The following is a 106,747-nucleotide window of genomic DNA, read 5'->3' as shown; positions in this document are numbered from 1 at the left end:
AAAGGATGAGAAATAACGACAACTAGAATACAATACATTTGTTTGAAAATACCATATATATGTAATTAACTATTGCCTATATATATATTTGACAAAATGAAGGGAGACAAGTGCGTCAAATCCTAATTTTCAACCCACATTCAAAAACAGGTAAAAAATCCTACATCAAAAAGTTCGTCGAAACTTCAAAAGCTAAGCTAGCAATGATACTAAATTTTGGATAACAACCAAGCAATTATTCATTTACAGATTTTAATCATCAAAACAAAGTGAACTTCAGAAAAAAACATCGAATTTCGTTTTTGTCAGATTTTCCGATTATGCCATACTTTTTTTACATCGAACCTTTACACATACTTTACATATTCCAGTACGATTCAGAATGTGTTATAAGTACTATTTTGCAATAAATAATTTACTCCATATAGATATTTTCTAGAAGTACAACGGACAGTTCACACTTTTAATGTTTATCATCCAAAAACAACACTATAGTAATCCGATTTCTGTTCGCCGATTCGTCCCTGCGGTTTCCGATCAATTAATGATGGATGCTTAGGGCAAGTGACCTCATAATTGGTAGGCATGTTGATCATGACCAGCAGATGTACTCTATCTATCTTAGATCAGTGAATCAAAAGTCAAGGTCGTGGTGAGTCAATTCATCCCCATTGTCTCCGATTAATAATTGCAGAACATAAAGGCCAAGTGACCTCAAACCTGGTAGGCTACTTGGTCAACACCTGTAGATGAACCATATCTGCTTTGAGGTTCAAGGCAAGTTGGGCAGGTTGGTCAAGACCAGCACTCTGACTATTTTGAGGTCAGTCGGTCAAAGGTGAATGTCGTGTGATCTTGAGTTGAAAGTCGGTTTCCGACCAATAACTGAAGAATGCTCGGGAACAGGAACATTGAATTTGGTATGCTGGTTTGTCATTCCATGATTATTGTTTATTGACACTGGTAATTGCATATTATCTTCCCTTTATAGAAAAGACTTATACTTTAACATTTCAGAGTTACTCCCTTTTTATGCAAATTTGCCATTGGTAATTAAAAAGGATTCATTTGAAAAAAACAAAACCATTTGCATATTTCAGGCATAATTTTACTCTAAGTAATCATTGAAACTCGATTCTTATGAAACTTTATTGGCTACATTTACTTATTGTTCATAAATGTACTATGTCAATTATTCTTTTGTCTCGTTTCTAATCTAAATTATGTTTATTATCTGAACGACACGTCATTTGGTAAATATCTGAGTATTTCTCATTTATGTATGTTCAGACTGTGTTCATTGTTGATCTTAATAAAGAAATACAAAAATACCACGTTCTTATGGTCATAAACAGCAGAGGAACTCTAGCGATTTCGATGTCAGTGCTTCAAAGTAGCTTAACCTGTAAATCTGTTTCCGACCAAAAACTTAGGAACGCTTCGTGAATAGTTAATGTTCGTCTGCAATGCAGCGATTTGGTAATTCCGTACCAACAGGCAACCACAACAGTGCAATGTCACTGCCCATACAAGCACAGCGTACACACATTTGTATATCATTGTTTTGTTTACGGAGAGGTGACAGGAAGTGTATACTTGTAAAGACTGCATTAAATTAGTTACTTTTCGCTTGAATAACTACGAGTAAAATGTACAAAATACAAATGATAAAATATGATGTATTAAGAGTTATCCGACATATGAAATGCAATTGAGAGAAAAAGGATCAAGAGGTGTCTAATTCGTAAAAGGTATTACATAGTGTAAAGTTGTAAACCCTCAGCCCATTATTGACCAAGAAGGATTACAGGATTACTTGGCGAGCGCTTACGCGTCCCTGATCACTGCATATTAAGTGTAAATATTGAAATGAACTATAGTGCACCTATATATATAACAAGTACCGTTACGGTTAAATTTTGGGCGATTTTCCTCGGACTTTATGGACAATGAGAATGTTGAAACTGCTTTACTCTCACTTATCATGCAGATAGAAAACTCCAGAGAGAAACAAGAACATGTTGAATATTTATATAACTTGTGTGGTGTTATTATTGTTGAAGTGCATGCCAACATCCCTACGTTTTCCAGCTCAAAACGAACATCAAAAAGGTTCAATCACACCAAACCCTTCTGCAAGGCATTCGGAATCAGTTAAGGGCAAGTGAAAACAAGTTTCTAAGTGCACGGACCGTGAATGGGGCATTAAAAGTACGCTTGCACTCCGAATATGTAAGGGCAAGAAATAATTTTTCACAAGACTCTCAGGAGAACAGAAAAAGGTTATAGAAGGGACATGGCCATAGAGATTGCGACATTTGAAGCTCATAATCCGAAGGAGTTTAGGGAGAAAATCAAAGCGCTTGGGCCACAGAAAGACTCACGTATCCCCACGGAAGTGTACGAGCCAGACGGCTCCGTTAAGAATGACGAAAACCGAGTGTTTGACAGGTGGAAAGAACACTTTAAGACATTGTACAACTGCTAGGAGTTCGAAAACTGACAACGAACACTACAATCGTGACAAAATCGACAAATTTTACTTAAAAATAATGTAAGTGACCCTTAACACTGTCTCCGACACTTTTTGCCATCTTTGCAAGCGATCTCGTCAATGAAATTAATGATTTGGGTAGTGACATAGCTATTGGAAACAATCAGGTGGCAATTCTTATGTACGCTAATGACATTGTTTTTATGGCCGAGAGCGAAGAAAAGTAACAATCAATGATTGATGTTCTCAATAGTTGATGAAGACGTTGACGTGTGATGATCAATACCTAAAAGTCAAAATGTATACACTACCTGAAAGGACGTACACAAACAACACAATTTAAAGAGATGTCTGTCTGATTTAAGAAAAAAAACAACATATAATGCAAAACCATGTCAGACAATTAGCGAATATACTGTAAAAGCATACACGCTTAGACGAATTGTCCTGTCCTCTTAACTTCTGATATTGTGTTGATAAATGCGATTCGCTCTATTATCACTGTTGATATCACATGTACCATATACACATAAACATCTTTATTTATTTATAATATTTCTAACACAATCATTGCGTACGATTTATGTATCACTTTAATGTATCATTTTGCAACAATTGCACTTAACTTGATTGATTGTTTTGTCTTAAATCCAGTCATTAATATAAAAAGTACTTTATTGTTTGTATATCTGCACGGTCACATAAAATTTATGTTTTATATGAAACTATGCCGATATAAAGATGACGTATAGGCCCGATGGGCCGGATGAAAATGTAAAACTATTCATTATGAATTGTTATTATGATATGTGCTCATGTCACTATCATAAACAATTGCCTTACTTATATGTAACATGGAGAATAACATGCACTTAAAACAAACCACTAAATGCATGAAATGCATAATTAGTTTGGTTTGTAAAGACAATGTGTTCAACAGTTGTGCAGCGGTTAGGTCGATCCATAATCCATTCCAACGATCAACCACGCCTGTGCAAGTTAAGTTGTTTTAATGAAGTGATGTTGAAATGAGCATAAACTGGGACTCAGTCAAAGGCCATGCAAATAATAATGACTTGAAAATGTATTTTGCATTTGTTTGGCACTTAGTTTGCACTATGTGTTATTCCTGGAAATTGGTAGAATATTTTATACCAATGCGTAGACATTTGGCACTGGAACATTGATAACAATTGCATTTTTGTTTTATACTTAAGAGTAAGGATTTATTCAAGACATTTGTGAAAACAATTGAATACAAAAGGATTAAACAGTGCCTTAAAATCTGGAATAAAACCTTACTATTTACTGGATGGTTGTCAAAGGATGACTTAAACACTTTTTACCATCCATTTAGTATGGCGGATAACGGTTATAACCGAAGTGTTTGTGACCCCCACCATCGATATCCAAGCGCCGACAGCGGAAGGGGTTATAATAAATATATAATACTCTATGATTGCATGAACGCGTGACATGATTAACAATGGATGTAGAAGATTATGATCAATCCTATGACAAATCATTTTAACGGCAATCAAGGGGAAGACAACCAACTGTCCTCGGATGGTAACTTTGTAAGTAGTTGTGTCCCCTCGACCGTTATGATACACATTGACGACAATTTACGTAACAATAACCATCGACAACCAACGGAGGTAAATGGGGACGCCAAGCCCGTCGCGCACCAAACAAAGTCACTCAACATCACGGAAGACTGTTTAGCACCACCAGTTTAGCACCACCACGCGTAAACGATTTAAATCATACGTGCTTATCGGTATTAGTAGCCACAGTGATTAACATGACGTTGGTATACATTGAAGGCTGTTGCTTGCTGATTATTTCTATGTCAAACTGATGACCAAATATTTATTATAGTTTAAGTTATTGCAGTTTGTATTTTTCTGATACTGGACATGATCTAACTATTTGCAATGTTTCAATCTTTCATGGCGCTCAAACCTTCACTTCTACACATCAACCTTTTCAATTGATACCAACATGATTTGGGGTCACCAGGCATCGTTTATTCACGTACAATGTATTTGATACTTTGAAGCAATGCTGTTTTCAATAACATTACACTTTATAGATACCAGTATAATGCATTTTGTAAAACGAAACAATTTCATTGTTGTAATTTATATCCGGGCGGCTTTTCACGACCTCGACGAAAGTTCATTCATTTTGTTTGGTCTGTATTCATAAGGACAAACCACGGGTTGCACAACCGGTAGAGAGTGTCTAGTATTGTTTGCTTTGCTTTGTTTATCAACACTACATGTAACTAGAGCAATGCCATCTGTTTAAGATAGCATTGATGAAGACGCATTTCCGAACTAAAAAAAATATTTAATCCACAGACAATTTAATTTACAAAGGTCGTGGCGACATTTCGTTGAATTTAATGACACTACACACTATCAATATGGCATCATCGTTATTGTTCATTGTTCATCTAATCAACGTGCTGCCAAGTCTAAACTAAGTGAAAATATGTCTTTACCAGAATATATATATAAACATCTGTATATATAAACGGTAACATGATTTTACATTTTTGTACAGTGCTTTTTTACAAAGAATGTTGTGTATGCCTTTTAATTTCTACGAGAGGAATTGTTTCGAAAATTCAATGTGTTTTGGGTGACAGGGTCAAATAATTAAATCTCTGACAGTCCAACCCCTTAATTGCCTGTTTTTCATGTCACCTCTTTCTGAACTAGATTTTTGTTTTCGACATGAAACATGTCTCCTCTTATATTATCACTTTGTTTGAAGAACTAGTGTTTAAACAGAATGCTCTGTGGATTTAGTCTACATATTCCTGGTCTTAATACAACTGCATATCCCATATGAAAAAAATGATTTCATCAATAAATGCAAGACACAAATTTCACACCTTTTATTATAATTTAAAACTGTGTCAAAACCCATAATACTCTGCTATTACAGGACTTTCCCACAAACTGAGCCTAATGTGACCACATCACATTCTGCTTAACACAATCGTCTGTGTTCTCACTCAAGATTTTGTAACCATGTCAAGAGTCACAACTGTACACTTACTAAGCGTAATCCAACGCAAAATCCCAGGTGCACATTTTTGTATACTGCTTAATGAACGCAATAAAGTATTAAGTTTTGATTGTATATCAATCAAACCTGTACAGTAGTTAGATATCCATGAGAGCTCGGTTCCTTTCGATAACAAGCCAGTTGCGCCCATGCAATTCAGTTTAGCCATTGAAATGGTAACACTTTGTATAATACAGCTTGATATAATTAAGGCTGTAAATATAATAAAGTCTCTATTTTTATCCGATCTTTAACTTACACAGTAGTTAGATATTGACCGTGTTTCCTTTAGAAAACTAGCCAGACCCGCCCGACTGGGTTAGGACCCCTTGAATTTGTCATTATTGCTAAAACTGAGCTGTACAGAGCTACCGATAACTTTTTAAAACTTTTTTTACAACTTAAGTGTACTTTACACCCTTATGCAATCAAGAAAAGTGTATAGTACACCCTTGGGCCATTCATTTAAGTGTAATGGCGATTTACTGGTACAATAAATTACAAAATTGAATGAAATTAATTGAAATTATTTTATTTAATTAACTTCTATAGTACATAGCAAATTACAAGTCCTGAATAATTTAAACATCTTGACTACTTTCTTGGCTTATAGCTTTCTGTAAGTCTCATAGGATATTGATTCGATTTTAACAAACAGGTTTAACCTTTAGTCAAAACGGCTAGCTAGAACGGTAAAAAATACTCGGAAAAACGTTACGCCCTATTTATTATTTTTAATCGTACCGGTACGAGCAGCTTTTTGATTTAATGTTATAATGTGCGATTTGTAAAGTGTATTTACGCCCATTACGACCCTTATCTGTAGCTCTGGGCTGTACAAAACACGACGTGCCAGTAGAGCAGAGGCCCTCGTGGTTTAGCTAAGGCAATGGTCATAACTCTGCAGTTTATTTGGTACTTATTGATCGAAGCTACGAATCAAACCTCAGGTTCACATCTTCACATGCTGTTTACAAATTGCTAGATTTTTTTTCTAGATTCGTGCGACATAGGATTGTATGCTCCATAGGCTATTTTTAACTTATTCATGGCCCATTTCTCTGCATTTACTGGGTGCAACGACACGGACGGACGGCCGAACGCAGGTAGGGTGGAGCAGGGCAGGGCAGGGCATTGCAGGGCAGGGCAGGGCAGGGCAGGGCAGGGCAGGGCAGGGCAGGGCAGAACAGAACAGAGCAAGCATATCAATCAGAATCTAATCAGGATACCATGAGAACCATGCCAATGCAAGATGCCTCCATTCAGTCGAAGTCATGATGACCCATACACAAGCTTCTAAGCTGTTTTCAACATGTGATGGACACTATCGGAATATAATATATAATAAAGCGCCACTCCTTTAATTCCCATACCAAGGTGAAAATACGCATTAAGTGTAATACTATGAATGCAACAGTATGATGATTATAGTAGAGTGTAATCGAAAATACATGTTAATTATATTTACAAATTACATTGAATATGAAAATGAATATTACTAATGTTTTGTTTTATTTTTACTCGTTTTATAATTTAACATCCAATGCGTATTTGTGTTTAACTTAATTTGGTAGTTAAGAAACACATAATATTGATGACAATAGATGAACGAATATTTATGCCATATTGACATACAAGACTCGATACTTGTTAGGGGAGATCACAGCGTAGGCAATTGTTATTGAGCTCTCTTAAAGTGTTGACTGCTGCCCACTTGTGTATATAGATTTCAGAATTGCCGTTGAAGGTAAACATAACAAAAATGTGTAATGTTATATCATGGTTCATATTCTGGATGTTTTTATTTACGTGTAAGTTACCATTTTATTATTTGAACGGATATCCATCAAATGCTTAATTGTACCAATGTTTCAAATTATATATAATAACAATGACATAGCGTAGATATACGCATCCAATAAATACTTCAGGTTATTCCAACCAAAGTAATTATGTTAAGGACTAGTTGTTTAAACTTTTCGATATTCATGAAAACAGTATAAATATAAGATTTGGAGGAATTATAAAGCAGTGGTTAGGTTAATTCTTAGTATTGTTTTAAACACACAAAACAATAAAAGATCCGTTTTACTTACTAGTATATCATTTATAAATATGAAGCAAAAGTTTCACTGTAAAAATACCTTTACATAAAAATTGAAATTTGAGCCCTCTAATGTAATGTTTTTTTTTTTGCTGTCAAATTATGGTCTACTGTTAACGGAAAATGCTGTCAAAACTTTTTTTTCTCAGATTTTTTTTGCACTGCGCTATGTCAGTGTGCGTATACCACGTGATAAATTGCGTCATAAATGCTACGTCGGAAGGCTATAGTTTGCTTCGATTGAAGACTTAAAACAATAATAACTTTTCATTTCATTTACCATTTTAAATGAAAAATAGCGCAGTCTATGCCGCTTACGGAGCCCCGCCTTCGGTCTTTTACCAAATTTTGACTGAGAGTTTAGTTTCTTAGAACACTTCGACAAACCTTTTCACGATACGGCCGTCTAACGGAGCACTGTCAAAATATTGTTTTGGAAACAGGTTTGTCAAAGTGTTCATCTTATCAAACTCCGGTTATAAAACAAAGGTGGGGCTCTTTAAGCGGCATAGACTGGCCTTTGTTTCATTTTAAATAGTGTAGTGAGCAAAAAGTTATCTTTGATTTAAGTCTTTATTTTAAGCAAAATATTGCCTTCCGACGTAGCATATATGACGTCATTTATCACGTGGTATAGACACACTGTATGTTTGATAATTTAATCATGTAAAATAATTCATATCAGTTGCGATGCCCGATTTGGGATATTGACGGTCTTTTCAACGTTGGAACATACGTTTGGATCTGACAGACTTGTCTCCACTGATTACAATGCCTCACACCATCACAATACACATACCGTATGCTTTAAAACATCAGTTACGCATATATGATATATATTGTATTGTATACTAGCTGTTGTCTTATCATCGTTGATATATTTTTCAAAGAAAGAAACTCGTAAGTATATATCAATTTAAGAAAATGTCATATTATTCTAGATACCTTCAAAAAACCTGCTTGAATATGAACATTTCCACGAAAAGCATTATAACTCACTTTCCAGTGTCTCGTCATATGTTCAACTATTGTTACAGCTAGTAAAACTATATATGGGGTTCAAAGGGTTTCAAATAATGTCCGTACACATTTGCTATGTTTTTTCTTGATAGGGCTTATAACCGAGCAAAACTTGGCCGATCTCTATTCAGGCTACATGTATGTGTGTATAAAATAGGTCTAGTTTCTTTAAAACGTGTTTCTTCAATAAGCCTAAATAAAAAACGTAAATGTGACGGAACCAGTGATTTTCGTTTCAAAAATCATATTAAGCGTATATATTAAGCCGGACACCAACATTTCACTAGAGCGTAACCAAATTGCTTTCGGCAATTTTCGTCATCGCTTAATCCGTCATTTCGTAAAAGAGCATTTACATAAAACATTTACATAAGGTTCCTTCTTCGAACAATCGAATGATTGGTAGCTGGTGACTGGACTGGCAATCATTGAAAAAATGAAATGAAACGAGAAGAAATAAATAACGCAGATACAAATGTAAACAAAACATAATGTATATGACTTAAAACTATTTCATGAATAGTTTATGTTCGTCTACAATGCAGCGCTTTGGTAATTTCGTACCAACAGGCAACAACAACAGTGCAATGTCACTGCCCATACAAGCACAGTGTACACACATTTGTATATCATTGTTTTGTTTACGAAGAGGTGACAGGAAGTGTGTATTTATGATTTCATTTTTACTGCATTAAATTAGTAATTTGTCGCTTGAATAAATACGAGTCAAGTATACAAAATACAAATGATGGAATATTATGTATTTAGAGTTATCCGACATATTAAATGGAATTCAGAAAAAAGGATCAAGAGGTGTCAAATTCGTAAAAGATTGTTTTGCTATAAAAAACGTATTGGTATTTATAAATATATATGTTGTTATAATATAAAACCGGTTGTCCGGTTAGCGCAGTGGTTAGCGCACTCGCGTCTCACCAAGGCGACCCCGGTTCGATTTCCGGCCTGCGTGCATGTGAGTTTGGTAAGTGGTCACCAAGCCGGACAAGTGGGAACTCCGGTTTTCCCCACAACACAAGACCACACTCTCGCGCAACATCGTGCCAACGAGAGTGACTTAGTATAAGTTAGCATAGCTTTCTTCACAATCGTTGTAAAATATATATGGTTTAAACTAAATATATATCTAACATGGACAATAACATGCACTTAAAACAAACTACTAAATGCATGATATGCATAATTAGTTGTTCGTCTGTGGTTTGTAAAGACAATGTTGTCAACCGTTGTGCAGCGATTTGGTCGATCCATACTCCATTCCAAAAATCAACCACACCTGTACAGAGATGTATATGATTTAAATGTTGTTATATGAATAAATGAAGTTTGATTTAAATAATTCACACACAATTAAGAATGTACTGAATGCGTTATTGTGTATATTCGTTCAACGAAAAGTAAAAGCAAAATGCTCCCACTGATTTGAAAGTGCCTTACAAATGCATAATACATTTTCAAATCACAATTACTTGCATTACCTTTGACTGAGTGCTAGTTTATCCTCATTACAACAGCACTTCGTTTAAACAACTTGATTAGAAAAATGACAAGGGTTGACGTCAATTGTTTGGAATATTTTATACCAATTCGAAGATATCTTGCGCAAGAACATTGATAACAAATGCATTTTTGTTTTAAACTAAAGAGTAGTGAGTTATTCAAGACATTTGTGAAAACAATGGAATACAAAAAATATTTAACTGTGCCTTAAAATCTGCAATATAACCTTACTATTTACCTGAATAGGTGACAAAGGTTTGCGTGAACATTTTTTACTAACCATTTAGCACGGCGGATAACGGTTATAAATATAGTGTTTGTGACCCCCACCATCGACGTCCCAGCACCGACAGCGAGAGGGGTTATTATTTATATTTCATGCTATATGGTTGCATGAATGCGTGACATTATTAACAATGGATGTAGACGATTATGAACAAACCTGTGTCAAATCATATTAATGGCAAAATAAAGGAAGACAACCTTCTCGAATGTATGTTGACTTCATAAGTAGTTGTGTTCCGTCGACCGATGATGATAATTCAATCGACAGAGATTGAAATATTCGTAGCGTATAAAAGTATTACACAGCAACACCCATTGCAAAAGAACTAGCGTCGTTTTGCCTCAATAAGGTCGTTATGACACACATTGACGATAATTAACGTGGCCGTTTAATCGACCTGTACACTGCAAACGTCTTTGACCACACGTCATGCTCGGAAGAGTCACTAGTCAACTACATGCATCATCTCCTACGTACAGTCAATGATCAGGAATCCCTGCCGCTTGGTATCCTTAAGGATAGAAGAAATGCCCCGAATTGCATTACGGCCGACTGTTTTATTCTACAAGAATACATACATGGTATCGTAACGTATCTGAACTATCTGACGTAAAGAATCGGCTAAAGAAACAGTCTCTTAATCAGTCAATATCACAGTTTCACAAGTAGATTCTTTAAAGTCTGATATCGTGCCTGTTAAAACCGAACTGTTATCATGCTCCAACATTTTGTCTAATACGTTCGGAAAAGAATCAGTTATGGACTTACACTATGTATCTAAATATGTAATTGCGCTGACTAAACTTATTTCAAAGTAAGAAAATTCGCGAAACGGCCAAACAGCTGAATTAATTTCTTTGCGCACCTCAGTATGGGATGCTTCGGCAAATGAAAGATACAGAAACCTCTTTTAAAAACAGCATTGAAACTAAATGAAGTTGAAGAACTAAGTGTTCTTGAAATTTCTCGTTCTCAAAGTGACTTTGTAATTAAGAAAGATCATGACACCTCCATCAAATCTATTTGTACAAAAATAAAAATAAACTGTGAATAAAGTGTCCCAACCAATTCTGATAACACCAAACTACTAGCTTGTGCATTTCAAAAAGCCCTTGAACTGTCTTAACAGGCAACTTGGCATTTTGAGTTCTAACGTAAAAAAGGCGTTTAAATGACATCATATCACCGACTTTGTACAGGAGGCACGCAACTTGCACCAAGAACAAGCAACTGGAAGCTTTTCACTCCACACCGGGAATGGTCAGATCCTTAGTGGCAAACCCGTATTCCCAAACTGCTGAAGAAAAGTATTCAACGAGAGTCAATAAACCAAAATCGCCAACCACCTTCATCGCGTCCCCAAAACGGGGGACATCCTCTCGGCGGGCGGGAAAGGAAGCCGTAACGATAACCATCGACATCACAACGGAGGTAATAAAAGACGCCAAGCCCGCCGCACACCAACACAGTCACTCAACATCACGGAGCCGGCATATTGTTTCCAGCAGCAACGTGGACGCAGAGGACGGTTCATCACCCCACGCTTAAAGAGTTTAAATCATACATGCTTGTTGGTATTAGTCACGACAGTGATAAAGAAGGGCCTGCGCACTTTCTGGAATATGACATGGAACACAATGCAAACACGCTAAATTTCAGGAAACATCTCGTAGTGACTCTAACGTTGCACAGCTCGTGATTTACGACGCGCAGGCCGAGGACATCGACAACGAGGCTATATGGCCGCCCGGTATCTTGTGCCGCCCTTCGCTGTAAAGGCGAAATTACTTACAGCGATACGAGCGTCACAACGACGACAACATTGTAGACTAGTTACAACCATTCTATTTTATCTGTACAAAATGCAACGGGTGTAACAAACTTTAAAATACATCAACATTCATGATTGTGCTAAAATAGTACCATGTTAAACTTCTGGTTATTTCAATGGCCGTTACATAGGGAAAAGCGGCTAGTCCATTCTATGTCATGGTGATCTAGATGACAAAGTGAAGACAATTTCGACCGGAAGTTCTGCCTCTATAATAGTTCAATTGTAATAATACAAGTCTACTTACCATCAGCGAACCACCCTCTTGAAACGTTTAAAACGGAAGTTGGCGCCCTATCAGGCCTCTGCTCAACATATTGTGGCAGTAAACACATTCAAGTGCTAGGATACTTTAATGCTAGGTTGCCCAAATGTGACGCCATCTCAGACATACGCCCAATAGACGCCTACGTGATCAACATAACCCATGTGTTTAACCTCGTACCGGTAACGGAAACTGCTATCTGTTCCGGCGCACATTTTATCTTCCATCCATAATCCGGGTGGACGGCCATCACAGATCAACCAAGTGTTGCTAGACGCAAGTTTGTTGCATCACAAAATTTTATGTAGTGTACTTATAGATGCCCCTCTCAGTGTATCTCAACATCTGCCAGTCTTTCTTCACATTCATGTTAATATAAGCATGGTAAAAATTTTTGAAATTGGTACTTAAATAAAAGTTCTTATTAACACACATACACGCACACACGCACACCCGCTCACACACACAAGCGCGCGCATACACGCACACACACATACGCACGCACGCACACACGCACACACACACACAAATGAGCTTTATGCATACTGTAAATAAATAGAGGATATTTATTTATTTCAGTGTAAGATCGTATTTTATTTTACGAGTGTCTTAGAAAATAAACTTTTCCTATGATCACGAGTGAAATAAAATACGATCTTACACTGAAATAAAAAAAAATCTGATTCTTTTATGCTTACTTTCCGTTGTTTATAGAATATTAATTTATTTTCTTGATAACCCCCTTTTTTGAAAAGGATGTTATTTACGCAGCTATCCGTGGGACGCCCCTCACGCGAAATTATAGCAGTCAACTTATCTATTTTCGGTTTGCCGAGAAAAAGTTCTCTGATATTCAATCTTATAGTTTATTATTCGCTCGTTCTTTGGTGCAAAACTTTTATGAAGTTATCAATGAAGTTTTATAAGTGTATCTATGGTCCTAAACATAATGAAAACTCTTTTATTCTTAACTACATGACTACATAACCAAAGTACTATGCCGCCATTTATTGAATGAAAATTTGAAAAGTCGAACATGTTAGCAAAACAATTGCGGATAATCATTGGGCATTAAACATCTTTCTTAGTTTTAGAATGTGTTTCATGATACATGAATATTCAGTCATACTACTGTCAGAGATTAGTCTGTTTCGCTTGAAAACAGGTTTGTTTTCCAGGTAAAGAGTGTTTGCCACGCTAGTTTGTTGAGGCGTAGGTAGGGTAAAACACAATATCAGGTAACCTGTAAATTGTTGTGTGAAATATCAGTTAATCTGTAAATTGTTGTGTGAAGTTTCCGGGAAGTTCGTATTACGTATTTCAACGACAAACAATTTAAAATACATTTGAAAGATGATTTAACATTCTGTTTATGTCCGAGCCGTTGTTTTCCTCTGTAATTTGTTTGGTATGAAAGCAAATGTTCGAATATACAGCTTCTACATCAAACGTTTGAAAAACTGGATAACCATTTTCTCATTAACGGTGAGTTAATTTCCAAATATATCTTTATTTTAAATTATGTTACATTGTTTTTAATTTTAAATATTTATTTTTTGAAAAAATGTTCTGGTTCAAAGTGAAGTGTTCTGTTTTTATCAAGGGGAAGGTACTACAATGGATTTTAAAAGTAGTTCTAAAAGTTGATACTCTCACTCCTTATTTTGCAGTTAAAATATCAAATTGATATTTCACTGTTGTTATTTCACTGATAAAACTCAATATTTTATCGAATGAAAGAAAAGTTGGATCCCTTTCAATTGGCTTTATATTCATATTTACCAGCGCGCGTTTTATATGACCTGATAACATTATGCTAAAATGAAAATGTACTAATGGTACTAAAACATATGCACAGTTTTCAAACAAATTAAAAAAGAATACAACTTATTGTAAGTTAAAACGATGTTTTATTTGTTGCAGTATTATATACAGTATCATTTTTTGACACCCTATTTGAAGCAGGACTGGAAATACGAACTGATCAGTAAAATACATTCAACTGACATTTCGACAATTTGACAATATGAAATGTGTATACATAAGTACATATATCAGGGTGAGGAATCACGTAACTTCAACGGGGTTCTCACATATGTCACCACGGTTCAAAACCGATGTAAACAAGCAAGAAAGTGACAGTAATTCCTAGATAACTTTTTTTAGAGAAAATATAGGAAAAGCCAATAAAAGACTATGATATTTTCTGCTTATGCACGTATACAATATTTTAGATTTGCTTGTATTATAACGATGCAATCCTTGGTCAAAATTCAACTCTGTGTGCCGTGATTCTTTGTTTTGTACATATTTCTTAGTCATTTGTAATATTTAAGAAATCAGAAATGCGTTAAAACGTTAGTTTTGCTCATAACTTTCATTAAACGAATTGTTCGTTAAATGTTATTTTATTTTTTTCCAATTAATATCGAATTTCATGAAGTGCTGTAGTAAACGTGAATGTGATATGTGCTGTCGTTAACGTAAACTTCTTCTCATCTAAATAAAGCTGACTGTGTTAAGTCTGTATGCTTAACAAAATTATCATAACATGCTCAGTTAATTCTATTTTATGGTTGGTATTGCCCTCTCATTTGTAACAAGAATGTATACAACCTAAAACTCTTATTCATGTTATGAATTTACACCAATTTGATCGATTTGAAAAAGAGTAGTTCATTACGGATATTTTCTTTATCTAGCTGTAGCATTGAGCACGATAAGGATGTCCAGCGTGGCCAAATATTTGAATATACTTATCTGGGGATGGAGGAGAGAGAGTGAAATTAATAGCTTTAACGCCATAGAAGAAAATATCACCAACCAGACACCTTAAGTGGAATCACAAGCCTCGAGTTGTGATAATAAAGTTTTATAGTTTTTTCAAATGCATTAAGGCCATAGTCCCATGAACATACATCAATGGAATTCCTAATATATATAATTAAATGCACTTCTATTAATCGATCGTAGGTCACGATATACATTAATACACATATACTTATCTTTACTAACAAGGTACTTTCGAAACACAAATTAAACAAAGACAGTACACATAAAATATAACCTTAGTGAGGTGGCAGTGGTTACAAATATCATTTAAATGAGTTATTTAACATCATTATAAATACAACAGGGACTCTAAATTAAAAGGTTTTGTGGATAAACATTGCTAATTTCCTTTGAATAGTCGTATTGTTATTTGTAAACGTTCAACAAATTTGGTTATATTTGTCTATTTAAATAGTATTTATGTATGTACTGTCTTCCTCAATAACTAACTAAAGTACATTCAAACAAGAAAAGAAATTCATCTACTATTTTATGGCAAACTTGACTTTTCCTTTCATATTCAGATATAGGAGTAGGTTTGTGCCATCTACCGGCCTCAATTTCTTACCTGTGTGAAAAAAGTCTATGTCTCGTCAATGCCTTCCTAAATTTAACTATATTAACAGCACACAAAAATGGTTGTAACTTACAGTCTGCGAACAAAACAAACGTTTTGGCTGTATATGAATTAATAAATTAAGCAAACCATTTTTGTACATATACACTTTAGTCTCTGTTTCAGTCCACATATAAATATATATCAAAATCACCAACACTTTGAAATAACCATAGAATCATAGAATCCTAGTGATTGTAATATATCTATAATAACTTTTGCCCATGACTCACAATTTGGCAATCTTTCTAAATCTCTATACGATTTTATTTAAACAGCTTTAACATATTTAATATCATCACATTGTAAAAATCTTTAACAAATAATTAATCACATTTACAATTCCTATAATTAGTAATGGTATTCTACCAAGTTCTCTATACACAAAATTGCTCTCAGTTTGGGTTCTAACACTCAGTTTTTCTTTACAGAACTTTGAATAAACTTCTTCTAACTTAATGCTATCTTGTAGACCCAAAACTTTACAACCATAGTTTAAAGCAAGATATATTTATTTATCAAACAAAGATAAATACTGGCATGTTGCTATACCAGGAAATTTTCCTAGGTCTGAATTAAGCTTGTAAAAAGTCTTCATAGCTTGTCCTGACCAAGTGTCAAACGTTGTGCAAAATGACCCACCAGTGCTAAATACTATTCCTAGATAAGTAAATTTATTCACATTTTTTTACGCAAGCCCTTAATACAAAAAAATAAATTTTGCCTTATGTTTCAGCCTTTAAAAAATATATATAATCTTTGTTTTATTTGCATTTACACTAATATTTATGTGAAAAAAAACGTTCTATCTATAACAGTAATCTTTTAACATCAACAACAGGTTATTTTGTAACTCACTTTCAGATTCTGATAAAAAAAGTACCCTAATTAGGCCTAAATACGTTTCCTTTTTTGAAAAAAAAACTACACCTATTTTAAAAACTCAAACATTTTTGTCATTTGTGTACGCATTTCCGATGTATAATGTATTCAAAGTTGTACGAAGGCCATGCCATAATATTATGTAAACAACAACATGTCTTTACTTATGTAATATGCAAACAAATATCAAAAGAATTGTTATTGCACCCATTACACCATGACTTAAAAGGGTTGAATTTTTATATTATGAATGCGACGTTTTGAATCATTTTCATTCAAAGGGTTTGTCTTATATCATGAAAAAGAAATAAGTAGTTTATAATGACGTCATATACAAATAAAATGGATCCAACCAGCAACACATGTAATCACTATTTCTTATATTTAATAGTTTAATGATTAATTGTACATTAAAACGTAGTTCAATCATTTCTTGACTGTTGACTTTCTTTTACCGATGGGATGTACATGGAACGGAGTTGGCTGGAGTATATCTTGTCTTCCATTTGAATGTACTCATCACTGCATCAATTGAATTAATCCATCTTTTGTCAACATTTGGTAAAACATATGAGGGTTGACTCCGTCTCTTGCAGAGGGACAATAGGTTATTAGGACGTATCACCATGACAGCCAACCTAGAACATAAATTTAACATGTTAAAATCGATCAAATGGATGGATATACATTCATTTCATGAGAGAAATATCATTTGGAAAAAAAGTTCAATGTTGAATGCATTATCGTCACAGTTGAGAGAGTAGTTTAAACTACTTATTAAATAAAACAAGCATGTTATGGGAAGAATTCACGTTAACAAGAGCAAATATAAAATTAACGTTAACAACAGCCTTTCTTGAAATATCGATATTCATTTAAAGAACTAAAATAAATTTAACAAACAATTCGTTTAATGAATGAAATGAGTAAAATCAACATTTAAACACATGTATGAGTTCTTAAATATTACTTATTACTAAGAAATGTATACAAAACAAAGACTCACGGCGCACACAGCGTTACATCGTTCTACAAAATCCCGTCGAATCGAAATTTTGGCCAAGGATTCCATCGTTAAAATACAAGCAAATCCAAAATATTTCATACTTGTAGAAGCAGAAAATAGCATAGTCTTTTATAGGCTAAGAAATATGTTCTTATCTTTTCTCTCCAAAAAGTTATTTAGAAATAACTGTCACTTTCTTGCTTGTTTACATCGGTGTTGAACCGTGGTGACACACGTGAGAACCCCGTTGAAGTCACGTGATTCCTCACCCTGTATATGTTTTTAAACGAAAAAAAAACATTGAACAGTCTGGGGTCAGTCGCTTTTGTATTCAATGTTTAGGAATCTGAAACACGTCGTTGATTTATTTGATATATGTTATTTGTTCATAATACATAAACATTTAATGACTTAAAGCTGCACTCTCACAGAATAGTCGTTTGGATTTTTTTTAAATTTATTTTTTGTCTTTGAATGAGTCATGTCTTGTTTAAATGTATGGAAACCAGTGATATAAATCTGCTGACAGGATCAGGAGAGCAAACCATCAAAACCAATTACATAGTAACTCGTTCCAAAAAGTCGCGCACTTAAATGCGGCGCAAATCACTAGTATAATAAGTACATATAAAATGCATTTTTGCCATAGATGTACACTATCGAACATGGAATTCAAAAGATCTGCTTTTTGCTCTTTTGTGTCCGTTAACACACCTGAATTTTAGTAGCGATATTGTATGAATTCAGACTGGTTTATAAGAGATATATTTGTTAAATATAGTCACATTTCAAGTTTACCAAGTTTCAAAATGTTAACCAAATTTGGAACAAATCCCAATTTGGCCCGGCCATCAGTGTATTTCTGTATTAGGTGTGATTACTTGTTTTTATAAATTTCTTGCGTATATAATGTTGTAACAAAGAATTCAATTTTACAGTAACGATTTAGTGGGAATCAACGCTTGTTATATTCATGGGACGGCCCGAATGCTTAATAACATTTGACTAAAATATATCATGTTTAAATGCAGGTGCTGATGGTTCCGTTACCATAAGTTCATCAGCAGCGACTGTTCCGGAGGGCTCATCACTGACATTAACATGCACGTATACTGGAAATGAACAGCTGTATGCAATAACATGGATAAACAATGGGGACAAGTCGACACGAAAATACGATATAACAATCCAACAACCTGAACCATGTTCAATATTTCGGACTGGTCTCAACGAAACTCTCTTCACCTACACTTGTCACACGCTGACTATTTTAAATGTGACAAGGGATTATCATAACGACAACTTTACGTGTCAGGCAAATCTTAATATAAACAGGGGCAATAGTGTAGTCGTCAGTGTGTCAGGTAAGTTTTAAGTTTTTTTCGATAACGTTATATTCTTGTAAATATCAAATGAAAAAATGTTTATCTAATCAGATAAATGGGGTAATTCAAATAGTAAGGGCGGCAGTTACAAGAAAGTTTACCATGAATTTATAGTTCTTACATATTTGTGGGCCTATGACAATCGAGGATTTATCACATTTCTTGATACTCCATATCATGTATAGCAGATTTGACGGTGATAACATACATATATTTTCGTAGAGCATATTTTGTCGATCTACGTGACTTAGTACAGTCGTCTATTTTTTTTAATATATCACTCTGCCCTCTGCACATGAGCGGAGTTACTATGATTGAAAGTAAGGATAGCGGTTTTCTTGTGGCGGTTATAGATTTCGTCATGAACCAAAATTTAAATGTGTAAATAGCTATCAAATCGTATTGGCAACAATTCAGTTCACACAATTAAAATATTAATGTGACAATATTCAAAATCAAATTTAACTTATACGTTTCCTTTGATAAACTTATTAATATTCTTATTAATATAATATACTACCAATCAAGCAAACTCAGTACCAAAAGGATTTTTTGAACATTATGAATTAAATACTTAACGAGGTCATCCCAGTAAAGTGTTGTACTATGCAAAACACTTAGTTAATTATAATAATCTAAATATTAAAAAAATGTTGATTTTAAAACGAAACAACCATAAACGTTTATGTTTGGGTGCCTTTTCATTTTTTGTGCAAACAATAATCCATTGTATTTGCTTTTTTAACCAATTTACAAAGCCGCGACAATTTAAAGGGGCTATACACCGTATGATGAAATAGCGAAAACAAAAAGAAAATCGTCGAAAACTGACAAAAACTTGGTATCGATGTGTACAATGCATTGAAACTAACTAAGTGAAGTACCACATAGTTCACAATTATTTTTTTCGCAGTTTTTTCGTATTTTTCCATTAAAAAAAGATTACTAGGTATGTATACCAAGTATAATTCATTCTTATGCGTGATTGGCTAGTCGATGTTATCACGTCATATTACCAAGTTAGGTATATACCTAGTTAGGTATATAGCTTAAATATTCCAAAGCTTTAGGATAAACCTTCGTAGCACACTGGATACAACACTGGACTCCAATTTTGGCGACACCGGTTCGACATGTTTTACATTTTGGTAAAATTTTTTTACAATTATGATACCAAGAGTAAAACATTTATTAAATAATTGTCCTGAGATTCGTTACAGAAAAAAACTTGTTTTGTTGCCAAAGTCCCTTTAACATCGCCCGACACGAATTAAAGTTGTACGTTCAGCGATAATTTTGGTTATAAAACACAAAAATAACACAACTGTCGTGAAAAGGCATCCTTATTTTAGCGTTGTGCGAAATTTCGTCTCTAGATTCCACTCCGATGGCCTGATATTAACACGATTTTCAGACCATATTTATTTTTTGGTGGTTACCAAAAAATCCGCTATGGCCTACTCGGAGTTATTCCGAGCAGTTCCGAAAGCCTACGAAAGTAAACGGAGCACAAGCACGTGACAGTTATGAATAATCAATGAGGTCAGCAAATCAAAACAAAGATGGACAGATGAAAATGAAAAGATAATAGAGGCAGACAGAGATTGCCAAAATCGATCAGAAAGCGACGGTAAAAGAAAAATGTAGGAAAGATATTGACGTCGATGGTTTATTTAGGCATTCATTGAAAGAAAAGGATAGCATTCAAAGCTTCAAATGGAGTGGGAAAATGGAGGGCGTGGAAACGAAACATCACGATAGGTTTGTGTTTTATCTTTAACATTTTACCTGTTTTGAAAAACATTGATAGTTTATTTATTAACAGTCAGTAGGGCTATCTTTCGACACACTTTCGGGCGGGTGCACATACTCCATTTCCTTGGAGAACGGATGTACTTATTCGCCAAAATGTTAGTGAAAGTTCCTATTCAAAATCCAAAATAATTTCGAAAACAGACAGAGGCAGCATGATCGACTTTTTTCATTGCTATTATGCACCAGTCAGTTGTAACCACGCCCCCCCCAGGTCCGGGGGTATACTGGGGAAATGGGGCGTGGTTTTACCTTCCAGCAGCCAATTGTATAAACGTGGATAAGTCCTAACCAGCGGTTATCTTTTGGTTATCTCCCTGGTTTGGTCAAGTTATCTGAAAACTGATTGTATAAAAATTAAGTTATCCTAACCAGCGCGTGATTCGGCTAACTTTTGGACAAAATTTAACCGGACTCGAAGAGTTTGGTTAGCTGATTTAACCAAAACAAAGATGGCCGACCTTGACATAGTGAACGCTAGGCGACCTCAACAATTTCGCAGGATAGATAGACAAACGGACGAAGACAACGACGAGGAAGTACGTAAACGGTATAGATTCACTCCGCACAACATAGACAGATTGGAACGACTGATAGGCCACAGACTTGAGCGACCGACTCGCAGAAATCAACCCTTGACACCACGGCAACAGATTATGATTGCTTTACGTTTTTACGCCACTGGGAATTTTTTACAAGTAATAGGGGATACATTTGGGGTAGATGTTGCCACGGTTTCAAGGGTTGTAACTGCAGTGACCGACTGTATTTTTGACATGAAGGACAGCGCGATTCAATTTCCGACGACAGACAGACATAGACACAGGACTAAGACTGGATTTCATGCCATAAGGGGATTCCCGTCTGTGATATCAGCGGTAGACGGAACGCACGTAAGAATACAAACGCCCAGTGATGACGAGGAGCAGTGTGTCAATAGAAAACATTTTCACAGCATTAACGTGCAAGCCAGCTGCGACCATAGAGGTAACGAAAATTTCGTTGTACTGTTTAATGAATTAGTTCTGAATAACAAAAGCAACTTTATTGTAGTAAGATTTACATGAAACATAGATACACTTACCTTAATTTTTATAAATCCATGTATGAATATTATTCGGGAGATGATGTAGTGGCGATGTCTGCATAATATCCCAGGAATCGCCACTACAGTCTACAACAGTCAACATGCCTGGCTGATTTAATTTTTCAACTGATTTAAATCTCAAACGTGTAGAGGTCGTGACGTAATTTTTACTGAATTCCATGTAATATTTTTCAACAGCTATCTATAGTCTTTTTCTATAAATGATTGGGGCACCATATGGGGTATTTGCATTGTACTATTGTTTAAGTACTATGTACAATTTACAGTATGGTGATCTTGAAAAAAAGAAATTCTTTAAAGTATGATAATGTATTGTTTGTGTTTCACAGGTGTATTTACAAGCATAAATGCCATCTGGCCGGGCAGTACGCACGATGCCCATGTATTTAGGACCTCGGAATTGTTCCACTTCATGGAAACACATCATCATGGTAAATGTTATTTAATATAATTAAGGCATATATGTCACATTCATGAAGTACTCATTCCAACTTACTAATATAATGTATGAGCTTGTAGTGAATATAATTATTATTTGATTTCTTAACTCTGATATAATATATGTTAGAGATGAACTGAAATTAAATCATGTTTTTTCATGAATACAAATTTAATTAATTGTACTTAAAAAATAGCAATTGTATTTACATGAATATATTTCATTTCCAGGCCTTGAAGATGGCATACTGCTAGGGGACAGTGCCTACCCTTGCAAGCCTTACATGCTCACCCCATACCTGCACCCAGGTAATGTTGCATGCACTTGTGCAAAACATTCCTATTAATGCTGATTTTATCCTTATTTCTTTTATTTTAATTTGGATTAATATTTGATTATGATACCCAAGAATTAAGGCAGCGTAGTTTCCATTGTTGATGCAAGCTGCTTATGTATGTTTGTTATAATGATGATGGTGTTGGTGGTGATGATGATTTTGATGATGGAGTTTGTTCTTGTTGTTGTTGTGGTTTGGTAGTTGTAGCATTTTGAGGATTATCATGCTGCTTATATCACGTTGATGATGATGAGGATGATGATTACAGTGGTGATGGCGATGGTGATTACGGTAGTCATAATAATTATGTTTACAGTTGTGATGGTGGTGGTGGTGGTGGTGATGATGATGACAATGATGATGCTGATAATGATGATGATATATTTTCAGCAAATGAAGCACAGCAACATTTCAATGATGCGCATTGCTCCACAAGAAATGTTATAGAAAGAGCCTTTGGTGTATTGAAGAGGCGATTTCATATACTACATACAGAGGTATACCAATGTTCTATGAACTCCAATGTTTTTTCAAATGCCTATGTACTAATAATTATTGTTAATTAAATGCACAACATATGTCAATCATGGTTGTTTTTGAAAAAGGTATACTTGTTGAATCATAAATACATTGTATGTTGTGATTTTTTCCTTAAATCAGATCCGGATGAAGCCACTGAAAGTAAGTAAGATTGTGGTATGTTGTGTTGTATTACACAACCTTGCAAAGCTGTGGGGAGAACCCGAAGAATTTCCGCCCGAGGATGACCAGCAGCCCCCTACTGTTCTGAACCATGACGATGACATGTCCGGAAAGGCAGTTCGGGAGTACATTACAATGCAATACTTCAGGTTTGACTATTTTTATACTGGCTAGCTTCCTTTTCCATTTGTAAAACACTAAGGCATTACATTTCCAAAAAAATACAAACAACTTATTACTAACATGTATGACATTTGTTATTAGTTTAAAAAGACCTTTTGAACTGTGTTACAAATTTAAGATTTACAAGTTTTATACTGGCCCTGATAATTGAAAATTATTAAATTAAACAACACATGCATCATCAAAAAGTCATACATTTTACAAACTACTTACAGGAAACTATATATGCTATATAACATATGTAAACTATCTGCAACAGGTATGAACTGCAACAACTACAACACAATTATAATATGGGTCTGACTGTAATTAAGATACACTGACATTTTTTCTGTGTTGCATGTAAATTTTTCATTAAATTTTAAGACCAGAAATACAGACAATGCTATAAGTATTTATTACTGTTAATGAACACAAGCATTGTTTTATTCTATTTACAGTTGACAAGGAACATTTGACAAGGATGGAGACCACTTTCATGATCATCAATTTCCACCAGGTGGTTTAAACTGATATAAACAAGTGTCTTTTATCAATGGCCCTGTGTATGTGTACATTTTAACAACAGTGGTGACCACATTTGATGAAATTTAATGCTTGTGTCTGAATTGAGTTTCTCTAGTTCATGGCATTTCATAACACTTTTATTAAACGATACTGTGATGCTTATAAACATTATTGAATGGTTGAAATTGTAATTACAATGTATGTGATTTATTTTTGAATTTAGAGTTATATGGCATGGTAGAATTGACTGCATCATACAAGTTGATTTATTTCCATAAAAAAAGACAAAAATGTACATTTTTAGTGAATAAGAAACTTATTATTACATTGATCATTTCTGAATGTGATTATCACAAAAACCAAAATTTTATTCCAAAAGGATCATGTCTGACAAGATATCTAGCATTTACTGTTACTTTTTAAATATAATGTGATAGTTAAAAACATTGTTACTGTTTGTTTTCATTGTTAATGTGAGTCTGTGATAGTTAAAAACATTGTTATTGTCTGTTTTCATTGTTACTGTGAGTCTGTGATAGTTAAAAACAGTGTTACTGTCTTTTTGCATTGTTAATGTGAGTCTGTGATAGTTAAAAACATTTGTTATGGTCCATTTTTAATTGTAACTGTGAGTCTGTGATAGTTAAGAACATTTTTATGGTCCATTTTCATTACTACTGTGAGTCTGTGATAGTTAATACATTGTTACTGTCTGTTGTCATTGTTAACTATGTATCAACATGTTTCTATTTTGTGAGTTGTACTGACAAAGAAAACCATGAATAATATCACAGAAACATCCACATTTTGTTCATTCTCTACATTGTTGGTAGAAAAAACATTTTGCTGTATTACTGTGCATTGAGATGCAGATGAAGTTATATTGACAAATATGAAATTTTAAAAATATGCACAAAACAGCAACAACCGGAGATGTTTGTCAAACATTATGCCCCCATGAGCAGCATGTTGTCAGGATTGTATTGATAATTAAATGAAATATGTATTATCCGAAATGACAATTTATTTGTCACTGACATTGTATGCCGCTGAGACAGTATCAAGACAATGACCATTCAAAGTATGAGTATAGAGCGTGTTGTGGCCATGGCCTTTGACTCTATGACCTCAAAATCCATATGAGTCATCATGCAGCTGGTCGCCAAATACCTGAATGTCAAGTTTGATGGCCATGGCTGCAGGCACTCTAAAGTTATCACACAGACAAGCTTTTTTCATTCAAGGTCACTGTGACATTGAACTTTGATCTGATGAATCCGAAAATTAAGGGGGCATCTACTGGCCAGACCCAGCCTACATGTCAAGTTTGATGATCATAGGTCCAGGCATTGTTGAAATATCACTGGGAGAAGCTTTACTACTTTTTTGCATTAAAGGTCAACGTGACCTTTAACTCTGGCTCAATGATCCCAAACTCAAAAGGGGGTCACCGTCATCTACTAATTAGGGCCAACCTTCATGTAAAGTTTGATGATCATAGGTCAATGAATTTTTAAGTTTGCCTTAAAGGTCACTGTTGTTGACCTTTAACCTGATGACCCCTTAAATCAATATGGGTCATTTACTGTTCCGGCCCAAATTCCATATCAATATTTATGCAAAAAGCTACAGAAACAAGTTTGATGACCATAGGTCTAAGGATTGTCGAGTTATCACTCGGACAAGCTTTGGTCTACGGACGGACCGACATGTGCAAAGTAATATACCCCTCTTCTTCAAAGGGGGGCATAATAACTTGAGTAGCATGTATACAGCATTAAAAGTAAAAATGCAATTTCATATGAAAAGTATATCTTTACAGATATTTCTTGCTTAGTAAAGTCAGCACAGTTGTTGCCGCATCAAAGAACTTCTTCTCTGACTTCTTGGCAGCTGTGGCTTCAACATAATATGTTGTCTGCACTTCCTTTAAGGTTCTTGGTTTCCTGTTTAAAACATTTGAAGAAATATCACACAGTTCATAGTGGTGAATAATCCTGAAAAAAACTCATATACAACATACAATTATATTGTTTTCAAGTATTCAATTATTACTCATCAATACAACAGTTAAGAATGCACTCTTACTCCCAAATGAAATTTACCACCATTGATACAAATGTTTTGATATGTCAAAAAGGATGAATAAATGTCAAAATCAATGGTTCTTAAGAAGGGTAACAAATTTTATTTGAAAGAAAGGTGCATTAAATGTGGTATATACACCTTATGAGACTATAGAAGATCACAGTTAAACTTTTATCATTCACCAATCGTTTAATATTTTTTTCTGTTTTCGACTATTAAATGCACAGCTACAATACTATCAGTATTAAAATTGATATTTTCCAAATGCATTATTTTATGAGTAGTTAAAGGTTTATCACTTAAAATATATGACTGTTGAACATGTGTTTAGATTGATTTTGATTAATAGTGTCACTTTAAGTATTTGGTGTATTTAAAATATAAGAAAATAATGGACAATCATACTTTGACTTTGTCTTGAATTCCACATTTGGGCCAGCTGAAAATCAAAAATGATACACAAATATTACTTACTACAGCTTTTAACATTAATTTTGATTAGTGATTACTTTCATGTTTAGTAAATTCATATGACACACTAACAAACAGTACATGGTATGGTATTATTTCCATGTTACATGTTGTACTGTTCTGTGGTAATATAATAAGAACATTGAATAACAGACCATTGTGTATGCAAAGTGGTGGGTCATACCTGAAACAGGATTCATGCTATGTGTGAATTCTGTACAACCGTTTAACAAAAACTAATTATAATTATTGAAATACATGCACACAATACGTCAATTGTATTCGCTGACTACTAGCTGGTAGGCTGAGCTTATTAGATCCTGCATAGCTGATCAGAGACCACTGCACATGTATGTCAATGCCAAAAAGGGAAGCAGGCATTCAACACATATACACAAGAAGGAATAGAAGTGTTGATAAATATTTTCATATAACATTTCAATCCCATCCAAATTCAGCTTGTTACCTTTCCTTTTCCCCGTGCTACTTGGTTCTTTTGTACAGGAATTGGCAAACATATCGCAGAAAGGCATATCTGTAGATAGAAACAATTTTATAGGATATTGAGTTGTAAAAAAAGAACATACTGATTTTACACATGTATGTTGCTTTTTCCTAGTATTAAATATTCAAAAGACTGTGTTTCACTATCCATGCAGTAACAATTAAGTAATGTAAACAAATGTTTGTTGTTGTTTTTTTCAAATAAATTACCCTTAGTGTCTTCTCGGATGTCAACCTTCGTCTCAGTACCCTCTATGTCATCCAAGTCTGCCTCGCCTTAAAAAGTAGTAAACAAAGGAATGGTAAAGGCCATGAATTTATACATTAAAAAATATCCAAAAATGTTTAAGCTTTAATTGGCCAATTGTAATTGGTTTTTATTTTAACAGTTATTATTTTGTGTGTGTGTGGGGGGGGGGGCGTAACTTATCATAACTTATAACATTCTTTTCATTATCATGACTTTTATACCATATAAATATACCACTCATTGCCATTCAAGGTAGTCTTTAAAAAAAAAAAAAAATTAAAAACATGAAGAAAAGAGTTCTAATATATTTGTAATTAATCAGTTATTATACTGTATTCATATAACAGATAGATGCATGTTGCCATTCTGTGTGAATGCCATCCACTTATGCATACCCGAACTACATGCCACCTCAAACATGCTCCAAGTCCTGGATGGACTGCCAGTCAATGCTGAAATATATTTATAAAAATGAATCGATAATTAATAATGATTCAATAATTCCCCACAGGAGCCCCGTTTTATACAGCCTATTCCATTTCCTTACAGTTATAATTATGGGTATATATTTTTTTAAGGATAAATATAAATACACTTTCTTATCATCATACTTTAAGGCCTCAAGACTTGACAAATACGGACATTTATTAGAATGTTGGAAATTAGTGGTTTTTACCCAGAAAATGTATGTTTGTTTACAAAAGTGCATTCTCACAAATTAGACACCCCTACGACAGACTGGTCCAACTTCAAAACACACACGGGTTTAAATGTGTAAACTTGCGATCGAGTCGAGTCAATGTGACATTGAGAGCGGATCAATATAGGTGTACCAAAACTAATTTATAACTGCTAATATACGTATTGGATTAAATGGCATTGTTAAACTTATGTGATGAAGGAGTTCTGTTTCATATATTCACTTGTTTATCTTGGAAATATTTACCATCGAAACCTAGCAGGTTGAACGGGTCTTTTTGAGGTTCGTCCTGCCTGTTCACGGCAACTGGAATTTGACATACATGTGATTTAAAGTGGATTCAAAAATGGATTATTTTTTTGCGGGGGGGGGGGGGGAATGGATTGTACAAAATATTCGGTAAGTCATATTGCAATTGAAAATTTGGTTTTCGCCAGAATGTTAGCTTCCTTTGAATAAACTTTATTCCAGTTGTTTATGTTTAATTATAATTAACTTAAATTATATCATAACTGTAATCAATGTTTAGTCTTTAACTTTTTCAAGGTCGATTACCGAAACTTTTATTATTACTCGCAACTAATTCTGGGCATTATCATTAAGTCAATCATCTATGTCACATTAACCTGGTTTGTATTACAACGTTGTAAAATAATAAATATCACGACTATTTAAATTTCAAAAAATCTTATAATGCATATAAAGAGTGATGAATATAAGCAAATACCTATTGCCGACTCCGATGCTGATGACCCGGGAATGCCGCTGAAGGCAGGCGTCCCCTTCATATCCTGTATTATTGCCAAAGTGGTGTCATCCGGGATAGGCATCGGCTTACCCCCACCCGTCTGCCTGGCGTTGGCATTTTCTTTGGCAACGACAGCCTTGGCACAGCTCACCATCTTTCGATGTTTTTCTTGGAGTAAATTTAAAAAAAAATCCATATTGTTTTGTATCAAATAACACTTAAAAGGCTAGTAAATAAAACATTGGATAAATAATCTTAAATAAAGCCATCAGAAATATCAAATAGGCACTGGAGGAGCAAATTAAATAAAAAAGAAAATTGCGTTTGTCATTAATTTATACTGGTATGTATTTACATATTAATTATGTTTTTATATGTGTTATATCATCAACAAAATAACAAGATTCAATACCTTTAACCTCATCGACCGTGCGAAATGCACGGCCGACAGCATTAACTGCTTGTGTAATTTTCATCCAAGCATTGTCCTGCTGTACTTTGGTGTTTCCCCCGACTTTGTTTGCAAATTTTTTCCCTAAAAGATCGCCACAGCCGACGAAACCTTCCCTTATTGCGGCCTTTTCTACATCGGAAAAATTACTAGATCGTTTTTTTCGATTAGCTGTGGCGTCAACTGTGAAGTCAGCCATGTTTTTGATGTTTCAGACGACACACTGTTTACAAATACGGCAAAACGCGCACTGACCGGAACCATGCTATCGATGCATTATGGGATCGTTTTGGTTAGGTTAACTATAACCTATTTGGATATCTCGATAACCGTAATGGTTAACTTAGCCGCTGCATTTTTTGCGTTTATACAAACGGATAAACGGTTTGGATAAAATGGCCAACTTGGTTAAAGTTAACCGCTGGACAACTATAACCAGCGGTTAAATCTAACCAACTTTTATACAATTGGCTGCAGGTGGCCCCGCAGTACCGCGTAAATGGGGTGGTTTTATGTTCGCAAAAATTTGTGGGGAATGGACCTTACCTAGGGTCCCTGAGTGCGGGGATTTTACCAACTGGTCGTCCCGGCAGGGCCGGGATTTTACCCGGGGTAGGCTGGAACGAAAGTCAAAGTCCCTGCTATTCCCCAGACCTGTGGTTACAAATGACTGGTACATAAGCATTAAGGATTTCAGCACTTGCAATATCAATATGGGGGGCACACCCCACACCTAACCCCATAACTTCCTTGTTTACTGCCTATTTCAATGGTACTGGTACACTAATAAGCAATCAGGCATACTTATTTATTGTTTTGACATTTCTTATCTTCTCCCTGTATCGTCCTTAAGTAATAAAAATGGTCAAAAGACTCATTGAAAGTCATTCAGGTGGCATATTTTTATATAGGATTAAAAAGAAATAAATTGCCCAAAATGTACCATTTCAGACTAGATATTATGTACATTTTCTAGGGGGTGAACCTGGCCATTTGCCATCATTGCTGACGAGAATTATTCAGTTCTTGGGGGGGGGACACACGTTGAAAGGTTACAACCCCTGAGTGACTCCAATCTTTTGTCAAATACTGGATCCGCCTTTGGCAGGCTTTGGCAAAACATGCCTGGATCACTGTAAAATAAGATTACATGCAAAACGCAGAATTTCTAAGTCAAATGTTAAAAGGGCAAAATAGTTGGCATCATATAAGTAAGAGATATTGTCAAAAACTTGAAAAAGTCAAGCTAAATCCAATAGCAACTGCAATTCAATTGAAAAAACAATTGTATACAGCACATTTATTGGCATTTCAATATATGTAATTTGTTTTGAAAAATTTTCATTACCAAAAAATTGCATTTGATGTCTTTTTTGACTAACTGAAGGACCTGAGCCCAACCCCCAAATGTGTAAATACAGCCCTTCAATAAGCTGTGATAAAGCATTCTTTTGTTAAGAAAATCCATTCCTTTTGACAAATGGCCGAAATTAACACAAGCCAGTAAGCCCTGCACTGGTAAAATGCCTCGGGTCTTACCCAAATTCTGATTTTTTATAGCAGGGCTTGTTTGAAATTTGATTCAAAGCTAAAGTATACGAATCAGGGCTTCTTCATCAAAAAGTCTAATTTCAATGATTGTTTTGATCCTGCTCATGATTGAAATGGCATTTGAAAAAAATCTTTTATCATTTTTATATCAATAATATAAGAACCTTGCTTTAAATAGAAATTGGTACATATGTGATACTAGTTAACATGTTAAAGGTAGTCCATCCATCTTTTATGCAAAAAAATAACGCAAAAAATTATATTTCTTTTCTTTTTATATTTCTGTTTTGTATATGAACTCTACAAAATACATGTACCAAGGGTTTAATTATTATAAGATAAATGATTTGCTGAAATTTCTATATATTTTCTATTTTTATAATGCAGCTTTAAAAATCATGAAAAGGTAGAAAAGAGGTTGATATCCTTTTTATCAAATAAGGCCTGATATTTGTGTCATGAAAATGCAGTGATTTGAGCTTGGAAGTATATGTTGGTATATTGATTAAGTATTTATAATATTGATAATTAACATATAACATTTATTGATGATATAAGTAGATAAATGAAAATAAAATGAAATGCTATTTATTTTAAGGGCATCTCAGGTGTTCTTCTCCATCATTTGACGGATGAGCATGAGTGGCCTCCCCCGATTCAATATTATGAGTAAAGTCATGGGCCATTGAGCCAAGAGGAGAGGAATTCACCATGGCTTAACAATAAAAAAACACTTTAGTACCCTTAAAGCCCTCAGAGTGATTGTCCTTGACAACCACCTTCCATCAAAGACGCATACTATCTAGTATACAGGTAAATAAATTTAATGTACAGCAAGCTTTGACTCTTTTCACATCTTATATTAGTAGAAGTTTGAAGTTATACCCTTTTATATATTATTATATTAAAAATCAGGGAATTCAGGCTATTTATACAGGAAACAAGAATAAGCATTTCATAAAATAACTGCATCATAATTCATGAAATTGAAATGATCTGATCACATTTTCAGGCTTTAAAGCTGCACTCCCACAGATTGAACGTTTTGACAACTTTTATTTTTTTTTGTCTTGGAACGAGCAGATTTTTATATTTAAGTTAAATAAAGTGATGTTTATGCATTAAACATTATTTTTCGAACGGAAATATGAGAAACTGCCATCTGATTTTTTTGTCAGCAATCTTATATTATTGGTTTCCAGATATTCTCGCAAAAATGTGCTCTTTGCAAGACGAAAAAAATAAAAATGTAAAATTTGTATATCTGTGAGAGTGCAGCTTTAAGTCTGGTTATTTGGCGAACTTTTTTTGTGAAAGTGGAAATATTTATTTCGATAACTATCTTACTTCTAGATAATTGTGCGTGTGTGTGTGTGTGTTGTGGTCAAATCTTATTCTGTAAATGAAACATTTTTTGTTTTGTATGCAGACTAAACCGTGCATGGAACAATAGAAGAGGATGGCAATATTCCCCAGTAAACGCAGTGAAAGAAAAAAGACCTATCCATACAGAGTCGCTGAAGAAACTGATCTTCATGTGTCACTTGACCAACAATTTTTCGGTATGGGTAGAAAGGCTGTTATGGAGAAGCACTATCCTCGACAAATCTCTAGCCACCTTGAACAGTTATCTCCTTAACCAAGAAGGGAATTGTACAGCGAGCAAGAATCTAGGTTTAATAAGAGACATCGTGAGGTTAACTATGTGCTCCAATATTCATGAAACTTAATGACAATGGTCTCATTGTTGTCTTGTTTGAAACTAGGTCACATGTGGACTGAATGGAAGTCACTTGATTTTATTTTTAAAACATTATAGAATCAAACCTTGATATTGCTTTGTAAGATTACATGTGGTCAAACTTAGTGAGAATGTTCACCTTGATGAAATGTTAAGGGAGATCAAGTTTGTCACATACGGTAAAAAATATGGTCACTTCTTAAGAAATACTTGGGTACTAGAAGCAAAATATGTACTCGCAATCATGTAAATTTGTGTGTATATTTGTTCTCTTCAGCTTTATAAGTCGTGTTACCTGCGACATGCTAACGCATTTTAAGTATTTAAAAAAAGTTTGATTTTATATTAAAGTGGATGGAACTTGACCAAAACCCTTTGAAAATAGGGTATATCAAAAGCACATAGGATACTTTGAAAGTTGAACTTCATACATGTATATTGATTTATATGTGATGATTATTTTGGTGAAGTTCTCAAAAATAAACAAAATGTCAAATTAAACTTTTGTTTTTCATGGAATCTTTCTGTAAAAGAAAAAAAAACAAAACATGTAGACAAGTTAGCTTTTAGATAACTGGGCCAACATTAGTATTTCTTTTAAACATTAACTCTCATTAACTTTTGACATTATATAGCTCCGTAACAACAGTTTTATATAAGTGACACTGGCTAGAAACAATGATGTTTGCGAGAAATGACAACAATCACAAGATAGAGCATTTTTTTGAATAACATCTCTACCTTACCTGCCTTATAATTTTGGGGATGTTAACCTAAACAAACGTTTTTAAGACCATTTCAGAACAGTGTTGTGGTTGGGTATTTTGTAAATTGACTAGCATTTTCAAGAATTCATCTGTTTATATTAACTTTCAAAATATAATAAGCACTTAAGGAGCAATTGTCACATACCAGCAAATCATACATACTGACCATTCCGAACAACTCTTTGGGTGCATACAGAGGCAGCTCTTTTTTAGCTCACCTGTCACTTTGTGACAAGGTAAGCTTTTGTGATCGCCTTTTGTCTGGTGTCCGTCGTGCGTCGTCCGTCAACAATTTACTTAAAAGACATCTCCTCCTTAACCGCTGGGCCAATATTAATAAAACTTCATAGGGATGTTCCTTGGGTGGTCTTCTATCAAAGTTGTTCAAAGAATTCAATTCCATGCAGAACTCTGGTTGCCATGGCAACCAAAAGGAAAAACTTTAAAAATCTTCTTCTCCCAATACACAAGGCTTAGGCCGTTGATATATGGTAGGTAGGATCACCAAATGGTCCTCTACCAAGATTGTTCAAATTATGGCCCTTGGGTCAAAATTGGCCCCGCCCCGGGGGGTCATGGGTTTTCTCTATATGTTTATAGTGAAAACTTAAAAAATCTTCTCCTCTGAACTTAATTGGCCTAGAGCTTAGATATTTGGCATGATTCATCGTCTAGTGGACCTCTAAAAAGTTTGTTCAAATTATGGCCCTGGGGTCAAAATTGGCCCCGCCCCGGGGGGTCATGGGTATTCTCTATATGTTTATAGTTAAAACTTCAAAAATCTTCTCCTCTGAACTTACTTGGCCTAGAGCTTAGATATTTGTCATGATTCATCGTCTAGTGGACCTTTACAAAGATTGTTCAAATTATGGCCTTGGGGTCAAAATTGGCCCCACCCTGGGGAGTCATGGGTTTTCTCTATATCTTTATTATAGTGAAAACTTCAAAAACCTTCTCCTTTGAACTTACTTGGACTAGAGCTTAGATATTTGGCATGATTTATCGTCTAGTGGACCTCTATAAAGATGTTCAAATTATGGCCTTGGGGTCAAGATTGGCCCCGCCACCCCGGGTGGTCATGGGTATACTTGATATGTTTATAGTTAAAACTTCAAAAATCTTCTCCTCTGAACTTACTTGGCCTAGAGCTTAGATATTTGTCATGATTCATCGTCTAGTGGACCTTTACAAAGATTGTTCAAATTATGGCCTTGGGGTCAAAATTGGCCCCACCCTGGGGGGTCATGGGTTTTCTCTATATCTTTATTATAGTGAAAACTGCAAAAATCTTCTCCTTTGAACTTACTTGGACTAGAGCTTAGATATTTGGCATGATTTATCGTCTAGTGGACCTCTATAAAGATGTTCAAATTATGGCCTTGGGGTCAAGATTGGCCCCGCCACCCCGGGTGGTCATGGGTATACTTGATATGTTTATAGTTAAAACTTCAAAAATCTTCTCCTCTTATCTTCCTTGGACTAGAGCTTAGATATTTGGCATGATTCATCGTCTAGTGGACCTCTACAAAGATTGTTCCAATTATGGCCATGGGGTCAAAATTGGCCCCGCCCCTGGGTGGTCATGGGTTTTCTCTATATGTTTATTGTAAAAAAAATCAAAAATCTCCTCTGAACTTATGTTGCTTAGAGCTTAGATATTTGGCATGATTCATCGTCTAGTGGACCTCTACAAAGATTGTTCAAATTATGGCCTTGGGGTCAAAATTGGCCCCGCCCCGGGGGGTTAGGGTATTCTCTATATGTTTTTAGTTAAAACTTCAAAAATCTTCTCCTCTGAACTTACTTGGACAGAGCTTAGATATTTGGCATGATTCATTGTTTAGTGGACCTCTACAAAGATTGTTCAAATTATGGCCATGGGGTCAAAATTGGCCCCGCCCCCTTGGGGGGTCATGGGTTTTCTCTATATGTTTATAGTGAAAACTTCAAAAATCATCTCCTCTGAACTTACTTGGACAGAGCTTAGATATTTGGCATGATTCATCGTCTAGTGGACCTCTACAAAGATTGTTCAAATTATGGCCTTGGGGTCAAAATTGGCCCCGCCCCGGGGGGTCATGGGTATTCTCTATATGTTTATAGTTAAAACTTCAAAAATCTTCTCCTCTGAACTTACTTGGACAGAGCTTAGATATTTGGCATGATTCATCGTCTAGTGGACCTCTACAAAGATTGTTCAAATTATGGCCTTGGGGTCAAAATTGGCCCCGCCCCCTTGGGGGGTCATGGGTTTTCTCTATATGTTTATAGTGAAAACTTCAAAAATCATCTCCTCTGAACTTACGTTGCTTAGAGCTTAGATATTTGGCATGATTCATCGTCTAGTGAAACTCTACAAAGTTTGTTCAAATTATGGCCCTGGGGTCAAAATTGGCCACACCCCGGGGCTGATGGGTTTTCTCTATATGTGTTATAGTGAAAACTTAAAAAATCTTCTCCGAACTCACAAAGACAAGTAACGTCTTAATTTAAACTGGATAACATATTTAGTACACATACCAATTTTCAATATGGGCCACATACAACAATTAATAACAAATATACATATATAGATACACACGTAAAATCAAGTAGTGACAAGAGCTTAGATATTTGGCATGATATATCATCTAGTTGACTTGTACCAATATTGTTCAATCTTTGGCCCTGGGGTCAAAAAATGGCCCCACCCGGGCGGTCATGGGTTTCCTTATATATGTATACAATGAAAACTTAAAAAATCTTCTTCTCCGTGACCAAAAGGCGAAGGCCTTAGATAATTTGTATGAAGCATTGTTTATCGGACCGCTACTAAGATTGTTCAAACTTTAGCCCTGGGGTCAAAATTGGCCACGCCCCGTGTTCATAGGCTTAGGTTTTCAATATTTGTATATAATGGAAGAATGTGCAATATATGACAGGTGAGCGATTCAGGGCCATTTGGCCCTCTTGTTTACTATTTTGCTTACACAAGTTATCGGATATATAAGATTTGAGTTTTTAAATCAAGAAGAAGTCAACAAACTGTGGGATCTTCATGGTTTTATTTCAGTTATTTACTTCTTTGTGGGAAAGTGGTTTTTTGCATTAATCTTTGTTCTACTTAAGAAATGGGCTGTATCAAAATTGAGCCTGCTTTAGGTCCATTTCATTATTTCTAAACAAGGTTGAGAAAGGTATGACACATTTTAAAGATAAAATGTGAAATTTGGAATCAAACAGACATATTGCTTGAGTGTCATTTGAAAGTGCTTTTAAACAGAAAAACAAGAGATGTTTGTCAAACATATGAACCCCCTCCCCTTGAGGAGCGCCAAGTTGTCAGGCTTATTCCGCAAATTGAATTAAATATGCAAAGACTGAAATGACAGCTGACTTGTCATTGACATTAGATGCCTTTGAGGCAGTTTTAAGATTATGACCGTTCAAAGTGTGAGGATAGTAAGTAAAGTTCTAAATCATGTTCAGATGATGACTGATATTTGCAGATAAAAATATATCCTTTCAGCAGCAGGAAATAAGTAATCACAAAATACTTAATCATGCATATAGGTTGACCTCTGACTTCAAGATCTATAAGATCATCAACTGGTCACCTCCAACCTAGATGGCAAGTTTGAGAACCATGGGTGCAGGCATTGTCAAGTAATCGCACGAATATGCTTTCAAGGTCACTGTAACCTTCACCTTTGACATGATTACCCCTAAAATCAAAATGAACCATCTACTGGTAAAGCCAAATTCCCTTATCATGTTTAAGAGCCATGGGTGCAGGCATGGTTGATTTATCACTCGTTCATTCTTTACGCACTTTCGTCACTTAGGGCCAATGACTCCTTAAATCAGTTATGGTCATACCCAGCCTCAATGTCAAGTTTGATGATCATAGGGCCAGACATTGTTGTGATATCACTCAGAGAATCTTTGTTAACCTTTTCAACTTAAAGGTCACTGTGACTGTTACCATTGGCCCAATGACTCCTAAAATCAATAGGGGTCATCTACTAATCAGGCCCAGCCTCCATGTCAAATTTGATAACCATACCGTACGTTCAGGTATTTTTGAGATATTTCTCGGACAAGCTTTAACAACTTTATACCATTAAAGGTCACTGTGATCTTGAACTTGGACCTGATGACCCCTTAAATCAATAGGGTTATCTACTGGTCAGGCCCAACATTCATGTCAAGTTTGATAACCATCAGTCCTTCAGTTGTTGAGTTATCACTTAGACAAGCTTTGGTCTACCAACAAAGCTGCGAATCGTCCGACCAACATGTGCAATGCAATATACCCCTCTTCCTCGGAGGGGGCATAAATATAAACAATAATATGAGTATACATAACATGCAGGTTTTCTGGCTTTCAAATTGAAACGAGATAATTACTTAATGACAGTTTAGCAACCAAAGACAGTACAAATCAGTATTTATAAAATAACAAGTCATTCACAAAAGTATACAAAAATGACCTGATATTGTTTATATCATATTTTAATATTTAAGAAAATCAAGAGAACAGATACGATCCGTCTGCAAAAATTGTGTTCATCTACTGAACCCTCCTTTGCACAAGGCCAGTGTATTGTTCTTAGGGAATCTGGAAGGTTTCCTGGACTCTCCACACAACATAAGGGAATAGCCCTCTTGTCACCAGCCCAAAAATAACTCTGTGTCAGAACACAATATAAGTCGCCTAGTAGCGGTTGGGTCGCGCCTGGTCCTCCTCATCAATGAACACAAGAAATCCTGCCTCATCAAATGGGCAAGGGATAGAACCTCTTCATTCAAAACAAGGAGGTCAGAGTCCTGAAAGAGGGAAGGTTTATCAAAAGTCAGTAGCATAATTCACAGATACTAAGATTAAAAATAAGAAATATCCAGTGATGTGCTACTATTAAGTCATACTTACTTCAGTACGAATGTTCAAGAAAGTTCTCAGCACTCACCTAAACAGGAGTGCTTTTAATAACTTAGTAGATACAAACTTTGCCAGCATATAAAATAGCTTTTAAACGTTTATAAAATAACACTGCCCATATTTCATACATGCCAACAATTCAACTTGGTCTGCCTGTGTGTGACTACATGCATGTTAAGATGTTTAAAACCATATTTTTTAGAAAAATACAACACTAGACTTCCTATGAAGTACAAACATGCAAATGAGTTGTCAAGTATCCATTACAAATTTTCAAGAACTCATTAGCAGTATTAAATAATGTAAAACCAGCTTTTAAATTCACATGAAATGTTATAAAATTGTTCATAAATATTAACTTCATTTAACATTTAGGTACACTCATGTCTTAGATCTATACTGAATTTAAGTTTCTATAAGGTTCTTACAGCAGTTTGAGAAAGACGGGCCTCCCGGCGACAACAAACTTTTTAACTCTGCATTGAAATGTCCCGGCAGTTGAAGCACACTCAAACCAGCTTGGAGTTCTACTCCCTTCCTCAGACTCTGGTCCAGCACCTCTAATACGAGCATCATGAATCCTGGCTCCATCTTGATGACCCTTATAATTGCTCCCTGAAGTTGCAGCTTTGTCAGCTTACTCACTTGTTTCTAAAGATAATAAATAATATTACAAGTAAAATTGTACCTTTAAAATAGCGCAGCGCTTTGTTTGGCAAAAGGCACTAGACATTTTGGGAATTTTGAGTCGCGAATATTCCTAAATAGGGAAATTTTACAGTTAAAAAAACAAGACTTTTAGTCTCCTGCGAATAGAGAATTTTTTTATAAATAAGTTTATTTTCCCGTTCAAAAGACCTTAAATGCCTAAAATATCAATACTTGGGGTATAAATATCTTTAGCAATAAATCATGACACAAAATATTTCATACTGATAGATCTCTGAATGTGATGAAAATCAATAATTTCTGATTTCATATATTTCCAAAACTTTAGATTACATAACACATGGTTAATTAGAATGCTGAATGCGCCAGTACAGGTAAAAAGACTTCCATAAAAACGTTTGTTTTTTTTGGCTTTGTTTGACTAGGATTTTTTTCTGAAGATTGGGAAAAAATATTGTATATTTTGCTTTGGGAATGGGTCTGATAGTCGGAGCTGTGGGTACTATAGAAAAAGCCCTGAAGCTGACTCTCATTATTGATCAACTTGTTTACATTTATTCCAAAACAACAAACCTTAACCAGTTAGTTGTAACCATGCCCCCCCCCCCCACCGGTGCGGGACAGCAGAAAATATCCCTGAACTGCTGGTAAAGTCCCCACCAAATGCAACTGCACCCACGGGGATCAAAGGTAAGGCTCATTCCCCGCTATTTAAGCACTAGACAAAACCACCGCATTCAACAAATGATCGACTCCGAAGCTGGCTACGAACGGCTACGAACTGTGGCGGGTAATTCGAAAGTTGATATCTTTGATCTCCAAAATATCAACAAATGCGAGTTTTCTTTATAAAAAATTGAAATGTAACATCAAATGAATATGATATGAACTAGTATATCATAAAAATTTAACTTTATTTATGCTCACGTATTTTTCTAATTACCGCTGAACGTATAACTTTAAGTGATACTAAGGCTTGATCTGTTTCACTTTCACGCCCAAATACCAAAGGACTAAACATGGGCGGAGCTAATGAGTTAAATAAGGTCGAAAATAAGATTCGGCTACAGAAAATTGTGCAAGCTTTCGCACGGTGATGATGCAAAGCGGATTCTTTCCGTCCACATTCTTCATTTGCGGGTTCTATCCGGCACCGATACGGAGTCTTTTTATCCGTCGTGTTTACATTAAAAATTGAATGTCGAAGTATTAATCGGAGAAACAAACAGCAAGTGCTGTCATTATGTTTTTGATGTGAACCTAAAGAATAATTTCATTAAATATCGACAAAGACACACAAAATGAAAGCCCAATATTTTTTTATTAATCTAAACGAATGAAAATAAAACAGCGATCATGATTCTGACAGCAAATACCATGCAAAAGAAACTAGTATATCATAAAAATTTAACTTTATTTATGCTCACGTATTTTTCTAATTACCGCTGAACGTATAACTTTAAGTGATACTAAGGCTTGATCTGTTTCACTTTCACGCCCAAATACCAAAGGACTAAACATGGGCGGAGCTAATGAGTTAAATAAGGTCGAAAATAAGATTCGGCTACAGAAAATTGTGCAAGCTTTCGCACGGTGATGATGCAAAGCGGATTCTTTCCGTCCACATTCTTCATTTGCGGGTTCTATCCGGCACCGATACGGAGTCTTTTTATCCGTCGTGTTTACATTAAAAATTGAATGTCGAAGTATTAATCGGAGAAACAAACAGCAAGTGCTGTCATTATGTTTTTGATGTGAACCTAAAGAATAATTTCATTAAATATCGACAAAGACACACAAAATGAAAGCCCAATATTTTTTTATTAATCTAAACGAATGAAAATAAAACAGCGATCATGATTCTGACAGCAAATACCATGCAAAAGAAACCTTAATATTTACTTAAAATCATCTATTTACATCCTCATAATTACGTTTATCTTTTCAAAGAAGGTATCGAAGTAGGCATTATTTAATTTCCTGCTTTTGTATATACTCTTTGGGATAAAAAGGGGAAATAAAGTCCTCACTCGTCGGTTTAGCGAAGCTCCGAATTCTATCTTTTATGAGAGCAGTTGTATAGAAATTTGGGCACCGGATATATTTTGTAACTCGCACCAGTTTCTATCCAAGATTTGATATCCTGTTTTTTTTGCTTGTTTGTTTTCAGTCGGAAAAGAAGACCAAATCAACACATATAACACTTACTTTCATTAAGAACTAATTACGCAAATCGTGAAGATATGAATTATATACTGTGAAATCATTAATGTTCGTGGGACATTTATGTTCGTGGTTTTCGTGGGTGGGGTGATCCACGAATTCAAAATCCCACGAAATATAGTCCCTTTATTAACTTTTTCAATTGCCTTGTTATGTACATACTCTAGCATATTCTTTAGAGAGGACGCAATAAACAGCGGTATACCGAACTCACAGTATAACTTAAATTACTATAATTGTTTTGTTAATATATTATAGCTGCATTTTACAAATAATAAACCAAATCAATGTATTGTTTTTTTATGAACCAAATGACAGAAACACGTGCTGTAACGTGTGCTGTTATTGAAAATCTCCAGGTTTACAAGATGTGCGTGTTGAATGTCGGTACTCGATTTTTTTTAATGAAATATTTCATCGATTACATTGATTGTTTACTCAAATATACGCACCTTCTCGGTGTTTTCACAGTTTGCAAAATTCTGAATTGGTATTCGATGGCTTCGCCTCTCTCTATATTTGACTAGGGTGCATATTCTTTTATGACCTTAATTTCCAATTAAATCGATAATTGACATGGGTATATGCACTAATTGGCATGTTGTACCACTATTGCGAGTGTCATAAACCGTATGGCGTAGAAGACGGAAATCATGTGCCCAGCGCGAGGAGATAATGCAGACGATTTTGGACGATCGCAGTTTTGGAAAAAAAAATCAAAATTGAAAAACCACAAATTCAAGTAAACTGCGATCGCGACCACAACAATTGCTTAAAAAACATATTCTCTGAAACTACCTGGCAAAATTCAATAAAACTTAACAGGAAGCTTCCTTGGGTGACCCTCTACAAAAATACAACAAGGGGTCACGATTGATCAACAACAACAACAACAAAATGGCCGACTTCCTGTTTTGCTTTAATAAACATCTCCTCTGAAACTACCAGTCCAAATTTAATGAAACTTTACAGGAAGCTTCCTTGGGTGACCCTCTACAAAAATACAACAAGGAGTCACGATTGATCATCAACAGCAACAACAACAACAACAGCAACAGCAACAACAACAAAATGGATGACTTCCTGTTTTGCTTAAAAAAAAACATCTCCTCTGAAACTACCTCTCCAAATTCAATGAAACTGTACAGGAAGCTTCCTTGGGTAATCTTCTACAAAAATACAACAAGGGGTCACGATTGATCAACAACAACAACAATCTAGCCAACTTCCTGTTGTGCTTTAAAAACATCTCCTCTGAAACTACCAGGCCAAATTCACTGAAACTTTACAGAAAGCTTCATTGCATGACCCTTTACAAAAATACAACAAGGCATTGAGATTGATCAACAACAACAACAACAAAATGGCCGACTTACTGTTTTGCTTTAAAAAAATCTCTGAAACTACCAGGCCAAATTCAATGAAACTTTACAGGTAGCTTCATTGCATGACCCTTTACAAATATAAAACAAGGCATCGTCATCAGTTAAGATATGTTTAAATTGCAACATTTTTTATTAATGCTTTATCACAAAGTTGTGGCCCTTTGCTTAGGTGAGCGTTTTTGGGCCATCATGGCCCTCTTGTTTTATATTAAAATACTCCCTGGGCCGTTATCAGTAAACTAAAATACTTCACCCCTAAGTACAATAAAGCACTTTAACTGATTTCTTTCATTTTGCATCATTTTAAGCTTCCCTTTTTATGACTGTGTCCTATATCAGGAAAACGCATATAATATAATTAAAGTTACCATGCATATTGATATACAACTCATGCCATATTTGAGACAAAAATGAGCAGTGAATTTAAACTAATACCTTAAACACACTGTTAAGTATCAGACTAACCAAAGAATTGTTTCTGTGTTTAAAGCACCCTGATATACCTAGCATCCCCACTCCGAAACAAGGAGTGCCTTTTAGTATATGATACATAAATGTTCTGCAAACCTTATATTTTTAGAGAAATTCTGTGCAAAAAAATAAATACAAACTTTGTCACGACCCTTCTTTTATTTTTGAGACCGTTACCATAAACACAGGTTTTTCTTTTTGGCCGACTTTAGGCTCAACCCTTTATTCAGTCGAACATACCAGAGTATACCCTTACTATATACACACAAAATCCTCTAGCATTTACTAGTTATAGACTCCAAAACAATAGCATGTTACGTGTCAATACCAGTAGAATGTCTAGATTCCGTTGCCGTGTTAAAACGAAAGTAAGTCCTTAAAACAAGATTAAACAATGAATTTTGATCAACTTAAAGCATGATTTTTAGGTTAAAACTGCTATGCGTTTACATAATATGTTAAAATAAGTGATATTTAAAAAAGAAAGAAATAAAAAACACCGTATCTGCTCGTCGCCTACGTTTTTCATGTGAAATTTCTTCATTTGTTTGATTAATTTGACACGATCGGAAAACGCCATCTCTTAAATACCAATAAATTTACAGTCACTAATAATATGGTCATCCTTTAAAATAAAGATATTTTCCTATACCCAAAAAGATAACGGTAAACATCCGAAAAATTGCTGAGATGTACTCAACTTTATTGCGATTTGTATGGATAGAATCCTCATCGGTGCCGGATAGAACCAGTAAATGAAAAATGTGGAAGGAAAGAATCCGCTATGCATCACCACCATGTATCGATAGGGGCCTTTGGCCTCACTGCGCTCGCTCGATTTCCAGTAGATTGCCAAAATAAACTCGAACACATATTTGTTGCTGTAGATAGGTTAGCGTCAATTAAAATGCACAAATCGTCACCTGTTGTAAATAATGCTTAAGATTATTTTTCATATCCATCGATTTCATCGTTTTTAGTTGTAATATTTTTTAACCAGAATATATTTATTCAGATGAGTACACGCTAAATGATTCTGCGTAGGTTTAAATGAAGACGTAACCGTCGTTGGCCGCGAAAATGTATAAAAAACACCAAAAATGTTATACAAAAGTTACTTCTGTTAGAACATAAGCTAATCGGATATCATTGAGCGCATTTAAGCTCGTCTATTTTTATATTTATACAAGTGTAGAAAGTTAATATATATATATATATATATATATATATATATATATATATATATATATATATATATATATATATATATATATATATATATATATATATATTAAATTTCTACAATAGTTGCTTGTGACAAAGTTCACACGTGTATTATTTCTTTGGTTTTGAATGTTGGGTCACGTAAATGGAAAGAAACGAAGTGAAAACTTAAACTTGATCATCTCTCAATATATGTTCACAATAATTACATAAACTGTTGATTACATATTACAAGAGCCATTGTGCATATGTGGAACAAGGTCCATATCACCTATTTATAAAATGTTCCAGTAATGCCCTTATTTGACTAATATATACAGACGAGCGTTGGTATTTGCCCCGCGGCGCTCTTGCTTACATTCATGCAATATAAGTGCTGAATATATCAGCCACGTTAAAAGGTTTAATTATAAGTGCACACGCACCGGATGAACACTAACTGCACAAGCATTCAAGCGATTTAGAAATTGCATTTAAACGAAAAATACCTTTTTATTTTTGTTGGAATTTTTAATGGAATTGGTTAAATGAAATGCTATTTTAATGTTTTTAATATGTATGTATACGTTGTTGGAATTGTAAGATGGACTGATTTTAGAGACATATCAAAAGATTGGTAAAGGGGAGTTTACACATATATAATTGTTTTTAAATTCCGAATTGGCATATTCAAATATAGTTCACCGGGATAACCAGAGTTAATTTGTTTTCATTTGCCTAGCAGAAATACCTGACACATTTGGATTACAGCACAAGCTATTACCTTAGCAAGTAGGATATTCTCCAATTTGAATTGGCTGCTATTGCTTGACATTCCTGTCATTAAACCTCTTGTCTTTTAATTCTATTAATATGGTTTTTTTACATAATGATTTTGGATGCGACATTAACGTTCAACTTAAATTCTTGAATAGCATAGCCTTGGCATTATCAGGATGTTGTTGCTATGGTACGCCAAATCTACCAAATATGTTTTTCATTCTGTCAGTAACATTTTGTCGTTTTGCATTCGGTAACTGTTTTTCATCAAAGTGAACAATAGTATTTGAAAATAAAACAAATCTGTTCCAACTTTGAACCAAGGGTGTTCAGGGACCTCAGGTGGTTCTTATACTGGTCTTTATTAGAGTAGTTTTCCTCTATGCATGTTTAGCATACTGAAATTGAAATAATTTTGTTTATCAAAGCAGTTAACCTAGGAAAACATTTCTTTACAATTTGAGCGTCGCTTTGCCCACTTTTTGTCTTTGATTTTGACGCATAAGCCATCGGAATTCCGTTTTGTAACAAAGTGGCACCCTAACTTACTTTGCTGCTGTCACATTGTAAAATGGCAGACTTTGTCAAGTACAGGAGATCTTGTGATTATTTTCTTGACCATTTGAAAAGCTGTATCATGTTTCAAAATCGGCCTTGTTTGGAAGGCTCATTTCAACTATAACGTATATATTTGATTTGTCTGCTTTAAGACCATCACTTGTTAATGCTAAATGTCCATGATATGAAACGTCACTACATGCGGCTAATGTTGGTTTTACTTGACTCCATGTCTCTTGACCTATTAATGACGATCTCTTGTTTCATGTGTCCATACACAAATATATATAATCGGCGATGACTTGCTTTTTTAACATTCGTCAACACTTTTTTTTTAAATTGATATTGAGACTGACCGAGCGATACTCTTTTATAGCTATGTCTTCCAATAATGGTTTTGAAAGTAGTTAGAAATTATGATTTATTGAACAGTTTTAGATTCCAATATCCTAGACTTGTATCAAATTACATGAAAAGGTTAGCTCCACTTTACATGGCACCATCATTAAGTGTTCTCATTGGGTAATGAGGTTGAAGTATTACCCTGTTTAAATATCTTAGGTCTAAGAATATTCGAACATTGTCTGAATTCGGCTTTTCTACGACCACCGTTGAATGAACACAATGTCTTGATGTTGCGACCTTGTTGATCATTTCTGCATCTATAAAAGTAAATTATTGATGTTTGCTGTTAACAGTAATGCGTCTTGGAAGATGAACTAAATGGCGGCAATTGAGTCAATAAGTAGATCAGCCCCACCAGAAATTAAAAATATGCCATCAGATTCTGCAGAGTACTCTTCAAGTATGTTTGACTGAGTGAGACATTTCTTACTTGTATCTACTGTTTACAGCTTGCTTGACTTAACCTTCATCTCGGTATGCCAATACATCCAGTATGACTGAATACTTTGTTTTTACACTGAACAATTATAAGCCCTACTCGAATTTTCAATTCTGACATGAAAGCAAAAATACACTTGCAACATTCATTTGACCACCATTATAGTCAAACAAGCCATTTGTTTTAAGTGGACGATACAGCCTTACCTTATAATACAAATGCTTTGGAATGATTTTTTACTTTGCCACCATTATCTAACTTGAATTCAATTGGGAATGGCTGTGGAGCAAACCTTGGTTTTCGTTAATTACATTTGCCCTTATATGGTAAAAACAGTTTCACAACATTGGCAGTGATCATGTTCTTATTTTTATTGTCTTTGTTGTACTTTTAAAGGCATTTCCAACTCGATAAAACACAATGCAGAACACATTTTACACCAAAGTTGGTTTCGTGTATAAGGAACAACAACTGTTATGTGTTTATACTGAGTGTTCACATATATCATTACATTTGCAGTTATAGACACATACCAGAATATACCGCTTATTTTTATGCTTTTATTCTCAATAAATTACTGAACCGTACAATTACAACGGTACAAATTTTGCATCAACAGTTTTGAATTAATTGTTTTTTTTTTGCAAAGACTTTAGGTAATATGTGGAATATAATAAGTATACAAGAACCCATTTGGCTATACCATTCAGACATTCATTTAAACAATGACAATGTAGACGAAACATGTAAACTTCAGAATAATTAAAACCCTTAACACATTGGATCAGTTCATTACTTTAATTCCAGTTTTCGTATCTCGATAGACAACCGTGATTGGTAAACGGTTAATTTTAACGCGTGCGTGCGTGCGTGCAGGTGTGTATTTTGCTTATCCAGAAAAGTCGAAGAGGAATCCTTTTTCATTTGCAAAAATGGCAAAAAGAGTCGCGCAATGTCTCAACAGGAACAGTTGAAGCAATTGTTTGTGTTTCAGACATACATGAGGACCACTGTTACTTATAACTGGCAAATATACATATATGACATAACTTTGTAAATCTTGGCGACTCTTGCCAGTAAGGTGAAGGTTTTCTTGTACAATAGATTCACGGTTAACACTGTCATTGCCCCTTTCATGCATATGCTTTTAGAAACAAACCACTTATAGTATCAGGTTTCAAATGCCTTCATTTTGATATTGCTTTCATTTCTGCCACATGATGACATTAGTGATGACAATACATAGTTGAACTGATTTTCGAACAATACATCAGCGCGTTACAACCTGTTCAAATTTTAAGCTAGTGCACCATGCAAAGTGTCTGATGACGAACAATTGTATATGGAATAATCAAGTCCAGACAAAAGTTCAGATATATAACAACTTGTAACACACCACCTTGAGATGTATTTGAGTTTGAACCGTTTCCAGTTCCATGTCGACACATACTATCACTCTTGCTCAATGTGTTGCGTCAATATAAGATCAGGTCCAGTCTTAATAAACGTTTGAAACCAAAAATGTTTTACCCATTTCAATATGTCAACAGTAATGCCGGTTATACTTTGGCCAGTTTAAGTAGTTAGCCACATCGAAATAACTTTGACTCGGGCCAATGCGCGATGAACCTTGCGATATTGTAGTCGTGTAAGCAAGTCATTCTACTAAGTTGAACCATAGCTTGTATTTGATTATTGAAATTGTCCGAGTTTTATTTTGGTGTATCATTGAAGTTAGATTGCAGAATTCGTAACTACTTTGGAAGAAACAAAGTATATCACATATTTTTATTACAGTACCATAACGCTTAAAACAGGTATTTGCGTTTCATTATCCGGCTCGACGTTCTAAACAGTAAACTTGTGTAAATCTCATAAATCATAAGGACGCTCGGACACAATTTCCGTATTAATGAGTGTTTCATTCCGTATCCCTAGTAAAAAAATCTTCATCCGCAAAACTAGGTTAAAGTAAATGGGCATACGCTAGGCTATTTCAATCCATTTGAAGGAAGACGGTTACTCTTTTTATTGAAACATTATGTCTGTATCTGGTGATTGAATACTTAAAGTTATATTATCCTGTCAATTGCATACTCATCGGTCTAATAATGGATGCCGTGTAATATTAAGTTTATTAAGATAGTTGACCACGTGGTGTTTATCTACAGTCAGTTGGTCATGTGACCGCGAACTCGGACTTCTTTTCCATTCTGAAATGTCAGAGAAAAAGCACAAATCATGCTTTAGTATCTTATCAATATACCGCCACACACTCGACCACAACAATTACTCGCCCAGAAAGTTCCATCAATCTGCATGATAATGCCACTGGCAAAGGGAATCGGCCAACAAATCTGTACGTGCACTTACCCCACCCGCAAACGTTGAAAGATGTGTAGCATTGAACGATAGTTAGTTCCATTTCTGTGGTGAATGACAACATCGTACTTACAACAGAAATGCATTCTCTCTTTACCGGTGCAGTCTGAACACTTTATTCGTTAATATCAACAGGAACTAAATCTATTAAACATGTTGCGATGTTTGTAAACACTCGTGATCTTGAACCATAGCCTGTGTAGTCTGTCACATGCGGAATCTTTATTAATCTTGAACGTTTGTAGCATCCTCATGCAAAGGAATACCAGTAGCTCTATTTCAAGCACCACCGATTCTGACATAAAGGGGCAGGGTCATTATCATTCATTTCATACATTTCACCACCTTCTTGGACATCTTGGCGTTATAATCTCTCTTAAGAAATAACCTTATCATTATATGCAGTGTTATATAATTTTACCCATCTTAGAGCTGCTTCAATCTTTGACCTTACAACTTATCATGTGGCACTCTACGGAAAACCTTTGCATGTTCTTCCTGCGGGAAAGAAACAGAGTGACAACGTGATGCAATACCACCATGGTTTAGTATGACAATATTCATAAGGTAATAGCAATCCACTGTTGTTCTATTATAGTAGAATACTTTAGCTCCTTAGACAAGAAACCAAAATTCATTTTGTTATCATCTTACGACATCTGTCAACATTTTGATTTCATGCTTTTCTGATATGGTACTCTTGCACAAAGATTCGTTCTGTAAGCCTGAAATATTACATAAACATTTAAAAATTTTGAGTGATAGAAATGGATGACGTCGAAATATGAACGGAACAACCATGCGTGTTTTTAGCATAAGCAAAATGCTGTACTTGACATGCGAGCATGATTAAAAGGTTATCAATAAATTGAATTATAAGTGTATTTCTTTTTTCATTGGTTCAAAGCATGAATGGAAATTTGTACCCATTGATATCAACATTTGTTATTCATTGGTACCAGTGCTTCCTCCGTTTAGAACGAATGAACATTCAATCATTTATTCATGGCATTGCCGATAATTACTATATATATATATATATATATATATATATATATATATATATATATATATATATATATATATATATATATATGCGTACACACATTCACGTTTAACGAAACATCGCGCTTCTCAGATAAAGAAAGTTATTATCTTTAATTTTAGTGCCAATATCAACAGTAGTTTTGACATCACCGATAGCTGCAAATGCCACTGTCAACGCGGGCTCATCGAAGAATTTCACGTGTCATACATCCGGGGGTCTTCCCCAACCAACGGTGGAGTGGTATAAGACGTCTAGTAGCAGCTGTACCAGGAATGGCCTCAAGATAATAAACTCCACATCCAGTTCACCGTCTGAAAGCAATGGTCTTATACAGGTGGAAAGTTCACTGTTATTCACAGCATCCAGTTTGGATAATAATCTCTGGATTTGCTGTGCGGCAAGTAACATCAACTCTCAGTGGAAACTGTCAGGAACGAAGCTTCTAGACGTAAGATGTAAGCATTTTGTTGAATAATCAACTATAAAAAATATGAATAGAATTTGTTTAAGTTATCACATCGATATTTGACATGTTGTCATCTTCATAAACTTAGTTAAGGCGGAATCTAAGTGCCGTATTGACGTTGCTTTTACTTTGAGCGGATGACGATGAGAAGTTGTACACAGTCTGAGTGACTTACAGAAACATACTTTAAACACATATAATGTTATTAATTAGGTGATTTCATATTGGCCTAGTCATTTGTCCGAGGTTAAATAACTGGGCCAATATGAAATCACCTAATTAATAAGTATTAATAAGTATTTAAATAATTAACTATTACCGTTTTGGTTAAAAACAGTCTTATAACTTACCTTTAGTTCACATTGAAGCCGTATTTATCCCTTATTCATTCATGGTGTCTGCTTTTCTAGACTTGACTTTGAGGATTTTGACATGCATCCTTATAGTGACATTGTACATACTTATGAATAAAGCACTGTACATTGTAAGAAAGCATGTCCTTTCGTCTTATTTTGTAAATCGTTTGCCAAAACGTCAAATGTTTTTACCTTCGTCGTCCATTTTGTCGGAGTACAAAATCCTAATACTGTAGTCGTAAAATCCACCAACGGGTTAAATACAACTGTTATATCAAACCGTAAAAAGTGGTTCAATCATTCAATAGGTTCAAGTATTCCAAATAAAGTTATACGAAGCACAATTTTTTTTAAAAGTCGGTAAACGGAAAACAAAATTAAAACCTTTAAAAAGCAATTTCCAGCATATTTCTCATATTAGGCGAGTTTCGACAGCCAATGAAAATGGCCCATTTCTCAAATGCTATATTAGGCGAGTTTTGTAGCCAATCAGAACGGAGGAAACTCATATTAGGGGAGTTTTGTTGATATTGGCCGAGTTTGGTCGACATTGAGCGAATTCTGGTATATATTGTCTTCAATTATTCAGCGGTCAATGTATGGTACATGAACAAAGATGTATATAAAACTATATAAAATAATTCAAAGAAACTATTTGTGATACGTGAGCATCATCTTATTCAAAAATGCCATATTTGCCTTGTCACCCCTCTTGACGTTTAACATTCAAACAACTTCAAATTGCTCTCTCCGTTCAAAGATACTTCCATTTGGGAGCCAAATTTCATTCTGTTATATTTTGATATGTTCACTCATTTTGTTTATAAACGCAACTATTTACAATACGATATAAGAATAAGAGATGAAAAAGAAATGATCAGTAAAGACTGTGGTCGTTTTTTTTTTGTTATTTTTATACAATTATTCGATCATTTGCAGTGCACTTATAGCATTAAAATATATCTTCAAAATTTCAACATATATGACAAGATAACCAAAATCAAAAATTTAGCTTTCATCAAGATCTTGTTTTCATTCCCATTTTAATCTAATTAAAACTGTAATTTACATTTCATCGATAGTTCGCCCATTTTTACAAGGTGACTGTATGTATCGTCTGATTAGACTTTTTTTCTAAACGAGATATTTGCAAGTTATTTCAGTTCTTTTGAAGTTTTCGTAATTTAAATAGGGAAACAACGGGTATAAACATTTTTCCTCGGGGTGCCGTGATGCAGAGGTATTTCTAAATCGCCCTAAGTAGCTCACATAAATTATTCAAATTCAGGTAAACTCAAGTATAATCATGCTATCTATGTATACCTATGTTGTGTTTCGGGTTCTGATAACACTTCTTCTTTTTCTAACACGATTCTAAAACAATTAAACACTATAACGAGGAAAACATTTTGTTTTTAAATGAACTACGACTGAAAATTGTTCAAAGCAAAAGTCAGTCTATTTTCAAATGTATTCTATTCAATTTGAGATAACTTACAACTTGCTATTTTATTGAAGATCCTCCACCTAATCCACCAGTGATTGACGACTTCAACACAATAACGGACTACCAGATGATAGAGAATAGCACCGAACGTTTGACATGTAGGAGTACTGGCGGAAATCCTCTTGCCAGCCTTGCGTGGAGCTGTTACAGTGGCACCGAGTCAAACCTTAACATAAACAACGGTTCAGTCAGTCGTTCTGTACAGTTCACAGCGCGGCGTAACCAAGACAACACGTGTACGTGTACTGCCACGCATGAGGCGGGACCGTTGCAACAGGCTACATTGGGCATCAATATTATGTGTAGGTATAACTGAATGACGTGCCTGTAGAGTTACTGATGTCTTAAATTTACTTTTGCGCTGGACAAGCTACCTTAATGCGAATGTTGTTTTCTGAACAGTTATTAGTCCGTGTCAAAATGTCAGTTAACCAAAAATGAAACACGTCAATGGCATACCATGATATTATTGTGGCGCTTACAAAGTCAAAAGCCCTGACGTTTTCAACTGTTTACAACCTAGTAATGGTTATCCTTACTGACGTAACAGAAAATATATATATGCATAGCATATAAAGGTACAACTCAACTTGCGCCCACTATACTCGATAGTAGCATTAGTTTGTCCCTGATTATACTGGTTTATACATTTGTATATTTAAACTATTCTCTCCTTCCTATGCAATCGTATATCAAACACACATTTTATCGGCCTTCCTTGGTTTGTTTATGACGCTTAGGTATGTTTTTGAAAATATCTATCAATCGAAACATTACTCAGAAAAAGAGCGTGATAAATCAGAAAACAGCTTTACACATTATTTATCAATACAAAATGTATACATATCTTGGCCTTTCTCTAAGATTTAAAAGTGCAGATATTATTTGTACAATGATGCTTAAATTATCTTAGTACATTTTAATAGTTTTGTATGTACTCAATGCGGTATATGAGTATTTGAATATGGAGTATAAATCGTTAAATAAAATGCCTTTCAGACCAAAACAAACAAACGGGTTTCAATGTCAGCTGGACCTTCTAAGAGAATAATAAGTTATCCTATCCACAAAATCATTATATTTACAACCTATTGATTTTTAAATTTGTGTTACAGTATGAAGTATTTAAACCCATATTTCTTCACAGATCCCCCTTCAACACCGGAATTCAAAGTGAACGGTACACCAGTGGGCGTCGTGATTAGCATGATTATAGACAGTGCCCAGACGGTGACGTGTCACAGTTTTGGAAAACCTAATCCATCCAATAATAATTTTACTTGGACAAAAGGAAGTACCATTGTTAGTTCCAACTCGGTTTTAAGCTGGACCGGCGGTATAAGAATTCAGGACGGAGGCAGTTACAAATGTATCGTTTCAACAACGATGACACCTTCGAATACCAGCAAAACTCCAGTTACAACAGAGGTGTCTTCTTATGTCACCATGAATGTACTATGTAAGTTTCTATAAAGAAACATATTCGGATTTTCAGTAATTGGTGTCACTTTTTGTGGTGCCATTGGCGTCAGCTGTTTATATGAGGCTTGTCAGATACAATACACAAATTTAAAGCAAGGCTGATATCTCTGGCGTTAATATAGGGCGAGTAATGTCTCTTAAAAACAACGGCCGCAGCGCTCGTGTTATAGTTGTATGAATGGTTTTGCAGAGCATTCAAGTTTTTTAACAGCTTTATTGTAATTGGGAAGTTAATATGAAATTGCATAGATATTAGAGGATTTTAGCTAGAAATAAAATATTTATTCAAATATTATCAGAACACGTCCTGCTTATGCAGATTGTAGCCTCATTAAATAGATATCAGAAGCACTTGAATATTATGTTGGAAATTCACTCTTACTTCTTTTAAAAACCATTAATTATAATAAATAAATGAGCGCGTGCAAATTTGTTTAATGTCACCGGTTTGAAAATTTACCATAAGACGGAAACGTCAAATATTTAAAGAACATAGTAATTTACCGTTATATTTGTACAAAATATACAATTTCTGAAAACAGGCTTCTTTGGATTTCGTAACTTTGTGCGATCAAAGATTGAACAATTCGGAAGCAGGACGGGAAAAAATAACAATCTGAAACCTTTACATGAAGGTTTAAGATATAGTGTATTGATGAAATATAATTTTATGTAGGGTGATGTCGTAGGGTATCACCCAGAAAAACGTGTGAATAATTAAGGTGTTATTCATAAACACGATACACATCAAACACAAAGTTAACTTTAGATTGACATTAAGTTTGTTTTGCGGGGAGCGGTCAATAGGGTAAAGGTTAAGGTCACGGTGAAAAGTCTAAGAAAACATCGACCATATAAAAATTTGACAACGGCACGACCAAGGTCTATGAAAAACCAGTGCTAGGTTTCCCTTGACTAGTGTTTGATTCTTATTTTTTTTTTCAGTTGATCAAATGTCAAGGGCACAGTCAACATTTTTATGAAACTGCTGTTCTAAGTTAGCAATATTTCTCTTCGCCTTCATCAACGTTTTGTGCAACCATTAATACTCGAGGCATTTTTTCTTAAAACACATTAATTCATCTTTCTTATGCTAATTGGGGAATTATGGTTGACACATATTTCTTGTCTTCATTTATTTGTTCATACTAAATTGGCTCATTTTTAAGGCATTAATGGCAACTATTGATGTAAACATGGTAATGAATAAGATTTTTCTTACCAGGTTTTAAGATGAAACCTTAAAATTATTTAACTTAAAGTATGATTAAATATGACATAAAATGTATTTTGTCTCCTTACAATCTTCGCATGTATGACGCAAATAGTACCGTTCTTTGTTTAATTAAATGCAAACTGATCAAATGAGATTATTTAGCAGCCAATCATCATTCAATGGCATTTTTTGCTTGAAATTTTCAAACCATCAGAATAAAGCGGTTATTTTATAAAGGTGAAATATGTGTCTAAAGTTTTTAGTATTTAATCAAAAAAGAGTATGTTTTACTTTATTCGTTTTTCTTCTCAAGTAAACCGAGCTTTCGGTAAGGAATATTTAATAGGCGTTGTCCGTTTGTACGTCATTTCGTCCGTCCGACCTTCCGTTCATTTTTTTTTCATATTTCAGGGGGGGGGGGGGTCACTTATAGAAGGATTTAACTAGGCCTATAATATTTGGTCCAACTTTACATATTTTTTTCTTATCTCGAGCATTAATTTGAAAGTTATTTCACGATGTGTCCAAAAATAGGCCTCTATGTCAAATCTTAGAAAACCAATCAACGGGTTATAATTTGGAACACACAAAAGACATTATATTGGGTCCAATATTCATGCAAATTTATCAGACTGTGTTCCTCGATCAACTCTAGGATTAATTTGAAACTAGGTCATATGGTGTCAAAAACAAGGTCACTAGGTCAAATCTTTTAAAAGATGTTAGAAACATACTAGAGGCAATGTTAATAAAACTTAATCAGAATTTTTTCTTCGATAAAGCCAATAACTATTTGAAACTTGGTTGCATGAGGTCAGAAACTGGGTCACTAGGTCAAATCTTCCAATAGGCATGTCCGAAACCAAGTATTGAAATAGTTGAGTCAAGCATTATTCGAACTGTGGTCAGAATGTGCCCCTTTATGTAATCTAGGTAGATTTTAAAAGTGTGTCACATGGGGTCAAACACAAGATCATAATCGAACTTTTAATGAAAACTAGTGTACAAACAAAGACAATATATCCGCTCCATTCTCCATGATACTTAATTTACCGCGATGAAATATTTGCTAAGTTTGAAACTATGTCACATGAGGTCAAAAAATAGATCACTTGGTCAACTCTTAAATAAACCTTCTAGAAACACCCTAGAGGCTATATTTCTGCAATATTTTTTGGCCAATTCGGCCTTGATGAAATATTTTATTTGTTTGAAGCTGGGTAAATGTGAGTTTAAAATCATGTTGACTAGTTCAAATCTGAAAGCTACACAGTATATGACATTCTTTGATTTGAAACAGTTCCACCCAACACTCTAGAGGCTATATTCTTGCAATATGTCTGGTTCAGTCTGCCCTTGATGAAATGTTTTATTAGTTCGGAACTTGTCAAGATCTAGGTTACTATGGGAAATTTAAATGCTGCATTATATACGATATTCTTTCATTTCAAACAGTTGCAAACCATTTTATATATCATATCAAACGTTTATAAAAGTCCATCACTCTGCAGCCGTAATGTTTCATTTCTCCACTTATACTATACTATCGCATGTTCATTTATGTATACTGCATGCCTTGTAGACGCCCCGTCCACACCAGAAATACGAATGAACACATTGAATGGAGAAGTGATAACGGACCAGATCACGGTTGTGATTAACAGGCAGTTTGAGTTGGCGTGCACGGCGACAGCGCATCCAACCGCTAATTACAGTTGGACAGTCGACTCCAGAACATACCAAACACAGATTCTACAGGATACCATTAACACAAAGACAAACACGTCAGGGACTTGTACAGCCCACAATGTGCTGAAACCGTCCGTCGGAATTGCGCAGACCCCATCCTCGTCAGCTTCTATAGCCGTGTATATCAATTGTAAGTTCAATTGATCTGAAATCATTTTATAGAAAGTTACTGCTCTGCAAGTAGTATGTATACGTGCTTATGCAGTCACAGTGCATAACGTCAGATTTATTGTTTAAATTCAGATCCACCCGAGTCTGTCACTGTACGACACACAATAGAAAATGGTGACATAGTTTTATCGAAGTTCAACATTATGGAAAGAGCAACTTTATTATTATTTTGCGAAAGTCAAAGCAACCCATCATCAGCATTTTCCTGGACAGGATCGAACATATCGCAGACTGGAAGTGTTCTTCTCCGCAATAATATAAGCAGATCGGAGAAGGGTAATTTGTCGTGTACGGCTAGAAATACAATGACGCATATGGACCAGCCTCTGGAAGGATTGTCGTCTGCAAATTTTACACTCAACATTCTCTGTATGTATATTCTGTATTTCTGTTTGCCTGTGAGTCGACAGTTCTTCTAGTTCTTAGAGTAAACATCATGTCTTTTCTTTAGTAGCACATGGTACATTTGATTTTCAATTAATATTAAATCGCAAACAAATAATCATACACAATGTGATTATTCAGTGCAATAACGTGATGACGATAAATGTAATGCTATATATCCTTTAGATTAACGAACACGAGACCTTACTTGCCTTTCATCGTTCATCTGAGTGCACTAGCATATATACGAACAATCTACATTTTCATTCCTACACAATGAATACATTGAGAACAACACATTGTATTAATATAATCAATACAAAGTAAGCAATGACTTTTTTCATTTATGAGAGAAATTTATCTATCTCGAAATCTAATCTGGATATTATTAAACAAAGGAATCAAACTTTCTCTCAGATTATAAAGATGTTTGGTACACTGTAATTTGTTGTAATACCGATGACGCGTTTTCTCCAAACTCCCAATGTGAAGTGTTTATCTCCCGAGATGTTCCACTTTAATCTAAAATGGTTATTTTCAGTAAATCGTCACTCTCGTGATTCGCCCAAACAAAAGCGAAGACGAATATTAAACAACCCAATATTTGTTTCAACAGGTTCACCATGTGGTGTTTGTTTTCTACATTAAAAATTTGGGACAATATGTACTGTTCTTTTTCAAGTAAATGATAGGATTAAATTCTTTTCTTTTTAAACTACAGATCTATACAAAAACGGAGAATATCGGGTCATGATAAAGGTGTCATTATATTGGTTTTTTCTTTTTACAATAACACAATAGAAACAACAGGGTCAACCTAAGTATCCTACACTTGAACATGTATTAGCAGACGAACGGTAGTACTTGGTTTTATACACTTTTATAAAATCTTATAAAAAACATTTATAAATAAACAAACAAACATTATATATTTTAAATAAATTGCAATAAATGAATAAAAAAATCAGCCATTTCAACTATTTAATCATCAATCAATCAATTAATTAATCAATTAAGGAATCAATTAATCAATCAATCAATCAATAAATAAATAAATCAATCAATCAATCAATCAATCAGTTAAGGAACCAATCAGTTATTCGTTTTACTGATTAATTTTGTATGTGCCGGAGGGATTTCTACAATAAAATATGAACTTGAACTTTGAATTAAATTATTCTATTTAAGCATTGAACATTGAATAATAATAACTTAGAATGTTCATACATATTGAATATTATATGTTTGTACTACAGGACATTTGTTTGTAACACAAGTTTGCTTTGACGTAAATGTAACGCCATTCTAAACAAGTGATATATGTTGCATTAGGTTATCAGTACACATGATATTTGTATTAAAGCAGGTCATTGCCATCAAATTAACACACCTTTCGCGATCCTGCGATGAATGTTTTGAACATTGAAATTACTATAATTTTCCAATTAAGCTGTATCTTTGGACTGTCATTGAGGCTACACAAACCGAGCTTATAATGGTTTTTGATTGCGGTAAAATTAATATCACGTTGATGAAACGAGTACCGATAATGATGCTGACATCTCTGCTGTTCAAACAGCCTTTTTTATATTAAGTTTAAAGTGACACTTTTATTCTAAATCAATACATACACTGTAACAAACCTAATTTTTGAGTGATAAACCTTTAACTACTAATAATGCATTTATGGAAACATATTAATTTCTGCTAACAAGATTGTAACCATGTTATTTCATAGCTGAAAACGCAAAAATAATGAATGATTGGTGAATGCTTAAATATTTACAGTGATTTACTATCGTCGCATACGTTAGAATACTGTGTTTTCTGCACCTTTCTTTCAAATTAAACGCGGTATCCTTCATAAGAACCATTGTTATTGACGTTTATTTATCACTTTTGATATAGTTAAACAATTGTATTAATTGTGGTAAATCTAATTTGGGAGTAAGAGTGCATCTTTAACTTTAAAACGTTTTTGTCAGCCTCGCAGTTGCATTATACCAAAAAGGTTTTGCAAATATTGAGTGAATATAAACAGTCACTATTTATATAAACCGATGAACCTTATTCCTTAAACATATAATCGTTAAGTAATAATGTCATGTTTATACACTAGATTCGCCACGGTTGCATCAACTGTCCCGGCTTAACGCCCTGGAAGGTGAAAACATAACTCTGAAATGTGAATACGAGCCAGGTAACCCTATAGAAACAACAGTCGTAATTGCTCGGTTAAACGACCGGATTACCTGGACCGATGGAACACATTTCATTCCATCGCTAAAGAGAACCGATGCTGGTATGTACAATTGCACAGTTCGTAACATCATGCAGCCAACGGGACAACTGAATGAAATCGTTGGAGAGGATACAGAAATTTTTCAGGTTAACGTATGGTGTAAGTGTTTATATTATGAGCTAACACTAGAACGTGATTGAGGTACGATGCTGTGGAATGAAACAAAGTATCATTCGTCGTAGTCCGTCTGATATCACATACCTCAAACAAATTACGGCTCAAAACAGCCAAACATCTTTTTCTTAAAAGTGTTAAGTTATATTAAATATATTAATTGCATTTGTGACACGCAACCTTGCTCCGAGTGATAATACATTTTGGAAATGCAAATTAAGAAATGTATAATTACAAATGTCACGCATACAAACATATTTTTTAAGTTTCTGTATAGTACATGTATTATTGTAAATTGTCTACCTTACTATAATTTGAGAAACAGAATGAAACAACCAGTACTATCTTGCTTTTAAATTACATACCGAATGACAAGCAAGAATAACGAAGACATATTGTTTGTGCCATTTTGAAAAACGTTTATATGCATATGTGTTTGTGTTCTGCAGACAAAACTTCTGTGTCCAAGTTTGGTTTAACCAGTTATTCCGACGCGAATAATGTTACTGTTGACGAAAACGCAACTCTTAACTTCTTCTGTGAAGTTGACAGTAACCCAAACTCCACCATTGTGTTTGGAAGATCGGACAGGCTACTGAACAACACTACTCTAAAAAAGAACGACGGGTTTCTTCATTTGGCATTTGATGTTCAACAAGCTGGCTGTCTTGATACAGCAAGTTATTATTGTTTTGGGTATAACAACTACACAGAGATTGAGACAGCACCAAGGAAACAAATTGACGTGTATGTTCGATGTAAGAAACCAATACTTTACATGAAATGTCTATTATGATTATCATTGAAACAATAATAAGACATATAAAATAGATCACACGTTAAAATTATGTCTTTGTAGGATTTAAGTATGTCTGAACTTATAAAGTATTTATCAAAAAAGTTTGATTTTTTTCTACGAACATGGCCGAAGGTGTTTGTTTTATTTAAGGCACATCAATAATGTTTGTTTTCCAAGGTTCACCAAGAGCATCAGGAGGTCAATGGGAAAGCAACATTACAGGGGCTGCTGGTGGCAATGCAACGTTTTCCTTTGATGTAGTTGCATATCCTGTTCCAAACAAAGAGGGATATGTATGGCACAAATGGAATGGTACAACGTATTCTAAAGTTCACAACAGTGACAAATACACCATCAACAATGCCGGTGTTTCTACAACATTCACCATCAATGCTATTGAGCAAGAAGATTTTTCAACCTATCTGCTAACGGTGTCCAATGGAATAATTCCAGACTTCAACAAATTATTCAACTTAAGATCTCAAGGTAGTTCAACTATGTTTAAATGAATGATAACTTAAAATAAAAATCATCCTCAAGCCAGTTCTTACCACATTCTTAGAAAGAGTTAAAGCTTAAGCTGAAAGAAAATCGTATTACTTCCTTCCTGTTATCTACATCTTTTCGTCGACTAGGCGTACCTTATTATACAAATATCTGAAATAGATGCATTATTTAACGTGCAACAGTTTATATATCCTATGAAATATTGAGAGCCTTATAAAGCTTAATGATATATTGTGTAAAAAACAAAATTATTTTATTTTTTTCTAAAAAATTGGTAAAAACTGCCATGTAAATACGCTAACTGTACATAAGCCCGATGTTAATTATTTGATTCACAGACGTTATGAGTGAAAACACTGTTTAAACCGTGTTGTCAAGGACAACGTTCAATAACTAGCATGGGTATCAGTGTGATCCCCTTGCTGGAAAACGCATGGTAAGCTTCAGTCTTTAAATCTTTTGTCGAATAATCGGAGGAACTTCGCACTGAAAAATCCCACGGATAATCAGGTTATTAGCACAGAAAGGAAACTATAACTGTATACAATGTACATCTCTAAAAAAACTAAATAACACATCATTTATCATAGTCCACTTCTAAGATCTATACTTAAACAGAAGATTTTATCTGATTCAAAGTTATTATCTTATTCCACAATTTGTTATTTATTTATGGGAGTATAAAGCCGGACAATAGAGCTTTGTTCCCCAGTACTCTGGATCGAAACCCACTTGGCATTGCGCCAACAAGAGTGATTTAGCATACACGTATGGCGGTAAATATAAAAATAAAAAGTATATCTGAATAACGATCACTTTTTTAAGCAATATCATAAAGTCTAACAATATCATTTGGGAGGTCTAAAAAGTGGGTGGTGTACTTTATATTGACTATGATCCGGAATTTGGTATCACGGTAGTTGCAATGCACTAATTCTTGATCAATATTGTTTGAATCTCCGGTTAGTTTCATTAAAATACAAAATGAAGTCGCCAAATGTTTGTTTTTTTGCCGTTTTACTTCTGATTTTCCACATCGTGCAGTTACTGGCTGCCATTTTGTTATTGATTGGTTGAGCAAATGTTGATTTAAATTAAGGGGAAGTAACTATAGTACAATTAATTAACGAATTGAAATTTTCGCCAACGGATAATATTTCCTATATCGTTAACGAGTAGTTGACGGTGTGAAGAAACAATCCATCACTAGTTGAAACAATAACATGATTGCCGGGTATATTCTCAAGCATATTAATACAATATTTGCATGGTAGAATAAGGCATAAAGTGTGCTAATTGTAATAATACCACCCGGTTTAGATAAAAAAGTTTTGACTCGAACACTTGTCAAAAGGTTATTATCTTCATGGGAAAGTACCAGTATAAAAAATACAGGTATTCACAACGGACCGAACACGGTTATTTCGAGCCTTTTTTATCATAGAAGGCAATAATGCTCCTCACTTTTTTTTGAATTCAGGAAATTGTTGAAAAAAAATCGGATCATGAGCACGATACCCATACGTCGATACTGTCTACTACATTGCATATCTAACAATTACTATCTTAAATATCCTAATTATAGTAATTCATGGCAATTACAACCTTAAATGTATAAAGAACATGACATTTTGAAAACAATGATAAAAACTATATTAAATGAGGTACGTGTGCAAGTACATACCTTTATTAATCGAAATTTAAATAAAGCAACATTGACCTTGAGTAATCTAGAACAAAGAGATGTTTAGTGCACATAAAGCATAACTCAGACATGGACATATCTTGAGTTAATTTCATTTGTTTTTTTTACACCTCGCAGGCAAATGGGATTGATAAAATCAAAATGTCAACTTTACCCCTTAAAATGTGCTCTTTTATGAATTAAGCAATCGGCTTCCGCGAGTAGTTATATAATTGTCTGAATCTTAGTAAAACACAAGTCTATGTAGTTTATTCTAACTGTATTCGATATATGTCGAGAAACCACAATTGCATACCTGACGGAACTAGAATTTACTCATTGAAGTCATACAGCCCCGTAGAAATAATGAGTTTATTTTACAGATGTCCCTCAGTGTCCAGCCGATGTTACAATTAGTGCAACGACCTCGTCTTCAGCTATTGTGGAGTGGAACAGTCAATTCAATGGTGGACTTCAGCAAACATTTGTTATTTTGTACAAAGCGATTGGAAGTTCAGATTACTTGGTTCTTACAGAAGATGAGCTCGAGAGACAGAAGACACATTACGAAGTAACAATAACGGGATTAAAAGACGGATCGACTTATGATGTCATTATGTTTTCAAGAAACGAAAAAGGAAATTGTAAACAAAATAATTCACTCCAATTCGACACAGAACTTCTTGTTGGTACGTATACAACTAATCAATACCGATCATCTCAATGAATATGTTGAATAATAAATTGCAGCGACCAAAGGTGAAGGTAGAAGTTAAGTACATTATATTTTATCATTTACCTCAACTTGTTATAACCAATGAGGTCAATGGTTCGATTGAGTTACAAATTAGTCAAATTAAACATCTGTTTGCAGATGACCCGCCGCTACCAAATGCAGCATTGATCGGAGGTTTGGCTGGTGGTATTTCTGCAGTTTCCGTTGCATTCTTCGTCGTCGTTGTTGTTCTCTTCTTACGGAAAAGAATGTCTTGTACGTACAACCATGTATTAAAATTATATTTAAATTATTTGAAGTCACAAATCACAGCAAAAATGTTTATCTCAACCTTTTCAACCATTGCACCGGCTACATCGGACAGACGAAGTCGCGTCTGTCAAACGTTAATACTGCAATAAAATAGAAAGAAACAATCAAAACAGTCAAAATCTAGCGATAACCTGACATTGATAATAAACACCACCACACAACACACAACAAATATCTATATAAGATATATGCTTGTCCTCGATACCGGAGTGACCGTTAATTTAATAAGAAATTTAATCTGTTAAACGTCCCTTCTTACATCTAAAAATATTCAAAGCAACTACAAAATCAAGAATCACAAACAAGGCAGCGTTACCACAATAAAAACAAATTTAGTTATTATCATTTTAATACTATTTAAATTACTTTTATGACTCTGCTTTACTTTTTGATTTACGACTTAATCTCATATGTCATACGTCTTAAGTTGCCATTTATTACAAAATATGAAACGCGTTTAGGAAAAATTATAAAACGAGACATTGGTGAACTTCATTAACTTTTCGTAACATTTTTTTTTCTTATTTAATGCCCAACAATCTAAGATTATTTTTTCACACGGCACTTCGTCTCCAAAAATGATGTGATAAATTTATGTACAAAAAAAGCTTGTCATTTTATCAAGCCGTTGGTGATTCTTTATAAATTTTGATGCATAGTAACCAATTTAATTTTCAAATCCGACAATTATCATTGGTTATTATTATATTTTTTTTTCTAATTAAAATGATCGTATTTGTTCTAGTTCACTTTCTTATCATGTGATCTTTGTTTAGAATTTATGTATATGTGTTTATATTATATACCAGCCACGATACACAGTAGAGATGTTTGCACCTATACTAATTTGATGAGTATGATACTTGGCCATCATAATAACCAATATGTCACCCGATGTCCCTGTAAATGTTAACAATATCTACTCATTTTCTAACAACTAGAAGGCGTTTTGTCAATTGCCAGTCGAAATAAAACAACGATAGAAAGGCAAATCACAAAAGACATCATCTTGAAATGCGTCTGACAAAAGCTGAGTGAATAGAATTCATAAAAAACAGCAGAATAAATACACATTCAGTATATTTTTTTAAAGAAATTAATAAAAATAATGAAATCAATGGACTGCCGCTTTGAAGCAAAAAAATACAGTTGAATTTTATCTCTTGCTTCAAAAGTATTATTCAAGAAAGAAACAGAAAAAAAATATACAGTCAGGCAGTTCTTTAAATCTGTTTTAATATCGGTCTTTAAGCGAAAATCACGTCTAAAATGCCTTTTGAAAAAAAGAATTTGGGTTGGGTCATTTTGATAAAATAATTAATTTTGTGCGTATAAACACATATTGTTTATAAATGCCAGCTCACATTTTCATTTTTCTTTACTTTTTGAATTGCCTCTTATGTTTAAGATCCCCTTCCACTAGCTACGAATTGCTTAAAATAATTGAATGTTTCATTAGAGCAGAATTAATGACACGAAAGCAATACTAATCATAGTTTTTCGTTACCATTTATTCCTTCAAACAAATGCCTTATGAGATGTTTCATTGTATTGAATTGTTGCTAAATGCAGTATTTCAACAATTAACCAAAATATGAAAGGACTGAACCAATGTACAGCTTTCATAAATGAGTTGCTTTGGAAATTCTGTTGTTTTTATTTCATATAACAAGAAAAACGTATTAGTGCACATAGATATGCTGAACCTTGGATTTTGTCAACATCCTTTATCACACGTCCCGAAATACTGATTAATACGTGGCTATTCCTTAAAAGTACATATTTATTTCAGATAAAAATGGTGAATCTCGTCAGGCACTTACCAAGGGCCAGTAAGTATATAAGTTTCGGTAAAAACATGCAAGCTAATAATTAGATAAATTCTCTGTTACGAGACAAAGCGATGCACCTAGTGGCTAATAAAGGACAAATACATAAGTTACAATGTATCATGGACAGCACTTGCGTCAAACTATCTTTATTGATACATGTTTGGATTACCTCCTTAGAACGCTCAGCGAAACAGGAGTTTAAGTCGGAAACACCAACAAATCTTTGTCATGATTGAAAGGAATTTTAATTACCTAAGCCTCAAAGAAAAGACACACTGGTAATTTCAATCAGTTATTGTTATACTTGACCAACTAATTGTTTTGCATTCATTATCACTGATATGGATTGCGGCGTTGCCTCCACGAGCTAGTAACGTTTATTAATTAAACATTGACGTACTCATAACAATGCACTGTCTGGTATGTTTGTTTCAAATTTCGTTTTAAAAACATATCTGAGACAACCGAAGGCTACTAGTGGATGATTTAATGGAACACAATAGCTAAGTACTTTCTCCCAGGGAAATCGATGACAACAAATCTCAAACTGTTGTGGAAGTAAGTCACCAATGCGTACTGTAAGAGAAGTTACTGTCGTTAATGGTAGACCGTAAGGGAACGTTTCTTGCCAATCACTGAGAGAGAAAGGATGTGCCATTTTAATGTAAGGAAACGTTTGTAAAGCACCAATTTAAGGTTGAGCAAACGCCAATAATGTGTAACAATAACAAAAGCGAATACCACTAACGTACAACTCGAAATGACGCGACGGCCACTAACCTACCACTATAAGGAAAACAAATGAATTAACATGCCACTATAAAGGAAGCAAATCTGTAACCTACCACTATTGGGAAGGCAAAGACAACTAACATACCACTCGAAGTGAAGCGAAGGCACCCAACCTACCACTATAAAGAACACGAAGATCACTAACAACCACTTTAAGGAACGCAAGTACAACTAATGTGCCACTTTAAGGAAAGCGAAGAATAGGAATATAAAGCCATAGCACATCACAGAAAAGTAAAGGCCACTAATGTATTGCAGTAAGTAGAGAAGGGACCACTAACGTGACATTGTTAAGGAAGCAAAGACCACTTACAGGTGGGAAAAAGAGACTACGCACAACTGAAGGGAAGCGAAGGCGAGAGTGTGGTATTCTGTTGTATGGAGAATCCGGAGAAAACCCCGCTTTGAGAAAGCCAACTATACTCGCATGTTTCTAGGCGTGAAATCGAACCCGTGTTGCGTTTTTGAGAAGCGAATGAGCTAAGGCTTAAAAATAATGATTTGGTTATGGTAACATCCTTTTTAAAAACAGGTTGGGTATGTTGCCATTTTATAAAGCTTAATGTAAGAACGCTTTTGTCATTGGAGAATTGTATTGAAGTAATCTTCTGTAATAAGCTTTAATGGTTTTATTCTACATATTTAGACGCACACGTTAATCATTATTTTTTCTATATATATATATATATATATATATATATATATATATATATATATATATATATATATATATATATATATATATATATAAAAGAAATATTATGAAATATTACAAACCAATGAGGGTCAAATGACCTTATATCGCATTTCTTAAGACCGGCCAGTAAGCCAGTCGGCGTTAGCGGAGGTACATTTACCTTCAGGGGCTAACTGGCCGGTCCTTATAATGCCATATGGCACGAATTGGTGTGTTAATATTTTATATCATACAAAACATTTTATATTACAATCCAATATTTTTAAAGCACTTAAGATGTATTTTATTGAACAAAGCTAATAATTTTTACTTGCGACAAATTTACGCAGTTGTGAAAATAGCAAGCCACCCTTACAATATGACGTCAGAGTTCCATAATACATTTTTGTCGAGGTCCGGACCTGCCAAAATATGATATGGACCGCTTTTATCAAAATGCAGTAGTTTGCAGTCCGATCGACTTTTTATATACAAAGAAGGGCCAGACACACGCGCACGCGCACGCGCACGCGCACGCGCGCGCACACACACACACACACACACACACACACACACACACATATATATATATATATATATATATATATATATATATATATATATATATATATATATATATATATATAGCTTTGGCCTCAACAAACACATTTGTTATATCAGGTTTTGTCCGAAAAGTGGTCACCAAAATAAAAATAAATATATATGATACAAACTATAAGTATACATTATGGGCAATTGATCAGAAATGCACGTATGCACTGACTGACTTGTGCAATGCAAATTTATTAAATACAGGTCAAATGATGAAATTCAACGTGTCATCCTAATACTTGTATTAAGTCAATAAATAGTTGCATAATTTGTATATGCTTTTTCTATCACACAGTGTATTCACGTTTCTAAATCCGTTTGACAGTGACCAGTGCATGGCTAATGTTTATCAAAGAAAAGTTAAACACTTTTTTAACAGTGACCGTGGTTTATACTTGTGCATTCACCACGTCATGGTCCCGCGTCGTCATGATGCTTTTTTTTCACATTCATTTTGCTTTTATAACAGTGTATACACAATACCAGATGAAGTGTATGGTGATTCTCGAAAATGTTTGTTCAAATCGACGAAAAAATAGACAAACATACTCTTATTTGGACATGTCTTTCATATGTTTTGTTTCGAACGCTGTAAAAATGGCGACAAAGTATGTTTATGTTGTTGAGATTTGGGGTATGAATATTTATTATAGTTTATACTATAGTAAGTATCAACAGATCAGATCTTGTTCCGACAAACTGAACAAAATGTGTTGGTGTCTGTCATTTTGGCATTTGAAAGCAGTAGTCCCCATTTATACTTTTCACATGTGTACCGTAGGACTTTTTTAAGTTTATAAACAATATAAAGTTTGCGAAAACACAAGCAAATTTTACAAGTATATACGATCATACTCATATGAATTCATTCTTCAGAAAACTGCGGACTTTAAATGCTGTCGAAGAAGATGCAGATGGTTTGTATTCATTTGAAAAGAACATTCATTCTTTAAATCACGATAATTTTATTTTATCAGGTTCTTTTTAACTTGACTTAGGAACATGACGGTATTGGAGTATGCATATGAGTACTACAATATCAATTTAGCATTCTGATTATTTGATAATTCCTTTTATTATATAATTGTTTTTTATAAATAACATATTTTTATATCTTATTATTATTATTATTATTATTATTATTATTATTATTATTAATATTTTCAATGTTTATTCAGATCTCCCTGATGAGGTTGAAAATCCAATGTATGAAAGCTCACAACCTGCAGCAATGAAGCAGGACTCTCCTGATGTCCTTTACGCGTTGTCCAAGAAGAAGGATGGCGATATATACGCTGTAGTAGACAAAACAAACAAACGACCAAGTACGTATTTACTGGCTTAAATATGTTTATTGTATTTAAAAGCAACGTTTATCAATATTTATACATCTGTTTGGAAGCAGGATCAAAGACTGTCTCGTTGTAAACAAAAACTGTTAAAGCACTATGTCCAGTTTCCGCTGATGTACAACCATTTTGATTAAATTTGACCCACATGTACATGTTTGTAAGTCAATGCAAAGATAGGGAACTAGGACACTTGGTTGATACTTAAACAAGTGGAAATATAATGACACGAGGCTTTAGCACTTCTTTAAGAGATACATATTTTACCAAAGACACATTGTTCGGGTAAAGATAAAATAAAAATAAAAACTCACGAGTTAAAATTCACATGCGTAGGGAATTTAAGTAATAGTTATTGCACCCAATATCCGAGATATTTCAATAAAGAAGTACTGATGCAGTAACTGTAATGTATCATATTGCCAAACCTACCATACAATAAGTAGCGTACTTCGTTTCGTCCATACTATCGTTGCGACATCATCTGTTTGTATGGTATCGTCAGTCATGATAAAGAACTAAAACGGCTAAATAAATGACGTTAACTATGCCATTCAATTTGATCTCAACACACACCTCAGCTATGCGCTATATACACGCTTAAAAGTACACCTTTCACCAGATCAACCGATGTTTTCGTTTCTTTCGATTGGAATATGAATCAAATTTATTTTTATTATGTTATGCACATATAACTTCTAGTATTTTTGTTTAAACCAATTGAAACTCAAGTTCAGTTCGAAATCAATTCAATGCAGAATGACATTTCCCTTGACTATATTTATTGAAAAGTTTGAGATGAATTCAACAGACAGTTGTGCTAATCTGGAAGACAATGAAACTTAACCAATATGTCATCTGTACAATAACCAATAACAGCGGGATGATAAACTTAAAACCGATTTTCTTCCTGCAGGGATCACACTCCTTAACATGAAAATGAAATAGGCATTAAAAAGTTAAAACTTATCAACATATAACGCTACGTATACATTTTTTTTCCATTTGCTTTCTGTTGTTTTATCAGTGAAATAACAGTTCACTTTTTTAAAAGTTACGCCCGTTCTCGCTTTAAAATCAAACGCCAAGGCGCACACGGCTGGGACACAATAGCAACGACTTCAATTCCGAGATGACTTTTGGATCTCATACAATTTGACACGTTATTCTAATCAACTGTAACACGCTGACATATTAAATCCTTTTTAGCCATATATTAAAGAGAACAATGGTTTATTCCAGTGTTAGATCGCAATTATGTTTACCTCCTGATCATAAAAAGTAAATAGTTGTTTGAACTCGCTACATGAATTATATTGCAATCTTACACTGAAACAAACAACTTTCATCTGCTTTCCGCCGGTTTAAAGGTATTTGTCAGTGAATTAAATGATAGTCAACTGTTAAGATAGTCCACTCGCAAGTTTCCTGGGACACAATATCGAGAGTGTCATTTCCGAAATGACAAAACGACTAAAAACAATTGGCTTGCTTTTCTGATCAACCACAATACACAGTCGTTGTAAATCCTTCTTACTTATGTTATAAAGAAGAAGTATATAAAAAATGGTAACCTGGCCGTGTCAATCCAGCGGTATGACTAGTGTCCGAATGATTTGAAAGTTTGACATGTAATGGAGATTGTTTTTGTGTAATTCCTGAGACAAAGCAGCTTTTTGAAAGGTATACCATAACTATTCTCAGTATTACAGAGTATTGCGATGATTGACAAACACGTGTTAAGTTTCAGAACAGAAATGTTTTCATCGAACAAGATGAAGCGAAACGCTATGTACTGTGTTTATAGGTTCATTGTAGGGCGTCAATATATATATATATATATATATATATATATATATATATATATATATATATATATATATATATATATATATATATATATATATATATATATATATATATATACGAGGAACTGGATTTTGAGATTAAAAGTGTTCAAACTGTACTGGGTGAGTACCTAATTCGGAACACTTTCGGCACTATTTTTGAAATATTTTTAGTTAGACTTGCACCACAACTACAAAATTTTCCATCAGCATACTAGGATTCAAGACCAATTGGTTGATATAAATGGCATTTTTTAAGATACTACCAATCTGCATGAAAAGTACTTTATTAACCGGACAATTAAGGACTGCCATTTTCATCGTCGGAGTACCTAAATATGGAACAGTTTTAATTCGTTATTTATTTTTATGAATGCTTTTAAAATTATTGCTCCATGATTTCATTAAGTAAGTTACCAGCTAGTTTTTTTGTCATTAAAATTAGATGATTTCAGTAAAATACAGGCTGTACCAGTATGCTGTGATTATGGCAAGCATGAAGTCTTTCCCCCGAATGCCATGTACTGACATTTGAACATGAAAAACTTTAAATGTTAGAAGTATTTGAAACACTTACCGGAGACTCGTGTACTTTGAAATTTGTATCTAAGACAAACGTCTTTATTGATTAAAATCAGAAATAAACTGATCTCAATCTGGAAAACACTTTTATTATGGGTGTTCCATATTTAGGTACTGTTCCGGTTAAGGTACTTATCCAGTAAGGAAGTAAGCCAGTTTGCTTGTGACTTTAAACTAAACTCTTTTATAAAGGACATAACATATTTTTTTAATTCTTAAGCATGACCCGATATGACGTTTTTGTTAAGTAGGTCTCAATGCAAGGAAGGAAACCAAAGCAGGACCATATATTTCCCCATAAACATTCAAGTCCCAAAACAAAGGGTATACTAATGTAAGCAATTCAATCGTTGTGTTTACCTTTAAAGGATGACCTGTCTTTCTTTTTCTGGAACAATTATTAGCCGGGAAGTACAATTATATTATTTATATAATCAGAGATCTAAAGAGCTCGTTTCCGATACTCCTTTATTCTATTTGACTAACTTTACAATGATCAATGGTGTTTCTAGTTTAAGTTTATAATGACCAAATAAATGTTAATTTTATTGATTGAAGTCAGGGTGAATTCAGCCGGCATTACGACCAAACAAACTTTATGTTTTTACATTGCACACAACTATATTATTGAGTCCTCAAATACAACAAATTTGTTTTCCCTCGTAGCCATTGAAGAGGTTATCGAATCGCGTTAGTTTTTACATTAAAAAACTAACAGCCTAACGCATGGTCACTCACCATCTAGAAGATGCCCATGTGCACCTTAGGTGAGGAGCAGTAAGTGCAACGTCTTCGGTGTAGTCGTCTAGAAATAATAGTGCATTCCTCTTATCAGAAGTTCCGGTGATTGACCCTGGTCCCCTGGTCGCTCTTTCGGTTTCTGGCTTTTGTTGATCTTATAACGGAAAGCTTAATTTCATCTACAATAGAATGCTATTTCAAATGAAGAAAAGAGCACTGCCTTAAAAATGTGTAGTGAATGTTGTTCGCTCAGGCAAAGTTCGAGAAATTCAAAAACAAGTTGAGATATCGAAGGCATCATTGTGCACTTTTACCTTGGCCATAACACTAAACAATATTTCGAGATATTCATAGCGATTAATTATAATAATAATCATTCATAAATCTCCCCCATTTATACTTGTTATGCATCTGTGTGAAGTTTGATATAGGCATTGTTTAAATTTTAAGACCATTGGTAAATTTAAAATGATTTCCCCAACAACCGAAAGTCACATATAGTTTGATACAATTTGAATAAAACAATTGCAATAAAACACTCCTTTTGCAAATAAAACAATTGAAAGTACGGTGCGGATGTAAGATGAACATCGGGTCAAATACATGACAAATGTTTGAAATTGTTTAAATTGGTGGTTATATTTCTAGCCTATTGAAATATCTTAACTGTACTTGCGTTTCAAAAAGAGCAATACCATAGAGAATGCATGAAACGGAAAGGTATATAAGAATGATTAGCTAGTAATAACAATACTGGTCTAAAGATTTTTTATGAAAAGTTTGATTGAGCTTATATTCACTAATATTATCATTTAATCCTGATATAATTGTTTTAAATTGCACAGTATATAATTCAACAATACAAACACTATTTTTGGTAAAATTTCTTGGTTTGGTCCGGCAGATAGAGTGATATGAGTCTCATGTCAGAGCACACAAGTTTTAGTAAAGTCCGGAATTATATAAATATTTACAGTGATTGAAATTTTTAAGATAATTTTAGACTTGTCTCCCTTGATGATGTGAAATTTGCAAACCGGGATATGCTTTTCAGGGTTCAGTTATTTAATTGTAATTTTAAACTAATGTATTGCGTTTTAAGAGTACTGTTATCGACGTTAATATTTTTTCAAAGATGTTTTAGAATACGTTAGGAAAAAGTGAAACTGCTTATATAGCGTAATGCTATGTAATGTTAAATAAATAATGAAGAAAAAAGTATCCAGTTTTTATCTAGCCCTAGCATTTTAAATTATACTTGTATCCCGAGTTTCGGCGTTCAACCAAGTACGCAAATAGTATATACAAAACATATGACATTATTAACCATCTTCGTTGGCGGCGAAACCTTTGACATACTCTCAGCCTTTTTACCCAAAGACTGTTAAGATATAATTTGATATTTGATATTGCTAAAATCTTGTCATCAGTTTGGATATTCAAAGACAACAACTTATATTTGATATTTATGATGGAGTCTGTCAACGGCCCACATAGCTTCAGGTCATACATGTGCCGTCAAAGGCAAAGTCTTAAGGGGTCATCATGATCAACCTTCCTGTCAAGTTTTTAGGCCTTAGGCTCAATCTTTCTCTAGTAATCTGATAACGTTTTAGTGTTCCCTAGTTGAGTCTTGGTAAATCCACCAAAATGGTTCAATAAATCAACATTGTAAGATGAAATAGATACACGAGTTTGGTTCCGTAATAATTGTCATATTATGATTGAAAAGTGTAGAATACTGCCAAATAATATGTTAATTACTATATGATTTACATTCAAAATGTGTCTTTTTATGTTTTTTAATTATTCCAGCTAAATCCCAAGGCACCAAGAAGCAAAAGAATGATGCACACGACAATGCCGGGTTCGATATTTACGAAAATAATCAATCTCCTCAACATCCAGCCAAGGTATTTTTAATATTCACTGTACGTATCTCCCTTTAAAGGAATACAGTGTTATTCAAATAACTCCTACTTCTATGACCAACACTTCTCAAAATACAAACTAGTTAAGCGTGAGTTTCCATCCCGAAGCGTTCATTCTGTCTATGTAATATGTTCGGATTGAATTTTTTTTACAGCTTTAACAGTAAGTTCGTGTACAAAAAATTAATAATTAAATTTGCATTATACATTATATTAATAAGTAACCGTTTAAACACATTATATATATGATTAATGGACTTTATAATATTACTAAAGTTTTCCGTTACCCAATGCAGTAAATGATTTGTCAAATTTCTTTTAAGAGATCCGATAAAAGCGTCCAGTTTTACTGGACTGTTAAATAAATATATGTGTTTATAGCAACAATCATTAACAGAATGACATTTACAAAGTTCGAAGACAAAGTAGAATCAATTATTGAGATATAATGCCTAATTGACAGTTTACCAGTGCACCGATCTTCAGTAAACAACTTTTCCATTTGGTAACCTTACACTATTCCGAAATAAGAATAAACGGAAATTCATGTATTTTTTATGTCATCAACACTGCATGTATGTGTACTGACTACGTCACATATTGTTGCAGTTTCATGGTGGTATTGTTAACGTAATGATCAAATTCCTAACATGGAGGGGAAAAATGAAAAGCTTATTTAATTCAAGACAAAGTTTTGCAATTGTTTTAGGTTTTGTTTTTAAAGTCTATGTAATTAAAGTATCATATCTTTTGAGAAGTTAGCAGATTCGAGTTTTAAACACTGCAGGCATTCTATAAGAAGTTCAAATGTATCATAAATTCGTATTTTAGAATCATGTTTAGCTTCAATATTGATGCTCGTTTATTTATCATATATTTGAATCAAAGGCGCGGTAATTTATTAGATAAGTTATTTGACTGAAATTTGAAACCGCGTTCGTTCAACAAGCTCCAGTGTTTCGGTATGACGAAATGTGTTTCATATAAAAAGAGATACCTCAAGTTAATGAATATAGAATCTTTATAGAATTAAGAGCAACTATTTCTATGTCTCACAGTCATCTTTTTGCATAGTACATGTCATTGGTCACATTCAAATAAGCATTCAAATTGGATTAACATAGATTGTGTTTATCGAATTATATTAAAAATATATGATTATTTTGCTTATGTTGAATAATTATTTATGATATGTATGTAACTATTGATTTTTTTAAAGTTTATATGCATTATAAACCAATCTAGACAACGCACACAGACGGTATTTTACTGTAATTCGACTTCCCTTCGAATTGATTGTTTTGAATGTGTATCTGTTAACACTGCTGAATTAAAATATCAAAAGCAATCGCAACTTATTATTTCAACAATGTTTATGATACTAAACAAGGATATACACAGTCATTTCTAGCGCTATATGCATTGCAGTACCCGATTGATGTTGTTATATAACACATGTTCTATACAGACACGTTGGTGAGGGTTATTTTAATTCGAAAATAAGCTTTACCTTTATTTTACTTTCTTTTTCAGAAAAACGTCAATCATGACGGTCTTGTCTATGCTGATATCGTATTCGCTAATCCTCCGAAAGGTCAAAAACGCTTGGTTATCCATGGAATTGACGACATGACTGTGTATGCTGATGTTGATCTGACTAAGAAGGTTGATCCTTTTCCTGATAGCGACGAAGAAGATGGTGGTAAAAAAGAACCCAATAAAAAATAAAAGCACTGTACTACTACGACGCTTATATACGATATACTTTATAATAATATTTTACTTTTCTTTTGTATATTATATTATTAATGAAGTGCTTGAATGTTTGTTTTGAAATACGTATACGACACTAAAACAATGCCATATACTGTTAACAGCTCTATAGTGTCTTTTCGTGGTGTACTATCCAGTAATGGAGTGGCAATTAGCTTTTCGGTAGCCTTTTAAAGGCCACAACAATGACAAAATAAGAATATTCATTTATTTATGTGCCAGATCCTAATGGTACAGATTTGGCCAAACACTTTGGTATACAGTCGAAACTTGTTGGCTCTATATCGTTTGGCTAGATTTACTCGTTGGCTCGAAGTGGATGTAAAGAACCGAATTTTATTTAATACATGTAATTATTCTCGCTTGGCCCAATATTTGCAAGGCTCGAAGTAATTTGGCCGGTCCCTGGGATGTCGAGCCAACGGGTCTCGACTGTATAACATTTTTGTTTGACAAATCAACTTTGATGCCAGCAAGTCTCCTGAATAATACCGTACTGAAAAGTGTGCATATTACTGATTATGTTTTTACTACATATGTTAATGGTACTTTTGGGAAATTATTCACACAAGTCTGTACAACGACAAACAAGAACATTTACAATTGTACATACATTATATATATCCTCTGTTAAATAATCAAATAAGTTTGTTCTTTAACGGACATGTACATGTTTGCTATTAATGTGTTGATGTCGAGATTATTTATAATACATAGACTACTAAACATGGTGTTGTACCCACTTGCCGCTTTTTCCACATGTCTAATATATACTAACCAAAAGATGGTATTGATTGAACATCTCAGTTTTCTTAACACTATACCTATACAGCTTATATTGTTTGGAGACAAATCTTACACCTTTAGTATCATCAAGCATTTTTTCCATCTAGTACAAACATTTATCGCCAACATCAAACATACTCACCGTCTCTGACTCGGCTTATTTACTTCTCCTTTCCTTCAATCTCTATTTCCGTTTTAGTCCTTCACTTCTGTTATGTCTTCCGCACTACACAATGCCAAACTTTGTATTTTATGCAAACAGAAATACATGTTTATTAAAATATTTTAGCGTCTCGGCTACGCCATCCGCTGTAACAATATCAATGTTTGTTCATTCTTTCCTAGTGTACTATTGTGAATAATGAATCAAATATGACAACATGTCAACTCTGGTGTTTCACACCACATGTCAACTATTCTAATTATATATTGAAGAGAGACTTAGATAAAGCATTTATGCTTAATTCTCAATCCTGTAAATGTGTAACTAAATTTCTAGAAGAACTAATTCTTGATATTTCCTACTTACACATATAGATATTAACTATCATGACTTCTTTGTGATTATCTGTCTACTTGCTATTATGTGTATTTTTCAACGTATTATTTTACCAGAATAAAGCTAAACCAGACCCTTGTTGTTAATAGTTATTCAAACATAAAATGCTTTTGGTCGATTTTTAATTACTTCTTTAACGATTTTCGAGCGAAAGCAGTTCAATATTTGGAGGTAAATACATAGCGGAGCCGTTGGTCGCATGTTAATGGACGGTTTCAGTTTGATAGGCTAAAATATGCTTATCAAATAAAAGGTTGAACTTGGGCAACCCTTCCAAAGTGATGGTTACACAGGTTAAAAACAAATTTTCATAGAACAAAAATGAAAGTAAACTACATTTCCCTCAGAATGTCAGGGTTCCAAAGCTGAAAAATGTGAAAAAAGGAAACTTTCTGCACCCTCTGCTAAACAAATATTTTTATATTATATTGTAGGATAAAGTTTTTGGACTATGGCAAGTGACTTTGTTCGAATATGATTATTTGCATTAAATACCTTAGAGTGAATATTTCCATGGATATTACTATGAATGTACAAATTGATTTATAACATTAAGTACTTCAATGTGAACGTGAAGGTCAGTTGATATCAAAATATGAAAAAAATACCCAAAGCTTGACTTTTCCTTTTTACATTTCTTCTTTTAAAATTTGTTCAATTTATATTGCTGAAAAAGTCTTATAGCAAACTGTGCGAGTGTTACACTATAAATATAATTCAAACGAAAGGCATTTTTCTATTTCCTCTCCCATATGTATATGAAAAACTACAGAAACAAGTTCAGTAGTCGAAAGTTTAAACAAAAAACCCCGTTTAGTTGCACAGGATCAAGGCCGGACACATAGAACACAAAAACAAAAAAATCACAAGAATCAAGTTCTTTTCAGCAATATCAAACAAATCCATAATTCTAAGAGTCGGTACGCTAAAAACAACAGCAAAACAATATTGCAGATCTAAACCATTTATATGGACATCAGAATGCGCAACAGCATTAGGTATTACCTTTTACAACAATAAACAACTAACAATTGACAAAAATACCAACAAAAAGCTTGTTGAGTTTCATAAAACACTGAAACAATGGGAACATAGGAAATTAACGTTACTGGGTAAAGTAACAGTTGTGAAAACGTATGCTCTACCAAAATTAATATACCCATTTACAGTTTTATCGAATCCAAGCAAACAATGTGTTGAACAAATTATAAGAGCCATTTTCAAATTCCTGTGGGATGGTAAGCCAGAAAAAATAAAAAGAAATATTTTGTATCAAAACTATGAAAAGGGTGGACTTAAACTTACAAATATTGCAGCTTTCATTGACTCTTTAAAAGCTGTTTGGGTTAAAAGATACCTGGATGACACTAATAAAAGTCAATGGAAATTATTTTTTCACAATAAAATGAAAATGTATGGAAATAATCTTATATTTGAAAGTGAAATGGATAAGTGTTTTATTAATAAAGTGTCAGAAAACGGCACATTTTTGAATGATGTTCTCCAATCATGGAACAAAATAAAAAAAATACACGACTCTAATAAAATCAAAATTGCCAAAACAGTGATCTGGAATAACAAAAATGTTCGTAATATAGGAAACACTATATTCTATAAAAAATGGTATGAAAAAGGCATAAAGTACTTTGAGCACATTTTTGATTATAGAACGAATAAATTTTACAATTTTAATCAAATTGAATATTTATACGGCATACAAAGCTCCGATTTCATAAGATACCAAACTCTCATTAAATCAATCCCGATGGAAATGAGAATACAGCTTACTAAAGATGGAATTAGCCACACTAACAACACATCATTCAAAGAAAAAGTTGTACAATCAAAGCAATCAAACAATTTTCTTTACTTAATATTACTTCAAACAACATTAACACCAACTTCAGAACTAAAATGGACAGAAACTTTAGCAAGCGAAAATGAACATATGGAATGGAAACATATCTATAGTAATATATACAAATCAACAATAGACACCACCTTACGTAGTTTTTATTACAAGTTCCTTTTGAGAATAATACCAACAAATACATTACTGTTTAAGTACAAACTTGTCGATTGTACATTATGCTCATTTTGCCATTCAGGTGTCGAATCCATAGAACATCTATATTGGGAGTGCTATGAAACACAACAGTTGTGGAACAAATTAAATAATTTTATTGCCTCAACAACAATTAACATCGTTATCAATAAACGTGAGGCTTTATTGGGAATAGTATGTAAAAACAAATATAGTAATGTTTGCAACTTCCTTATTGTTTTAATGAAATTTTATATAAACTCAACCAAGTGCAATAATAGACATCTATCTTTTAATGCATATATGATGTATCTTAAATTAAGGATTAAAATAGAAGAGCAAATTGCTTTAAAAAACGATAAGTACGAAGCCCACAATAAAAAGTGGGAAATACTGAAACTAACATAATCAGTAAAAGACACAAATAGCCATAACGATTCTTTTTTTTCTTTTTTTTCTTTTCGTAATGTATGTATTTGTTGAATTATTTAACAAATATTAAATCCCTATTGTAGTTTTTACTTGTATGCATATCTAAGTGTAGGGGACATCACTGTCGTGTGAGTGTGTGTGTGTGTGTGTGTGTGTGCGTGTGTGTGCGTGTGTGTGCGTGAGTGCGTGCGTGCGTGTGTGTGCGTGTGTGTGTGGTGTGTGTGTGTGTGTGCGTGTGTGTGTGTGAGCTTAACCATACTGATAGAAATTGCATAGAAGGTTATATTATATAAAGATGAAGATAATGTGTTATTACTACTCTATGTGAAAATAAATGAGAAAAAAAAAAGTTCTTTTCAGCAATATCAAGGTCATGGTCATTTCAAGTTTAATATATGAAAAATATCCTAAAAATGTTTTTTCCTATACATTTTATCAATTTCAATCTAATTTACGTCATGTACGTGTCTAAAGGAGTCGACAGAATTATGAATTGGATATTTACTCATTTAACACAATAGTTTAGGGTATAGCTTTATTATTTGAAAGATGAATACTCAAGCAAAGGTCGCGTAAAAGAGATGTATATTTTGTTAAGCGTTTTTCTACCAAGTTTATATTTTAACAACCACTTGACCAAAGCACTTTAGAGACTGATTTAATAATTGACTTTTATCCTCGTGCCATGTTCTATTCGTTGTAAACCAAAGCCCTTAGTGTTCATGCTGTCGAACACAATATTAAGTAGCATTTGATTGCATAGCATAAAGCATTACTTCAGTCTTGAGGGATTTGAACTTTACAAGCCATTATTAAGTCTAATTTGAAATCGTTTTAAGATCGCTATTTAGTGTAGATTCAATATGGATTGTATTTGACGAAGAAACGGCTAGCGAGCTATCATCTGCAAAGAGTCGCGTTGTACTTACAAGGTAGTCAGCAATGTTGGTAAATAAATAAGAGAAGGCAGTGGACCAAGTACAGACCCTTGAGGTACACCAGCATTGACATTGCGAACTTCAGATAGATAACGTTTGACCAACAATGACTCTTTGTGACCTACATGTATATGACACAAATGAGAAATCGAATTGTTTACAGTGTGTTCAATGCCATATTCTTGTATTTTAAAAATAATACCTGTATGCCAGACTCTGTCAAAAGCTTTTGAAATGTAACAGAAGACCATGCATGTTAATGTTTTACATCAAATGCCTTTCATATTTGATTGAATTTGTCAATCAACTGAAAACCCGTGAAGTAATGGGACAAACACCAATATATATATATATATATATATATATATATATATATATATATATATATATATAAATATGATTATTAGCATGTTGATGATTGAAAACATGTTTGAAGACAATACGTTCCATTATCTTGCCTACACGGCTTATCAACAAAATTGGTCGATAATTGGACGAGATTGGTCACCCTTTTTAAAAATAGGATTCACATTGGCTGATTTCTAAAACGTAGGATAAACGCATTCACGAAACGATATATTCAATAGTAATTGTAACGGATATAACACGGTGAAACCGTAACCTTCAACATTTTGTGACTTATCAGTTCCGGTCCAGATACTTTATTTATTACCAGCTTATAAAAATTATTGTATTAATGTTTTCCGTCTTTGTCAACATTTTAACTATTTTCCAATACTGTCGCGGTCTTATCATGACAGTTTTCGATGGATTAAACACCCTTGCCAATTCTATAAATTCTATTAGAAGTAAATGTTTCGCATGCATAATCAACTGATGAATTTTAAAAAAAGGGACCAATCAGTTGCCAAAATAAGGTGATTGCAAAGTTGATAGTCTCCTCATTTATAATTCCATACAGTTCGAGTGAAAGTGTTATCAGGATAAAACTACTTTTTACGAAAAGGTACGCTCGCAAATGATCGCTTATTTCGCTAGGGTTGTTTAAAATACCGACGTCTAATGATAGTATTTTTTCAGAAATGGTAATTGGGTCTAAGAGCGTAGATGATGTAGCCGTTATCCTAGTTGGTGTTGAAATTATATTTCGCATATTTCTAATTGCAAGAAGGGCGCTAAAATTGTGATTCCTTGAATTAAGTTGATTTTCAATTATATCACCAAGGAGACTAATTGTATCGAACTTATCGCTCATGTGGTCTACAGCTACACTTAATATGTCCCAAAATAATACAGATAAGTGTGAAGTTCTATGTACAACGCATATAAAGAATAATTTCAATTTGTCGCGAACTGTCAAGCATAGCGACTCTGGTAGTAATTTTTCATAATCGCTAATTAATTAGAGACATATCAGTGCACTTGAATATACGACAATACCACTTGAATGTGCTGAATCGTCTTTTCGCAATATATTCCCATAGCCTTCAATATACAAGTCATCATCGCCGAAAAAATTTATGAAATGTGAAATAGCGCCCCACTAGTTATTAAAATAATTCAAAATATGCTTATAAACAATTACTATGAATACTTTTGGCAAACTCACAAAGACAAGTAAAACATATTATTATAGATTGTCTGAGATATATCCTTTTTCACTTGTTTATTAAAGATATTCATACGCATTGTTTACCATTCTATACGAAGGTCACACTTGACAGTTAGTAGTTGTCATTTTAGGCTTTACAAAATCGATACTATTTAGATGTTTGACAGTTGTTGATCGGATAGAAATTGCGAAGAAGTAATTCCTGTTGGATTACCGATTTAATTACGACCATGGATTATACCGGTACACATAGCAGAGCCTGTCACGTCAGCCAGGTACAGTATGATTATTTTTCAGTAAATCATTCAATAAAGATATCAATTTCATAAACTTATTACATGCGGTTGACCAGTTCAGAAATCGCTATGGCTAAGCGAGAAATTGTCACTGAAAAGATGGATGGGGTGTATCGTCTGTGAGCCTCAACAATGGATGTGTTAGATGTTTTGACTGAGATCAAAGGATGGGAACACCTTTCAATTACCAACACGCTGGTTGAGAGATTGAAACTAAAAAGATACAGGATTTGTGTGACAGGTGAACTCTTGTGTCATGCAACACCACTGTTGTGTAAATTAAGAAGTTGGGCGGGGAGGGTGCGGGAGGGGTATCCCCTCCTGCCATGTGAAACCATGGCGGAGAGCAAGATTATGACTGAAAAGATCAATGGACGATTGCGGTCCGACACCATGTGAATGATAAAGATTGTATGTAATATTCAAAACTATTTAATATGTAAAAATATACGACCAAAAGTGGATTATTTGTTTATTATATGTATCATAGAGTACACAAACACACTTTTTATAATTCTCAGACCAAGAGATCACCCAAGGGACCGAATCGCCCCAATCAGATATCTCGACTGGCCACAACCGCAGTTCAAACTGAAATGCAATACCACTTTTTTGTGACAGATGTTATTTAATTAAGAAGTTGGAAGGGGAGGGTGCGGGAGGGGTTTCCTCCTGCCAAAAAACCATGGCGGAGCGCAAGATTTTAACTGAAAAGATAAATGGACGGTTGCGGTCCAACACCATGGCTTTGTGAGCTATTATGACTGTAAAGATGAATGGTTTTGCTTTGATCCACAGATTGTGTGAAAGATTGTAAATAAATAGTGCCGAGTGCCTACTCGTGCCAAGCAACACTATGGGAGATGAGAGATTGTGACTGAATATGTTGAGAGGAAGGCTGACACCATAAGAGTGCAAGATTGTGATTAAAAGACAAATCGGCAAATGCGGGTTGATGGTTTTGCTGTGGGCCACAGATCGTGTGAAATATTGTGACTAAATAGTCAGTCCAGGGTGTGGAGAAGTCGAACCATCCTGCTAAACAACCTCAATGACTGAGTGAGAGTTGCCGTACCCTTTCCATGAAACAACCTGGCTTTGTGAGAGAATCATCAATGTTACTAAAATACACTTACTTTACAGGTGCACCTGTATGTTATTAAGCTGTGCAATTCTTTATTCATACGTTCTGTTCTATATGTATTTTAAAACTTTAAAATGGAGGTGCACTTCTTACATAAATACAACTGCACCTCTATTTTTAAGATGGAGGTGCACATCTTTAGTATACAACTGCACCTCTATATTAAGACCGTCATGCCTTTTCTTAGACCTGCACCTTAAAAAATTAGATGCAACTCCATTTTTTCAATTTACATCGCCGTTTAGTAATTGTTCACCCAAATGGTAAGTCAAACTGTACTGGCTTGCTCACACTCAATCTCATGGTCAAGTTTTTATAAAATTGCCATTGTGTCAAAATTTCTGCTTGTTAATTAGTAAAAAAGTCTAAATGAGATGCCTAAAGAAGTTTGTGTTGTTGACAGTAATTACTGTAAACACCCTCTGCGATTCCCTCAAATCTGCATGCAGTAATGCACCAGTCAATTGTAACCATGCCCCCCCCCCCCCAGGTCCGGGGAATAGTGGGGACTTTGACATTTGGTCCAGCCTACCCCGGCTAAAATCCCCGCCCTGTGGGGACGAACAGATGGTAAAATCCCCGCCAAATGCCCCTGCACCCCAGGGACCCTAGGTAAGGCCCATTCCCCGCTATATTTAAAGCGAAGACAAAACCACCGCATTCACCCGACACTGCGGGTCACCTGAAAGGTAAACACACGGCCCATTTCCCCGTCTATCCCCTGTATACCCCCGGACCTGGGGGGCGTGGTTACAATTGACTGGTGCATAAGACCCCAGCTTCTCGATAAATCTTAACGGACTTAAAAAGCTTAAACCTGTTATAAAATATTTCCATAATTTGGGGCAAAGAAACATGACATACAAAATAAAAAAAGTCATGTACATACAGTGTACTAATGCTCAATAGCAATATGTTTGGTCATAAAGAAGTTGTGTTACTATAGTTTAGAAGAATTAGATTTCAGTGTAAATCACTTGTGAATGGGATATGTAAGATTAGCACAAATTACAGACTTTTTTTTGGATTTCAGAATGCATCCATGCTACCTGGTTTTTGACATTACTGCTGTGGACAGATTTTCAGTAATGCAAGTATTGCAATGTTATGTATTACTGGAGGCAATAAGTTTGGAAATAAACCAGACTTTTGTCAAGGTTTCCCTGAAATAAATTGCCAGTATGTTTCTTGCTCTTTGATATTAACATTCGCTTGTTATGACATCATGATCATGATAGCCAGCCTGGTTGCTGAAGCCACAGAGGTATTCAAGATCAAGAACCAATGCTGATCAAAACATGGGCTAGTGATGGAATTCCATACCCGTTCTTGGCTAGGATTTTTTAGAAAGGAATATTGTCTGCAAGTAAGAAATATTTCTAAGAAAGTCTGGTTTAAAGGCTTTCAAAATGCATCTGGGTACTCAATTAGTAAAGATTAACAAGATTGAGTTGTTAATAAAGTTATTGCAAATCGTCCAAAAGACTATATATTTAATATTTTTGTCATATTTTTTTTGGAATTAATGAGCTTTTCTGCACATTTATCGCATTAATGCACCAGTCAATTGTAACCTTGGACCCTCCAGGTCCAGTGGTAAACCGGGGATAGCGGGGTGAAAGGGCTGTATTTTACCATTAAGGTGTCCCTGCAGTGCCGGGTGAATGCGGTGGTTTTGTCTTGGCGCAAAATATAGCAGTGCGGGGGCATTTGGCAGGTATTTTAACATCGTTTCTTCCCTGCAGGGCGGGGATTTTACCCTGGGTTGGCTGGACTAAAAGTCAGAGCTCCTGCTTTTCTCCGGGCTTGGGGGGGGGGGGGGGTGTTTACAATTGACTGGAGCATAATTCCTACATAAAAGCTTATGTATGTCTCAAATGAGAGTTTACAGGCATTTTTCATACTTTTACAGTAGAAGAAGATAGTCTTATTCTGTGTCAAACATTGATTGTGTGTCTTGCTTGCAGAATATAATGTGCCAATAAGCTCCAGTTTGCTGCGGCTTTTCGCCCATGGCAGTGGTCCTGCAATCTAGATCCAGGGGTTGCAGCTCTGAATCTAATATTTCAGAATGAAGATGTAAGTTAACTTTGTAGTACTTGTTTGTGTGTAAATGATTCCAAAGAGTGAGATTTGTACTAATCAGGTGTAAATAAGCAAGTTATAGACACTGGTTAAGAGCTGTAATCTTAATTTTAAGGCAAATCTAGCCTTCAAAACAGATACTTAAAGCATTTTTTTTTAAAATTAGCATAATTATGCTATCACTGCATTTTCTACATCATGTAGCCATCTCATACATGAAAACACTACCAGTTGTCATGAATCTTTCAGTTTTGGTGTTTTTTTTGCCATTCGCGCCATTTGTCTCTGGAAGCATTTCAGTTTGGCTCTATGTCATTTTTTATATAAACGCTAAGCTGATAAAGTGGATTTTTTTATTTTGCTTTGAAAACATCTTAATAGAGTAGGCAGGTCATTTTTATGGTGCTGTCTTATATATATATATATATATAAACTTTACTTGGTCAGATTATTCCAATGCATGAGGAAATAATAGCTCTTTAAAAGTTTGCGGCTTACCGATTGATGGAAGTGGCTATTTCTGCTTTTTATGAAAACACCACAGGTGCTTATACTCATTCGAAAACACCACAGGTGCTTATACTCATTCTAAAAGTGTTTAAAATATCATTGCCAAACTTTCAGTATGTGTTGCATACAGCCTGAAATTGAACTATAGGAGTTTTGAAGTCTGTTTTTGCAAAAATATTATATGGAAATACTGTTTTGAAGAGATACATTGTAAGCTCAAGGTTAGTGTCTATATGAAACACATAGTTAGAATAACTGTGGTTTTAGGCCATATTTACACATTTTTAACAACGGTGACTTCATTTGTTAGTGTGATAGTTTCTTCATCTGCGTCAATGTAAACAAATTGACCATTGTTTATTACATTCTGAGTTAGGTGTTAATCTGTTTCAGATCGGAATTCATCACTATAGTACCGTATTCACCAGTAAGGTTTTATCCAGGATACCAGAGTGGCATCTGGGATTGATCTCTTTAGTAAATTGGATTCACCAGTAACGTTTAATCCAGGTTACCAGAGTGGCATCAGGATTTGATCACTTCAGTACTGTATTCACCAGTAACATTTTATCCAGGATACCAGAGTTGGCATATGGGACGATCACTTCAGTACCCTATACCAGAGTGCATTATGTATCTTGGATCGATTCTTGGATCGATGACTTCAGTACTGTAATCATCATGAACAATTGAAATAAGAGACAAGAATTGCATATGTATCAAATGCAGAGAAATGTGTCAATTTACTTGCAGAGTATTCCCCTATCAATACAAGTTTACAAATAAATATAAATATATCAATATCAATAACTTATGTTTTGTTGAATAATCTATGTGCTTGTTTTTAGCTCACCTGAGCACAAAGTGCTCAAGCTGAGCTATTGTGATCGCCCTGTGTCCGTCATCCGTCGTAGTCGTCCGTCGTCGTCAACAATTTGACCATTAACACTCTAGAGGTCACAGTTCGGGCACTATCTTAATGAAACTTGGTCAGATTGTTACCCTCAATAAAGTTTTGGACGAGTTCGATTTTGGGACAGCTTGGGTTAAAAACTAGGTCACCAGGTCAAAATTAAGGAAAAGCTTGTTAACACTATAGAAGTCACATTTATGACTGTATCTTCAGGAAACTTGGTCAAAATGTTAATATTGATAATCTCTAGGTCAAGTTTGAATTTGGGTCAAGTGTGGTAGAAATCTAGGTCAAATTGAAGGAAAAGCTTGTAAAAATACTCTAGGCCCCAATTTCTCGAAACTTCTTAAGCTTAACAGGCTTATGTAGCTTATTTCAATTACTCAAAATACATACTTGAATGGAATTTTGATAAATGATTAATGGTTTAATTTAACTAACATATAGATAATTCCTATCTAAAGTATAAAAACTCTTAAGAAGTAAATATTATCCAAATTATTGAAAACCAAAAATAGTGAGTTAAGCTTAATCCTGTCAGAAGGGACTTAAGAAGTTTCGAGAAATTGAGGTCTCATTTACAACTGTATTTTATTGAAAATTGGTCAGAATGTTTATATTGATTAGCTCTAGTCCAAGTTCGATCTTGGTCATGTGCGGTCAAAAACTAGGTCATTAGTTCAAATCATAGGAAACGCTTGTTAGCACTCTAGAGGTCACATTTATGACTGTATGTTCATTATACTTAGTCAGAATGTTTATATTGATTAGCTCTAGGTCAAGGTCGAATCTGGGTCATGTGCAGTCAAAAACGAGGTCACCAGGTCAAGTAATAGGAAAAGCATTTTAACACTCTAGAGGCCACATTTATGACCATATGTTCATGGAACTTGATCAGATTGTTATTCTTGATGATCTGTATTGGATCAGATGAGCGATACAGGGCCTTCAAGGCCCTCTTGTTTTTTTAAATGTTATAGATGTATAATTCAGTTTAAAGACTCATACTTTAAATAATTAAAAAATTTCATACTTTCTCCATACATTGTTATATTCAATGATGGAATGGTGCAAACAACATTAACTACAGGAAATTTATATTCATTTCAAACTGCTGAGGTGGTCAAACTTTTTTTCCAGGTTATTTGTAGAACCTTAAAAATCTAAAATATACACAATGCTGTTTTACATATTAAAATAGTTTAGTACAGGTTAATTGTCAGATAACTGTAATAATTAGTTTTAAGTAAACTCAATCTGTTTCGTTTACCTTGTTATGTTTAAAGTAGGAATCATTTATTTGTACTGTAAATGCTTGTATGATATTCAGTATTAGGTGAATAAATATACTTGTGTTTGTTATTATGAGTTTTTTTTTAAACATTAATATATTAAATTTGTTTTGCATTGCCTTTACCTTATATGTTATGCACCTTAATAATCTAATTGGTGTAGTCAAAGTCATAGTATGTCATTAAAATGAATTTTGCCTTTGACTCTTGTTTACCTAAGAAAAAATGTACTGCATTAGCAGTTTCTGCAGTTGATAACATACCTAGAGCCCGTCTATGGCAGTGTCTTATTTCATATTATTTTGATGCACGATTGAGAAGCATCCGTTCGTAATGTTAAATGGACCCGGGTTGATTTCAATATCACCACACAATAATACGGGCTTGAAGACAAACGCGAACAAGCCCTCTTACGGTTTGTACGTGTATGCAAGGGACTGCTTCTTTTTGCCGGAGTGATTGGTATACACAAATTTGGGCACCACTAAACCATGAAAATGAGAACCAGAAAAGATTGTCATACACTTTTCATATAAAGCGCGTGCAGGCCGGCAAGCAAATTGTACATGTTTGGGGCGGGGTTTGACCTCCGTAAACCAATGAAAATTTAAAACGGAAACACCTGAGGTGCATGTACTTTTTAGATCGGAACTTCCATATATGGATATGCGTTAAAAATAGTACTGCATTTAATAGGAAAGCGTGTTTTACGTGCAATACAGTATGTAGCAAAATGGTTTTTGCCATTGAAGCAGTTATTACATCCGACAATATTGAATCCAACTTGAATATATTAATCCGCATTTCACGCTACAATGAACTTGATGAAGATATCAAACGAGCATTGGAAGCCATTTTGTTTATAGCAACACCACCAACAACAACAACAACAACAACAACAACAACAACAACAACAACAACAACAACAACAACAAATGGAGCCATAACAAATCCTACTCCTAGTTTGGAAGCCGGGCAAATAAGTCTGATCTAATTGTAAAGGTGAGTTTATCTGAGATGCATGTTTTTATTTTATTTTTTATTGAATTTCTTATTTTGAAAACTGTTTACTAGAAACGTTTTATCTATCTTCGCGTTTCAATGGAGGTACGGGGTTTCCCGGATTTACGGAGATTTAGTACCAGTAACCACTAAACTATCGTTTCAGGAGCATTCACCGATTTCGTACTTTCCGCGGAAAGTGCACTTTCCTCTAACTAGTCATACCGGTACGATATTGAATGGGTAAGAATTCTCCGACATCCGTTTCCAATACTGTACGCTTCTGACGCAGTGTAAATATTGCCATTTCTACTTTTATTTTACAGTGTGTTCTCATTTTTTGTTTGTTAGCATCAGATTTAACGGTTAAGTGTCGGTTTTACAACGATTTTTGGGATATTAAGCTGCTAAAAGATCTTAAAGTAGATGAAACATTTTGTTCATGTCATGCCGATGGCTGCGGCCATTTTGAATATTCTGAACGATCTGCATTATGACCCATAACACACAGAAACAAACCAGAAACGATACTTTCTGTACTTTCTAAATACGTGAGACACAATGCTGTTCTTTTTAAAGATTGAATGTATTACTGAATGGAATAAATGAACAGTGATTGGGCTAGTCTTATTTATTGCTGTATTGGTTTTGATTGACAGGTAAACATTGCAAAATGTAAAAGAGAAAAAGAAATTATTCAGCGTTCATTTAGACCTAATTTTAAACATGTATGTTGTATTTATTGAATACTCATGTGTCTTTTTGATCTTATATAAACAATTTATGCCCTAGTCAATTGTAATGCACCGCAAAATATAGCGGGGAATGGACCTTACCTAGGTCCCTTGAGTGCGGAAGCATTTAGCGGGGATTTTACCATCTGTTCGTTCCCGAAGGGCGGGGATTTTACCAGGGGTTGGCTGGACCGAAAGTCAAAGTCCCCGCTATTCCCCGGACCTGGGTGGGGAGGGGCGTGGTTACAATTGACTGGTGCATTACCACTGCGCCCTCAAGGTCCGTAGAATAGCGGGATCTCGAGTAACATCCCTGCCCTACTGAGACAAACTGCTGCTGGTAAAATCCAGCCAAAATACCAAAGCAACCCGTGAACATCCTAGGTAAGGCCCATTCCCTGCTTTTTTCAGCACGAACACTAAACTACCAGCATTTCCCCCGCTATCCCTGGTATACCAGACTAGCTTCAATAATGAGAGATCAGGAATATATTTTTATTATTTTGATTATTCTTATGTATCTCAGTCTCAAGTCTGCTGTAGTAAAATAATTGTCAAAAGACTCGTTGACGGCCATTTAAGTGGACTAGCCCCTGGACCTGGGGGAGCAGTGGTAACAATTGACTGGTGCATTACTTACTTTTGTATTGTATATAAGGGCTTTAATGATTGTTATTTATGGTGCAGTACGTATTTGGTGGTTGTTGGAATTACCGAAAGCACTCTCCGAACCCTGTCCCATCCTCCCACGCACACAATCGTCAGTTCATTCAATAAGTAATATTATTTTTTTAATCTTACAAATATAATTTATAGTTTCTTTGTTTCATGGAGTTTGGATTCTAGGTCCTCAGAGAGTAATCAGTCAACTGTAGAAAGGCAAACGCACGTTCCTTGGAGGGATTAACTCTGTAGACACATAATATTTTGTCTTAAATTGTTGAAAATGTTTGATTTAAAATTTGAATAGATTTTGATGGCTACACTTAATAGCTGTTATTAGTTTTTAGATCAACTTTCTATCTTTAAAACATTACACTTGCATGAAGTAAGCGTACCACAATAAATGCAGTCTTATTCACCAATGCATATCAGAAAGTAATTTGCTCATGTTGATAACATCGTGACTGAATAATGGCATTTTATTTTGACATAAACATTAATAAAAACCGCTATGTCACTATTTCAGGCTTTGCAAATCTCGATTAAAAGTCAGACTGACGTCGAACATGCGTTCAAAGTTCACAGCACGTGGTTGAGTTCTTAGTTGAAAATCCCAGAAAATGTAACTAGCTATTTCAAAACAACGAAAATAAATATCATATAAGTGTACGTTACATTGTATTGAACAAACACATGACATAAAGTATCTTGGTTTACAATTGTGTGAAATGTCAGCTGTTTCACATAAAAAACAAACAGATACAATAAATATCAGTGATTATATGTTTGCATTAACAAGTAAACATTTACAGTAAAACTGCGGTCATTCGAACAGTTGGTCGTTCGAAAACCAGCTGTCATTTGAGGTCGAATCTCAGTTAAATATACTGACACTGGATCGAAAGTCGAGGAGTTGCCAGGCATCATTGCCTGTCCCAAACATTCACAAATCATGCGCGAATCCTATGATTACCTCGAGATTATTATTTCAACATTTTCCGGAAAGCATGTCCCAAATAAACAAAGAAACAGCAGATTTTGACAAGTTTTGAAAGTTGTAGAAAATTGAAAAGGTGTGAAAAACCGATTTTCGTCGTATATATTTAACTACTCATACTTGATCAGTGCATTCGGGAAGATTTTTACAACGCAATACATAATTGGTACCGAAACTTACAATTTTTCAAATTTTGAAAATACATTCTAAGACATTTCATAAAAGACTAAAATAGTACTTTTCGATCATTCAAAACGGATCACTCAAGGTTTTAGCTCGGTCAATGGGGTTTTCGAGCAATCGCAGTTACAAATAAACCCTGGTTAGAACTGTATTTGACTTATAGTGAACAAAGGATCATTAGGGATGATAACGATTAACTTCTGAACCAAAAATAATAATATCTTGCTAATCTCCTCGGACATGGAGTTATGCAGCTTAGTCATTAAATCGGACTGTAAGAAATCTTTCATGTGTGTCTGGTACGGATAGAAAATTCCGACCTGTAGGCACGCGCATAAGCCAGTAACGAGGCTTGCCATGCACCGTGTCCAAGGGTTGGATTTTTATGTATTCTAACCAGAAAAACATGATTGATGAATTTTTTCTTGCATATCTAAAAATTGAAATTTATGGAAAAAAAGAAGGTAGATAATTTATTTTTGTACATTTCACCAAAAAACACGTGCATATTGATTACTGACGTCATAAATCGCAGTAATTTTAAATCAATATTGACGTCAAATATTCCTCTAAAACTGCGTTTTTACAATAATTTATTTACAATTTAAATTTAAAGTATTGCAAACTTCTATATTTGATCGCGCTTTACTGAAATGGCATAAGTGGTGAGTGTAGGACGAGTTTTTCCAGCACTGGAAATATGACCGGAAACACATGTCGGGTATGCAAGTAAACTGTCGTCAGAGTAAGGTCGGAAAGTAGGTCCAACTCCCTGAGTGTGAAGTACCCCTTCAAAAAATATAGTGCCTGTTAAAACCAAAGCCCTCCACCCCCTTGCACACAATTATATATTTATATATATGACGGTGTTTTCCGGTTAAGCGAGTAGTAATTGAGACCCTTTTATAGCTCTTGTGGCTCCCCCCCACACACATTTGATATCCATGCCCCCTCCCTCCAACACAATCTAGTGCAAACGCCAGCTTCACCAACCCAACTCGAAGCCTTTAGTGAATGTCCTTATGTAAATAAGTTTTTAGTTATACCATCAACCAAGTATAGTGCATCTTTTTAGTAATCCAATTCCTTAATAACTTAATTTTATAAATTTGTTATTGTTTGCGACAGGTTGGAGATGGGGATGATGACAGACCAGCTAGCCAAACCTAAATGCGGTAATTTAATAGTATTTCTCAATTACTTTATGAAAACAGTAGCATTGTTTGAGCGGATTTGATTTTTTTAAGTTTATCTTTTCTGTCTGTTTCATTCCTAAATGACTTTGTTTCATGCCGGTTATAAATTATGTCCGGTCGCAGCCATGATATTATATCATTTTCTAATGAAACAACAACCTCTGCGTGTTTGTCAATTTTGTGAAACTATTTTGTTTGCTCTTTTATTTGAGTATTGCATTAAGAATTAATTATATAAGGAGTTAAACAAAACTAAAAATATCATAAGGCAAATGGGATAAAAAGTGTGTCAGTAACATCAAGGTTGACTTATTCCTCAATACATTTCAACATTCTGTAAAAACACAAATGTATTGTTTCTTGTTTATAGCCACCTGGTTGCTGAATCTCTAGAGGACTTTTACGGACAAAAAATGCTGTTCAAGATAGTTCTGTCTAGAATTCCATACCCCCTCCAGAGAATGGAAAATGTCTTCAAGTAAAAAGAGATTTTAAGCAAGTGCATTTCTGACTCCTCCAAAATGCTTCTTTATAGTCAATAACCCTGTTGAGTTAAATACGCATTGCAAAATATTTAAACATAATATATTTCATCTATTTTGTCTTGATCTATGAATCCATGAAATTACACTATGTGACTATATCAAATTTATGACTACACATAGAATTGTGTATGCCTCAAATGATTGTTAACTGGCATACCATCACAGTAGTAGTAAGAACTTTCATTCTGTTAAATACATTGCATTTATGTTATTTGCAGATTCTGATGTACCAGCAGCCTGAAGCTGTCAAACAATCTAAAACCTGGAGTGGATGCAGCGCAGAATCCCATATTTCAAGAGAATGAAGATGTTAGTCACCTATGTCAACTTTTTTGTGTGTAAATAATACGAAGTGTGACATTTGCAGCAAATATGTAATAACTGAGCAACATATAGACAATTGCAAAACTCGGTTCTATTATTTGTATGCCAAATTTAGCATTTAAAACGAGATACTTTCAGTTTTTGCTTGTTTGTTCGGTTTCTTTTATTGCATGATTTGTTTAAGAAGCACTCAATTCGGCATATAGTAGTTTTGGTGTTTTGACTGTCAATGAATCCAAGATCACTATTTGTATGTTGTTAGACTGATATGTTAAATATTTAAGATCCAGCTATCAGTACAAAAAACATTGATTGTGCTTTTGAGAACACTGAATTTTATAAACATCATTTGACCCTGTTCATATTGCAAGCATTTTTTTCTGATTAATATATATAAATTAATAGTAGATAACTGTAACCTTAATTTGTGCATATTAACATATGTGCATAATTTAATAGCCTCATTATGGCATTCTGTGAAAATAATATAATAAAATCATTTTAATTGTTTCAATTGTTTTCATATATAAATGGTTTTGCTGCTACACTCAACAAATATATATGAACTAGTGCTTACTAAGCTCAGCTGACAGTCTTCACTTGGTTTTTATTTGGGTGTGTTCCAACACTATCACTGACTTGACTACTTTTTAGCTCGACTATTCGAATAACAAGGAGAGCTATCCTAGTCACCCGGGCGTCGGCGTAACCACTTATGTTAAAGTTTGCGTACCACCTCAACTATTTTCATAAGTCCATTGACATATGGCTTTGAAACTTTGCACATTTTATCACCATCATGCCCCCAACCTGTACACAGGAGGAGGTAAGTCTATCGAGCAGTTTGACAGAATTATGCCTTTTTTCGACTTAAAATTTACGTTAAAGTTTGCGTACCACCTCAAATATTTTCAAAGTCCATTGACATCTGGCTTTGAAACTTCGCACGCTTGTTCACCATCAAGTCTCCTAACCTGTACACAGGAGGAGGTAACTCTATCAAGCATTTCACAGAATTATGGCCCTTTTTCGGCTTAGAATTTACGTTAAAGTTTGTGTACCACCTCAGATAATTTCAAAGACCATCGACATATGGCTTTGAAACTTTGCACACTTGTTCACCATCATGATCTCAACCTGTGTAAAGGAGGAAAAGTGAAAAGGAGGAGGACACTGTATCAAGCAATTTTACAATATTATGCCCCTTTTTTACTTAGAAATTACGGGAAAGTTTGCGTACTACCTCAGCAACTACTTGAGATATTGTATTGAGACTTTACACAATGGTACTCGACCATCCAACCTTCTTAATTAACCAAGTTAGATAACTCGAGTTTGCATTAAATGCAAATAATAGGCCTTTATTTTGACTTAGAAATTCTGGTTAAGGTTTTGCTTGCAAGAACACATAGGTTTATATCTCAGCAACTACTTGAGGTATTGCATTGAGACTTTATACAATGATATTCAACCATCCAACCTACTTAATCAACCAAATTAGATAACTCTAGTTTGCATTTAGTGCAAAAATTTTGCCCTTAACTATTCGACTTAAAAATTCTGGTTAAGGTTTGTATGTAGCAACATTTAAGTCAATATCTCAGCAAATATATCATGTATTGCATTGAAACTTTAGATATGTATTCCCAACTATCTAACCTACTAAATTAATGAAGTAAGATAACACTTTTTTAATATAATGCAAATTACTGGCCTTTATTATTTGACTTTCTGGTTAAGGTTTTGCGTGTAAGCACACATAGGATAATATCTCAGCAACTACTTGTATTGCATTGAGACTTTATACATTGGTACTCAACCATCCAATTTACTTAAAAACTAAGTAAGATAACTCTAGTTTGCATTTAATTCAAATAATTGCCCATTTTTTATTCAACATAGAAATTCTGGTTAAGGTTTTGCATGTAAGCACTTTTAAGTCAATACCTCAGCGAGTACATTATGTATTGCATTGAAACTTTACACACAGGCTCCCAACCATTTAACCTTCTTATTTATTCAAGTAAGATAACTCTATCTTTCATATTATATAATATTTTCCCCTATATTATGCGACTCAGAAATTATGGTTACTGTATTCAACCACCCAACCTAATTGAATAACCAAGTTAGATAACTGTATTTTGCAAATAATGGCCCTTTATTATTAGACTTTAAAATTCTGGTTAAAATTTTACATGTAACCACATTTATGTTAATATCTCAGCACATCATGTATCGCATTGAAATCTAATCACACAGTGATCCATGCATGTTTCGCCAAATTTTTTCAATCCTTACACTGAAAGGCGGCGGAATAGTCGAGCGCGCTGTCTCTGTGACAGCTCTTGTTTGTATATGCTATATAGGCGCTAAATTTAGAATATATTTTTTAGCTCTGTCAAATGTTGATTGTAATTGCAATTTATCATTTCTTTCTAGATCACCCTGTGAGGATTAGAAGTCATTTGTTTGTAATTACGCCTTGATAAGTTTAAACTTTTCTAACATAATGGGTCTTTAAGAAAGTCCCATGATATGGAAATTTGGTTTTGACTATTTCAATACTTTATGTCAAAAATGTTAAGAGAGGTCATAACATATTGGGCCTTTAAAAGTCTAGAACATTTTAACATTAATTAATTCATACAACTTTCCCACCAAATGTAAAAAGAACAACCTTTTTATCAAAAGCAAGACAAAAAAGTCAGTGTGGGTGATCTAAATTTGTAAAGAATACATGTGTACATGCATATTTAACTATCAAGGGTCTAAACAGATCGCTTTTAGTGTATACCTGATTTGAGCAAAGCTGTTTAAAATATAAAATAATGGAAATTTAGATAATTTTGATCATTAGACAGTATGTTTGTCAAATTCATTAGTCATTTCAAACACAAATTATTTTAAAGGTAAATTGAAAGCATCGTTTAGATAATTCTGTAATGAAAGTAGTATTTGTCCTTAAAATCAAAACAACACATTTTTTCATAATTAACATTTTGCAACTTTTTTGCCATGTTTTACCATCATATTTTACTAAATGAAATTTTGCCCATTCAATTCTAGTTAAAGCTATAATTACCCATGATTGTAGTATACTTCAGTGCAACATTATTGGTATGTGATCATTTCTATTTATTTTCTGTTTGTAACATATTTTTCAAATGCGTTTTTGTACTTGATCTCAAATGCATAGTAGCTTTATTTAACTTTAATAAGAAGAACAACTCCAAACTTCGATATAAAATATATTAAATGCATTTTATATAATGTATACACTATTATTGTAGATGGTTGTGTATATAATAATAAATTGCTAACAGCAACATAACTGCTTGTTATTTAAAAAGTTTCATTAACATATACGAAAACCGTTTCCCTTTTACTGCTAGTATGTTTCACTTAGTCATTAAGTAAACTTTAAAGTGTCCGGCAATAACACTTCAAGCCCGTAGAGGCAGCGCCTTAGTTCATATTATCAGTTACTGTAGCATTATTGAAAATTGTAAATTGTGTAGAAATTCAAAATGTATTCAATTGGTAAGCATACAAAGTACCGCTTTATGAGTTGATATAAGGTAGAACCCCCCGCCAGATTACAAAGCATAGAATAATATACTTTTATTTAAATACTCTTGTGTTGAGAATATGAAATGAAAATATAACACGTAAGAAAAAATCTAGAATAATGCTCAGAAGTGTTGAAAATTTACGTAATTGCTTTTTTATAACATGCCCTCTGTAGTGAAATCCGACGCCAAATGGACATCGCCAGCCATTATATCATTACCCATTATGATCTATGGAAATGCATTTACGACGAATTATAAGCGGTGATCATAGCAAGAAACAGAAAAGGTCGGGGATGGATTATATGTACATGGAGGCAAGAAATAAAGAAAACATCAGAAAATATATATAAATACATCATTTAACGTTTGGCAAATAATTAACATGTTCAAAATCACCTGTGTTATTATTTCATTTATTTTATTGTTTGGTTGAATTTTATAAAAAATATATCAATACCTTACCAAAATCGCCAAGAAGTCAAAGGTCAAATATGTCCAATATCAAAAGTCAGGTTTATCACAAAATGTTCCTACATGAGGCAATGTAGGCTATGAAGTAACTTTTGGACTTCGGCAGTTGAACACGTATTAGATCTTCTTTTGTTATGTTTTGTTTTTGTAATCCAACGTGCATGTGTATGTTTGTTGTTTCGATGTCCGGAGAAGCTAATTGTACATCGAATAAAAAAATAGTGTTTATGCGTTGTTATCGATTTCTATTGACACATGATAAGCTTCTAATGGTCGACTTTTTTATAGGAGTTCTTTATTGATTAGGTATAAAGAATACATCGTTGGTGTCGAGATGGGGGATGTTCATCCGGTGAGAGAGAAAACGTATCTTGGCGAGCTATAGCGAGTCAAGATAGCTTTCGTAGCGAGCCGGATAATACCACTTTCAACTCGTATAAAATATTCATACGGCGCACTGGCGTCCAATAATGAGCGGTTTTGATGTCAATTTAAAGTCAAACCTGTGCCAATTGTTAAAGATAATTAAATGTTGATTGCTTTATTAAATTCATTTTATGGTAGTTGTTGGAAAATCGCTCAAGTAATTACTGTAGTGTTAATCTCAATATAGGAATTGTCCATTGGTCCGTTTGACTGATATTGGCCGGGGGCTTAATCGAGAGATGCTATGAACACGCAGACAGACGATCATCGGCAAGGATCCGTAATATTTCCTTGAAGAAGGATTTCGAGCTAGAGTTAACCTATTGTTAGCTCGCCGAATAAACTGATCGGGCTGCACATTCGATTAAGTTTCAAGCGGTACATAATCCTTCACACAACTCTAATTGCCTTGCTCATTTGTATTCTCACGGGTATGACTACTCTGAAGTGAAGTGTATGGAAGGGAAAGGACTTTTTCCTCAGATCTTTGTAGACACATACATAGCAATAACCTGTCTCCGAGAAACAAAACATTAATGGTTATCAAGTTATCGCCCTGGGTATCCTTAGATGAGTTTAAATATAATTAAGGGGCGCGTGGGTTCTCCCCTAAGAACATTTTAGCTATTTTTAATCAGAAACTGTGCATATTGGGTGTATTGTGTTAATATCCTTTCTTCTATATGGACATAGGAATATTCGCTTAGACAATTTTAGCCGGGGAAGAGGTGGGGTGCAAGTCGCAGTAAATAGACACAAAAATATACATCCATTTATTATCGTGTTACCCTTTTTCATCATTTATTATCGAAATGTCTTTTCCTATGATATGTTATTATCATATACTAATATTGGATGAAATACGATATTGTTTTTCAGTACTTTGAACCAAAAATGATTAATTTCATCCATACCACTATAAATTTATACATATTTCGAAGATGATATTTGATATTGTTAACCATTTATTAATAAGTTTATCTTTTAAGAACTCACTTAGTTCATTCAACAATGGTTGTACTTTTGAGCCTGTATGTTAAAGGGGCATCTAAGTAATGGAATAGACACGTTTAACAAATTACCATCTCAGCATAGAGATTAACAGCCACACAACACTATAGGCAATCCTCGAGTTAAACTACAGACAACAGGCAAGCCATTTGATCATGCAATCAACTTCCACGTTCGGGTATTTCAGGTAACATGGCGATCGACAGTATATCTGAAGATCAACTCTGCAAGCGGGCATAATAACGCCTTTTAATACATATGTTTGATAATGTTTGTTTGATTTTAGTTATATTAGATTTATACTGTTGATGTTGTCAATTTCAAATTCGGTCAGTTCTCCAGTCTCTGTTTACTTTTAATGTACATTCATTAGCTTTCACTCTTATATTTATTTTACAACGCTTGAGAATCTTTTGAGACACGCCGTTTTCGTTGTATGGTCTGTTACGCAAAAATTCAAAATCGGTGAATGTAGCTTCACACAGTAATGAACTAATAATTGTAAATGTGTTTTGAACGTCAAACATGTGACAAATTATCACAATCTAATCGCATAAAGCTTGCACAAATTGTTGAAGCTTAGTCATGTGTTTTCATTTATATCTTCACAATTATACAGATCTTACATATAATGATAATGTATACAAAAATTGTGTACCGAAATACTAGTATATCATGAGAAAGTATTTGAGTTTTTTTCTTTTGGGTGATAGTTGAAAAAAGGGGTAAGAAATGCTAGTAGGTTAAAAACTTAGTGTTGGCATAAACTTTGAAGTTCTTGCAGAGTTTTATCAATGTTTAGATTTCATAAGTTCCTTTACATTTTGTAAGCTTTAGTATTGACAAAATGATGTCTCTTTCCAATTTTTAGAACTTCAAATGCTTGTGCACTTGGCTCAATTTGTGAACGTTGTGGTCATTCACTGAAATCAAGTAGGAAATAATGTGGAATTTGTTTTTTAACGAAAGTAAACAACTTACTTTATTCTTACAAGTATTGTCAATCTTTACTTGCATGACTAAAATCACATTTCATCGACGATATTTAAGGCTTAATAAATCAATACTTGTTTGAAATTGATCGAATCGTCTTGATGTTCACTTATTCGTTAAATGTTTTCTAGACTATCCATCTTATAGAATACATCGTTTAAATTATTCCGATTTCAAAATATCTGCCTTTTGATAACGTGACGAGGGGATCGCCGATAACAGAGCGCTATCTATGCGAGTTTATCGATTTTCGACGGAGGAATGCTATATAAGGCATAGAAGATATTTAATGCCTTTAACAACATATAAATGCATTCAAATAGAAAATAAATATCATATAAAGTTACCTATATTGCCGCACTTTGAAGCACATAATCGATTTGTCACATATGTCAATGAATTTCTTGATTGCTTAATAAAAAACAATTATGAAACCAAATTGGCAAATATATGCTTTGCATATTATATTTTAATGTTATATTGTTATATTATGAATTTAGGACACTGCAATCCTCTTGAGATATATTTCTCTCTCTCTCTCTCTCTCTCTCTCTCTCTCTCTCTCTCTCTCTCTCTATTTATATAAATAAAAACGCTTCAAAACTATGAATGATCATTTTTTTCAGTTTGAATCATTTGATGAACTTTGGAAATTCTCAAAAATCTAAACCAAACCAAAACATTTTGGACCCTTATTTAAAACGTTTTTGGGTTCTGATACCAAGTCTATTATTCCAATCGTATTTGATGAAAACCCCTTCCGTTGCCTTATAATAATCATGTTTTATCATATGTGATGATTTCTCATTTTGATCTTCTACTCACACGGATATTTATTTTTTTAAATGGGCGATTAGTTGTCGATGCTTATCGTTGATTAACCTCTTTTATTGATCAAATACATTTGATGACAATGATCTTGAACGCAAACTCGACAATTCCTGGACCTATGGTCATCAAACCTGACATGAAGGTTGGGCCTGACCAGTAGATAATCGGATATGACTAAAGTGCGAAAAGCCGGTCTTTTCGCGAAAACCCGCAAAAAGCCAGGCTTTTTGTGAAAGCCAGTAATGAAATATCATACATGTACTTCTCAAGTTGATTACCAAAAATATAAGTTTTATGGAATGACTTAAATAGTTTTTTTTAATGTAAATTTTAAATGTGTCAAAAATGAAGTAATAGGAGTGACGGAAATGAGGAAATAGGAGGGCGATTTCTTAAAAATGCGCAAAAATCGGGCTTTTCGCGATTAGCCGGGTTTTTCGTGAAAAGCCAGATAAGAAATATCAAACATGTACTTCAAAAGCCGCAAAAAGCCGGATTTTTCGCGAAAAGCCAGATATGAAGTGTCATTCGTGTAATTTTAAATTTGTTTACAAGAAAGGCATGTCTAAAACTTTTTTTCAATGTTACCATGAAAATAGTAAAGAAAAGGATAGCATTTTCTTGACAAGCCGCAAAAAGTTGATACTCAGAACTGTTAGTTGTATAATATTTATAAAAGAGTTTGTTTCAAAGGTGTACCTGACAAAACTGAAAGTTTTGGAGAGCATTTTATTAAAAAGCCGCTTAGAGTCGAGATTTTCGTAAAAAGCCAGATGAAATAATATACATGTACTTTAAAAGTGATAGCCAGAAACGCAACTTTTTTTTCATGTATATATTATATTTTACAATGTAGACCTGACAAAAACAAAATCAGAAATAAGAGAGCGTTTTGTTCCACGAAAATGTTTTTTGTTTCAACATAAAGAATGTTATGATTGACATAATTTTATTTGTATAATCATGTTCGTGCATCCAGGCCATACCACGTGGAGGCACTCTCTTCATCGTCCACAATACAATACCATTTAACACAAACAAAAGAATTTACAAACAATACAATACAAACTAAAGAAATACATAAATGTCAATACAAATACCATACATTAAATGCTGTAATAACGAAATCGAATATGAAAGTACAATAATAAAACTACTCACGCTGTGTCACAAACTCATTTGCTTTCAATATTATTAAGTGCCTCACATCTTTGTTGTTTCTAGAACAAGTTTGCGTTTTAACGGGGTTTTCAATTGTGTTCTTGATCGTTCAACTCTTTTTCTTTTCACTTAATGAGGTTTTTCCCCAGCTGTAGGTGTTTTGATTGCTGTTCGGCTTCCATCCCGTGATATAATTACGTTTGTGTTGTCTCTTCCATTATCATTTAGGACCTTTTTCAATCGTTTATTCTTTTATTCTTGAGACATTATTTCCCAGATATCAATGTCAGTCATGTGGTGCCGAAATTTAGAAGAACGCGAATAATTCCCTATGTCACGTATTGCGCGACATCTTTCTTCGTGTGCATTTACAACAATATCATTTAACTTGCAAATAAATACGGCTAGTTCAGTAATTTTCCATGAAGTGGCAGTCTTAAGGACGTGATTAGCACTTTCAGAATTGTTGTTTGTCCAATTTCTAATGATTTTCCCACGCTATATGGGATCCATTACATGTTTTTTCAGCAACGGGTTTTATCTGTAAAGTTAAGGGCAACAGCTTCTTTTCCCCAGCCTGAGCATCATGTTCTGCTATTGCCTTTTTATTTCAGCTAATCTGTACTCGTGGGTGTCCTCGTCTGTCTGCTCAGTGGTGAGACCTGATGTTCCGAATATTTTTTTAATAATGTCAATTCTGCATTTTAGCGGATATCCTAATTGATCTTACATATATTTGTTCAGATTTTGTTTTAGATGTTTTATGCTTAACACGTGCGTCGTTGAGCTGGTGTAGATATATTTCGGGCCGAAGCAGATCGGTTATTCTTGTGTGGTGCGCTTGACAACTGATAAGTCTTTGTAAACAGTTGTAAGTCTTGTCCATGCCGAGGAATGCCCCGCCTTAACAGCACAAACGTTTAATGTCGGTTATTTGTTGATCAGTGAAGAGGGTATTTGTTGGCTGTTTAAGTCCGTTCATGTGCTTTACGATCTGCACGAAATCGCCAGTTTTTATCATTTCTTCGACGTTGATTATTTGGTCTGCTAAGTTTCCTGTTTCTGATACATCCTTCTTCGATTTATCGAAATTGTACTTGATGTTCCTTAATTGCTTTTCGTTCCGTTGTTTGTTGAAATCATCGGAAGAGTGTTTGTTCATTTCAATTTCAACTTGCTTGACTCCTTTATGTTTCAGTTCTTGTTGAAGGTGACAGTTAATGCTTGGTTTTGACCGAATGTACTTAACATTTCTTTCATTGTTTTTTACTCCTCTATGGTCGTGCCTTTCTGGGAATATTCCAATGTACTCGACCAGAGCAATGCCGTTGTTGATTTCTGACATCAGATGCTCCGCTTTTTCAAATCAAGTTATTTTTCTCTTAAAATGATTTTTGGTGCTTTGAGAGAATTGAATGTTTGATACAGTCGGTGCACTGATATAATATCGCTGGTGGAGGGCTGTGGTTCCAATGGTATGAACTGTCTCTTGCCTTGAATTTGATTTGCAGTACATTACTCACCACCCCGCTTGATTATCAGATCCCGTTTTCCAGTTCTATCCAGGAAGTATATTTGGCAAAAGCTTTTAGTGATTTCATTTTTTATGCACCGTAATTAACCGATGAGACCGTTTTAAATTTCTATTTAATTGCATTGTTTCTTTTTTCGACTTGTAAAATTGGTATAGCAATTACTTAAAATAAAACAATATTAAATTCCAACCCCTTTATAAGTGCACAAGGATTTAAAATCTGGTCTGAACAGTACAGTATTGATATTATCAAATTCAGTTTTATTAAAAATGCAAGAACGATGGGTAAGTGTCAGACTGATCACAGCTAAACAGACAAACCTATCTACAACAGACGCATAAAAATGATATTTAAAGTCAAGGACGAGTTCCCTGCAGTCAACCACGTGACCATTGTTTGATAAAGTAGAAATACAACTTTCTGCAAAGTCGACCAGTGCCGGTACGTGTTCATGGTTTTGATGTTCAAGTTATAAGGCCTTTATCGTAGGGACCATTCTCCTTGACATGTAGGTATGTTGTTATAGCCGTATTCCCCGTAGTTTGCATCATTACTCTGCACAACAAATTGAATCGAGAGCAGCCGCCTAAGGTTTATATGGTAAAATTGACTAACCGAAGTGTTTTTTAACTCATATGTTGACTTCCAGTAAATTCCATAGTAATGCAATATTCATGTCGACAAGATCTCAAAATGTTAAAGATCTTAAATTTGATGTTCAGAAACGAATAAACTCGCTGAGGTAGTAACAAAACAAGGAACAAATATCATTCAAGAATTGAATTGATAAGGTTTGCGAACAAAAATAAATGGCTAAAGTAGGCATACCTTTAATGTTTCTAAGCATTGAAGCTGTTGAAAAAGCATTGTTAAATGACTGAAAATGAATATGCTTACAAAAATCGTTTTGTTTAATGGATTTCGAGTGATAATTTTAAATATAAAAAAAATTAAATGATTTCATAGACTTTTTATGAAATGACATTTCATTCATTGAACATTTTTTGTACTCAATAGTTATCAAAAGTTTTTATAACCAGCGCGCAGCAATTAGGATTAAACATAGTAGTATATAACTTATATTGACCCTCTCATAGAGCATCTTAAAATATTTGCCTGTTACATTATCAACGTTCTTACATTATGTGCATTGTGAAATACACAGAAATTAACCTTTTAAACCAAATGTTTCAGTCTCTCTAGATACGTAAATACTGTTATATGAGTATGTAAGGTTCTTGTAATTGTAACAAAATATATGACTCAAATTGTTTTACAAGACGTTTATCTACAATACAGCTTAGTCAAAAGTGTATGACGTTGTTTAATAATTAATAGCCATAGATGCGTGTCATACACAAACTTGTTTAATGTAGAGAATGTCCGTTTAAAGTCACCTCGCAACACAAGAATGCGAGTATACAACGTAGTCACTTACTGATGGTCGTTAAATCATTGAATAATCGCATTAATGGTTTGAAAGTAGTGATATCCGCTTATACGTTTGTAAAATAGAATAAATACGAGAATTAAAGAAATCATGACCACGAAGACAGCTTATTACTTACAAATATACTATTCACTAAGTGTCTCGTTATTTTTAAACATTTGACTTCGCGGTATTCACATAACATCGTGAGATAGTAGGTGGTACGTGGAAAAATATAGTTATCATAGCGGAATGTACATGAATGTGCATTAGTAATGGCGTTTTTAATTATCCCTCCATCTCGTACAAAGACCAACAGTTTGACTTGCTATTTATGTAGCGACGAAAGTGTTAACACATAGCAAGGCTCTTGCGGAAAAGAAGAAAGAGCGATGGAATTAGTCTGGTGCCACTATTCAAATATGCTGCAAACTAAAATATTGAGATGTTATGACATAAACCCATAATAACTTGAAACAATCACAAAAAATCATTTGATTGAGTTAAGTTTTTAAACTGGTTTGTTGTTTAACTTAATCTTATTTTTGACTATAATTGTTGACTCAAGTCCAGTATTAATAATTTACAATTATCCTTATTGGTTTTATTTAATTTGCAACATTAAGAACTTGAGCCTTACTTAACAAATCACGAATAAGTCGAACCATACTGTTAATTTTAGGAAGATAGTATTGTTTTACATACTCATAGAACCACGTGTTTTCATTTATCATAATATTTCGAGAAACTATCAATTAATGAAATAGCAACTTTCATTTGGAGGATTTTTCAATATCCTTTTAAACAAGATAAACAGCTGCAAGTTGCCAAAATAAGATATATGGAAAGCTTCAACACTATTGGTCATATCAAAATTGCAGAAACGGTTGCTTTGTATAATTACCGTGTTCAAAACGAAACCGCTGTTGACACTTGCATGTTAAATTTGGTATGGTTTGAAAACATAGTGTTTCCTTATAATCTTCTTTGTATTTTTGTATGTCTCTGATTGAATC

The 106,747-nt window shown here is 34.2% G+C and overlaps 3 protein-coding genes and 1 long non-coding RNA gene across 5 annotated transcripts; 3 read left to right on the top strand and 1 right to left on the bottom strand.

Moving 5' to 3' along the window:
- The first annotated feature begins 7,284 nt into the window (after positions 1-7,284).
- On the top strand, positions 7,285-77,501 carry LOC128236125 (nephrin-like). The gene is made up of 17 exons (XM_052950988.1): positions 7,285-7,322; positions 18,967-19,299; positions 50,283-50,618; positions 52,504-52,794; positions 53,640-53,951; positions 56,773-57,069; positions 57,183-57,479; positions 59,614-59,895; positions 60,360-60,668; positions 60,887-61,195; positions 63,284-63,589; positions 63,775-63,891; positions 65,741-65,780; positions 68,737-68,777; positions 69,039-69,185; positions 74,195-74,292; positions 75,844-77,501. The coding sequence occupies exons 4-17, from the start codon at positions 52,560-52,562 to the stop codon at positions 76,036-76,038; spliced, it is 2,985 nt and encodes a 994-aa protein (XP_052806948.1). The 5' UTR covers positions 7,285-7,322; positions 18,967-19,299; positions 50,283-50,618; positions 52,504-52,559; the 3' UTR covers positions 76,039-77,501.
- On the top strand, positions 19,306-25,191 carry LOC128236129 (putative nuclease HARBI1). Its single transcript, XM_052951001.1, has 6 exons — positions 19,306-22,119; positions 22,570-22,671; positions 22,910-22,987; positions 23,407-23,513; positions 23,677-23,867; positions 24,342-25,191. The coding sequence occupies exons 1-6, from the start codon at positions 21,585-21,587 to the stop codon at positions 24,343-24,345; spliced, it is 1,017 nt and encodes a 338-aa protein (XP_052806961.1). The 5' UTR covers positions 19,306-21,584; the 3' UTR covers positions 24,346-25,191.
- On the bottom strand, positions 25,356-29,819 carry LOC128236128 (uncharacterized). Its single transcript, XM_052951000.1, has 8 exons — positions 29,582-29,819; positions 29,149-29,337; positions 28,668-28,727; positions 28,117-28,173; positions 27,682-27,747; positions 27,434-27,502; positions 26,902-26,935; positions 25,356-26,354 (listed from the first exon to the last, which is right to left on the bottom strand). The coding sequence occupies exons 1-8, from the start codon at positions 29,817-29,819 to the stop codon at positions 26,225-26,227; spliced, it is 843 nt and encodes a 280-aa protein (XP_052806960.1). The 3' UTR covers positions 25,356-26,224.
- LOC128236134 (uncharacterized) lies at positions 28,294-33,413 on the top strand. Of its 2 annotated transcripts, XR_008261265.1 has the most exons (3): positions 28,294-28,820; positions 31,770-31,984; positions 32,601-33,413. It is a non-coding gene; the product is annotated as an uncharacterized LOC128236134 (long non-coding RNA). The 2 variants fall into 2 exon arrangements; XR_008261264.1 differs by lacking the exon at positions 28,294-28,820 and having other exon boundaries at positions 29,866-31,984.
- Positions 77,502-106,747: the final 29,246 nt, after the last annotated feature.

Source organism: Mya arenaria, chromosome 5 (assembly GCF_026914265.1).
Source record: "Mya arenaria isolate MELC-2E11 chromosome 5, ASM2691426v1".
Lineage (NCBI taxonomy): Eukaryota > Metazoa > Mollusca > Bivalvia > Myida > Myidae > Mya > Mya arenaria.
Note: the sequence above shows the minus strand (reverse complement) of the source record. Positions and strands in the feature narration are given on the sequence as shown.

Excerpts from the sequence above, each read along its gene's own strand:
- LOC128236129 (XM_052951001.1), top strand. The coding sequence starts at position 21,585 with ATGGCCGACCTTGACATAGTGAACGCTAGGCGACCTCAACAATTTCGC. Across the intron at positions 22,672-22,909 it reads CATGGAAACACATCATCATG|GCCTTGAAGATGGCATACTG; the intron begins GTAAATGTTATT and ends TTTCATTTCCAG. Across the intron at positions 23,514-23,676 it reads TTCATATACTACATACAGAG|ATCCGGATGAAGCCACTGAA; the intron begins GTATACCAATGT and ends TCCTTAAATCAG.
- LOC128236125 (XM_052950988.1), top strand. The coding sequence starts at position 52,560 with ATGATAGAGAATAGCACCGAACGTTTGACATGTAGGAGTACTGGCGGA. Across the intron at positions 59,896-60,359 it reads TTTTCAGGTTAACGTATGGT|ACAAAACTTCTGTGTCCAAG; the intron begins GTAAGTGTTTAT and ends TGTGTTCTGCAG. Across the intron at positions 63,590-63,774 it reads CGACACAGAACTTCTTGTTG|ATGACCCGCCGCTACCAAAT; the intron begins GTACGTATACAA and ends ATCTGTTTGCAG.
- LOC128236128 (XM_052951000.1), bottom strand. The coding sequence starts at position 29,819 with ATGGCTGACTTCACAGTTGACGCCACAGCTAATCGAAAAAAACGATCT. Across the intron at positions 27,503-27,681 it reads CATCCGAGAAGACACTAAGG|ATATGCCTTTCTGCGATATG; the intron begins GTAATTTATTTG and ends TTCTATCTACAG. Across the intron at positions 26,936-27,433 it reads TAGCACGGGGAAAAGGAAAG|CTGGCCCAAATGTGGAATTC; the intron begins GTAACAAGCTGA and ends TTTGATTTTCAG.